The sequence below is a fragment of the Quercus robur genome, chromosome 8 (assembly GCF_932294415.1).
Source record: "Quercus robur chromosome 8, dhQueRobu3.1, whole genome shotgun sequence".
NCBI classification, from domain to species: Eukaryota; Viridiplantae; Streptophyta; class Magnoliopsida; order Fagales; family Fagaceae; genus Quercus; species Quercus robur.
The window spans coordinates 12,706,461-12,850,639 of record NC_065541.1 but is presented as its reverse complement, the minus strand read 5'-3'; the positions used below and the strand labels follow the sequence as shown (position 1 = coordinate 12,850,639).

The following is a 144,179-nucleotide window of genomic DNA, read 5'->3' as shown; positions in this document are numbered from 1 at the left end:
ATATTGGTGAGGTATTTTGGGATAATTCTTCGTCAATTTGTTGAAATCTTGAAAGTTCTTGTGGTAACTTCTAGAGGATGGGTTTCCCTCTTGCAAACATTGATAGAAGGGGCCGAGGTATATTCGGATCCTTAATTAAATCCTTCAGGAGCGTTATAATTTATCCAATTTATAAGGTCAAATTAATTTTGCAGGTACCGACTAAAATCAAATTTATCAATGATTTATTGATTTTTTTTTTTTTTTTTTATAAATGATTTATGGATTAAATTGTCTACCAATGTCTTCAGAAATTATAAAATTTTCATTGCTATTATTATTTTTTTTTCTTTTTGATAAGATTTTTATTGCCATTATAGGTTTAACTACAATTTTATCACAAAGTTAAATTAAAGCTAAATTAGAATGTAATACATATTACATAGTAGATGAATCTAATATTTATGAACCGTAAAAACTAAAAATTGTATCTTTCCTTTTCTTTTTTTTTTTCTTTTTTTTTTTTTGAGAAACGTATCTTGCATCCTTATAAACGTTATTCTATAATGAATATTATATCTATATTTATGTATATATAAAAAGTTACTACATCCGTAAGAGTGATATCAATTTTTCATAGTTAAAAAAATATGCATAACATATTGTATATTATATGTGTACACATTAAAAAACAAAAAAAAAAAAAAAAAAAAAAAAAAAAAACTCTCATTTACTTATGAAACAAAAAAAATTAAAATACACATTTTCTATAACTAAACATGTAAAACATGTATTGAAAGTTTTCCACACTCTACATATACAAAAATAATTCAATTTGACTAAATTTTAATGTGAGGGGGGGGGGGGGGGGGGGACCTAAACCTAAGAAGTAAATTTGAGGAATGGGCACAACTTGGAGTCCAACAAGAGATAAGAGGGACCTCTGAATGGAAAAGGACATTTGAGCCCATGACGGAGGTAACCTGTGGTACCCACCTTCCCCGAGGCTCATTAGGACTCATTATTGAGGTAATCCTAGGAATTCTTCTTTCCCGAGGACTCGAAGACTATCCGAGGAGAAACCTTCCTTTTAGCACGGGGCTACCCACCGTTCACTTCTCTCCCAAGGAACACGTTGAAGAAAATGCAGTGCCCAATGTACAAGTCACCTCCACATTAATGAGCTCCCCTCACCCAATATCAGCCACATTAAATACTGAATGACTGATCAATGTAAACAATAGAAACATCCCCTAAAGGTTTTTTTTTTTTTTTTTTTTTAATTATGATTATGAAGTGGCAAGGGAAAAGGCTGATGGGACAAATATCCCCTAAATACAGTTAGAGTAAGACAACTGGAGGATGAAGGGGTATAACTATAAAAGGATGAAAAGAGGAACAAGAGAGGGGATCTAGAGAAAAAGAGAGGACTTGAGCAAGAACAAGAGAGAGAAAGAGAGCTAGAATTTTCACTTGTATTCTTCCTTTAGAAAGCCATTTTGTACCACGGGAACATCATTTCTTCATATATAAATGCATGATTCAGTCTTTTCTTGTCTTAAGCTATCAACTTAATCTTCCCATTGTGGATTTCTCCTTCCCATTAAACTAACAACTCCTCTGGCCCATGAGTTTGACGTGAGTCACTAGATCTACGTCCACAATACCAAAAATCAAAGACATACATCTTTATTTACTTAATTCACGGATAGTTCACGATAAATGGCATGCTAATGAATCTAGAAAACATTACCAATTTTCCATTGTCCCATAAGTAGTATTACAAGCTCAGAAATCAACTAGTAATGTTGAAGGGCAATATGGTAGTAAACATCTAAAAATTAATATTGGCCTGATGATTTTGACCAAATTGCCAATTATGAGGTACAACATCCACAAACTTCAACGTTTTTCTATCACTAGTAGTCACTAGGAATGACAAGCTTTGCCCTACCAATGGTGTGCCAATCTGCCAATTTTGGCCCCAGTTACGCGACATTTGAATCCACGAAGTACGAGAGCCCTTAATTTTGACATTAGAAACATCACCAGCACCTCCAACATTGTACAACAATACAAGCAAAAAATATGGATTTCCCATTATCTGAAACCTAACCCCCCCATGCTTTTTGCATGGGACTCGGCGATACTTAATAGGGATGATCCCAGCTCTATAATATGCAAGTCTTGTGAACATGGGCATGGACAAGTCAAAGTGTCGAAGTGGGGGGTTGCACCAGTTTGCACTAGGGTGATTGCTAGGAGGGCATAAATTGGTGGCGGTGACGATTATGGCAGTATTTCGTATGCACCAATGTGGATCATTGACACATATGATCTCGAAACAAGCACCACAAGTGCCTCCATTGTTGAAGAGTGCAGTGCTTAGGGCTGTTGTCGCGAGGCCATAACCTTGTTCAAAAAGATTACCATACCCACAAGCTCCCCCTGTCAGTTATAACCCATCAACATTTTTTTTTACCCATTTGATGCTCGTAAAGAACTTTATGAAACAATTTTGAAAATATATACAGAGATTAAAATAAAACATTTTAAAGTACAAGAAAAATTTTAAAATAAAATATCAAAGGTTAATGACAAAATTTGAAATTTATCAAAGAAAAAATTATCTTGATTTTTGGTTCCAACAATGAAAATCTTACATATTATATTAAAATGAAAGCTAAGAGAAAGTTTCATCAAGAATCCATATTAGATTCCAATTGAACTCCAATTTTGTGCTAGATGTTCTTTTACTCGTCTACTAATTAGAAAACAAATGTCTCTATCTTTTAAATGAGCTTCAATTTGTCCGAGAAGTCATTCCATCTCTCATTTTGTATTGTGTATGCTTACATGTAGATTCATATAAAAGGACTTAATCAAAATTTTATTATATGTAAAACTTAGAATGTGTAATACAATAACACTTTCGACCTATTTAAATACATTTAAAACTACTTCTAGCCCATTCTATTTAGATTTCATTTGAAACCACTTCTAATCTATTTAAAACAAATCCATATTTTTGTACAAAAAATCATATTTATTTCAAATCTAAATTTCAATGAAAAATTATACCATGTTCAAAAAATTGGTTGTACATATGGTATTTGAAAATTCACACGTAAAATAAATTTGTTGCATCACCTTAACAAAAATTAAGTTAAGAAGTATTAAAATTTTTGTTTTTTCTGAAATTAAAAAAAAAAAAAAAATTGACTAACTTGCATGTTCTACCAATTAATATTTTTTTAGGAGTGGACAATATCTAAGAATGACCATCAATAGTGTTTAACTAGTGTAAAAAATTTAATGTGTCTAATTATGTTTATTTTTTAAATGTATTTATACATGTGCATGGGGCAAAGTTATTTATAATGTCAAAAACAATTATGGAGAGTTAGTATGTGGCAGTAAAAGAAACTAGAAGTCTAAGACTTTGTAACAACTCACAAGAAACACAAAACAAATATTACGAGTAATTACACTTCCCTCCCTAAGGTTTTGAAATTGAGACTTCATCCTAAACCTGAAGGGAAAAAACACTCCCCTCCCTAGTTTGAAGAAAGTAATACTCTTCCCTTCCACTAATTTTATTAATGAACTATTCCAAATTTTTATAAGATTCTCTTTATCTAAGTTTAACCAATAAAAAGATCATATTATAAACTCAATACAATTTGGTTTATGTAAACAATTCGACTTAAATTAAAGATTGTGCTACATATTCAGCTGATATTATTCAAATTTGAATTGCAAAACATATGTGCTTACTATCTTATTATGCTAAGGTTTGGTCGCTTTTTAACCTTATTTAGTAAAATGTTGTTATTTTCATGTGTGTGTATGTATTGCTCTCTAAATATATCTTAACAATCTCCTCCCCCAAAAACACATTCGCAAAAAAAAAAAAAAAGGGGTGTGAGTCTTGATTTTTTTTAGTCACACCTTAGTGGCGCTTTGCATCAAAATTATGAGGTAAAACATGCTGCTTAAGTGGTTACGGTTTTATTGTTGAAAAATGAGTTTGAAACTTTCAAAGTCAATTTTTTTATTGGAAAATCTGCCCATATTCAAAAGGTAGATTATTACACATTTTTAACATTAATTTAACAAAATTTGGTTAAACAATAGTCAATGGAGGAAAGTATTTTTCTCCTTCAAGTTTGGGGTGGAGCGTTATTCCCCCAAACCTCAAGGCATAGAATGGGAGTATAATTACTCCTATATATTAAGATTGTACACTAGTATTAAAAAAATTTAGGCTTATAGCTAAATTCCTTCCACCTTTAGTTATGACAGAGTGATTATACTTACCCATGGTTGCTCCACCACGCATGTCACCATAGAATGTTGCATGCGCATCAAACCAATTACCATTTATTTTCTCGCCAGTAATGCTGCTTCTCCTGCTCATAAAGAGAGTCATGAATATTATGCATGTAAACAAATTTTGAGACCTAGCCATGACTATTGACTGCTAAAGGGAAATAGAAAGAGAAAGAGGAGAGAGACTACTGCATTGTTAAGCAAGGACAAGAAGCTGGTAATTATAGCTATGAAGGGAAACAAATAAGGTTTAAAAATAATATGATATTAATTCTTATAGCCATATAACTCAACAATCATAATAATTAAAATAAGGAATTTATGACTGAGAAAAAATAATTAATGGGAATTAATAACATTGACTTTCTGGCTTAAAAAATAATTAATGAAAGGAATTTATTTATTTATTTATTGTTGAGAGAAGAGGTATACTCTTTAAAGCCTCTCCAATCAGGCTAGTCGAGAGCCAAAAATGGTAAAAAATTAAAGGAGGAAATAAAAAGAGAATTTACATTACAATGCACAAATTTGCAAATATATAAGAGAAGTAGAGAGCCAAAAATGGTAAAAACATTAAAGGAGGAAAGGAAAAGATAAAGGAGAATTTCCATTACACTACAAAAATTTGGCAAATATATACGCGTGAAGTTTTTTTTGTATTTTTAGTCTGATTTTCACTTATCATATATTTATATGGAAAATTTTTGTTTAAAGAAGAATACATATATGGACAAAGTTTGGCTACAACTCCTACTATAAAAATTGTCCTGATTATATATTTTGAAAATCTAATAGTTGGATTGCATGTTCTTTATGTTTTTAACACACACATCAAATGTCGTGTCAATCATATGTTATTTACTATTCGATTTATAAACTTATTTTTTATGTATAACTTGACATACGAAAACTTTAACTTCGCACATTTGATTTATAACATAGTTATTGATTTTTGGTCTTCTGGAAATTTTGCAAACACAGAAGATATAGAAAGAAAATGTAAATTAATGATAGATTTGAAAAAATTCACATCCAATAAAATATATTAAGTGGAGTTGTAGCCATTGACTATAAACAAGTCTACAGCCAAACTTTATCCTCTATAGATACAAGCAAGAGCCTTGTACCTTAACTTATTGGCACTATTTGGTGTTTCTAACAAAGACATTTAGAGTTCAAATTTCCCAAACCCCAATTATCGAATTATCAAAAAAAAAAATATATAAATATGAAGGAAAGTGTTTTCCAGAAACTATCAATGTTCCCAAGGCAGTCAAAGACGTCTTAGCAACTATCAATGTCGACATGTCTACCTACCTAATTTTGAAGGTAGGTTACAAATATTTTTTGTTTGCAATAGATCCTGTAACAAATACTTTATGTTTGTCATAGACACTGTTTAGGTGCTAAAGTGACATTACTATCTTCTGGTTGTTAATGATTTTTTTTTTTTATGGTTTGCCCTTATTTTGATTGTATGAGAGAGAGAGAGAGAGAGAGAGAGAGGATCAACTAGCCAAAGTACTCTAACCTCCTTGGTTGATAGAAATTGTTGCAACCAATATGCAGAAGACCTTCATAAGATAACTAGCTGGTTTTTGAATTTTGAGAATGGAATGTTCATAAATATGCTTCTACTACCTCTTGATATGCCTGAAATCTTTAGGATCTGGCTCACTCAATGTGTCTGCTATTTTTGATATGCTTAGATAGTTGATGAAGGACCTATTAGTTAATGTAGTGCAACTGAAACGGGGGCTTCTAATTGTGTCAACACGTATGTTCCTACAAAAAACCTTGAAAAGACAGGTTTCCCTTCCATCTAATTCTTATACTCTCTTCTTCAATTTTGTATTGCTTTATCGATGCTTTTGATATTGTTTTCTTAGTCTTTTGTCCTCCTTCTACACTATAGGCAGGACAAACAATTTATTCTGCAAACCCATTCTATACAAAACAGATTTTGTGTGGATATTATGTTGAATTGCCTTGCCTTTCTGCTGTAGGCAACTAGTTGTTTTAAATCAAGATCCACTTGTATGTATTGATGTTTCTTCTCTAGCGATTTCTTTAATTCCGCCTTCTCAATTCACCCTAATTATAGCCTAAGTTACAAAAAGCCTAAGTATATAGTCTAGCTAATTAAGTTACAAAGCCTAATTCATGCATGGTGAGTTTAATGCACTTAGAAGCATGAAGTAATAACCTTCGGATTCTGAGAACAATGATCATGTCTTGTATCAAAGTGTGTCTCTCTATTTATATCTGATACTTTGACAATTATTTTAATTTCTTTTGCTACGTGTCTTGTTGCTATTGCTCTCATTTCCATAAACAGTGATTAAAAATCCATCAATAACTATTGTAATGTAACTGGGGGTGGCAATTTGTGTCCACAAGTCGGGTTCATGTCGTGTCAAGCCATGAGTATTCAGCTATATAGATTGATCTGAACTCAACCCATTTAGTAAACGTGTTAGGAACCCTCAACCCCCTAACACGACCTGTTTATTAAACTAATCGACCGAATACAACATGTTTAATCCATTTAATTAACAAGTTATGTAAAGTTAATACAAATCACCCATTTAATAACTTGGTTGATTAATAGGCTATAACTAACCTGAATAACATGTTATTAATTTTCATATATCTAAAATTAAAATACAATTACAACCATAAATATAGTAATAAACATATAATTACAACTATAAATTAAGTAATAATAACAAAAGTTAGAATCTTTATAAACTAAACAAGTCAAACGAGTTCACCTGTTAAACCCAAATATGACTCGTTTATTAAACAGGTCAATCATGTCGACCCGAATATGATCCAAACACATACCCAGAAACCAAAAAAACATAAACAAATAGAGGGGAAGCATGTAAAGAATTAAAATTCTCCATAAATAACACAAAATACAAACGGATTCTAGGTCCTATAAATGAATTAAAATTCTCAAAGTAAACGGATTCGTTTATATCAAAGAAAAAAAAAATAAAGGGGAAGCTATACTATCGGGGATGTGTTAGGCGGCTGAGGGGAGTTCGAGGATGGCCACCGTGGCTATAAAGGAAGGTGGTGGTGGAGGCGGCGAAGTGTAAGGACGATTAGATCGGCCCAATTGACGGTGGAGAGAAAGATGGACAGAGGCGAGATAGTGGGTAAGGCTGGCGACGAGATGGACGGCGTGGAGGTTTAGATCGGTGGACGGTCAAGCTGGATGGCGATAGGATGGGTAGGTCGATTGGCGAGAGAGTGAAAGAGAGTGAGGAATAGCTTTTTTTTCTTTTTTCTTTTTTGTATTTGACCCAAGTGAGAGACCGGAAGTTTTGTTTAAGGGTGTGTGGGAGACCAAAATTTTTAAGTGGGAACCTGAAAAGTTGATTGGGAATCCTAAAAATTTTATTGTGGCAAAACTTAGACTTATTGTGGCGGTTTTAAAACAGTTGCAATAAGTAAATAGACTTATTATGGCGAAATTCTACCTTGTTGCAGTGATTATCAAAATTGTTGTAATAAGTATTGACAAAGTCAACACCTATTGCAATGGTTTTAAACCGTTGTAATAGATAATAACTACGCAAAGACTTATTACAACGATTTTGACAAATATTGGTACTATCGCAACTTTGCCTAAAACGGTAATATAATTTTCTCTCTCTTATATAATTTGGAAACAATGCAGAAAATTTCTTGAATTGCACATCAAAAACTTTGATGCTAGCAACCACTGAGGTATAATACAATCACAATTATATAATTCTATTTATTTGTTCATTAAACTTATAAAGATATAGTTTAATAGTTCATAAATCTCTTGTTTTGATTATATTTGAAAATATATGAAATTTTCACATTCTTGCTCTAATGGTAGGATGGAATACAAAATTTAGAAAACATCACAAGGCTTTCTTCCGGCCAAGAGTTCATTATTCATCTCAAATCTGCAAGCTATGAAGTTCGAGGAGAAACGCACAATAGATTTAATATTGTTTCCATCTTTGATTTGCCAAAAGGAAATGAATGAATACAGGCTACTGTGACAAGTAAATTAATATGTATATGTTTTTGAGAACTTCACTAAAGGTTAAAAAAATAAAAAAAAAATAAAAAAATAAAAATTGAAGATCATGGAAGGCAAATAGAGACATAATTGTTACTCAATTACAAAAACACCCCTTCTAAATGAAAATTGCACAAACACCTCAAACTTTGTTAAAATCACACTAAAATCCTAAGTTTTTCAAAATTCTACTTAAGCCTCTGTCGTTCAAAGAAATTACACTTAAGCCCCTACACTTCCTAAAATCACACTTAGGTCATTACACTTTAGAATGATTACACAAATTTCTCTACAATTAATAAAATTACCAAAAACCTACTAAATTTAAGGGAATAACCAAATACCTTTAATTACGCCTGAACCATAGAAAATACCAAACCCCTCCCCCACCCCCCCCAAAAATAAGGAAATTACCAAAACTCCCTTTAGGTATTCAAAATCACCAAATTAATCCTAAATAACACTAAAATGACCAGACTACCTTCAAAACCTCAAAATTTACTTAATTAACCTTGAATTCCATAGAAATTACCAAAATATCCTAAAGATAACCCAAATGAGCAAATTAACTCTAAATCACACTAATATACCCCTAATACCACTAGAAATGCTAGATAAACCCTATACTCCATTGAAACTATGAAAAAAACTCTTACACTCACCAAAATTACTAGAGAAATGGAAAAACACTCAAAATTTGCTAGATTGCACCTATTTCACGATAAAAATTACATAAGCCACAAAACTAACCCTTGATTCAAATTAAACAGTATAAGATTCTAACTCAATTACTTTAATGTCTTTTTTATGTGTTTTTGAACCTGAAATTAGGGTTTCACATGGTAGATCACTAATTATTCATGTATAATCCATAGAGCAATTGCATCACATCTCATGAGTTGGTGCATACAATTGGCCTTACCTAACTTTTCAAATCTGTTAAGCAATGATCTAAGGAATTTCCTATTTCAAGATTTTATACTTAAATATGTTTGTTTCATTTGACGTTTAAGACGCCTGGACAACGTACGACATGTACCACATAGGAAGCTATCAATGCAATGCACTATGGCAGAGTTTCTTATCACGATGCACCTAAAGCTTAATTCTACCAAATTTTTGCCGTGAAGATAAGACAAAATGTTATCAATTCATCACCATGAAATGGTAAGGATCACATTGCATGTCTCGTGACACACTATTGGTATGGAACTCTACTAGATTTTTACCAAAAAAATATAACAAAACGTTACTGAATTTTTAACAAGCTAGAAATACAAGTAGAGGCCATGAAATGCCACCATTTGTTTTTTTTTAGAACGATTTCAAATTAAAAACTGCAAAAGCCTATTTCCCTTAAAGTATTGAACACCCAATCCAGGAAAACCATCAATGCCACCTATTTGTATCATTCTTGATGCAGATACATAACAATGGACATTGCTCCCCAAAAAACAAGAGCCAATATTTTAATTTACCTTTCATTTGTTAATCACCAAGAGTTATTCAAAATGAGGTAGTATTGCAAGACAAATGTTATGTAGTGCCTATTACCTTCCTCACGATCAATTGAATTTTTGTACTCATATTTCTAGTTTGAGATATGATTTTGACCCATACATAGTTGAAGAGAATTTGTGAATTTAGGTAGATTTTAGTTCATTTCGGCCCACTTCGGTCCACTTTAGTCAATTCAGCTCATTCGGCCCACTTCGGTCCTATATTTATGCTTGGTGTTATACCGTAACAATTATCAACTGTTCTTATTCCAACACATATGCGGTCATCTCTATCATCAAGTATCTCACATTCATACTTAGTAAACAGCACATTTAGTCCATTGTCACATATTTGACTGATGCTCAGCATGTTCACCTTCAACCCATCCATAAACCACACATCTTTAAAAACAGGCAGCCCTAGAATGTCTATTATTACAATACCTCAGATGACTGACTTGGGTAAGGATTACAGGTGCTTCTATGAGTAATTGCTGAATTAGAGGTCAGCTTCACCTCTAGAATAAGAGTATTGGAACAGGGGAATAGAGAGAAATAGGAAGACAGAGTAGAGAAGTTGAGAGAGATTGAGGTAGAGAAGAATGATACTAAGGATTTGTTTGGATACAGCTATAAATTGAAAACACTATACCAAAATAATTTTTAAATGTGTGAATAGTATCGTGGGACCCATTTTTAATGAAAAAGTTGCTGAAAAGTAAAGTTTGTGGGTCCCGTGAACAATCACGGCTTGAGAAAAAAAAAAGAGGCAAAACGTGGACATGGGAAGCGCAAAACGCGCTTCCCAAACACACACTAATTCATCAATCAATTGCTTAAGTCTGTTACAATCTCACCCGTCCTCTCTTATACAAGATCAGTTATGTCGATTTGACTCTGCCACTCACCCTAACCAACTAACTACCCGTAGCTTTCCTTAATTGCCACTAACCACACCCAATCCTCTTAACCCAACTTAACTAACTATGGTCAACTTACAAACCTCATACAACAGTAAAGCATACCACACCATAGTAATATTGAATTACAATGTTTATCACAACAACATAACACTACATAGTAATGATCCTAACAATTTGCCCCCCCTTAAAGCACCTTGCCCACAAGGTAAAGGAACCTAGTCTGTAAGTCATATAGTATTTGCTAAGTAGCATCTTCTTTGCTCTCTCCTTACCACTACACTAACACTTGAGTCGCAGTCCTACTCCTTAGCTTGATTGATTTTCTGTCCAAAATCAGCACAGGCTCAGGAGTAAGCACCATTTCAGCATTGACAGCAAGTAAAGTGGGTCTTGGCACCACTTGATTGCCCAATTTAGCCTTAAGGTTGGATACATTGAACACAAGATGGATCAAGGAACCAAGAGGCAGATCCAGCTTGTAGGAAACTTCCCCAATCTTCTAAAGAACCTTAAATGGACCATAATACCTTGGAGCAAGCTTACCAAGCTTTTTGTTGTGCACTGAAGTCTGCTTGTAGGGCTGCAATCTGAGGTACACCCAGTCCCCCACAGTAAAGAACCTTTCCACCCTTTTCTGATTAGCAAACCACCTCATATGTTCCTAAGCAGCACACAAGTTCATCTTAAGCAAAGAGAGAATCTGTTGCCTGTCCCTTAACAACAAATCCACTGCATCAACCCTTGTAGTACCAGCCACGTAGTCCAAAACCCTTGGGGGAGGGTATCCATACAAGGCTTCAAAGTGTGTCATCTTAATTGAGGTGTGGAAGTTGGTATTGAACCAGAATTTTGCTAAGGGCATCCATTCCACCCAAGTGCTAGGCCTATCAATTGCAAAGGCCCTTAGGTAGTGCTCCAAGCTCTTATTCACCACCTCTGTTTGGCCATCAGACTAAAGGTGATAAGCTAAGGACATGGCCAAGGAAACACCCTATAACTTCGTCAATTCTTTCCAAAAGAGTGAGGTAAAAACTGGATCTCTATCACTAACAATGGTTGAGGGCATCGTATGCAGCTTAAACACATAATGCAAATAAAGATTAGCATCCTTAGCAACAGTGTAAGGATGGGAAAGAGCCATGAAATGAGTGTATTTGGTGAGTCTATCTACAACCACAAACACCACAGGCTTCAAATGGGACTTAGGCAAACCTTCAACAAAGTCCATGCTCACATCCAGTAGGAAAACAAGTTTCATGCTTAAGTTTCTGACAGGTGTCACACTCTTTCACATACTGCTTCAGATCTTACCTCAAGCTAGGCCAAATAAAATCCTTTTGAAGCCTGTGCAAGGTCTTTAGGTAACCAGAGTGACCCCCCAAAGGGCTGTCATGTACCTGCTGCAGCACCACAACCTTCAAATCCTGATTAAAGTCACCCAAATACAATCTACCTTTGTAAAATAGCAACCCATTATAGAATGTGAACCCTTGAGAACTGTTGGAACCTAACTGTACAACTTGCAAAATAACCTTCAACTTTGGATTAGAATCATAGTTGCTCTTGAGCTCAGACAACCAAGGAGTGGGAAATGAGATAATGCATAAAGTACCTGTAGAAGCATCACAAACATTAGCACCACAGGAACTACTTGTAGCAAGGACCAAGGCTTCAGACTGAGCTAAATTAGAAGAAGAAACAACAGCAACAACACACTGCCTCCTAGAAAGGGCATCAGTATACACATTCTCCCTGCCTTGCTTATACTCCACTATGAAAGCATAGCCCAATAGCTTAGAAATCAACTTTTGTTTGGTTGGGGTACCCACCCTTTGTTACAGCAAATACTTAAGACTGTGGTGGCCAGTTTTAATAACAAAAGGCCTCCCTAATAGGTAAGGTCTCCATTTCTTTACTGTCACCACCAAGGCCAATAACTCCTTCTCATAAGTGGAGAGAGAGAGCTTACTTCCCTTTAGAGCTTGGCTCTAATAAACAATAGGCTTGTGGTCTTGAATCAAGATAGCTCCAAGACCCAAACTAGAAGCATCACACTCCACAGTGAAGGATTTGGTAAAATCAGGCAAGGCCAGGACTGGATGGCAAGAAACAGCTGCCTTAAACCTTTGAAAAGCATTGTCAGCCTCTGTAGTCCAAACAAAGGAGTCTTTCTTCAAAAGGGTAGTTAAAGGGGCTGCAATTTGGCCATAACCCTTCACAAACTTCCTATAGTATCCAGTCAATCTAAGGAACCCTCTCAAGGCCTTCACAACTTTAGGGATTGGCCATTGCTACATAACAAGAATCTTCTTAGGGTCAGTTCTAACTCCCTCACCAGAGATAAGGTGTCCAAGGTACTCCACCTCATTAGTAGCAAACATGCACTTGGACTTTTTAGCATAAAGTTGATGCTTTGCCAATGTTTCCAAAACTAATTTGAGATGACCAATATGATCCAAAAGAGACTTGCTATATACTAGGATGTCATCAAAGAATACAAGGACAAACTTCCTCAAAAATGGTCTAAAAATAGCATTCATTAAGGATTGGAAGGTAGAGGGGGCATTGGTCAATCCAAATGGCATAACCAAGAATTCATAATGCCCCTCATGTGTCCTAAAAGTAGTTTTGTGTATATCCTCTTGCTTCATTCTGATTTGATGGTAACCAGACCTCAAATCCAACTTAGAAAACACACAAGCACCTCCCAATTCATCCAACAACTCATCAATGACAGGAATAGGATATTTGTCTTTAATAGTATCTTGATTTAAAGCTATATAGTCAATACATATTCTCCATGAACCATCAGCCTTCCTAACAAGAAGAATAGGAGATGCAAATGGATTGCAACTATGCCTAATTGAACCTACAGAAAGCAACTCCTTGACTATTTTTTCAATTTCATTCTTTTGGTAAAAGGGGTACATATATGGTCTTTGGACAATGGCTTGGGCACCCTCCTTGAGCTGAATCTGATGCTCATGCCCCCTATTAGGAGGTAAGCCCACAGGTGTGGCAAATACTGCCTCAAATTCCTTCAACAAAGCAACAACCTATGTAGGAATCTGAGCAACAGCCTCTGCAGTCTGAGTGGAATCAGAAATCTGCAAAACCAAACCCCTTTTAACAAGTTTCTTCAAGAAATGAACCCCATCTTGAATGAGATTACCTTCTGCCCCCTTTAAACCATGGAGAAGTAAAGACCCTTGACCATACAAGAAGCACATGGTTAGCAATTTGAAGTCCCATTGGATAACCCCAAGGTTGCTCAACCACTAAGTACCTAAGATCAAGTCACACCCTCCCATAGGCAAAACATGCAGTTGAATCAAAAATTGATGTCCTTGCAACACAATAGGAATATCTTTGCACAAGCCATGAGTTCTAAGCACCTCACCATTAGCAACCTCTATCTCCAAGATTTGTGTATTATCCATAGGTATATGCAACTAAGAAAATAATGCAATATCAACAAAGTTGTAGGTGCTACCTGAATCTATCAAAATTATCACAAACTTATGCTGGACTTTACCCCTCATTTTCATGGTACCAGAAGTAGGAGTACCACTTAGAGCATAGGGTGTAATACCAGCCTCCTCAACACCACTATCTTGACAATCCAAAGAGTTTTCAGATGCATAACTACCAGTACTATCATCTAACTCAGTAATGTGCAATCCTGGATTAGCATTAGGCATAAACTCCACACAATCAAGAAGAAATAGCATGGCATTTTTACACTTATGACCAGGACCCCATTTCTCATCACAATTGTAACATAAACCTTTTTTCTTTCTTTCCTCCATTTGAGCAGGAGATATTCTCTTAATGGGTAACCTATTATTCTTAGCATCTGTCAGAGTTGGTATTTTATTAGGTGGACCAAGAATGGAGGACTTACCTGGTTCTAATTGATTCTTGGAACTCTTTTTACAGCTCCAATTGTACTCCTCTTGAATCTTGGACAACCCAAAAGCCTCATTCAGTGACTGAGGATTAAGCATTCGTACAGTAAGTCTAATCTCATCCTTCAACCCACTAATGAAGCAACTCAGTTTATGTGCAGATGAAAGACCCTTGATCCTGTTTGACAAAACTTCGAATGGGCCTTATACACTGCCACAGAAGAGGTCTGTCTCAATCTTGTTAGTGTTTCCATAGGGTCATCATATGCAGTGGTACCAAACCTCACATGCAAAGCTTGAATTAGAGAATCCCAATCATGAAACACCCCTATTTCCTCACCTTCTTGGAACCAAATCAGGGCCTCACCTTCCAAATGAAATGAAGCTAACATCAACTTTTCTCCAATGGGGGTGTCGTAGTATCTGAAATATTGATTAGCCTTGTAAATCCAACTCGCAAGATCTTCCCTAAAGAATCATGGAAATTCCAATTTCATAGTGCGAGATACAGGTTATAATGCAGAACCAAAATTAGGGTTCATATTCTCACCATTTCTTTGAGACTGGAATCCCTATGAACCTTGATCAAAAGAACTTAATTTTTGTAACACCATATTCAACTGTTGACTCATCTCATTCAGAGTTCTTGTGTGAATTTCTTGTATAGTTCGCATCTCTTGGAATAGAGGTTAGCTTCACCTCCAAAACAAGAGTATTGGAATAGAGGAATAGAGAGAAATAGGAAGATAAAGAGTAGAGATGTTAAGAGAGATTGAGGTAGAGGAGAATGATACTAATTCATCAATCAATTGCTTAAGTCTGTTACAATCTCACTCATCCTCTCTTATACAAGATCAGTTATGTCTATCTGACTCTGCCACTCACCCTAACCAACTAACTACGCATAGCTTCCCTTAACTGCCACTAACCACACCCAATCCTCTTAACCCAACTTAACTAACTATGGTCAACTTACAAGCCTCATACAGTAGTAAAGCATACCACAATATAGTAATATTGAATTACAATGTTTATCACAACAATACTACACTACACAGTAATGATCCTAACACTTGCTTCCATCTCCAAAGGTGACAGTACTATCTTTCCTTCAAAAAAAGTCTTGAACAAAGCTTTTTTACCTGTCATGGGTCTAGAACAACCACTATCCAAATATCACATGCCTTTAAAGCAATTAAAGTAGTATAACAAACATAATTATTGAAAGAAGTAGTTATACGTAAATATTCAAGGATAGGATTAGCACATTTAAAAAGCCATATAGTCCAAGATGAAATAGATTCAATTCTCATCCTAGTTGCTTTCAAGAAGCGAGACACAAGAATCCATGACAACAGGGGTCACGGATCCACTCTAGGTTCAGAAACCTAAAAACAAGAGCTAAGCTGCTCTATACCACTTGTTTGTTCGATTAAACCCCTTAAACCAGATTGTTTAACCTAATATATTAACCAAGAGATTGTTTAAATTTATTATTTTGATCTAGATTAAACGAGCATAAATCATATTATGCACAAATGTGGGAAAAGTAAATAACACCACAATATGATGACCTAGGAAAACCGATGAAAATAACCGTTTCAAGGTAAAAACCTAGGAAAGATTTAACCTAACTATCCTCAAGGTAAAGTAAATCCATTATAAGAGAATTGAAGTTTTTACAATCAGATTTAACCTTAAATCTATTGCTACCTCATGTAGTAACTTATTGACACGACTACATGCAAGTTCCAAATCCGCAGACTCCTTCTTTTCTTGGATTTACACCAACACAAGCCGCCTTGCTTGTGACTTTGAGATCCTACTCAAAGGTTCAGCAACATAAACTCTCTTGTTTGTAACTCCAAGACCACCCTTGAAGGTTTAGATCGTCAGCAATTATTGATCTTGTAGCAGCAACTTCAGATCTACTGAAACTAATGATATGAGAATAATTTCCGACAGTGACTTTGAAAGAGGAAGGGACAATACCTTTTAAATCTCACAAGAGCACCTCCAAAGTCTCTCAAAAGTCTTCAAAATGTGGCTAGGGTTTCCCTTTTATATGTGGAGAAGTTTAGATGAAACCTAAAACGTTTTCGTGAGCTTGGGCTTATTTAAAATTCTATAGAAAAACTAGACCTACGATTTTCAATCAGTCGAGCCTAATTCTTGGTCGGTTGAGCAAGATAGAACCACACTCCCTTTTTTTGCAATCAACTGGACTTACACCTTAAAACAATCACTTTTAAACATTGCCTAAAAACTTAGTTTAGACATGTTTTGTTCTCGGTTTGCCAATACAATGCAAAAGTGATTTTAAATATTTCAATCTAAAGCTATAAAACCTAACAATAAATATTTATATATATAAAAGTGAAGCTTCCTCGCATGCATGGCTGCTGTCTTATGTACACTGATGCGGATGCACTGACCATTCAATAACGTTTGAAATAATGTGTAGGATTGATGAGTTTTAGATATAGCGTTTAATATTATTCGATCAGGTGCAGAGAATCATCATGTTGAATGGGTCAAGAATCATCAAGATGGGCTATAGCAATTTCCCAATTGTCTGTTCTGGAAGAACCAAGCACAAGAAATATTTTTCCTTCTGGAACGAAGGTCCTTTTACACTCGGGATAGAAAGATCAGAAAACTCGCGTGGTGAGACTTCTACGCAGCTCACGTAATGGAACGGGAATACACCCTGGCAGACAATTAATGCACATGTACGGCAAACGAAAAAAAAAAAAAAAAGTTGACCAAAACTAAGGATTTACATTAAGTTATAATGATGTTCGATTTACATTAAGTTATTTCTTTGACATTTTTATTCTGTGCCAAGTGTCCTTTTGATCACTCTCATTTTTTTTTTTTTTGGGAGAAAAAAAAAGGTGGAGTTATTAGTACGAGGTATACAGTAAGTGAATAGTATATAAAAAAGGAGTCAAAAGAAAGGAGTATAGTCTATCCATAGATTCATATTTTGCTGCCGAAGGAGACAAAGTTTGACAATCTTGTTTTGTCCTGAAGAAAAACTAACACCCTTCCCAGTACGTGGCCTTATGCACGAGTTAGTTTAATTTCACAGAAAGCACGAGTTTATTTAATGTCATAGAAAGCACGAGTTTGGCCTCATGCACGAGTTTATTATGGCATGAGTTTCCAAGCTGAACTTTGGGCCTTAAGGGATGGTCCGATCATCTGTCAAAACCTTCAAATCAATGCTCAAAAAATTGAGTTGGATGCTAAAATTATTGCTGAATTGATGACTAATTCTAGTAACTCTAACGCTGTAAACTCTGCTATGGTGGCTGACTGCAGGCTTCTAATTTCCCAAGTTCCGCAAGTTAAAGTGATGCCGGGAAACAAACCGCTGTGCTGATGGTCTTGCTAGAGTAGGAAACAAAGAGCTTGATGCTGATATAATGTATTACAGTACCCCCCTCCCTGTTTGCGTGACTGTTATCTTTCGGATTTGTATGGTCTGTACCATGTTAGGCTATGTCCTAACTCTGATGATGTTGCTGCGTTTCTTTTTTAGTTGAATGAATTTTCCTTTTAACCAAAAAAAGGAAAAAAAAAAAAAAAATAGAAAGCTTCATCCCTCATGCAGGCATATAGAATATGCGCAATGTGAATAGACAAAAAAAATGAATTTCTGGGTCTTATCAATACGGCTACCACCCTCCCCATCTTTTCCACAAAGTGAATTATGGCATATAGAATTTGCGCAATGTCCATTATCTCTATTCAATTGAGACATATGCACGTTCAACATATTTAGCTGTTAGTCAAAAAGTTGTACTCAAATGGTTATATATTCTAATTACATGTTTCATTACACTTAAGGTTAAGTGTGCATCAAAATATTATATTTAAATAATAATTCTAATGACATATGTTTCATCAAACTAAAATATGCATAAAAAATTGTACTTTACTGACTTTTCTAATCTATTTCATAAAGCTCACTCACCTACCTTTCTCTCCATTGCTTATAAATACCGTGGCCTTGAAGGGTTTCTACATCACGCTCAAAAAGTTCACAGACAACAAATCCCATCATACCATTCAAAACTTAGACTCCTCCTTGAACATAGAAAAAATATGTCTATCCAAGTCTCAGGGGCTCCATCCCAAAATGCCAAATCAGAGGTTGTTCGCCGGACAGCAAATTTCCATCCAAGCATTTGGGGTGACCGTTTCATCAGCAATACTTCTGTAGACAAGGTAACAAGATTATTTGCTACCCTAGTTTATGAAAATTACGTAGTAAAATTTATAATATTTTTAGCATTTTTTGTTACAATGTAATTATTTGTTCATGCAACTCATGGTGTAGGATATTCATTTCCGTAAAGTATGTGAAGTTGAAGAGCTGAAAGATGAGGTGAGAAATGAGCTTTTTGCCACAGGTCATCTTTCACAACAGCTGGGTTTAATTGATGCGCTCCAACGCCTTGGCGTCGCTTACCACTTTGAAAGAGAAATCCAAGAAGCTCTAGAACATATATACATGACTTTTAACAACAAAATTGATGTTGATGATCTCTACAAAGTTTCCCTCAGTTTTCGACTGCTACGCCAAGAAGGATTTAAGGTTTCATGTGGTAAGACCCGTGTATGATTAATTTCATCATGTAATAGCAAGTTAAAGACATTTTTTTTTTTTAATAAAACAAGCTTGGTTCTTGCTAAATAGATGTTTTCAAAAAGTTCAAAGACGAAGATGGTCAATTCAAGGAAAGCTTGACCAATAACATTGAAGGCATGCTAGCCTTCTATGAAGCTACACATCTGAGGATGCATGGAGAAGACATTCTTGATGAAGCCCTTGAGTTCACTACCACTCACCTTAAGTCCATAGCATCCCTTATAGGCAATCCGTTGGCAGCACAAATAACTTGTGCCCTAAAGCAGCCCTTGCACAAGGGCATACCACGGCTAGAGGCTCGGAAATATATTTCTTTCTATGAACAAGATGCTTCACATAACAAAGTTTTGCTCAAGCTTTCAATATTAGATTTCAATCTAGTGCAGTCATTGCACAAAGAGGAACTTAGTTATATCACAAGGTAATTAGTTCTAAAACCATGATCCAAAAAGACAAAGTATGAATATTTTTCAAAATAATGAAGAGAATACTACAAATTTTACCATATAAACCTTGCAAAATAACGTGTTACAAATTATTAAAAAAAAAAAAAAAAAGAAGGTCAAATTACAATTTACCTACTTGTAGTTTGGCTGAAATTTAAGTTACCTACTTGTGGTTTAAAATTTGATACTTTACCCACCTAAGGTTTGACCAAAATTTAAGTTGTCTACATGTGTTTTGAAATCCCATGATGTAAGTGTTCCACTAGATTTTTTTTTTTTTAATTATTATGTTTTTTGTGGTTTTGGAGGAAAGAAACATAAAAGTGAAGCAAAATCACATATTTAGCCATGTTTTTAAAAGAAGTGGTTAAGAAAATCTAACTGAACTAACCTTAAGTGGGTAAAGTGACAAATTCAAAGTACAGGTAAGCAACTTAAATTTCGACCAAAACACCGTAATTTACCCAAAATATTAATTCAAAATTCATTTATTAGATTGTTGAAGTGGTATATAGTAGTAATCATATTCTTGATACAACAATTCATTAGTTTTTTGTAGTAAAATTTATAGCAACCCTAGCATTTTGCTATAAATATTTGGTTACTTACAATCAATTAATATTAATTGTTATATTCAAATTGTAGGTGGTGGAAAGATTTAGATTTTGCAACGAAGCTACCTTTTGCAAGAGATAGGATTGTTGAATTATACTTTTGGATAGTCTCGGTCTACTTTGAGCCCCAATATTCACTTGGAAGAAAAATATTATCCAAAGTTATTTCCATGACATCTATTCTAGACGATATATATGATGCTTATGGCACACTTGAAGAACTCGAACCCTTCACAAAAGCAATTGAGAGGTTCATAAATTGAATTAATTAATATATATGTTAAGACTACGATGTATAATGTCAATCTAACTTTTGTAATTGGAACATGATATTTTCAGGTGGGATATTAGCTGCATAGATCAACTTCCAGAATACATGCAAATATGCTGTCGTGCACTCTTTGATGTATTCGAAGAAATTGAAAATGAGTTGGCCAAGAAAGAAAGATCATACCGTGTTAGCTATGCAAAAGATGCTGTAAGCGTCAAGTAACTTAACTTTTCATGTTTTTTTGTCTACTTTTTCATGCTATGTACTTATTTCATTCATGTTGTTTAAACCTTAGATGAAACGTTTGGTTCGGGCCTACTTTGATGAAGCCAAATGGTTCTACCAAAATTACATCCCAACAATGGAGGAGTATATGCATGTTGCACTTAAAAGTTCTGGTTACCCTATGCTCACAGCTATCTCTTTCCTTGGCATGGGTGACATTGTTACAAAAGAGGCATTTGATTGGATCTTCAGCAACCCTAAGATTATTACAGCTTCATCCGTAATTGTTAGACTCATGGATGACATGAAGTCACATAAGGTATGTGATCAAAAAATCTTATCAAGTTTCACAAGCTAGTGTGAGAGGTCTATTTCATATGTGTTTCCAACTTTCTACTTACCCTTTTGAAAAACTCTGTACGTAGTTTGAGCAAGAGAGAGGGCATGCTCCCTCAGCAGTCGAATGCTACATGAAGCAACATGGTGTCTCAGAGCAAGTAGTCCATGAAGAATTCAACAGGCAAGTTGCTAATGCATGGAAGGACATTAATGAGGAGTATATAAGACCTACTGTTGTTCCCATGCCTCTACTTATGTGTGTTCTTAATCTTACACGAGTAGTAGATGTCATTTACAAGGAAGGGGATAACTACACGCATGTTGGAAAAGAGATGAAAGACAATATTGCATCAGTGCTTCTAGACCCAATACCAATATAAATGGGGTGACAAAATAAGTATCTGCATAAAGAATAAAGGACTTGTCCATCAAAAAATAAATAAAATAAAGGACTTGAATAGGATCCAAGTCTGTTGATGTTCTAATATATATAGGGCCCATTTATATTGAAGATAAAAGGAAAATCTTTGTTTTTTTTTTTTTTTTTTTGGATAAGCCGCTGGTTTTTTATTTAATAATGTAGCACTATGTTTATAATGATTATGGAATTTACTGTTGGTATATTTCTATGGGAGATTATAATTATTGTGCCATATTAGTGGGGGTGGGTACGTAAAGTTTATCTTAATAATTATCAAGTTATTATCTTTTGCTTCCCTACACTACCGTTTATTATATATTGTGACGAAGCGAGGATAGCTGAGAGGTTAAGGAAGCTCTTTGTAAACACAATTAGCACCATTTGGTATAATAGAACCTCTAGTGAGATAAGAATAATTATACTTTATGAATAACCAACCCTTGTATAGTTGCATTTTTATTACAAAGAATCATTTTTTTTCTTCTTATTAATAATTATTATTTTAAAAAATTATTCCTTAAAAAAAATCCTTAACAAATAGTTATTCTTTAATCTACGTAACAACTTCAACAAATAAAATTCAAATAAATAGTGTGATGCAACATATCAAAAAAAGAAAATTAAAAAAAAAAAAAAATTGCATACAACCATTATCCTCCTGGGTTTTGTTTATGCCATCAAGGCATCTACAAATGGAACCATCATCTTTTGTTTAGAATCATCAACAAATGGAACCTGATAATGAAAACCATTTTTTTTTTTCCGTGGCTTTGTCATTAACAATCTCTCTTTCTTCAACATTGAATATTTTCCCCTTTTTTTCCTTGTGTTGTGTTTATGCCATACAGGTTACCTCATATACATAGTCAAGGAAATCACAGTAATCTTGACTTTTATTTTCTGCTAAATATCTCTGGATTGATTTTGTTTACATTTAAATATTTTGTTTTAATTACTTTATAGAAATTATAGTAAACTATAAACCCATTTGTGGCTAGGTTTATTTTGACTTTATCGCTTTATTATCTAACAGTGTGAAATACCCTCAGTTAGACCTCTTTAAACCGTTATCCACCCCCCCCAAAAAAAAAAAAAAAAACCACCTCAAAACAAAAAATACATTAAAAAAAAAAATCAAAACTTTAGAGTTTTGTAAAAATCACACAAACTATATCTCTATGCCATCCCCTCTCTTTTCTCTCTTCAAATCTCATATATCTATATCTCATCTTCAAACACATCATGCTAAAAAATTAGCTATTTATCAAGCTTGTATCATTCAACCACAACTCGAGACAACAGGTGGAGAATGAGCTCAGTTAACAAAAAAGAGCAATAGTAAACATAAACAATCAAAGACACATTTGAAAAAACCTCAATCCAAAGTCCAAACACAAGGAAAATCCAATATCAAATTTACCTCTAGAGCAGAAAATGCTAGAGAGAGCAATCAATATCTCCTTCCACACCATACGGGGCCCACAACCAATCTCTGAACAGGGTTTGGTTGTAAGACTCACGGCTTCTTTTTCTGTTATGTTGAGACCATTTCCTTTTCATTCTTTCGAGTTCAAGCTTTACCAAGTAATGATGCTTGAACCAATGAGTGATCATCTTCGACAGAAATAGATCCATCTTTCTTTCTCTCTCTGTGTTACCTACCCAAATGGAAGTTCAATTTGTTACCCAAAGTCCTATTCTAGAAAGCATCGGCAATTACAGATTGGTTCTATCATAGGAGGATGAAAGACTGGATATGTTGTTGGGGAAGTGGCAGTCGTAGGACTCTTCTGCTTGAGAGGAAATGGTGGTGGCAGAGGGGAGGAATAAGCTTGGTTAACAAAAACAATCAAGAGAGAAGAAAAATCAAGAGAGAAGAAGAAGGTGAAAGTGTCCAAATTTGCTGATCAAAAAGCGTGTTGGGGTACAGGGTCAAAGCATACGTGTGTCGATTTCTTTTTCCGTGTTTAGAGCATTCACATCCGGTTTCTTCAAAAAACTTCATTTTACCATCTTAGAAGTTACTTTATCTATTATACCATACCATTTTATAATACACCTAACATCCCAACTTTTATTTTCCTATTTAATCCATTAAAATAATATATACTACCAAATAAAATAATGTAATCTAATCTCTCTCTCTCTCATCTCCCCCATCACTCTAACTATCTTTTCCTCATTAACTCTCTCTTTCAACCATCCATCACCACCACATTTGCCACAAGAAACCCACCACCACCACCATGAAAAAAAACCCACTCTACTGCCATGAACAAAACCCATAAAATCCACCACCACCTCCACCCACAAAACCCACAAAGCCACCACTAAAAAACCCACCAAACACCAGTCACAACCATGGTGAGAATCAACGGACAGAATCAAACCTTAATCAAACCCAAATCAAAACCCACCACCCCATATCTAGATGGACACCCACCAAACACTGTGGCCACAGCAAGAACCACCAAGAAAACTCCACAAGAAACTGACCACCATGCCCCCACCAAACCTAAAAACCACACAACAGTCAAACATAGACACTGGCTGCAACAACCACAAACAAACAAACAAAAAAAAAAAAAAAAAAAGGACACTCTCGACACCGATCTCTATGCTGATCTCCATCGTGCTAACCTCCATGTCGCCACACCAATCTCAGCCGCGCACCCGCCTGTGAGAGACCGCACCCCCGGCCCGTTTTTATAAGATGTTGGGCCAAACTCACGTGAATGGGTAGAGTCGTGTTATTACCTCTCAAAATGGAGGTTCGACTAGTTATATTTTCCTCTTTAGATTAAAGGTTTTACAATAGAGTCGTCACTTATTTAATTATTGGAAAAATAAGAAAACCATAATTGAAAAATTCCTCATTTTATTAATTTGAAATTGAATTTACATTGATCATAGGAAAATTACATGACTTTGGTCCTAGATACAATCTAAGATAAAGTACATGGCTCTGTTTCCTAGTTACAATCTAAAAATCGAAAATTACATGGATAAGCATTTGATCTACTAACCCTTGATCTAAGCTCGGAGGCTATGTTACAAGGTGGGAAGGTGTTAGGCACACACTTGCCCAGTGAAACTAGTCTTCTAGACTATGGTGGCCAACATTCATATCATATCATCCAATATGTCAATCAATTTATATGTTGAATTTAAAGTGTGTACGTGTGATAAAATCCTAATTCAATTTATTAAGTATTGTATTTGGATTGAAAAATAAATTTTAGTGAATGTGTGTATGGTAATATCCTAGATTCAAGGACTTGAAAGAATTATGAAACAAACATATTTTTCATATTTTTGATGTGGATTTAAGATTAAATCTAGTGATATGCATGAACATGTGATAAACAACCAAGAACATGTGATGAACACATAAGAACAATTAAGAACATTCAAATATATTCAAGGGAAATATCATGCTTTAATCTTAAATTCTCATCATGGCAACATAAACAAACAGTTAGGGAAGGGGATTATACCTTCATGCAAGATCCATATGGTGGAGAAGGGGACTCTTGATGGAGGTCCTAAGGGTGGAGAAAAAGAAGAGTTAGGAGAGGGAGAGTGAGTCTCACTCAATACCTTGAGTTTTAGGAAGACCAAGATATGACAAGACTATTCAACTTCATTAGAACTCAAGAGAAGAAAAGAGAGGGGGGTTATTTGTGTCTTTGGAATGAAGGAGATAGGGGGTTTATATAGTAGTGGTGGAGGAAATATGAATGAAATGTCATTTAATGAGGGTTAACAAAGAATCATGAACCTAGACCTCATTTTAGCCTTGGGGGAAATCTGGTGCATTAAATGGAAAGATTGGTGGGAATGAGGAGTAAGCCAAAATTCGGTTTTCCCGTAGCTGCTGTAACAGCCTGTAAAGCCAACTTCGAATAATCATATCTGACACAATTCTGATTGAAATTGTCTCATTCTTGTGCTCAAATTGAAGCCCTAGATGTCTAGTTTCTGGGAAAATTAACCGCATTCACAGATTCAAAATATTTTGAGAGATATCAATGAAATGGTGAGCAGAGGTCATTTGTTAGAAAATGATTTCAGCACAATTAACATTAATTGGTCCCAAATTAGCTCCCAATTAATATTAAATGGCTCCAATCACTCCCATTTCAGACTTAATTGGTTCCAAATTTACCCTAATTAAAAGATAATTGCACAAATTACTCATTGAATAATTAATGTTTAACTATCTAGTTAATTAGGTATGTGCAACCCTACCATAAAATGTAGTCCTAACCAATCAAATTATGACACATCATAGTTCTCAAATTGATTATACTTATAACCAATTGAAATCAATTGTTCATAATCACATATAGTCGGACTCAATTTGTGATTGTGCATCTCGGCCATTAGAACTTGATTTGATAATAACTTTCTTTCTGATGGTCCGATTAGGGCTTATAATCAGTCGATTTGATCATTACAACATCAAGATCATTTTGGTGAAATGAGATTAAGGATCTAGTGATCAGAATCAAGATACATATTTCCAAGGTAAAATTACCCTTTTACCCTCCATGTGAGGTTAAATGCAGGTTGCAAAATGGGCTGTCAACACCGCCTTGCCACCATGCCGATCTTAGACACACGAGTAAGGACTAAGGCTACACTACTACAGAGAGAGAACTAGAGAAATGAGAGAGAGATAGACATTAAGGAGACGGAGAGACAAAATGGGAGAACCAGAGAAATGTGGGAGACAGAGAGACAAAGTGGGAGACAGCTAATGAAGGAGAGAGAATAAATTAGTAAAATATTTATACAAGCCTGCTATAGTACCATCTTACATATAAGATGGTATTGTAGCAGTATTGTAAAAAAATTTACAATTAGAAGCCCAGATAAAGCATGTTTCTTGTGCTTTGATGGTAAAATATGCCAACATATGGCATATGGCAGTGCGGGTACTAGTGCTCTTATATGAGATTTGAAAGAAAGACCGACAAAATGGATGGAAATTGGATATATTGTTTGTGTTCTAGATTTCTACAAAATCTTATCTGATCTTCATTTATTTACTTTTTTTTTTTTTTTTTTAATGGTGAGAATTTGAGAGGTTACGCAGGAGTAAGAGTAACTAAAAGATCTATTTTAATATTTCACTTTACAGTATATTCAATATCAAATATTTTATTTTTTTACCACTTTATTTAAATATTATTTTTTTAATCTTTCTTTATTTTTCCTCTATATCTCTTTCTTTCTCTTCTTTTTTGTCTCTCTCTTATCTAAAGGTATGTCTAGTTGGGATAATTTTGAAAATGATGAAAAAATGAGAGTAGAAAACATGAGAGAAAATGGGTGAGATGGGAGGGGGGAGGGAAATGATAGGGCTCGACTATTTTCTCTCCAAGCCCACCAAAACTTGATCTCCCCAAATTAGGGAGAATATGGAAGTGAAAATGAGAAACTATGATTTTGACAAAATTTTGCTTCACCACCAACAAGCAAAGGTTTTTTCTGTACTTTTATTTTTTGGTTCTTCTTATTCCATTAGTTGGTTTTTGGTTTTTTTTTTTTTTGGTGGTGGTGCTCATTTCACTTTTTGCCTTTTTTTTGTTAATTTCTTTTGTTTTTATCTGTTTCTGCTGTTCTCATTTTTTTTTTCCCTTTTTTTCTCATTTTTTATTATTTTTTTTGGATCCTTTTGGCTTGCGAAAAAAAAAAAAAAAAAAAGCAAAGTTTTTGTACACATTATTTTTAATAACAAATGAGTATAAATTTTTTTTTACTTTTTGTTTTATTTAATATGAACATAATTATAAATTTATACCAACTTTATTTTTCATAATTTTTTATCTCTCTACTTTTCTTTCCTCTCAACCAAACACATATGTGAGAAAATTAATCCTCCTACTTTTCTATCTTGTCGAATTTGGTGAGATCTCGCCAAATTCGATAGAAATCTAGTCTGATTTGATGAATTTTCACCAAATACTTTCCAGAAAATGCTTGGATTTTCCAGATTTTGTTGTTTTATGGTTGATTCCAGTAAGTCGGGTTTAAGGGAAGAGAACCTGCCAATCAACCCATCGGAGTCAGTTTTTGAAGTCTGAAACCCGCCGTCCACTATCAATGCTCTCAAATTGGTTACGGGTGGGTGGACACCCCTATACGCAACAACCCATGGCCACAACTGAAACCCACCAACGGCAACAAAAAACACAAACGAAACCTACAGATTTGATCAAAGAGAGAGGTAGAGTCAAGAAGAGAGAGAGAGAGAGACAGATGGACAAGAGGGAGTCTAAGAGAGGAGAGGGAGGGAGATTGAGTTTGAAGATGAGAGATGAGAGAGACAATAAAAACAAATAAGAGTTGCTACAGTGAACTCTTATTTATAAGAGTTTATTGTAGATTAATGTCAAATTTTTTTAAATATAACACCACCAGTGTAGTATAATTTTTATGTTTGGAGATGCTAACATAGCTAAGTGGTTTTAGCATCTCCAATATGAATGTTCTAAGAGGGAGGGGTAAATAATGAGGTGGCCCATAATACCTTAAATGGCCCATAATACCTTAGAGCAAGCTTACCAAGCTTTTTGTTATGCACTGAAGTCTGATTGTAGGGCTGCAATTTGAGGTACACTCATTCCCCCACAGCAAAGAACCTTTCCACCCTTTTCTGATTAGCAAACCACCTCATACGCTCTTGGGCAGCACACAAGTTCATCTTGAGGAAAGAGAGAATATGCTACTTGTCCCTTAACATCAAATCCACTGCATCAACCCTTGTAGTACCAGCCACATAGTCCAAAACCCTTAGGGGAAGGTATCCATACAAGGCTTCAAAGGGTGTCATCTTAATTGAGGTGTGGAAGTTGGTATTGAACCAGAATTTTACTAAAGGCAGCCATTCCACCCAAGTGCTAGGCCTATCAATTGCAAAGACCCTTAGGTAGTGCTCCAAGCTTTTATTCACCACCTCAGTTTGGCCATCAGATTGAAGGTGATAAGCTGAGGACATGGCTAGGGAAACACCCTGTAACTTCACCAATTCTTTCTAAAAGAGTGAGGTAAAAACTGGATCTCTATCACTAACAATGGTTGAAGGCATCCTATGCAGCTTAAACACATAATGCAAACAAAGATTAGCATCCTTGGTAGCAATGTAAGGATGGGAAAGAGCCATGAAATGAGTGTATTTGGTGAGTATATCTACAACCACAAACACCACAGACTTCAAATGGGACTTAGGTAAACCTTCAACAAAGTCCATGCTCACATCCAACCATTGTTTCTCAGGAATGGGCAAGGGTTGCAACAATCTAGTAAGAAAACAAGTTTAATGCTTAAGTTTCTAATAGGTGTCACACTCTTTCACATATTGCTTTAGATCTTACCTCAAGCCAGGCCAAATAAAATCCTTTTGAAGCCTGTGCAAGGTCTTTAGGTAACCAGAGTGACCCCCCCAAGGGCTGTAATGTACTTGTTGCAACACCACAGCCTTCAAATCCTAATTAGAGTCACCCAAATACAATCTACCTTTGTAAAATAGCAGCCCATTACAGAACGTGAACCCTAGAGAATTGTTGGAACTTGACTGTACAGCTTGCAACATAGCCTTTAGCTTTGGATCAAAATCAGAACTGCTCTTGAGCTCAAACAGCCAAGAAGGAGTGGGAAATGAGATAATGCATAAAGTACCTGTAGAAGCATCACAAACATTAGCACCACAGGAACTATTTGCAGCAAGGACCAAGGCTTCAGACTGAGCTAAATTAGAAGAAGAAACAACAACAACATCACACTGCCTTCTAAAAAGGGCATCAGTAACCACATTCTCTTGGCCTTACTTATACTCCACTATGAAAGCATAGCCCAATAGCTTAGAAATCCATTTTTGTTGGGCTAGGGTACCCACCTTTTGTTCCAACAAATACTTAAGACTGTGGTGGTCAGTCTTGATAACAAAAGGGCTCCCCAATAGGTAAGGTCTCCATTTCTTTACTGCTACCACCAAGGCCAATAACTCCTTATAAATGGAGAGAAAGAGAGCTTACTTCCCTTCAAAGCTTGGTTGTGATAAGCAATAGGCTTGTGGTATTGCATCAAGACAACTCCAAGGCCCAAACTAGAAGTATCACACTCCACAGTGAAGGATTTGGTAAAATCAGGCAAGGGCAAGACAGGAGGGCAAGAAACAGTTGCCTTAAGCCTTTGAAAAGCATTATCAGCCTCTGAAGTCCAAACAAAGGAGTCTTTCTTCAAAAGGGCAGTCAAAGGGGCTGCAATTTGGCCATAACCCTTCACAAACTTCCTATAGTATCCAATCAATCTAAGGAACCCTCTCAAGGCCTTCACATCTTTAGGGACTGGCCATTGCTGCATAGCAACAATCCTCTTAGGGTCAGTTCTAACTCCCTCACTAGAGACAAGGTGTCCAAGGTACTCCACCTCATTAGTAGCAAACATGCACTTGGACTGTTTAGCATAAAGTTGATGCTTTGCCAACATTTCAAAAACTAATCTAAGATGACCAATGTGATCCAAAAAAGACTTGTTGAATACTAGGATGTCATCAAAGAACACAAGGACAAACTTCCTCAAAAATGGTTTAAAAATAGCATTCATTAAGGATTGGAAGGTAGAGGGGGCATTGGTCAATCCAAATGGCATAACCAAGAATTCATAATGCCCCTCATGTGTCCTAAAAGCAGTTTTGTGTATATCCTCTTCCTCTATTCTGATTTGATGGTAACCAGACATTAAATCCAACTTAGAAAACACACAAGCACCTTCCACTTCATCCAACAACTCATCAATGACAGGAATAGGATATTTGTCTTTAATAGTATCTTGATTTAAAGCTTTATAGTATATACACATTCTCCATGAACCATCAGCCTTCCTAACCAGAAGAATAGAAGATGCAAATGGATTGCAACTATGCCTAATTGAACCTACAAAAAGCAATTCCTTGACTACTTTTTCAATTTCATTCTTTTGGTAAAAGGGGTACCTATATGGTCTTTGGACAACGGCTTGGGCACCCTCCTTGAGCTGAATCTGATGCTCATGCCTCCTATTGGGAGGTAAGCCCACAGGTGTGGCAAATACTGCCTCAAATTCCTTCAGCAAAGTAACAACCTTTGTAGGAATCTAAGCAGCACCCTCTGCAGTCTGAGTGGAATCAGAAATCTGCAAAACCAAACCCCTTTTAACAGGTTCCTTCAAGAAATGAACCCCATCTTGAATGAGATTACCTTCTGCCCCCTTTAAATCATGGAGAAGTACAGACCCTTAACCATACAAGAAGCACATGGTTAGCAATTTGATGTCCCATTGAATAACCCCAAGGTTGCTCAACCACTGAGTACCTAAGATCAAGTCACACCCTCCCATAGGCAAAACATGCAGTTGAATAAAAAATTGATGTCCTTGCAACATAATAGGAACATCTTTGCACAAGCCATGAGTTCTAAGCACCTCACCATTAGCAACCTTTACCTCCAAGATTTGTGTACTGTCCACAGGTTTATGCAACTAAGAAAATAATGCAATATCAACAAAGTTGTGGGTGTTGCCCGAATCTATCAAAATTATCACAAACTTATGCTGAACTTTACCCCTCACTCTCATGGTACCAGAAGTAGGAGCACCACTTAGAGCATAGAGTATAATACCAGCCTCCTCAACACCACTATCTTGACAATCTAAAGAGTTTTTAGATGCATAACTACCAGTACTATCATCTAACTTAGTAATGTGCACTCCTGGATTAGCATTAGGCATAAACTCCACACAATCAAGAAGAAATAGCATGGCATTTTTACACTTATGACCAGGACCCCATTTCTCATCACAATTGTAACATAAACCCTTTTTCTTTCTTTCCTCCATTTGAGCAGGAGATATTCTCTTAATGGGTAACCTATTATTCTTAGCATCTGTCAAAGTTGGTATTTTAGGAGGTGGACCACGAAGGGAGGACTTACCTGGTTCTAATAAATTCTTGGAACTCTTTTTAGAGCTCTAATTGTACTCCTTTTGAATCTTGGACAACCCAAAAGCCTCATTCAGTGACTGAGGATTAAGCATTCGTACAGGGAGTCTAATCTCATCCTTCAACCCACTAAGAAAGCAACTCAATTTATGTGTAGATGAAAGACCCTTGATCCTATTTGACAAAACTTCGAATTGGGCCTTATACACTACCACAGAAGAGGTCTATCTCAATCTTGTTAGTGTTTCCATAGGGTCATCATATGCAATGGTACCAAACCTTACATGCAAAGTTTGAATTAGAGAATCCCAATCATGAAACACCCCTGTTTCCTCACCTTCTTGGAACCAAATCAGGGCCTCACCTTCCATATGAAATGAAGCTAACATCAACTTTTCTCCAATGGGGGTGTTGTAGTATCTGAAATATTGATTAGCCTTGTAGACCCAACTCGCAGGATCTTCCCCAAAGAATCTTGGAAATTCCAATTTCATGGTGCAAGATACAGGTAATAACGCAGAATTAGGGTTCATATTCTCACCATTTCTCTGAGACTGGAATCCCTGTGAACCTTCATCAAAAGAACTTAATTTTTGTAACACCATATTCAACTGTTGACTCATCTCATTCAGAGTTCTTGTGTGAATTTCTTGTACAGTTCGCATCTCCTGGAATTCTTTAGTATGATGATCAATGGTGGTTCTAAGCGATGCAATAGCTTCATTGGTTGCTACTATAGCACTTATCTCTGTCATGGTTGATTAGGAAAGCTTGCTTTGATACCAAATTGTAAGGATTACAAGTGCTTCTATGAGTAAGTGTTGAATTAGAGGTCAGCTTCACCTCCAGAACAAGAGTACTAGAACAGAGTAATAGAGAGAAATAGGAAGATAGAGAGTAGAGATGTTAAAAGAGATTGAGGTAGAGAAGAATGATACTAATTCATCAATCAATTGCTTGAGTCTGTTACAATCTCACCTGTCCTCTCTTATACAAGATCAGTTATGTCTATCTGACTCTGCCACTCACCCTAACCAACTAACTACCCGTAGCTTCCCTTAACTGCCACTAACCACACCCAATCCTCTCAACCCAGCTTAACTTACAAGCCTCATACAGTAGTAAAGCATACCACAGTATAGTAATATTGAATTACAATGTTTATCACAACAACATTACACTACACAATAATGATCCTAACACTTGCTTCCATCTCCAAAGGTGACAATACTATCTTTCCTTCAAAAAGAGTCTTGAACAAAGCTTTTTTACTTGTCATGTGTCTAGAACAACTACTATCCAAATATCACATGCCTTTAAAGCAATTAAAGTAGTATAACAAACATAATTATTGAAAGAAGTAGTTATGCGTAAATATTCAAGGATAGGATTAGCACATTTAAAAAGCCATATAGTCCAAGATGAAATAGATTCAATTCTCATCCTAGTTGCTTTGAAGAAGCGAGACATAAGAATCCATGACAGCAGAGGTCACGAATCCACTCTAGGTTCAGAAACTTAAAAACAAGAGCTAAGCTGCTCTGACACCACTTGTTTGTTCGATTAGACCCCTTAAACCAGATTTTTTAACCTAATATATTAACAAAGAGATTGTTTAGGTTTATTATTCAGATCTAGGTTAAACAAGCACAAATCATATCATGCATAAATGCGGAAAAGTAAATAACATCACAATATGATGACCCAAGAAAACTGATGAAAATAACCGTTTCAAGGTAAAAACTTGGGAAATATTTAACTTAACTATCCTCAAGATAAAGTAAATCCACTATAAGATAATTGAAGTTTTTACAATCAAATTTAACCTAAATCTATTGCTACCTCATGTAGTAACTTACTGACACGACTACATGCAAGTTCCAAATCCACAAACTCCTTCTTTTCTTGGATTTACACCAACACAAACCGCCTTGCTTGTGACTTTGAGATCCTACTCAAAGGTTTAGCAACACAAACTCTCCTGTTTGTGACTCCAAGACCACCCTTGAAGGTTTAGATCATCAACAATTGTTGATCTTGTAGCAGCAACTTCAGATCTACTGAATCTAATGATATGAGAATGATTTCCGGCAATGACTTTGAAAGAGGAAGGGGCAATACCTTTTAAATTTCACAAGAGCACCTCCAAAGTCTCTCAAAAGTCTTCAAAATGTGGCTCGGGTTTCCTTTATATATGTGGAAAAGTTTAGATGAAACCCAAAACGTTTTCGTGAGCTTGGACTTGTTTAAAATTCTGTAGAAAAAACTAGACCTACGATTTTCAATTGGTCGAGCCTAAATCTTGGTCGGTCAAGCAAGGCAGAACCACACCCCCTTTTTCTACAATCAGCTGGACTTAAACCTTGAAACAATCACTTTTAAGCATTGCCTAAAAACTTAGTCTAGACATGTTTTGTTCTCGGTTTGCCAATACAATAGAAAAGTGATTTTAAATATTTCAATCTAAATCTATAGTACCTAACAATATATATATATATATATATATATATATATATATATAAAAGTGAAGCTTCCTCGCATGCATGGCTGCTGTCTTATGTACACTGATGCGGATGCACTGACCATTCGATAACGTTTGAAATAATGTGTAGGATTGATGAGCTTTAGATATAGCGTTTTATATTCTTCGATCGGGTGCAGAGAATCATTATGTTGAACGGATCAAGAATCATCAAGATGGGCTATAGCAATTTCCCAAGCACAAGAAATATTTGTCCTTCTGGAACGAAGGTCCGTTTACACTCGGGATAGAAAGATCAGAAAACTCGCGTGGTGAGACTTCCACGCAGCTCACGTAATGGAACGGGAATACACCCAGGCAGATAATTAATGCACATGTACGTTAGCAGTTTTGACTACAAACCAAAAAATAAAAAAGTTGACCAATAATAAGGATTTACATTAAGTTATAATGATGTTTGATTTACATTAAGTTATTTCTTTGTCTTTTTTATTCTGCTTCAAGTGTCATTTTGATCCACTTCAAAAAAAAAAAAAAGTGTCATTTTGATCAGTCTATTTTTTTTTTTTTTTTTTTTTTTGGAGAAAAAAAAAAAGTAGACTTATTAGTACGAGGTATACAGTAAGTGAATAGTATAGAAAAAGGAGCCAAAAGAAAGGAGTATAGTCTATCCATAGATTCATATTTTGCTGCCGAAGGAGACAAAGTTTGACAATATTGTTTTGTCCTGAAGAAAAACTAACACCCTTCCCCGCACGTGGCCTCATGCATGAGTTAGTTTAATTTCACAGAAAGCACGAGTTTATTTAATGTCATAGAAAGCACGAGTTTGGCCTCATGCACGAGTTTATTATGGCATGAGTTTCCTAGCTGAACTTTGGGCCTTAAGGGATGGTCCGATCATGTGTCAAAACCTTCAAATCAATGCTAAAAAAATTTGCTGATCAAAAAGCGTGTTGGGGTACAGGGTCAAAGCATAGGTGTGTCGATTTCTTTTTCTGTGTTTAGAGCATTTACATCCGGTTTCTTCAAAAAACTTCATTTTACCATCTTAGAAGTTACTTTATCTATTATACCATACCATTTTGCAACACACCTAACATCCCAACTTTTATTTTCCTATTTAATCCATTAAAATAATATATACTACCAAATAAAATAATCTAATCTAATCTAATCTCTCTCTCTCATGTCCCCCATCACTCTAATTATCTTTTCCTCACTAACTCTCTCTTTCAACCATCCATCACCACCACATTGCGTACAACCATTATCCTTCAGGGTTTTGTTTATGCCATCAAGGCATCTACGAATGGAACCATCATCTTTTCTTTAGAATCATCAACGAATGGAACCTGATAATGAAAACCTTGATTTTTTTTTTCCTAGGGCTTTGTCATTAACAATCTCTCTTTCTTCAACATTGAATGTTTTCCCCTTTTTTTCCTTGTGTTGTGTTTATGCCATACAGGTTACCTCATATACATAGTCAAGGAAATCACGGTAATCTTGACTTTTATTTTCTGCTAAATATCACTAGATAGATTTTGTTTACATTTAAATATTTTGTTTTAATTACTTTATAGAAATTAAACTATAAACCCATTTCTGGCTAGGTTTATTTTGACTTTATCACTTTATTATCTAACAATGTGAAATACCCTTGGTTAGACCTCTTTAAACCGTTAAAAAAAAAAAAAAAAAACAAAAAAAAAAAAACTCTTTAAACCACCTCAAAACAAAAAATACATTAAAAAAAAAAAATCAAAACTTTAGAGTTTTGTAAAAATCACACAAACTATATCTCTATGCCATCCCCTCTTGTCTCTCTTCAAATCTCATATATCTATAACTCATCTTCAAACGCATCATGCTAAAAAATTAGCTATTTATCAAGCTTGTATCATTCAACCACAACTCGAGACATCAAGTGGAGAATGAGCTCGGTTAACAAAAAAGAGCAATAGTAAACATAAACAATCAAAGACACACCTAAAAACACCTCAACCCAAAGTCCAAAGACAAGGAAAATCCAATATCAAATTTACCTCTAGAGCAAAAAATGCTAGAGAGAGCAATCAATATCTCCTTCCACACCATACGGGGCCTACAACCAATCTCTAAATAGGGTTTAGTTGTAAGAGTCACATCTTCTTTTTCTGTTATGCTGAGACCGTTTCATTTTCATTCTTTCGAGTTCAAGCTTTACCAAGTAATGATGCTTGAACCAGTGAGTGATCATCTTCGATAGAAATAGATGCATCTTTCTTTCTCTCTCTATGTTACCTACCCAAATGAATGTTCAATTTGTTACCCAAAGTCCTATTCTAGAAAGCATCGGCAATTACAGATTGGTTCTATCATAGGAGGATGCAAGACTAGAAATGTTGTTGGGGAAATGGCAGTCGAAGGACTCTTCTACTAGAGAGGAAATGGTGATGGCAGAGGTGAGGAATAAGCTTGGTTAATGAATACAATCATGAGAGAAGAAAACTTAAGAGAGAAGAAGAAGACGAAAGTGTCCAAATTTGCTAATCAAAAAGCGTGTTGGGATACAGGGTCAAAGCATACATGTGTCAATTTCTTTTTCCGTGTTTAGAGCATTCACATCCGGTTTCTTCAAAAAACTTCATTTTACCATCTTAAAAGTTACTTTATCTATTATATCATACCATTTTACAACACACCTAACTCCAAACTTTTATTTTCCTATTCAATCCATTAAAATAATATATACTACCTAATAAAATAATATAATCTAATCTCTCTCTCTCATCTCCCCCATCACTTTGATTATCTCTTCCTCACTAACTCTCTCATTCAACCACCTATCACCACCACATCTGCCACAAGAAACCCACCACCACCACCGTGAAAAAAACCCACCCTACCACCGGGAACAAAACCCATAAAATCCACCACCACCTCCACCCACAAAACCCACAAAGCCACCACTAAAAAACCCACCAAACACCAATCACAACCATGGTGAGAATCAAGGGACAGAATCAAACCCAAATCAAAACCCACCACCCCATATCCAGATGGACACCCACCAAACACTACTGCCACAACAAGAACCACCAAGAAACCTCCACAAAAACCACAAGAAACTAGCTACCATGCCACAACCAAACCTAGAAACCACATAACAACCAAACCCAAACACTGGCCATAACAACCACACACAAAAAATAAAAAAATACTCTCAACACCAGTCTCTATGTCAATCTCCACGCCGGTCTCCACATTGATCTCCACCGTGCTAACCTCCATGCCGCCACACCGATCTCAACCACGCCACCCGCCTCGCCACCACGCCGATCTCAGACACACGAGGGAGAACTAAGGCTACACTGCTACAAAGAGAGAACTAGAGAAATCAGAGAGAGATAGACATGAGGGAGACAAAGAACTAAGGCTACACTACTACAAAGAGAGAACCAAAGAAATGAGAGGGAGAAATGTGGGAGATGGAGAGACAAAGTGAGAGACAGCTAATGAAGGAGAGAGAATAAATTAGTATAAAATTTATACAAGCCTGCTACAGTACCATCTTACTTATAAGATGGTATTGTAGCAGTATTGTAAAAAAATTTATAATTAAAAGCCCGGATAAAACATGTTTCTTGTGCTTTGATGGTAAAATATGCCAACATATGGCATATGGTAGTGTAGGTTCTAATGCTCTTATATGAGATTTGAAAGAGAGATCGACAAAAAGGATGGAAATTGGATATATAGTTTCTGTTCTAGATTTGTACAAAATCTTATCTGATCTTCATTTATTTACTTTTTTTTTTTTTTTTTTTAATGGTGAGAATTTGAGAGGTTACATGGGAGTAAGAGCAACTGAAAGATCTATTTTAATGTTTCACTTTACAATATATCCAATATCAAAATTTTTTTTTTTACCACTTTATTTAAATATCTTTTTTTTTAATCTTTCTTTATTTTTCCTCTATATCTCTTGCTTTTTCTTTTTCTTTCTCTCTCTCTTATCTAAAAATGTCTGGTTGGGATAATTTTGAAAATGATGAAAAAATGAGAGAAAATGGGTGAGATGGGAGGGGGTAGAGAAATGATAGGGTCCGACTATTTTCTCTCCATGCCCACCAAAACTTGATCTCCCCAAATTAGGGAGAAAATGGAAGTGAAAATGAGAAACTATGATTTTGACAAAATTTTGCTTCGCCAACAACAAGCAAAGGTTTTTTTTTTTTTTTTGTTTTTTTTGTTTTTTTGTTTTTTTGTTTTTTTGTTTTTTTGTCTGGTTCTTCTTATTCCATTAGTTTGTTTTAGGTTTCTTTTATTATTATTATTATTTTTTTTTTTGTGGTGCTCATTTCACTTTTTATCTTTTTTGTTAATTTCTTTTGCTTTTATCCGTTTCTTCCGTCCTCATTTTTTTTTCCTTTTTTTTTCTCTTTTTTTATTTTTTCTTTTTTGGATCCTTTTGGCTTGTGATAAAAAATAAATAAATAAACCTAATCCTCCTACTTTTCTATCTTGTCGAATCTATTGAGATCTCGCCAAATCCAACAGAAATCTAGGCAGATCTAATGAATTTTCACCAAATACTTGCCAGAAAATGCTTGGAGTTTCGTTGGGTTTTATGGTTGGGTCCAGTGAGTTAGGTTTAAGAGAAGAGAACCCACCAATCGACCCATCGGAGTTAGTTTTTAAAGTCTAAAACCCGCCACCAACTGTCGAAGCTCTTGAATTGGTTACGGGTGGATGGACACCCCTATACACAACAACCCATGGCCACAACTGAAACCCACCAATGGCAACAAACAACACAAACGAAACCCACAGATTTGATCAAAGAGAGAGATAGAGTCAAGAAGAGAGAGAGAGAGAGAGACGAACAAGAGGGAGTCTAAGAGAGGAGAGGGAGTGAGCTGGAACTTAGAAACTAATTTTTGAAGGTATGTTACAAATATTTTATGTTTATGAAAAGACTCTCTTTAGGTGGTAATGTGACATACCTATTTTATGGTTAATCTTTTTTTTTTTTTTGAAGATTTGTTTTGCAATTTTTTTGATTGCATGATATGGAGAGAGTGAGTGCGAGGTGGATCAATGAGCCAAAGTACATGAACCACCTTGTTTGATAGAAATTGTTTCAACCATTATGCAGAAACTTTCATTTGACTTTCATAAAATAACTATAGCTGGTTTTTTAATTAAGCTAAAATTTTGGACTGTTCATAAATATGCTTCATCTATGGCTTGATTTACCTGAAATTTTAGGATATGTCTCATTCATGTCAATATACTATCCAACTTTGGTAAATAATTGATTGTTTCTAATTCTATCAAAAGTGTGACCTCAAAAGTTTTATCTTGAAAGAAACACCCGTAAATTTTGAAACACTTCCAATTAGCTCTAGCTCAAATGGCGAATAATTATTCCTCAAGAATGGAATGGTGTGTAAGCTCGCAAGTTTAAGACTCACAAGGTGCATGAGAGTGTACCTTACCAATAAAAAAAGAACAAAGAAAAAGAGATTTTGAAATAGTTTTTTACTATCAAATTTAGTTTTTCTAAATCCATCTTCACTAACATGCCCTTCTCCTGCAGATAACCCTTTGCTGTAATTGGTGACAACTTTGGTTGACCCGGTATCTTCATACTTGTCTTGACCATGTGCCTGATTTTGCATGCTTTTTGTATTGTTTATAAGGTACATATGCTGCTTTTAAGTTCAGTTGGGTCCCGAGAAACTGCAATTTTACCTTGCAATTGTACTTCTGTCTTAGTTTAGTGTTATTGAAGATTAGCAACAAAATAATAATAATAATAATAATAATGCAGAAACTAGAGTGCCTTATGTGCTCCAGAGTTAGATATGGTTTTTTTTTTTTTAAAAGGAAAAGGTTAGATATAGTTAGATGCATGTCTTGGTGTAGATGAAATGGTAAAGGTAAACTTCAAAGTTAAATCTTAAGGACCCACTTTTGGACCGTTATAATAATGCAGAAACTAGAGTGCCTTATGTGCTCCAGAGTTAGATATAGGTTTTTTTTTTTTTTTTTTTTTTTTTTTTTTTTTTAAGGAAAAGGTTAGATATAGTTAGATGCATGTCTTGGTGTAGATGAAATGGTAAAGGCAAACCTCAAAGTTAAATCTTAAGGACTCACTTTTGGACCGTTTAAATACAAGTACGTAAGATGGTATTGGATTTTCATTAGGAAGCCACTATACCAAAAAATTTAACTGGCTCTAATGTGAAACTGTCATGCCATTATGATCGTATGCCTAAACGGTTGAATAAGAACTTGTTATTTTATCTATTGCGACCAAGAGAGGGAAGCAAATGCTATAGACAAGTTGTTTTCTACAAGGATGAGTCTGCCCCCAAACTCGCATTATATAATGGACAGCATCAGATTAATTCCATTAGATATTGGCTAATCTATTTGTTGATCAAGACCTACAAATCCTATCAGTCTTTATCAACTGGTCCACTCATATGCATCGGCCGCTTCTTATTCATCCCCTCCTCGATTTCATCCTTATTCATGAAATTAAACAAGCTCCGAACATAGAAGGTTGCCCAATTTGAAGATGAGTTCATGTTCTTTTGTCAAATACAAACAAATGATATCTTTTGAAAAGTAACTTTTTAGTGAATTTATGGTACTTGTCTAGCTCCTTCCTAGTTTCTACTTCCAGTTACACCATTTTATCGATACATTTCCTCCATTTCGATCAATATATGTTCTTAATGTTGAATCAAATTTATGTTATTGGGTCAAGCTAAAATGCCAGAGTGAGCAACTTTATCGAACTGTTGGCCTTAAAACAAGAAGCGATGTTGGCAGGATAGCATGGTTTTTCTAGGCCCACTCTATCAAACTGTTGGCCTAATTAACAATGCGACGGTTAGGAGTTATGTGACCAGGGTTGGTGTCGTATTGAGCCGTCGTTCAATGACTAAGTGGACATGGTGCTTGGAACTTAAAAAGGTATTTATGTTGAGCTAAGATTTACATTGGAAAAGTTTTCAAAATAGAAGCAGTTCTATGGCCTAATGGAGGAGAGACAATATATATATATATATATATATATATATATCACACAAAATCTTGGCTGTGGACATGGCTGGTTGTCTTGAGGAGAAGAGAGGGAGACGAGTTATGATGTGTTAAGTGTAGACGATGAATGAATTCTCTAGTGGCTGCTGGTTAATTTGTGTTGTAACTTTCATCTATGCAATCAAGGCACCAAAAAATGCTTGGTTGGTTCCTTTTGCCAATGCCAATAGCAACCTTGTGGTCCACCAGCATTTACAAAAAATTGTATAATTGGCACTATTTGATTTGAACCATAGAATTGATTTTCGTTTCATAGGATGGTTGCCATTGCCAATAATCCAAAAGCAAATTTTGATTGGATGGTTGCTCAGGGCAAGAATATTGGTGAGGTATTTTGGGATCATTCTTTGTCAATTTGTTGAAATCTTGAAAGTTCTTGTGGTAACTTCTAGAGGATGGGTTTCCCTCTTGCAAACATTGATAGAAGGGGCCGAGGTATATTCGGATCCTTAATTAAATCCTTCAGGAGCGTTATAATTTATCCAATTTATAAGGTCAAATTAATTTTGCAGGTACCGACTAAAATCAAATTTATCAATGATTTATTGATTTTTTTTTTTTTTTTTTATAAATGATTTATGGATTAAATTGTCTACCAATGTCTTCAGAAATTATAAAATTTTCATTGCTATTATTATTTTTTTTCTTTTTGATAAGATTTTTATTGCCATTATAGGTTTAACTACAATTTTATCACAAAGTTAAATTAAAGCTAAATTAGAATGTAATACATATTACATATTAGATGAATCTAATATTTATGAACCGTAAAAACTAAAAATTGTATCTTTCCTTTTCTTTTTCTTTTTTTTTTTTTTTTCTTTTTTTTTTGAGAAACGTATCTTGCATCCTTATAAACGTTATTCTGTAATGAATATTATATCTATATTTATGTATATATAAAAAGTTACTACATCCGTAAGAGTGATATCAATTTTTCATAGTTAAAAAAATATGCATAACATATTGTATATTATATGTGTACACATTAAAAAACAAAAAACAAAAAAAAAAAAAAAAAACCTCTCATTTACTTATGAAACAAAAAAAATTAAAATACACATTTTCTATAACTAAACATGTAAAACATGTATTGAAAGTTTTCCACACTCTACATATACAAAAATAATTCAATTTGACTAAATTTTAATGTAGGGGGGGGGGGGGGGGGGGACCTAAACCTAAGAAGTAGATTTGAGGAATGGGCACAACTTGGAGTCCAACAAGAGATAAGAGGGACCTCTGAATGGAAAAGGACATTTGAGCCCATGACGGAGGTAACCCGTGGTACCCACCTTCCCCGAGGCTCATTAGGACTCATTATTGAGGTAATCCTAGGAATTCTTCTTTCCCGAGGACTCGAAGACTATCCGAGGAGAAACCTTCCTTTTAGCACGGGGCTACCCACCGTTCACTTCTCTCCCAAGGAACACGTTGAAGAAAATGCAGTGCCCAATGTACAAGTCACCTCCACATTAATGAGCTCCCCTCACCCAATATCAGCCACATTAAATACTGAATGACTGATCAATGTAAACAATAGAAACATCCCCCAAAGGTTTTTTTTTTTAATTATGATTATGAAGTGGCAGGGGAAAAGGCTGATGGGACAAATATCCCCTAAATACAGTTAGAGTAAGACAACTGGAGGATGAAGGGGTATAACTATAAAAGGAGGAAAAGAGGAACAAGAGAGGGGATCTAGAGAAAAAGAGAGGACTTGAGCAAGAACAAGAGAGAGAAAGAGAGCTAGAATTTTCACTTGTATTCTTCCTTTAGAAAGCCATTTTGTACCACGGGAACATCATTTCTTCATATATAAATGCATGATTCAGTCTTTTCTTGTCTTAAGCTATCAACTTAATCTTCCCATTGTGGATTTCTCCTTCCCATTAAACTAACAACTCCTCTGGCCCATGAGTTTGACGTGAGTCACTAGATCTACGTCCACAATACCAAAAATCAAAGACATACATCTTTATTTACTTGATTCACGGATAGTTCACGATAAATGGCATGCTAATGAATCAAGAAAACATTACCAATTTTCCATTGTCCCATAAGTAGTATTACAAGCTCAGAAATCAACTAGTAATGTTGAAGGGCAATATGGTAGTAAACATCTAAAAATTAATATTGGCCTAATGATTTTGACCAAATTGCCAATTATGAGGTACAACATCCACAAACTTCAACGTTTTTCTATCACTAGTAGTCACTAGGAATGACAAGCTTTGCCCTACCAATGGTGTGCCAATCTGCCAATTTTGGCCCCAGTTACGCGACATTTGAATCCACGAAGTACGAGAGCCCTTAATTTTGACATTAGAAACATCACCAGCACCTCCAACATTGTACAACAATACAAGCAAAAAATATGGATTTCCCATTATCTGAAACCTAACCCCCCCATGCTTTTTGCATGGGACTCGGCGATACTTAATAGGGATGATCCCAGCTCTATAATATGCAAGTCTTGTGAACATGGGCATGGACAAGTCAAAGTGTCAAAGTGGGGGGTTGCACCAGTTTGCCCTAGGGTGATTGCTAGGAGGGCATAAATTGGTGGCAGTGACGATTATGGCAGTATTTCGTATGCACCAATGTGGATCATTGACACATATGATCTCGAAACAAGCACCACAAGTGCCTCCATTGTTGAAGAGTGCAGTGCTTAGGGCTGTTGTCGCGAGGCCATAACCTTGTTCAAAAAGATTACCATACCCACAAGCTCCCCCTGTCAGTTATAACCCATCAACATTTTTTTTTACCCATTTGATGCTCGTAAAGAACTTTATGAAACAATTTTGAAAATATATACGGAGATTAAAATAAAACATTTTAAAGTACAAGAAAAATTTTAAAATAAAATATCAAAGGTTAATGACAAAATTTGAAATTTATCAAAGAAAAAATTATCATGATTTTTGGTTCCAACAATGAAAATCTTACATATTATATTAAAATGAAAGCTGAGAGAAAGTTTCATCAAGAATCCATATTAGATTCCAATTGAACTCCAATTTTGTGCTAGATGTTCTTTTACTCGTCTACTAATTAGAAAACAAATGTCTCTATCTTTTAAATGAGTTTCAATTTGTCCGAGAAGTCATTCCATCTCTCATTTTGTATTGTGTATGCTTACACGTAGATTCATATAAAAGGACTTAATCAAAATTTTATTATATGTAAAACTTAGAATGTGTAATACAATAACACTTTCGACCTATTTAAACACATTTAAAACTACTTCTAGCCCATTCTATTTAGATTTCATTTGAAACCACTTCTAATCTATTTAAAACAAATCTAGATTTTTGTACAAAAAATCATATTTATTTCAAATCTAAATTTCAATGAAAAATTATACCATGTTCAAAAAAATTGGTTGTACATATGGTATTTGAAAATTCACACATAAAATAAATTTGTTGCATCACCTTAACAAAAATTAAGTTAAGAAGTATTAAAATTTTTGTTTTTTCTGAAATTAAAAAAAAAAAAAATTGACTAACTTGCATGTTCTACCAATTAATATTTTTTTAGGAGTGGACAATATCTAAGAATGACCATCAATAGTGTTTAACTAGTGTAAAAAATTTAATGTGTCTAATTATGTTTATTTTTTAAATGTATTTATACATGTGCATGGGGCAAAGTTATTTATAATGTCAAAAGCAATTATGGAGAGTTAATATGTGACAGTAAAAGAAACTAGAAGTCTAAGACTTTGTAACAACTCACAAGAAACACAAAACAAATATTACGAGTAATTACACTTCCTTCCCTAAGGTTTTGAAATTGAGACTTCATCCTAAACCTGAAGGGAAAAAACACTCCCCTCCCTAGTTTGAAGAAAGTAATACTCTTCCCTTCCACTAATTTTATTAATGAACTATTCCAAATTTTTATAAGATTCTCTTTATCTAAGTTTGACCAATAAAAAGATCATATTATAAACTCAATACAATTTGGTTTATGTAAACAATTCGACTTAAATTAAAGATTGTGCTACATATTCAGCTGATATTATTCAAATTTAAATTGCAAAACATATGTGCTTACTATCTTATTATGCTAAGGTTTGGTCGCTTTTTAACCTTATTTAGTAAAATGTTGTTATTTTCATGTGTGTGTATGTATTGCTCTCTAAATATATCTTAACAATCTCCTCCCCCAAAAACACATTCGCAAAAAAAAAAAAAAAGGGGTGTGAGTCTTGATTTTTTTTAGTCACACCTTAGTGGCGCTTTGCATCAAAGTTATGAGGTAAAACATGCTGCTTAAGTGGTTACGGTTTTATTGTTGAAAAATGAGTTTGAAACTTTCAAAGTCAATTATTTTATTGGAAAATCTGCCCATATTCAAAAGGTAGATTATTACACATTTTTAACATTAATTTAACAAAATTTGGTTAAACGATAGTCAATGGAGGAAAGTATTTTTCTCCTTCAAGTTTGGGGTGGAGCATTATTCCCCCAAACCTCAAGGCATAGAATGGGAGTATAATTACTCCTATATATTAAGATTGTACACTAGTATTAAAAAAATTTAGGCTTATAGCTAAATTCCTTCCACCTTTAGTTATGACAGAGTGATTATACTTACCCATGGTTGCCCCACCACGCATGTCACCATAGAATGTTGCATGCGCATCAAACCAATTACCATTTATTTTCTCGCCAGTAATGCTACTTCTCCTGCTCATAAAGAGAGTCATGAATATTATGCATGTAAACAAATTTTGAGACCTAGCCATGACTATTGACTGCTAAAGGGAAATAGAAAGAGAAAGAGGAGAGAGACTACTGCATTGTTAAGCAAGGACAAGAAGCTGGTAATTATAGCTATGAAGGGAAACAAATAAGGTTTAAAAATAATATGATATTAATTCTTATAGCCATATAACTCAACAATCATAATAATTAAAATAAGGAATTTATGACTGAGAAAAAATAATTAATGGGAATTAATAACATTGACTTTCTGGCTTAAAAAATAATTAATGAAAGGAATTTATTTATTTATTTATTGTTGAGAGAAGAGGTATACTCTTTAAAGCCTCTCCAATCAGGCTAGTTGAGAGCCAAAAATGGTAAAAAATTAAAGGAGGAAATAAAAAGAGAATTTACATTACAATGCACAAATTTGCAAATATATAAGAGAAGTAGAGAGCCAAAAATGGTAAAAACATTAAAGGAGGAAAGGAAAAGATAAAGGAGAATTTCCATTACACTACAAAAATTTGGCAAATATATACGCGTGAAGTTTTTTTTTGTATTTTTAGTCTGATTTTCACTTATCATATATTTATATGGAAAATTTTTGTTTAAAGAAGAATACATATATGGACAAAGTTTGGCTACAACTCCTACTATAAAAATTGTCCTGATTATATATTTTGAAAATCTAATAGTTGGATTGCATGTTCTTTATATTTTTAACACACACATCAAATGTCGTGTCAATCATATGTTATTTACTATTCGATCTATAAACTTATTTTTTATGTATAACTTGACATACGAAAACTTTAACTTCGCACATTTGATTTATAACATAGTTATTGATTTTTGGTCTTCTGGAAATTTTGCAAACACAGAAGATATAGAAAGAAATTGTAAATTAATGATAGATTTGAAAAAATTCACATCCAATAAAATATATTAAGTGGAGTTGTAGCCATTGACTATAAACAAGTCTACAGCCAAACTTTATCCTCTATAGATACAAGCAAAAGCCTTGTACCTTAACTTATTGGCACTATTTGGTGTTTCTAACAAAGACATTTAGAGTTCAAATTTCCCAAACCCCAATTATCGAATTATCAAAAAAATATATATATATAAATATGAAGGAAAGTGTTTTCCAGAAACTATCAATGTTCCCAAGGCAGTCAAAGACGTCTTAGCAACTATCAACGTCAACATGTCTACCTACCTAATTTTGAAGGTAGGTTACAAATATTTTTTGTTTGCAGTAGATCCTGTAACAAATACTTTATGTTTGTCATAGACGCTGTTTAGGTACTAAAGTGACATTACTATCTTCTAGTTGTTAATGATTTTTTTTTTTATGGTTTGCCCTTATTTTGATTGTATGAGAGAGAGAGAGAGAGAGAGAGAGAGAGAGGATCAACTAGCCAAAGTACTCTAACCTCCTTGGTTGATAGAAATTGTTGCAACCAATATGCAGAAGACCTTCATAAGATAACTAGCTGGTTTTTGAATTTTGAGAATGGAATGTTCATAAATATGCTTCTACTACCTCTTGATATGCCTGAAATCTTTAGGATCTGGCTCACTCAATGTGTCTGCTATTTTTGATATGCTTAGATAGTTGATGAAGGACCTATTAGTTAATGTAGTGCAACTGAAACGGGGGCTTCTAATTGTGTCAACACGTATGTTCCTGCAAAAAACCTTGAAAAGACAGGTTTCCCTTCCATCTAATTCTTATACTCTCTTCTTCAATTTTGTATTGCTTTTATCGATGCTTTTGATATTGTTTTCTTAGTCTTTTGTCCTCCTTCTACACTATAGGCAGGACAAACAATTTATTCTGCAAACCCATTCTATACAAAACAGATTTTGTGTGGATATTATGTTGAATTGCCTTGCCTTTCTGCTGTAGGCAACCAGTTGTTTTAAATCAAGATCCACTTGTATGTATTGATGTTTCTTCTCTAGCGATTTCTTTAATTCCGCCTTCTCAATTCACCCTAATTATAGCCTAAGTTACAAAAAGCCTAAGTATATAGTCTAGCTAATTAAGTTACAAAGCCTAATTCATGCATGGTGAGTTTAATGCACTTAGAAGCATGAAGTAATAACCTTCGGATTCTGAGAACAATGAGCATGTCTTGTATCAAAGTGTGTCTCTCTATTTATATCTGATACTTTGACAATTATTTTAATTTCTTTTGCTACGTGTCTTGTTGCTATTGCTCTCATTTCCATAAACAGTGATTAAAAATCCATCAATAACTATTGTAATGTAACTGGGGGTGGCAATTTGTGTCCACAAGTCGGGTTCATGTCGTGTCAAGCCATGAGTATTCAGCTATATAGATTGATCTGAACTCAACCCATTTAGTAAACGTGTTAGGAACCCTCAACCCCCTAACACGACCTGTTTATTAAACTAATCGACCGAATACAACATGTTTAATCCATTTAATTAACAAGTTATGTAAAGTTAATACAAATCACCCATTTAATAACTTGGTTGATTAATAGGCTATAACTAACCTGAATAACATGTTATTAATTTTCATATATCTAAAATTAAAATACAATTACAACCATAAATATAGTAATAAACATATAATTACAACTATAAATTAAGTAATAATAACAAAAGTTAGAATCTTTATAAACTAAACAAGTCAAACGAGTTCACCTGTTAAACCCAAATATGACTCGTTTATTAAACAGGTCAATCATGTTGACCCGAATATGATCCAAACACATACCCAGAAACCAAAAAAACATAAACAAATAGAGGGGAAGCATGTAAAGAATTAAAATTCTCCATAAATAACACAAAATACAAACGGATTCTAGGTCCTATAAACGGATTAAAATTCTCCAAGTAAACGGATTCGTTTATATAAAAGAAAAAAAAATAAAGGGGAAGCTATACTATCGGGGATGTGTTAGGCGGCTGAGGGAGGGGAGGAGTTCGAGGATGGCCACCGTGGCTATAAAGGAAGGTGGTGGTGGAGGCGGCGAAGTGTAAGGACGATTAGATCGGCCCAATTGACGGTGGAGAGAAAGATGGACAGAGGCGAGATAGTGGGTAAGGCTGGCGACGAGATGGACGGCGTGGAGGTTTAGATCGGTGGACGGTCAAGCTGGATGGCAATAGGATGGGTAGGTCAATTGGCGAGAGAGTGAAAGAGAGTGAGGAATAGCCTTTTTTTCTTCTTTTTTTTTTTTGTATTTGACCCAAGTGAGAGACCGGAAGTTTTGTTTAAGGGTGTGTGGGAGACCAAAATTTTTTAGTGGGAACCTGAAAAGTTGATTGGGAATCCTAAAAATTTTATTGTGGCAAAACTTAGACTTATTGTGGCGGTTTTAAAACAGTTGCAGTAAGTAAATAGACTTATTATGGCGAAATTCTACCTTGTTGCAGTGGTTATCAAAATTGTTGTAATAAGTATTGACAAAGTCAACACCTATTGCAATGGTTTTAAACCGTTGTAATAGATAATAACTACGCAAAGACTTATTACAACGATTTTGACAAATATTGGTACTATCGCAACTTTGCCTAAAACGGTAATATAATTTTCTCTCTCTTATATAATTTGGAAACAATGCAGAAAATTTCTTGAATTGCACATCAAAAACTTTGATGCTAGCAACCACTGAGGTATAATACAATCACAATTATATAATTCTATTTATTTGTTCATTAAACTTATAAAGATATAGTTTAATAGTTCATAAATCTCTTGTTTTGATTATATTTGAAAATATATGAAATTTTCACATTCTTGCTCTAATGGTAGGATGGAATACAAAATTTAGAAAACATCACAAGGCTTTCTTCCGACCAAGAGTTCATTATTCATCTCAAATCTGCAAGCTATGAAGTTCGAGGAGAAACGCACAATAGATTTAATATTGTTTCCATCTTTGATTTGCCAAAAGGAAATGAATGAATACAGGCTACTGTGACAAGTAAATTAATATGTATATGTTTTTGAGAACTTCACTAAAGGTTAAAAAAATAAAAAAATAAAAATTGAAGATCATGGAAGGCAAATAGAGACATAATTGTTACTCAATTACAAAAACACCCCTTCTAAATGAAAATTGCACAAACACCTCAAACTTTGTTAAAATCACACTAAAATCCTAAGTTTTTCAAAATTCTACTTAAGCCTCTGTCGTTCAAAGAAATTACACTTAAGCCCCTACACTTCCTAAAATCACACTTAGGTCATTACACTTTAGAATGATTACACAAATTTCTCTACAATTAATAAAATTACCAAAAATTTCAAATTAAACAGTATAAGATTCTAACTCAATTACTTTAATGTCTTTTTTATGTGTTTTTGAACCTGAAATTAGGGTTTCACATGGTAGATCACTAATTATTCATGTATAATCCATAGAGCAATTGCATCACATCTCATGAGTTGGTGCATACAATTGGCCTTACCTAACTTTTCAAATCTGTGAAGCAATGATCTAAGGAATTTCCTATTTCAAGATTTTATACTTAAATATGTTTGTTTCATTTGACGTTTAAGACGCCTGGACAACGTACGACATGTACCACATAGGAAGCTATCAATGCAATGCACTATGGCAGAGTTTCTTATCACGATGCACCTAAAGCTTAATTCTACCAAATTTTTGCCGTGAAGATAAGACAAAATGTTATCAATTCATCACCATGAAATGGTAAGGATCACATTGCATGTCTCGTGACACACTATTGGTATGGAACTCTACTAGATTTTTACCAAAAAAATATAACAAAACGTTACTAAATTTTTAACAAGCTAGAAATACAAGTAGAGGCCATGAAATGCCACCATTTGTTTTTTTTTAGAACGATTTCAAATTAAAAACTGCAAAAGCCTATTTCCCTTAAAGTATTGAACACCCAATCCAGGAAAACCATCAATGCCACCTATTTGTATCATTCTTGATGCAGATACATAACAATGGACATTGCTCCCCAAAAAACAAGAGCCAATATTTTAATTTACCTTTCATTTTAATTTACCTTTCATTTGAGAAGAGAGGTAGTATTGCAAGACAAATGTTATGTAGTGCCTATTACCTTCCTCACGATCAATTGAATTTTTGTACTCATATTTCTAGTTTGAGATATGATTTTGACCCATACATAGTTGAAGAGAATTTGTGAATTTAGGTAGATTTTAGTTCATTTCGGCCCACTTCGGTCCACTTTAGTCAATTCAGCTCATTCGGCCCACTTCGGTCCTATATTTATGCTTGGTGTTATACCGTAACAATTATCAATTGTTCTTATTCCAACACATATGCAGTCATCTCTCAAGGCCTTCACAACTTTAGGGACTGGCCATTGCTACATAACAAGAATCTTCTTAGGGTCAGTTCTAACTCCCTCACCAGAGATAAGGTGTCCAAGGTACTCCACCTCATTAGTAGCAAACATGCACTTGGACTTTTTAGCATAAAGTTGATGCTTTGCCAATGTTTCCAAAACTAATCTGAGATGACCAATGTGATCCAAAAGAGACTTGCTATATACTAGGATGTCATCAAAGAATACAAGGACAAACTGCCTCAAAAATGGTCTAAAAATAGCATTCATTAAGGATTGGAAGGTAGAGGGGGCATTGGTCAATCCAAATGGCATAACCAAGAATTCATAATGCCCCTCATGTGTCCTAAAAGTAGTTTTGTGTAAATCCTCTTGCTTCATTCTGATTTGATGGTAACCAGACCTCAAATCCAACTTAGAAAACACACAAGCACCTCCCAATTCATCCAACAACTCATCAATGACAGGAATAGGATATTTGTCTTTAATAGTATCTTGATTTAAAGCTATATAGTCAATACATATTCTCCATGAACCATCAGCCTTCCTAACTAGAAGAACAGGAGATGCAAATGGATTGCAACTATGCCTAATTGAACCTACAGAAAGCAACTCCTTGACTATTTTTTCAATTTCATTCTTTTGGTAAAAGGGGTACATATATGGTCTTTGGACAATGGCTTGGGCACCCTCCTTGAGCTGAATCTAATGCTCATGCCCCCTATTAGGAGGTAAGCCCACAGGTGTGGCAAATACTGCCTCAAATTCCTTCAACAAAGCAACAACCTATGTAGGAATCTGAGCAACAGCCTCTACAGTCTGAGTGGAATCAGAAATCTGCAAAACCAAACCCCTTTTAACAAGTTTCTTCAAGAAATGAACCCCATCTTGAATGAGATTACCTTCTGCTCCCTTTAAACCATGGAGAAGTAAAGACCCTTGACCATACAAGAAGCACATGGTTAGCAATTTGAAGTCCCATTGGATAACCCCAAGGTTGCTCAACCACTAAGTACCTAAGATCAAGTCACACCCTCCCATAGGCAAAACATGCAGTTGAATCAAAAATTGATGTCCCTGCAACACAATAGGAATATCTTTGCACAAGCCATGAGTTCTAAGCACCTCACCATTAGCAACCTCTATCTCCAAGATTTGTGTATTTTCCATAGGTATATGCAACTAAGAAAATAATGCAATATCAACAAAGTTGTAGGTGCTACCTGAATCTATCAAAATTATCACAAACTTATGCTGGACTTTACCCCTCATTCTCATGGTACCAGAAGTAGGAGTACCACTTAGAGCATAGGGTGTAATACCAGCCTCCTCAACACCACTATCTTGACAATCCAAAGAGTTTTCAGATGCATAACTACCAATACTATCATCTAACTCAGTAATGTGCAATCCTGGATTAGCATTAGGCATAAACTCCACACAATCAAGAAGAAATAGCATGGCATTTTTACACTTATGACCAGGACCCCATTTCTCATCACAATTGTAACATAAACCCTTTTTCTTTCTTTCCTCCATTTGAGCAGGAGATATTCTCTTAATGGGTAACCTATTATTCTTAGCATCTGTCAGAGTTGGTATTTTATTAGGTGGACCAAGAATGGAGGACTTACCTGGTTCTAATTGATTCTTGGAACTCTTTTTATAGCTCCAATTGTACTCCTCTTGAATCTTGGACAACCCAAAAGCCTCATTCAGTGACTGAGGATTAAGCATTCGTACAGTAAGTCTAATCTCATCCTTCAACCCACTAATGAAGCAACTCAGTTTATGTGCAGATGAAAGACCCTTGATCCTGTTTGACAAAACTTCGAATGGGCCTTATACACTGCCACAGAAGAGGTCTGTCTCAATCTTGTTAGTGTTTCCATAGGGTCATAATATGCAGTGGTACCAAACCTCACATGCAAAGCTTGAATTAGAGAATCCCAATCATGAAACACCCCTATTTCCTCACCTTCTTGGAACCAAATCAGGGCCTCACCTTCCAAATGAAATGAAGCTAACATCAACTTTTCTCCAATGGGGGTGTCATAGTATCTGAAATATTGATTAGCCTTGTAAATCCAACTCGCAAGATCTTCCCTAAAGAATCATGGAAATTCCAATTTCATAGTGCGAGATACAGGTTATAATGCAGAACCAAAATTAGGGTTCATATTCTCACCATTTCTTTAAGACTGGAATCCCTATGAACCTTGATCAAAAGAACTTAATTTTTGTAACACCATATTCAACTGTTGACTCATCATATGCAGTGGTACCAAACCTCACATGCAAAGCTTGAATTAGAGAATCCCAATCATGAAACACCCCTATTTCCTCACCTTCTTGGAACCAAATCAGGGCCTCACCTTCCAAATGAAATGAAGCTAACATCAACTTTTCTCCAATGGGGGTGTCGTAGTATCTGAAATATTGATTAGCCTTGTAAATCCAACTCGCAAGATCTTCCCTAAAGAATCATGGAAATTCCAATTTCATAGTGCGAGATACAGGTTATAATGCAGAACCAAAATTAGGGTTCATATTCTCACCATTTCTTTGAGACTGGAATCCCTATGAACCTTGATCAAAAGAACTTAATTTTTGTAACACCATATTCAACTGTTGACTTATCTCATTCAGAGTTCTTGTGTGAATTTCTTGTATAGTTCGCATCTCTTGGAATAGAGGTTAGCTTCACCTCCAAAACAAGAGTATTGGAATAGAGGAATAGAGAGAAATAGGAAGATAAAGAGTAGAGATGTTAAGAGAGATTGAGGTAGAGGAGAATGATACTAATTCATCAATCAATTGCTTAAGTCTGTTACAATCTCACTCATCCTCTCTTATACAAGATCAATTATGTCTATCTGACTCTGCCACTCACCCTAACCAACTAACTACGCATAGCTTCCCTTAAGTGCCACTAACCACACCCAATCCTCTTAACCCAACTTAACTAACTATGGTCAACTTACAAGCCTCATACAGTAGTAAAGCATACCACAATATAGTAATATTGAATTACAATGTTTATCACAACAATACTACACTACACAGTAATGATCCTAACACTTGCTTCCATCTCCAAAGGTGACAGTACTATCTTTCCTTCAAAAAAAGTCTTGAACAAAGCTTTTTTACTTGTCATGGGTCTAGAACAACCACTATCCAAATATCACATGCCTTTAAAGCAATTAAAGTAGTATAACAAACATAATTATTGAAAGAAGTAGTTATACGTAAATATTCAAGGATAGGATTAGCACATTTAAAAAGCCATATAGTCCAAGATGAAATAGATTCAATTTTCATCCTAGTTGCTTTCAAGAAGCGAGACACAAGAATCCATGACAACAGGGGTCACGGATCCACTCTAGGTTCAGAAACCTAAAAACAAGAGCTAAGCTGCTCTATACCACTTGTTTGTTCGATTAGACCCCTTAAACCAGATTGTTTAACCTAATATATTAACCAAGAGATTGTTTAAATTTATTATTTAGATCTAGATTAAACAAGCATAAATCATATTATGCACAAATGTGGAAAAGTAAATAACACCACAATATGATGACCTAGGAAAACCGATGAAAATAACCGTTTCAAGGTAAAAACCTAGGAAAGATTTAACCTAACTATCCTCAAGGTAAAGTAAATCCATTATAAGAGAATTGAAGTTTTTACAATCAGATTTAACCTTAAATCTATTGCTACCTCATGTAGTAACTTATTGACACGACTACATGCAAGTTCCAAATCCACAGACTCCTTCTTTTCTTGGATTTACACCAACACAAGCCGCCTTGCTTGTGACTTTGAGATCCTACTCAAAGGTTCAGCAACATAAACTCTCCTGTTTGTAACTCCAAGACCACCCTTGAAGGTTTAGATCGTCAGCAATTGTTGATCTTGTAGCAGCAACTTCAGATCTACTGAAACTAATGATATGAGAATAATTTCCGACAGTGACTTTGAAAGAGGAAGGGACAATACCTTTTAAATCTCACAAGAGCACCTCCAAAGTCTCTCAAAAGTCTTCAAAATGTGGCTAGGGTTTCCCTTTTATATGTGGAGAAGTTTAGATGAAACCTAAAACGTTTTCGCGAGCTTGGGCTTATTTAAAATTCTATAGAAAAACTAGACCTACGATTTTCAATTGGTCGAGCCTAATTCCTGGTCGGTCGAGCAAGGTAGAACCACACTCCCTTTTTTTGCAATCAACTGGACTTACACCTTAAAACAATCACTTTTAAACATTGCCTAAAAACTTAGTTTAGACATGTTTTGTTCTCGGTTTGCCAATACAATGCAAAAGTGATTTTAAATATTTCAATCTAAAGCTATAAAACCTAACAATAAATATTTATATATATATAAAAGTGAAGCTTCCTCGCATGCATGGCTGCTGTCTTATGTACACTGATGCGGATGCACTGACCATTCAATAACGTTTGAAATAATGTGTAGGATTGATGAGTTTTAGATATAGCGTTTAATATTATTCGATCAGGTGCAGAGAATCATCATGTTGAATGGGTCAAGAATCATCAAGATGGGCTATAGCAATTTCCCAATTGTCTGTTCTGGAAGAACCAAGCACAAGAAATATTTTTCCTTCTGGAACGAAGGTCCTTTTACACTCGGGATAGAAAGATCAGAAAACTCGCGTGGTGAGACTTCTACGCAGCTCACGTAATGGAACGGGAATACACCCTGGCAGACAATTAATGCACATGTACGGCAAACGAAAAAAAAAAAAAAAGTTGACCAAAACTAAGGATTTACATTAAGTTATAATGATGTTTGATTTACATTAAGTTATTTCTTTGACATTTTTATTCTGTGTCAAGTGTCCTTTTGATCAGTCTCATTTTTTTTTTGGGAGAAAAAAAAAGGTGGAGTTATTAGTACGAGGTATACGTAAGTAAATTACTATAAAAAGGGAGCCAAAAGAAAGGAGTATAGTCTATCCATAGATTCATATTTTGCTGCCGAAGGAGACAAAGTTTGACAATCTTGTTTTGTCCTGAAGAAAAACTAACACCCTTCCCAGTACGTGGCCTTATGCACGAGTTAGTTTAATTTCACAGAAAGCACGAGTTTATTTAATGTCATAGAAAGCACGAGTTTGGCCTCATGCACGAGTTTATTATGGCATGAGTTTCCAAGCTGAACTTTGGGCCTTAAGGGATGGTCCGATCATCTGTCAAAACCTTCAAATCAATGCTCAAAAAATTGAGTTGGATGCTAAAATTATTGCTGAATTGATGACTAATTCTAGTAACTCTAACGCTGTAAACTCTGCTATGGCGGCTGACTGCAGGCTTCTAATTTCCCAAGTTCCGCAAGTTAAAGTGATGCCGGGAAACAAACCGCTGTGCTGATGGTCTTGCTAGAGTAGGAAACAAAGAGCTTGATGCTGATATAATGTATTACAGTACCCCCCTCCCTGTTTGCGTGACTGTTATCTTTCGGATTTGTATGGTCTGTACCATGTTAGGCTATGTCCTAACTCTGATGATGTTGCTGCGTTTCTTTTTTAGTTGAATGAATTTTCCTTTTAACCAAAAAAAGGAAAAAAAAAAAAAAAAAAAATAGAAAGCTTCATCCCTCATGCAGGCATATAGAATATGCGCAATGTGAATAGACAAAAAAATGAATTTCTGGGTCTTATCAATACGGCTACCACCCTCCCCATCTTTTCCACAAAGTGAATTATGGCATATAGAATTTGCGCAATGTCCATTATCTCTATTCAATTGAGACATATGCACGTTCAACATATTTAGCTGTTAGTCAAAAAGTTGTACTCAAATGGTTATATATTCCAATTACATGTTTCATTACACTTAAGGTTAAGTGTGCATCAAAATATTATATTTAAATAATAATTCTAATGACATATGTTTCATCAAACTAAAATATGCATAAAAAATTGTACTTTACTGACTTTTCTAATCTATTTCATAAAGCTCACTCACCTACCTTTCTCTCCATTGCTTATAAATACCGTGGCCTTGAAGGGTTTCTACATCACGCTCAAAAAGTTCACAGACAACAAATCCCATCATACCATTCAAAACTTAGACTCCTCCTTGAACATAGAAAAAATATGTCTATCCAAGTCTCAGGGGCTCCATCCCAAAATGCCAAATCAGAGGTTGTTCGCCGGACAGCAAATTTCCATCCAAGCATTTGGGGTGACCGTTTCATCAGCAATACTTCTGTAGACAAGGTAACAAGATTATTTGCTACCCTAGTTTATGAAAATTACGTAGTAAAATTTATAATATTTTTAGCATTTTTTGTTACAATGTAATTATTTGTTCATGCAACTCATGGTGTAGGATATTCATTTCCGTAAAGTATGTGAAGTTGAAGAGCTGAAAGATGAGGTGAGAAATGAGCTTTTTGCCACAGGTCATCTTTCACAACAGCTGGGTTTAATTGATGCACTCCAACGCCTTGGCGTCGCTTACCACTTTGAAAGAGAAATCCAAGAAGCTCTAGAACATATATACATGACTTTTAACAACAAAATTGATGTTGATGATCTCTACAAAGTTTCCCTCAGTTTTCGACTGCTACGCCAAGAAGGATTTAAGGTTTCATGTGGTAAGACCCGTGTATGATTAATTTCATCATGTAATAGCAAGTTAAAGACATTTTTTTTTTTTAATAAAACAAGCTTGGTTCTTGCTAAATAGATGTTTTCAAAAAGTTCAAAGACGAAGATGGTCAATTCAAGGAAAGCTTGACCAATAACATTGAAGGCATGCTAGCCTTCTATGAAGCTACACATCTGAGGATGCATGGAGAAGACATTCTTGATGAAGCCCTTGAGTTCACTACCACTCACCTTAAGTCCATAGCATCCCTTATAGGCAATCCGTTGGCAGCACAAATAACTTGTGCCCTAAAGCAGCCCTTGCACAAGGGCATACCACGGCTAGAGGCTCGGAAATATATTTCTTTCTATGAACAAGATGCTTCACATAACAAAGTTTTGCTCAAGCTTTCAATATTAGATTTCAATCTAGTGCAGTCATTGCACAAAGAGGAACTTAGTTATATCACAAGGTAATTAGTTCTAAAACCATGATCCAAAAAGACAAAGTATGAATATTTTTCAAAATAATGAAGAGAATACTACAAATTTTACCATATAAACCTTGCAAAATAGCGTGTTACAAATTATTAAAAAAAAAAAAAAAAGAAGGTCAAATTACAATTTACCTACTTGTAGTTTGGCTGAAATTTAAGTTACCTACTTGTGGTTTAAAATTTGATACTTTACCCACCTAAGGTTTGACCAAAATTTAAGTTGTCTACATGTGTTTTGAAATCCCATGATGTAAGTGTTACACTAGATGTTTTTTTTTTTTTAATTATTATGTTTTTTGTGGTTTTGGAGGAAAAAAACATAAAAGTGAAGCAAAATCACATATTTAGCCATGTTTTTAAAAGAAGTGGTTAAGAAAATCTAACTGAACTAACCTTAAGTGGGTAAAGTGACAAATTCAAAGTACAGGTAAGCAACTTAAATTTCGACCAAAACACCGTAATTTACCCAAAATATTAATTCAAAATTCATTTATTAGATTGTTGAAGTGGTATATAGTAGTAATCATATTCTTGATACAACAATTCATTAGTTTTTTGTAGTAAAATTTATAGCAACCCTAGCATTTTGCTATAAATATTTGGTTACTTACAATCAATTAATATTAATTGTTATATTCAAATTGTAGGTGGTGGAAAGATTTAGATTTTGCAACGAAGCTACCTTTTGCAAGAGATAGGATTGTTGAATTATACTTTTGGATAGTCTCGGTCTACTTTGAGCCCCAATATTCACTTGGAAGAAAAATATTATCCAAAGTTATTTCCATGACATCTATTCTAGACGATATATATGATGCTTATGGCACACTTGAAGAACTCGAACCCTTTACAAAAGCAATTGAGAGGTTCATAAATTGAATTAATTAATATATATGTTAAGACTACGATGTATAATGTCAATCTAACTTTTGTAATTGGAACATGATATTTTCAGGTGGGATATTAGCTGCATAGATCAACTTCCAGAATACATGCAAATATGCTGTCGTGCACTCTTTGATGTATTCGAAGAAATTGAAAATGAGTTGGCCAAGAAAGAAAGATCATACCGTGTTAGCTATGCAAAAGATGCTGTAAGCGTCAAGTAACTTAACTTTTCATGTTTTTTTGTCTACTTTTTCATGCTATGTACTTATTTCATTCATGTTGTTTAAACCTTAGATGAAACGTTTGGTTCGGGCCTACTTTGATGAAGCCAAATGGTTCTACCAAAATTACATCCCAACAATGGAGGAGTATATGCATGTTGCACTTAAAAGTTCTGGTTACCCTATGCTCACAGCTATCTCTTTCCTTGGCATGGGTGACATTGTTACAAAAGAGGCATTTGATTGGATCTTCAGCAACCCTAAGATTATTACAGCTTCATCCGTAATTGTTAGACTCATGGATGACATGAAGTCACATAAGGTATGTGATCAAAAAATCTTATCAAGTTTCACAAGCTAGTGTGAGAGGTCTATTTCATATGTGTTTCCAACTTTCTACTTACCCTTTTGAAAAACTCTGTACGTAGTTTGAGCAAGAGAGAGGGCATGCTCCCTCAGCAGTCGAATGCTACATGAAGCAACATGGTGTCTCAGAGCAAGTAGTCCATGAAGAATTCAACAGGCAAGTTGCTAATGCATGGAAGGACATTAATGAGGAGTATATAAGACCTACTGTTGTTCCCATGCCTCTACTTATGTGTGTTCTTAATCTTACACGAGTAGTAGATGTCATTTACAAGGAAGGGGATAACTACACGCATGTTGGAAAAGAGATGAAAGACAATATTGCATCAGTGCTTCTAGACCCAATACCAATATAAATGGGGTGACAAAATAAGTATCTGCATAAAGAATAAAGGACTTGTCCATCAAAAAATAAATAAAATAAAGGACTTGAATAGGATCCAAGTCTGTTGATGTTCTAATATATATAGGGCCCATTTATATTGAAGATAAAAGGAAAATCTTTGTTTTTTTTTTTTTTTTTTTTTTTTGGATAAGCCGCTGGTTTCTTATTTAATAATGTAGCACTATGTTTATAATGATTATGGAATTTACTGTTGGTATATTTCTATGGGAGATTATAATTATTGTGCCATATTAGTGGGGGTGGGTACGTAAAGTTTATCTTAATAATTATCAAGTTATTATCTTTTGCTTCCCTACACTACCGTTTATTATATATTGTGACGAAGCGAGGATAGCTGAGAGGTTAAGGAAGCTCTTTGTAAACACAATTAGCACCATTTGGTATAATAGAACCTCTAGTGAGATAAGAATAATTATACTTTATGAATAACCAACCCTTGTATAGTTGCATTTTTATTACAAAGAATCATTTTTTTTCTTCTTATTAATAATTATTATTTTAAAAAATTATTCCTTAAAAAAAATCCTTAACAAATAGTTATTCTTTAATCTACGTAACAACTTCAACAAATAAAATTCAAATAAATAGTGTGATGCAACATATCAAAAAAAGAAAATTAAAAAAAAAAAAAAAAATTTGCATACAACCATTATCCTCCTGGGTTTTGTTTATGCCATCAAGGCATCTACAAATGGAACCATCATCTTTTGTTTAGAATCATCAACAAATGGAACCTGATAATGAAAACCATTTTTTTTTTCCGTGGCTTTGTCATTAACAATCTCTCTTTCTTCAACATTGAATTTTTTCCCCTTTTTTTCCTTGTGTTGTGTTTATGCCATACAGGTTACCTCATATACATAGTCAAGGAAATCACAGTAATCTTGACTTTTATTTTCTGCTAAATATCTCTGGATTGATTTTGTTTACATTTAAATATTTTGTTTTAATTACTTTATAGAAATTATAGTAAACTATAAACCCATTTGTGGCTAGGTTTATTTTGACTTTATCGCTTTATTATCTAACAGTGTGAAATACCCTCAGTTAGACCTCTTTAAACCGTTATCCCCCCCCCCCCCAACAAAAAAAAAAAAAAAAAAAAAAAAAAAAAAAAAACCACCTCAAAACAAAAAATACATTAAAAAAAAAAAAAAATCAAAACTTTAGAGTTTTGTAAAAATCACACAAACTATATCTCTATGCCATCCCCTCTCTTTTCTCTCTTCAAATCTCATATATCTATATCTCATCTTCAAACACATCATGCTAAAAAATTAGCTATTTATCAAGCTTGTATCATTCAACCACAACTCGAGACAACAGGTGGAGAATGAGCTCAGTTAACAAAAAAGAGCAATAGTAAACATAAACAATCAAAGACACATTTGAAAAAACCTCAATCCAAAGTCCAAACACAAGGAAAATCCAATATCAAATTTACCTCTAGAGTAGAAAATGCTAGAGAGAGCAATCAATATCTCCTTCCACACCATACGGGGCCCACAACCAATCTCTGAACAGGGTTTGGTTGTAAGACTCACGGCTTCTTTTTCTGTTATGTTGAGACCATTTCCTTTTCATTCTTTCGAGTTCAAGCTTTACCAAGTAATGATGCTTGAACCAATGAGTGATCATCTTCGACAGAAATAGATCCATCTTTCTTTCTCTCTCTGTGTTACCTACCCAAATGGAAGTTCAATTTGTTACCCAAAGTCCTATTCTAGAAAGCATCGGCAATTACAGATTGGTTCTATCATAGGAGGATGAAAGACTGGATATGTTGTTGGGGAAGTGGCAGTCGTAGGACTCTTCTACTTGAGAGGAAATGGTGGTGGCAGAGGGGAGGAATAAGCTTGGTTAACAAAAACAATCATGAGAGAAGAAAAATCAAGAGAGAAGAAGAAGGTGAAAGTGTCCAAATTTGCTGATCAAAAAGCGTGTTGGGGTACAGGGTCAAAGCATACGTGTGTCGATTTCTTTTTCCGTGTTTAGAGCATTCACATCCGGTTTCTTCAAAAAACTTCATTTTACCATCTTAGAAGTTACTTTATCTATTATACCATACCATTTTATAATACACCTAACATCCCAACTTTTATTTTCCTATTTAATCCATTAAAATAATATATACTACCAAATAAAATAATGTAATCTAATCTCTCTCTCTCTCATCTCCCCCATCACTCTAACTATCTTTTCCTCATTAACTCTCTCTTTCAACCATCCATCACCACCACATTTGCCACAAGAAACCCACCACCACCACCATGAAAAAAAACCCACTCTACCGCCATGAACAAAACCCATAAAATCCACCACCACCTCCACCCACAAAACCCACAAAGCCACCACTAAAAAACCCACCAAACACCAGTCACAACCATGGTGAGAATCAACGGACAGAATCAAACCTTAATCAAACCCAAATCAAAACCCACCACCCCATATCTAGATGGACACCCACCAAACACTGCGGCCACAGCAAGAACCACCAAGAAAACTCCACAAGAAACTGACCACCATGCCCCCACCAAACCTAAAAACCACACAACAGTCAAACATAGACACTGGTTGCAACAACCACAAACAAACAAACAAACAAAAAAAAAAAAGACACTCTCGACACCGATCTCTATGCTGATCTCCATCGTGCTAACCTCCATGTCGCCACACCAATCTCAGCCGCGCACCCGCCTGTGAGAGACCGCACCCCCGGCCCGTTTTTATAAGATGTTGGGCCAAACCCACGTGAATGGGTAGAGTCGTGTTATTACCTCTCAAAATGGAGGTTCGACTAGTTATATTTTCCTCTTTAGATTAAAGGTTTTACAATAAAGTCGTCACTTATTTAATTATTGGAAAAATAAGAAAACCATAATTGAAAAATTTCTCATTTTATTAATTTCAAATTGAATTTACATTGACCATAGGAAAATTACATGACTTTGGTCCTAGATACAATCTAAGATAAAGTACATGGCTCTGTTTCCTAGTTACAATCTAAAAATCGAAAATTACATGGATAAGCATTTGATCTACTAACCCTTGATCTAAGCTCGGAGGCTATGTTACAAGGTGGGAAGGTGTTAGGCACCCACCTTGCCCAGTGAAACTAGTCTTCTAGACTATGGTGGCCAACATTCATATCATATCATCCAATATGTCAATCAATTTATATGTTGAATTTAAAGTGTGTACGTGTGATAAAATCCTAATTCAATTTATTAAGTATTGTATTTGGATTGAAAAATAAATTTTAGTGAATGTGTGTGTATGGTAATATCCTAGATTCAAGGACTTGAAAGAATTATGAAACAAACATATTTTTCATATTTTTGATGTGGATTTAAGATTAAACCTAGTGATATGCATGAACATGTGATAAACAACCAAGAACATGTGATGAACACATAAGAACAATTAAGAACATTCAAATATATTCAAGGGAAATATCATGCTTTAATCTTAAATTCTCATCATGGCAACATAAACAAACAGTTAGGGAAGGGGATTATACCTTCATGCAAGATCCATATGGTGGAGAAGGGGACTCTTGATGGAGGTCCTAAGGGTGGAGAAAAAGAAGAGTTAGGAGAGGGAGAGTGAGTCTCACTCAATACCTTGAGTTTTAGGAAGACCAAGATATGACAAAACTATTCAACTTCATTAGAACTCAAGAGAAGAAAAGAGAGGGGGGTTATTTGTGTCTTTGGAATGAAGGAGATAGGGGGTTTATATAGTAGTGGTGGAGGAAATATGAATGAAATGTCATTTAATGAGGGTTAACAAAGAATCATGAACCTAGACCTCATTTTAGCCTTGGGGGAAATCTGGTGCATTAAATGGAAAGATTGGTGGGAATGAGGAGTAAGCTAAAATTCGGTTTTCCCGTAGCTGCTGTAACAGCCTGTAAAGCCAACTTCGAATAATCATATCTGACACAATTCGGATTGAAATTGTCTCATTCTTGTGCTCAAATTGAAGCCCTGGATGTCTAGTTTCTGGGAAAATTAACCGCATTCACAGATTCAAAATATTTTGAGAGATATCAATGAAATGGTGAGCAGAGGTCATTTGTTAGAAAATGATTTCAGCACAATTAACATTAATAGGTCCCAAATTAGCTCCCAATTAATATTAAATGGCTCCAATCACTCCCATTTCAGACTTAATTGGTTCCAAATTTACCCTAATTAAAAGATAATTGCACAAATTACTCATTGAATAATTAATGTTTAACTATCTAGTTAATTAGGTATGTGCAACCTTACCATAAAATGTAGTCCTAACCAATCAAATTATGACACATCATAGTTCTCAAATTGATTATACTTATAACCAATTGAAATCAATTGTTCATAATCACATATAGTCGGACTCAATTTGTGATTGTGCATCTCGGCCATTAGAACTTGATTTGATAATAACTTTCTTTCTGATGGTCCGATTAGGGCTTATAATCAGTCGATTTGATCATTACAACATCAAGATCATTTTGGTGAAATGAGATTAAGGATCTAGTGATCAGAATCAAGATGCATATTTCCAAGGTAAAATTACCCTTTTACCCTCCATGTGAGGTTAAATGCAGGTTGCAAAATGGGGTGTCAACACCGCCTTGCCACCATGCCGATCTTAGACACACGAGTAAGGACTAAGGCTACACTACTACAGAGAGAGAACTAGAGAAATGAGAGAGAGATAGACATTAAGGAGACGGAGAGACAAAATGGGAGAACCAGAGAAATGTGGGAGACAGAGAGACAAAGTGGGAGACAGCTAATGAAGGAGAGAGAATAAATTAGTAAAATATTTATACAAGCCTGCTATAGTACCATCTTACATATAAGATGGTATTGTAGCAGTATTGTAAAAAAATTTACAATTAGAAGCCCAGATAAAGCATGTTTCTTGTGCTTTGATGGTAAAATATGCCAACATATGGCATATGGCAGTGCGGGTACTAGTGCTCTTATATGAGATTTGAAAGAAAGACTGACAAAATGGATGGAAATTGGATATATTGTTTGTGTTCTAGATTTCTACAAAATCTTATCTGATCTTCATTTATTTACTTTTTTTTTTTTTTAATGGTGAGAATTTGAGAGGTTACGCAGGAGTAAGAGTAACTAAAAGATCTATTTTAATATTTCACTTTACAATATATTCAATATCAAATATTTTATTTTTTTACCACTTTATTTAAATATTATTTTTTTAATCTTTCTTTATTTTTCCTCTATATCTCTTTCTTTCTCTTCTTTTTTGTCTCTCTCTTATCTAAAGGTATGTCTAGTTGGGATAATTTTGAAAATGATGAAAAAATGAGAGTAGAAAACATGAGAGAAAATGGGTGAGATGGGAGGGGGGAGGGAAATGATAGGGCTCGACTATTTTCTCTCCAAGCCCACCAAAACTTGATCTCCCCAAATTAGGGAGAATATGGAAGTGAAAATGAGAAACTATGATTTTGACAAAATTTTGCTTCGCCACCAACAAGCAAAGGTTTTTTCTGTACTTTTATTTTTTGGTTCTTCTTATTCCATTAGTTGGTTTTCGGTTTTTTTTTTTTTTGGTGGTGGTGCTCATTTCACTTTTTGCCTTTTTTTTGTTAATTTCTTTTGTTTTTATCTGTTTCTGCTGTTCTCATTTTTTTTTCCCCTTTTTTTCTCATTTTTTATTATTTTTTTTGGATCCTTTTGGCTTGCGAAAAAAAAAAAAAACAAAGCAAAGTTTTTGTACACATTATTTTTAATAACAAATGAGTATAAATTTTTTTTTTTACTTTTTGTTTTATTTAATATGAACATAATTATAAATTTATACCAACTTTATTTTTCATAATTTTTTATCTCTCTACTTTTCTTTCCTCTCAACCAAACACATATGTGAGAAAATTAATCCTCCTACTTTTCTATCTTGTCGAATTTGGTGAGATCTCGCCAAATTCGATAGAAATCTAGTCTGATTTGATGAATTTTCACCAAATACTTTCCAGAAAATGCTTGGATTTTCCAGATTTTGTTGTTTTATGGTTGATTCCAGTAAGTCGGGTTTAAGGGAAGAGAACCTGCCAATCAACCCATCGGAGTCAGTTTTTGAAGTCTGAAACCCGCCGTCCACTATCAATGCTCTCAAATTGGTTACGGGTGGGTGGACACCCCTATACGCAACAACCCATGGCCACAACTGAAACCCACCAACGGCAACAAAAAACACAAACGAAACCTACAGATTTGATCAAAGAGAGAGGTAGAGTCAAGAAGAGAGAGAGAGAGAGACAGATGGACAAGAGGGAGTCTAAGAGAGGAGAGGGAGGGAGATTGAGTTTGAGAGATGAGAGATGAGAGAGACAATAAAAACAAATAAGAGTTGCTACAGTGAACTCTTATTTATAAGAGTTTATTGTAGATTAATGTCAAATTTTTTTAAATATAACACCACCAGTGTAGTATAATTTTTATGTTTGGAGATGCTAACATAGCTAAGTGGTTTTAGCATCTCCAATATGAATGTTCTAAGAGGGAGGGGTAAATAATGAGGTGGCCCATAATACCTTAAATGGCCCATAATACCTTAGAGCAAGCTTACCAAGCTTTTTGTTGTGCACTGAAGTCTGATTGTAGGGCTGCAATTTGAGGTACACTCATTCCCCCATAGCAAAGAACCTTTCCACCCTTTTCTGATTAGCAAACCACCTCATACGCTCTTGGGCAGCACACAAGTTCATCTTGAGCAAAGAGAGAATATGCTACTTGTCCCTTAACATCAAATCCACTGCATCAACCCTTGTAGTACCAGCCACATAGTCCAAAACCCTTAGGGGAAGGTATCCATACAAGGCTTCAAAGGGTGTCATCTTAATTGAGGTGTGGAAGTTGGTATTGAACCAGAATTTTACTAAAGGCAGCCATTCCACCCAAGTGCTAGGCCTATCAATTGCAAAGACCCTTAGGTAGTGCTCCAAGCTTTTATTCACCACCTCAATTTGGCCATCAGATTGAAGGTGATAAGCTGAGGACATGGCTAGGGAAACACCCTGTAACTTCATCAATTCTTTCTAAAAGAGTGAGGTAAAAACTGGATCTCTATCACTAACAATGGTTGAAGGCATCCTATGCAGCTTAAACACATAATGCAAACAAAGATTAGCATCCTTGGTAGCAATGTAAGGATGGGAAAGAGCCATGAAATGAGTGTATTTGGTGAGTCTATCTACAACCACAAACACCACAGACTTCAAATGGGACTTAGGTAAACCTTCAACAAAGTCCATGCTCACATCCAACCATGGTTTCTCAGGAATGGGCAAGGGTTGCAACAATCCAGTAAGAAAACAAGTTTAATGCTTAAGTTTCTAATAGGTGTCACACTCTTTCACATATTGCTTTAGATCTTACCTCAAGTCAGGCCAAATAAAATCCTTTTGAAGCCTGTGCAAGGTCTTTAGGTAACCAGAGTGACCCCCCCAAGGGCTGTAATGTACTTGTTGCAACACCACAGCCTTCAAATCCTAATTAGAGTCACCCAAATACAATCTACCTTTGTAAAATAGCAGCCCATTACAGAACGTGAACCCTAGAGAACTGTTGGAACTTGACTGTACAGCTTGCAACATAGCCTTTAGCTTTGGATCAAAATCAGAACTGCTCTTGAGCTCAAACAGCCAAGAAGGAGTGGGAAATGAGATAATGCATAAAGTACCTGTAGAAGCATCACAAACATTAGCACCACAGGAACTATTTGCAGCAAGGACCAAGGCTTCAGACTGAGCTAAATTAGAAGAAGAAACAACAACAACATCACACTGCCTTCTAAAAAGGGCATCAGTAACCACATTCTCTTGGCCTTACTTATACTCCACTATGAAAGCATAGCCCAATAGCTTAGAAATCCATTTTTGTTGGGCTAGGGTACCCACCTTTTGTTCCAACAAATACTTAAGACTGTGGTGGTCAGTCTTGATAACAATAGGGCTCCCCAATAGGTAAGGTCTCCATTTCTTTACTGCTACCACCAAGGCCAATAACTCCTTATAAATGGAGAGAAAGAGAGCTTACTTCCCTTCAGAGCTTGGTTGTGATAAGCAATAGGCTTGTGGTATTGCATCAAGACAACTCCAAGGCCCAAACTAGAAGTATCACACTCCACAGTGAAGGATTTGGTAAAATCAGGCAAGGGCAAGACAGGAGGGCAAGAAACAGTTGCCTTAAGCCTTTGAAAAGCATTATCAGCCTCTGAAGTCCAAACAAAGGAGTCTTTCTTCAAAAGGGCAGTCAAAGGGGCAGCAATTTGGCCATAACCCTTCACAAACTTCCTATAGTATCCAATCAATCTAAGGAACCCTCTCAAGGCCTTCACATCTTTAGGGACTGGCCATTGCTGCATAGCAACAATCCTCTTAGGGTCAGTTCTAACTCCCTCACTAGAGATAAGGTGTCCAAGGTACTCCACCTCATTAGTAGCAAACATGCACTTGGACTGTTTAGCATAAAGTTGATGCTTTGCCAACATTTCAAAAACTAATCTAAGATGACCAATGTGATCCAAAAAAGACTTGTTGAATACTAGGATGTCATCAAAGAACACAAGGACAAACTTCCTCAAAAATGGTTTAAAAATAGCATTCATTAAGGATTGGAAGGTAGAGGGGGCATTGGTCAAGCCAAATGGCATAACCAAGAATTCATAATGCCCCTCATGTGTCCTAAAAGCAGTTTTGTGTATATCCTCTTCCTCTATTCTGATTTGATGGTAACCAGACATTAAATCCAACTTAGAAAACACACAAGCACCTTCCACTTCATCCAACAACTCATCAATGACAGGAATAGGATATTTGTCTTTAATAGTATCTTGATTTAAAGCTTTATAGTATATACACATTCTCCATGAACCATCAGCCTTCCTAACCAGAAGAATAGAAGATGCAAATGGATTGCAACTATGCCTAATTGAACCTACAAAAAGCAATTCCTTGACTACTTTTTCAATTTCATTCTTTTGGTAAAAGGGGTACCTATATGGTCTTTGGACAACGGCTTGGGCACCCTCCTTGAGCTGAATCTGATGCTCATGCCCCCCTATTGGGAGGTAAGCCCACAGGTGTGGCAAATACTGCCTCAAATTCCTTCAGCAAAGTAACAACCTGTGTAGGAATCTAAGCAGCACCCTCTGCAGTCTGAGTGGAATCAGAAATCTGCAAAACCAAACCCCTTTTAACAGGTTCCTTCAAGAAATGAACCCCATCTTGAATGAGATTACCTTCTGCCCCCTTTAAATCATGGAGAAGTACAGACCCTTAACCATACAAGAAGCACATGGTTAGCAATTTGATGTCCCATTGAATAACCCCAAGGTTGCTCAACCACTGAGTACCTAAGATCAAGTCACACCCTCCCATAGGCAAAACATGCAGTTGAATCAAAAATTGATGTCCTTGCAACATAATAGGAACATCTTTGCACAAGCCATGAGTTCTAAGCACCTCACCATTAGCAACCTTTACCTCCAAGATTTGTGTACTGTCCACAGGTTTATGCAACTAAGAAAATAATGCAATATCAACAAAGTTGTGGGTGTTGCCCGAATCTATCAAAATTATCACAAACTTATGCTGAACTTTACCCCTCACTCTCATGGTACCAGAAGTAGGAGCACCACTTAGAGCATAGAGTATAATACCAGCCTCCTCAACACCACTATCTTGACAATCTAAAGAGTTTTTAGATGCATAACTACCAGTACTATCATCTAACTTAGTAATGTGCACTCCTGGATTAGCATTAGACATAAACTCCACACAATCAAGAAGAAATAGCATGGCATTTTTACACTTATGACCAGGACCCCATTTCTCATCACAATTGTAACATAAACCCTTTTTCTTTCTTTCCTCCATTTGAGCAAGAGATATTCTCTTAATGGGTAACCTATTATTCTTAGCATCTGTCAGAGTTGGTATTTTAGGAGGTGGACCACGAAGGGAGGACTTACCTGGTTCTAATAAATTCTTGGAACTCTTTTTAGAGCTCTAATTGTACTCCTCTTGAATCTTGGACAACCCAAAAGCCTCATTTAGTGACTGAGGATTAAGCATTCGTACAGGGAGTCTAATCTCATCCTTCAACCCACTAAGAAAGCAACTCAATTTATGTGCAGATGAAAGACCCTTGATCCTATTTGACAAAACTTCGAATTGGGCCTTATACACTACCACAGAAGAGGTCTATCTCAATCTTGTTAGTGTTTCCATAGGGTCATCATATGCAGTGGTACCAAACCTTACATGCAAAGTTTGAATTAGAGAATCCCAATCATGAAACACCCCTGTTTCCTCACCTTCTTGGAACCAAATCAGGGCCTCACCTTCCATATGAAATGAAGCTAACATCAACTTTTCTCCAATGGGGGTGTTGTAGTATCTGAAATATTGATTAGCCTTGTAGACCCAACTCGCAGGATCTTCCCCAAAGAATCTTGGAAATTCCAATTTCATGGTGCAAGATACAGGTAATAACGCAGAATTAGGGTTCATATTCTCACCATTTCTCTGAGACTGGAATCCCTGTGAACCTTCATCAAAAGAACTTAATTTTTGTAACACCATATTCAACTGTTGACTCATCTCATTCAGAGTTCTTGTGTGAATTTCTTGTACAGTTCGCATCTCCTGGAATTCTTTAGTATGATGATCAATGGTGGTTCTAAGCGATGCAATAGCTTCATTGGTTGCTACTATAGCACTTATCTCTGTCATGGTTGATTAGGAAAGCTTGCTTTGATACCAAATTGTAAGGATTACAAGTGCTTCTATGAGTAATTGTTGAATTAGAGGTCAGCTTCACCTCCAGAACAAGAGTACTGGAACAAAGTAATAGAGAGAAATAGGAAGATAGAGAGTAGAGATGTTAAAAGAGATTGAGGTAGAGATGAATGATACTAATTCATCAATCAATTGCTTGAGTCTGTTACAATCTCACCTGTCCTCTCTTATACAAGATCAGTTATGTCTATCTGACTCTGCCACTCACCCTAACCAACTAACTACCCGTAGCTTCCCTTAACTGCCACTAACCACACCCAATCCTCTCAACCCAGCTTAACTTACAAGCCTCATACAGTAGTAAAGCATACCACAGTATAGTAATATTGAATTACAATGTTTATCACAACAACACTACACTACACAGTAATGATCCTAACACTTGCTTCCATCTCCAAAGGTGACAATACTATCTTTCCTTCAAAAAGAGTCTTGAACAAAGCTTTTTTACTTGTCATGTGTCTAGAACAACTACTATCCAAATATCACATGCCTTTAAAGCAATTAAAGTAGTATAACAAACATAATTATTGAAAGAAGTAGTTATGCGTAAATATTCAAGGATAGGATTAGCACATTTAAAAAGCCATATAGTCCAAGATGAAATAGATTCAATTCTCATCCTAGTTGCTTTGAAGAAGCGAGACATAAGAATCCATGACAGCAGAGGTCACGAATCCACTCTAGGTTCAGAAACTTAAAAACAAGAGCTAAGCTGCTCTGACACCACTTGTTTGTTCGATTAGACCCCTTAAACCAGATTTTTTAACCTAATATATTAACAAAGAGATTGTTTAGGTTTATTATTCAGATCTAGGTTAAACAAGCACAAATCATATCATGCATAAATGCGGAAAAGTAAATAACATCACAATATGATGACCCAAGAAAACTGATGAAAATAACCGTTTCAAGGTAAAAACTTGGGAAATATTTAACTTAACTATCCTCAAGGTAAAGTAAATCCACTATAAGATAATTGAAGTTTTTACAATCAGATTTAACCTAAATCTATTGCTACCTCATGTAGTAACTTACTGACACGACTACATGCAAGTTCCAAATCCACAAACTCCTTCTTTTCTTGGATTTACACCAACACAAACCGCCTTGCTTGTGACTTTGAGATCCTACTCAAAGGTTTAGCAACACAAACTCTCCTGTTTGTGACTCCAAGACCACCCTTGAAGGTTTAGATCATCAACAATTGTTGATCTTGTAGCAGCAACTTCAGATCTACTGAATCTAATGATATGAGAATGATTTCTGGCAATGACTTTGAAAGAGGAAGGGGCAATACCTTTTAAATTTCACAAGAGCACCTCCAAAGTCTCTCAAAAGTCTTCAAAATGTGGCTCGGGTTTCCTTTATATATGTGGAAAAGTTTAGATGAAACCCAAAACGTTTTCGTGAGCTTGGACTTGTTTAAAATTCTGTAGAAAAAACTAGACCTACGATTTTCAATTGGTCGAGCCTAAATCTTGGTCGGTCAAGCAAGGCAGAACCACACCCCCTTTTTCTACAATCAGCTGGACTTAAACCTTGAAACAATCACTTTTAAGCATTGCCTAAAAACTTAGTCTAGACATGTTTTGTTCTCGGTTTGCCAATACAATAGAAAAGTGATTTTAAATATTTCAATCTAAATCTATAGTACCTAACAATATATATATATATATATATATATATATATATATATATATATATAAAAGTGAAGCTTCCTCGCATGCATGGCTGCTGTCTTATGTACACTGATGCGGATGCACTGACCATTCGATAACGTTTGAAATAATGTGTAGGATTGATGAGCTTTAGATATAGCGTTTTATATTCTTCGATCGGGTGCAGAGAATCATTATGTTGAACGGATCAAGAATTATCAAGATGGGCTATAGCAATTTCCCAAGCACAAGAAATATTTGTCCTTCTGGAACGAAGGTCCGTTTACACTCGGGATAGAAAGATCAGAAAACTCGCGTGGTGAGACTTCCACGCAGCTCACGTAATGGAACGGGAATAAACCCAGGCAGATAATTAATGCACATGTACGTTAGCAGTTTTGACTACAAACCAAAAAATAAAAAAGTTGACCAATAATAAGGATTTACATTAAGTTATAATGATGTTTGATTTACATTAAGTTATTTCTTTGTCTTTTTTTATTCTGCTTCAAGTGTCATTTTGATCCACTTCAAAAAAAAAAAAAAAAAAAAAGTGTCATTTTGATCAGTCTATTTTTTTTTTTTTTTTTTGGAGAAAAAAAAAAAGTAGACTTATTAGTACGAGGTATACAGTAAGTGAATAGTATAGAAAAAGGAGCCAAAAGAAAGGAGTATAGTCTATCCATAGATTCATATTTTGCTGCCGAAGGAGACAAAGTTTGACAATATTGTTTTGTCCTGAAGAAAAACTAACACCCTTCCCCGCACGTGGCCTCATGCACGAGTTAGTTTAATTTCACAGAAAGCACGAGTTTATTTAATGTCATAGAAAGCACGAGTTTGGCCTCATGCACGAGTTTATTATGGCATGAGTTTCCTAGCTGAACTTTGGGCCTTAAGGGATGGTCCGATCATGTGTCAAAACCTTCAAATCAATGCTAAAAAAATTTGCTGATCAAAAAGCGTGTTGGGGTACAGGGTCAAAGCATAGGTGTGTCGATTTCTTTTTCTGTGTTTAGAGCATTTACATCCGGTTTCTTCAAAAAACTTCATTTTACCATCTTAGAAGTTACTTTATCTATTATACCATACCATTTTGCAACACACCTAACATCCCAACTTTTATTTTCCTATTTAATCCATTTGATGGAACACAAATCCGTCAGTGAATGTGCAGATGGAATCACCCGTGAGACGTGAAGGTTTGCTCGTCGAGAGACACCGGTGTGGCGCCTGCCACAAAGTCTCCGATGCCAAAGTTAGGATCACAGTTAAACACAATAAAGAAATAATAGATAGTTTCAGAGTATTTTTTGCATATATCCTCCTCTGTTGGTTGTGTGAGAGTTTTATACCTGAGCCCATAAGGGCTAGCCGTTGAGGCTGTTAATGCTTTCTTTTGTAACGCACCTGGCCAGTAATGAGACTTTTAATAGGCCTTCCAACGGTCTTCTTGGTTGATTTGGTAACTGCTCGGATCATTGATTGATCGCATTGAATAACTCTTTGCCTCGTCAGTGATGATGGCTTCCTTCGTTGTTTCTGATCACTTCGTCCTGGATGATTCTACCGTCAGTAATGTTATCTTCGTCAGTGGGATGTAGAGTCGTCATTCCCGTCAGTTGCCCCCCAGGTTCTGGGGTCGTCGGTGACCTGTCATGACGATCACAGAAGCTGAAAAGTTTTTCTTGTGACTCTTGGGGTTCTGTTCCGCCTTTAATGCTTAGTGGCGGCGTTACACGCAATCGTGGCCACGTGGCGCTTGATGGTCTGTGGAATTAATGGCATGACCCTTGGGTTTCCCGCTGGTTTTTCAATCGTTTTTGGCCCACATTTAAAACTTCTCCTTTTCAACTTTTCGTTTATTTCTCAGAGAGCAAAAGCAAACCAGTTTTTTTAGAGATACTCTGAATATTTTGTGGCTTCCTTCTTCTCCGATTTGCCTTGTGCTGCTTCTGCCGTTCCGCCATTGGAGGTATGTTCTTCTTCCCTTTTTCTTTCTTCTTTTTCTTCTTTTACTGTATAATTTCTGATTTGCTATTCCCTTTTCGCTTCTATTCTGGTGTTGGCTTTTGTTTTTCTTTTGGGGTTTCAGTTTCGTACCTTGTTTTCCTTTTGATTTCTGTATCTTCCATGGTTGATAGCTTAGAGGTTAGGATAGCTTGCCCGTCGATCTCCTTCCTTTTTGCGCGTCTAGGGGGGTCTTTGGGTACTTACCCTTTTTTAGAAAATTTTGTGTACGAAGGCAATAGTCTGAGCGTCGTTTTGAGTGAGTTGTTACCGTTGCTCCGTCAATCGCTAAATTGGTTTGAGGGTTTAGGAGGGAGAAGATTAATGTCTGAGGTTAGGTCTAGTGACCTCGAGACTGGGCTGTCGTCCAGTGGTGGCCCGGCTGAAGGAGATACCGCCGTCTCTGGTTCTCGAGAGGTTAGGGCTTTTTATGCCCTTAGGGAGATTTGTGGTCTGGATGACGAGACCGTGAATAGATTTAAGGATAGGTTTCAATTTCCGTCTAGGGTTCGTGTTCGTCGTCCCAGGGAAGAAGATAGGGCTTGTCACTTCTTTCCAGGCGAAATATGTTTTTATGAGTCAGCCTTCACCTGTGGGCTTAGGTTCCCCGTCCACCCGTTCCTGATGGAACTTTTAGATCATTTTGGTATAGCCCCTGGACAGCTCATGCCAAACTCGTGGAGGATCGTCATTAACTGTATGCAAATATGGTTGGCCTCCAACGGGGATATGATCAGGATAGGTGAGCTCACCTACCTGTATCGTTTGAAAGAGTCTAAAGAGTGGGGATATTACGAATTAGTCCCTTGGGAGAGAAAGATTAGGATCGTCAAGGGATTGCCTTCGTCATTCAGGTATTGGAAGTCGCGCTTTTTCTTTGTGTCTGGGGACGATTTCGAGACCCAATCTAGCAGTGATTGGGGTGATATCCCGAGGTTGCTCCGTCGGTGGGGAACCCCGACCTTAGGTGCGTCAGTATTTCTCCCCGTTGTTTCAATCTTGCCAATTTTCAAGTTCTGATCTTGCTGACTTCTTTGTTTCTTTGTTTGGTATAGTTAAGAGACGGCCTGGGCTGAAGAGACGATATAAGGAACGCATAGAGACCGCCATCGGGTACGCTGAGACGATTGAGAGCTGGGACGAGCTGGTTGACCCTCGATCTCTTGCGTTTTACAACCTTGGTCCTGACCCATCTCCTTTCGTTCTTCGTCAGCTTGGCATTGAAGGAAAAAAGAGTAAGTTTTAACTTCGTCAATGCTGATTCATCTTATGTATAACTTCGTCAATGCTGATTCCTCTTATGCACACTTAAGCACTTCTTTGACACACTTTCTTCTTGCAGAGATGACGACCAAGTTTAACAAGGACATGTATGCAAAGATGAGGTCAAAGAAGGACGAACCCCTGTCCAATTTGGGGAAGAAGACCGTGCGAGTTACCGGGAAGGGTTCTGCCTCCATCCCGCTCAGCATTGTTCCTTCCATAGCCTCTGAAACGACGAGGACTGCCTCCCCGACCGTTTCAATAGAAGAGATTCCTACTCCTGGCTCTAAAAGGCCGCGCGTGGTTGGCAAAGGAAAGGAGAAGACTGATACTCGTCCGTCCACCATATGGGATGACGAGTCATTGGCTGTGGAAAGAGCTCACGAGGTCGTTACTTCAGCGGACTTGAAGGCTCTATCTGACTTGTCCTTAAACGATGTGGCTTCTCGTCACGTCCACAAACTGGTCCAGGTGCGGGTTCTTCCCTCTTCAACATTTCATTTTTTTTTTTTTTTTTTTTTTTTTATAGACGACTTCACAATTTCCTCCAGGTGTTGGGAGAGAGTATCCATATCACTGCTGAGTACCTCACTCAAGGGGCCAAGGTAGCGTCTCTGGCAACCCGGATGGAGGCTCAGGAGAAGGAGAATTCAGACCTGAGGACGAACCTGATCACTTCTATGGACGAGGCCACGACATTGAAGGAGAAGGTCAAGGTGCTGGAGGACGACCTCAGAGTTGAGCGCGCGTTGACTCAGGAGAAGGACGAGCAACTTCTGGCAGCCAAGGAGAAACTAGTGACCATCGCCGCTCGCTCCGTGGAGGCTTTCCAGACCACTGACGAGTACAATACCGTGCTCTTCAGCTGGTATTTTAAAGGATTTGAGCTTCTCCGGAGGTACATGGTCAAGCATCCTTCTGGAGTCAATCTGGAGAGCCTGGATTTGGAGGAGGTGGACAAGGAAATGGCCCTGGAGGAGGCGGCTTCGTCCTCTGCCCCCGGTGATGATGCTCCCGAACCTGTTGCTGACGTGCCGGCCAGTGAAGGCACAGCTGATGCTTGACTCTACATACTTAGAAATTTTTCTTTTTTTTTTTTTTTTTTTTTTTTTTTTGGGTGCCCGTCTTGTTTTGGGCTTTTCTTTTTTGTAAATCTAATTTCAAAACAATTTACTTTATTTTGAAAACAATGACATCGACCCAGTGTTTATGGGCTGGAATGAAGCGTACTTACTTTTCTTCTGGCTGGTTTACATCCGTCCGTACTTTTTGTGCTTTGTTAATTAGTTGTTGATTTAATGCACTGTGCTCTTCTGTGAACTGACTCCTGCCATTCGACTTACGTCCGTCTAGGCGGACTCTTGTCCCTTGTTCTTTTAACGTCAGTAATTTACATCCGTCAAGGCGGAATCTTATTACTTAGTATTTTAACCATAGTATTATGGTCGTCAGTAATTTACATCCGTCAAGGCGGAATCTTATTACTTAGTCTTTTACCCATAGTATTATGGTCTTCAGTAATTTACATCCGTCAAGGCGGAATCTTATTACTTAGTCTTTTAACCATAGTATTATGGTCGTCGGTAACTTACATCCGTCAAGGCGGAATCTTGTTACTTGTCTTTTAACCATAGTATTATGGTCGTCGGTAACTTACATCCGTCAAGGCGGAATCTTGTTACTTAAGTCTTTTAGCCATAGTATTATGGTCGTCGGTAACTTACATCCGTCAAAGCGGAATCTTGTTACTTAAGTCTTTTAACCATAGTATTATGGTCGTCGGTAACTTACATCCGTCAAGGCGGAATCTTGTTACTTAATGATTTATAGGCCTCATGGTTGACCTGTACTGCCTGCGCAAAAACATTAAATGAATAATACTTTTATTAACTTCAATAACGAGTGCATTCGTGTGTTACATTTACTCATGGTATTTCTTTAAGTGCTCAATGTTCCAAGGACGAGGGAGTTTTCGTCCGTCCATAGTTTCCAGATGGTAACTCCCTTGCCTAGAGTAATGAACGACGCGATATGGCCCTTCCCATGTAGGGCCCAGCTTCCCTTGAGTTTGGTCTTTAGTAGCTATATTGACTTTGCGAAGGACGAGGTCCCCTATGGCCAGACGCCTGAGTTTGACCCTCTTATTGTAATACTCGGCCATTTTCTTTTGATACTTTGTCATTCGACTGGACGCATTGTCTCTTATTTCATCCAAGCAATCCAGGTTGAACCGCAGTCCCTCGTCATTGAGTCCTTCTCTGAAAGCTCCTCGCCTGATGCTTGTTACTCCAACTTCTACTGGGATCACTGCTTCTGAGCCGTAGGTAAGCCTGAAGGGTGTCTCTCCTGTCGGGGTTCTGGCTGTAGTCCTGTATGCCCACAAGACATTAGGTAGTTCTTCGGGCCAGGCACCTTTTGCTTCGTCCAGCTTGGTTTTGATTATTTTGAGCAACGTCCTGTTTGTTACTTCCGTCTGTCCATTTGCCTGGGGGTGTCCCGGGGATGAGAAGTGATTCTTGATCCCGAGGTTCGAGCAGAACTCTCTGAAGCCTTGGCTATCGAACTGCTTCCCATTATCGGATATGATCGTCAAAGGGATCCCGAACCTGCAGATAATGTTTTTCCACACGAAGCTCCGGATCCGAGCCTCAGTGATGGTTGCTAGAGCCTCTGCTTCAACCCATTTTGTGAAATAGTCAATAGCAACTAGAAGGAATTTTACCTGACCTTTACCTTGGGGCAGAGGACCGACGATGTCGATTCCCCATTGCGCGAATGGCCATGGGGAGGATATGGTCGTCATCTTCTCTGCCGGAAGCCGTTGGACATTTCCGTACCGCTGGCATCTGCTGCATCTTCTGACGAGGTTAACAGCATCCCCCTGCATGGTTGGCCAAAAGTACCCTGCTCTTATCACCTTGTTTACTAGGGATCTGGGGCCGGCATGGTCGCCACAGACTCCTCCGTGTACTTCTTCTAGGATGTATTTAGCCTCGTCCTCGTCGACGCACTTCAGGTAGGGCATAGAGAAGCCTCTTTTGTACAAGACGTCATTTAGGATCGTGAACCTGGCTGCTCTCTTTTTGACCTTTCTGGCTTCGTCAGTATTCTGGGGTAAGTGTCCGTCTCGGAGGAAGGATATCAAGGGCGTCATCCAGGTGTTTGTGCTCTGGGTGGTGAGTACTGCCACCTCCTCAATACTTGGGCATTTCTGAATTTCTATTGCCACGTCTGCGCTTGTCATTCCTGATTCTGACGACGCTAGTTTCGACACTTCGTCAGCTTCAATATTCTGGTTTCTTGGTATCTGGACGAAATCCACTGTGTCGAACTCCTGAATTAAAATCCTCGTCAATTTAAGGTATTTCTGCATCCTTTCCTCCTTTGCCTCATACTCTCCATTGATCTGCCCGATCACCAGCTTTGAATCACTCTGGACCAGCAAATTTTTGGCACCAAGAGCTTTTCCAAGCCTCAAGGCCGTCAATATTCCTTCATATTCGGCTTCATTATTGGTGGCTGGGAATTCCAGTTGAACTCCATACTTCATCACTTCTCCGTCGGGGCTAGTTATGACGACCCCTACTCCCCCCCTCTTTTGGGCCGACGAACCATCTGTCTGTATTGTCCATTTATCAACTTCGTCAGTAGTTCCTTTTTCGTCTGGAAGAGTGAATTCGGCGATGAAGTCAGCCAGAGCTTGTGCCTTGATGGCTACTCTTGGATGGTACTCGATGTCAAATTGGCTGAGTTCGATTGCCCATTGGACCATTCTCCCTGCTGCTTCCGGTTTGTTCATTGATTTCTTGATTGGCTGGTCCGTCATTACAAGGATAGGATTTGACTGGAAATACGGTCTGAGCTTGCGCGAGGCTACTATAAGCGCGAACGCAATCTTTTCAATTCTTGGGTACCTGAACTCAGCTCCTTGAAAGGCCTGGCTGACGTAGTACACCGGGAGTTGCTTCTTGCCTTCCTCTCTAATCAAGGCTGCGCTGACTGCCGAGGCTGATACTGCCAGGTACAAATATAGGTTCTCCCCTCCTTTGGACGGGCTCAGGAGAGGTGGACTGCTCAGATATCGCTTCAACTCTTGGAACGCTGCTTCGCACTCGTCAGTCCAAGCAAAGGCCTGCTTGAGAGTTTTGAAAAAGGGCAAGCATTTGTCTGTGGCCCTAGAGACGAACCTGTTTAGAGCTGCTATCCTTCCCGTAAGTTTTTGTACATCCTTGACGGTCTTGGGTGGAGCCATGTCAATGATAGCTTGTACTTTTTCTGGATTGGCTTCTATTCCTCTCTGGGACACCATGAATCCCAGGAATTTTCCCGAGGCTACCCCAAAAACACATTTGCTAGGATTCAGCTTCATCCAGTGTTTTCTCAGGGTTGTAAAAGTCTCCTCCAGGTCGTCCAGATGAGCGAGCTCTTCCTTACTTTTGACGAGCATATCGTCTACATATACCTCCATGTTTCTGCCAATTTGTTGGTTGAACATTTTGTTTACCAACCTCTGATATGTAGCTCCAGCATTTTTCAACCCAAAAGGCATCACCTTATAACAATAGAGTCCCTGGCTGGTGATGAAGGCGGTCTTCTCCTGGTCTTCTTCAGCCATCTTTATCTGGTTGTACCCTGAAAAGGCGTCCATGAACGTCAACAACTTGTGTCCAGCGGTAGAGTCCACGAGCTGGTCTATCCTTGGTAGAGGGAAGCTGTCCTTTGGGCATGCTTTATTCAAGTCAGTGAAGTCTACACACATTCTCCACTTTCCGTTTGGTTTCTTCACCAGGACGACGTTGGCGAGCCATTCTGGGTAGTATACCTCCCGGATGAATCCAGCCGTCAAGAGTTTGGTTACCTCTTCTGCTACTGCTTGATCTCGCTCTGGAGCGAAAGTTCTTCGTCGTTGCTGAACGGGCTTCCTGTTGGCGTCCACATTCAGTCTATGCTGGATGATCTCTGGAGAAATGCCTGGCATGTCCTCGTGACTCCATGCAAAGACATCAAGATTCCCTTTAAGGAACTTTATAAGTCTCGTTCTCATCTCAGGGCTTAGCGTCGTCCCTATCCTGGTTGTCCTGTCCGCATTTCCTTCTACCAACTCCACTGCTTCCAGGGTCTCCACTCCGTCTTCCTCTTTTTCTTCTATCGTCCACGTGTGGTTCTCCTTTCTTGCCAGTACGGCCTGGTAGCACTCCCTTGCCAGGACCTGATCACCCTTCACCTCACCTACACCATCGTCTGTTGGGAATTTCACCTTCAAACAATATGTGGACGTTGCTGCCTTCCACTTGTTTAGGGTAGGCCTCCCAATGATGACATTGTAAGATGAGGGGCAATCTACAACCAGGAAATCTACTTGTTTGGTCAGCTGCAACGGGTAGGTTCCTACTGTCACCGTCAGAGTCACTATACCCCTGGGGTAGACCCTGTCTCCACTGAAACTGACCAGCGGAGAGTCAAAAGGACGGAGCCTTTTTGGATCTAACTTCAACTGCTGGAAGGCTGGGAGGTAGATGATATCCGCTGAGCTTCCGTTATCAACAAGGATCCTTCTGGTATTGAACCCTTCTATATTCAGTACTATGACCAGGGGATCGTTGTGAGGCTGTTTCACTCCCCTGGCGTCTCCTTCATTAAAGGACATATCTTGGTACGTTCGTTGGTACTTGGACGGAGGAATGGCGTGGACGCTGTTTACCTGTCTGTAGCATGCTTTTCTAAGCGATCTGAATGACCCTCCTGAGAATGGTCCTCCCGTGATCGTGTTTATCTCCCCGATCACCTTGCGTGGAGGTTGGGATGTATGGTCGTCATCCCGATTGAAGGATTCTTTTTGGGTCCTGTTGTCGTCTCTGAACTTGCTATATTCTCCTTTCTTTACAAATTTCTGCAACTTTCCTTTCCGTATTAACTCCTCTATTTGTTCCCTCAGGTCTCTGCAATCTTCTGTGTTGTGGCCGTGGTCTCTGTGGAACCGGCAATACTTGTTCTTGTCACGTACGTTGGGGGACGAGTGTAATGGCCTGGGCCATTTGAGATAATGCTCGTCCTTGATCTGCGTGAAAATCTTGTCAACAGGCATAACCAATGGAGTAAATTTTACCTGACGAGGATTTTTTTCATCCCTCCTTCTATTCCCGTCATTGTTCCGACGTTCTGGTCTGTCTCTCTTTTGCCCTCTGCGGTCGTCTTCCCGCTTGGACTTGTCTCCCAGCCTCTCGGTATCTTTTATGGCAGCTAGAGCGTCTTCCGCATTCATGTATTCGGGGGGTTTTTGGCAAGGGAGGCTACAAGATCTCTGGATTTCAACCCTGCCTTGAAGGTCGTCAGTTGCACCTTGTCATCAGCTTCGTCCACCTCCAGAGTTTCCCGGGTGAATCGCTTGACATATGACCTCAGAGTCTCCTTCTCTCCCTGTCTTATGGTGAGTAAGTAATCTACTGGTCTCCTTGGGCGTTGTCCCCCTATGAAGTGACGCAGGAAAGCACTGCTTAGCTGATCGAAGTTGTCTATGGATGAGTTTGGCAATTTAGTAAACCATTCTCTTGCTGCTCCTTTAAGAGTCGTAGGGAAGGAACGGCATAATATCTCGTCAGGTGGTTGTTGAAGGCCCAGAGTCGTCTTAAAGGTATTAAGATGATCCTGAGGGTCCTTGAGTCCGTCAAATGGTTCTAACTGAGGCAGGCGAAACTTTGACGGCACGGGGCAATCAAGTACTGCTGCAGTGAAGGGCGAATCTGTAGCCCTTACCATCTTGTCTACACTCCGGTCTGTCTTTTCCTTGATGGCGCTCCTTAGTTCGTCCATCTCTTTCCTCATTTCCCGAAGAAGATCTGAGTTTTGTTCGTCCGGAGTAGTTGGTCTCCGGGGGGTTTCCCTCTGTTGGCTATCCCCCTCTCCCTCCGTGTTACCCTTGGACCGGTTTTCTTCCTGTTGAGCTTGTTGGACCTGCTGGAGCCGCAGCTTCATTTCCTGGTTCTGCCTGGTGAGTTCCTCGATGGTGGCTGCCAGGGCTTGAACTTGCTGGGCCAAGGCCGTTGAATCTGGGTTGGATTCCATCTGGATGTGGTGAATTGATGGAAACTACGTTTTCGAATATAAATCTGAAAACTCGTTCCCCACAGACGGCGCCAAACTGATGGAACACAAATCCGTCAGTGAATGTGCAGATGGAATCACCCGTGAGACGTGAAGGTTTGCTCGTCGAGAGACACCGGTGTGGCGCCTGCCACAAAGTCTCCGATGCCAAAGTTAGGATCACAGTTAAACACAATAAAGAAATAATAGATAGTTTCAGAGTATTTTTTGCATATATCCTCCTCTGTTGGTTGTGTGAGAGTTTTATACCTGAGCCCATAAGGGCTAGCCGTTGAGGCTGTTAATGCTTTCTTTTGTAACGCACCTGGCCAGTAATGAGACTTTTAATAGGCCTTCCAACGGTCTTCTTGGTTGATTTGGTAACTGCTCGGATCATTGATTGATCGCATTGAATAACTCTTTGCCTCGTCAGTGATGATGGCTTCCTTCGTTGTTTCTGATCACTTCGTCCTGGATGATTCTACCGTCAGTAATGTTATCTTCGTCAGTGGGATGTAGAGTCGTCATTCCCGTCACCATTAAAATAATATATACTACCAAATAAAATAATCTAATCTAATCTAATCTCTCTCTCTCATCTCCCCCATCACTCTAATTATCTTTTCCTCACTAACTCTCTCTTTCAACCATCCATCACCACCACATTGCGTACAACCATTATCCTTCAGGGTTTTGTTTATGCCATCAAGGCATCTACGAATGGAACCATCATCTTTTCTTTAGAATCATCAACGAATGGAACCTGATAATGAAAACCTTGATTTTTTTTTTCCTAGGGCTTTGTCATTAACAATCTCTCTTTCTTCAACATTGAATGTTTTCCCCTTTTTTTCCTTGTGTTGTGTTTATGCCATACAGGTTACCTCATATACATAGTCAAGGAAATCACGGTAATCTTGACTTTTATTTTCTGCTAAATATCACTAGATAGATTTTGTTTACATTTAAATATTTTGTTTTAATTACTTTATAGAAATTAAACTATAAACCCATTTCTGGCTAGGTTTATTTTGACTTTATCACTTTATTATCTAACAATGTGAAATACCCTTGGTTAGACCTCTTTAAACCGTTAAAAAAAATAAAAAAAACAAAAAAAAAAAACTCTTTAAACCGCCTCAAAACAAAAAATACATTAAAAAAAAAAAAAATCAAAACTTTAGAGTTTTGTAAAAATCACACAAACTATATCTCTATGCCATCCCCTCTTGTCTCTCTTCAAATCTCATATATCTATAACTCATCTTCAAACGCATCATGCTAAAAAATTAGCTATTTATCAAGCTTGTATCATTCAACCACAACTCGAGACATCAAGTGGAGAATGAGCTCGGTTAACAAAAAAGAGCAATAGTAAACATAAACAATCAAAGACACACCTAAAAACACCTCAACCCAAAGTCCAAACACAAGGAAAATCCAATATCAAATTTACCTCTAGAGCAAAAAATGCTAGAGAGAGCAATCAATATCTCCTTCCACACCATACGGGGCCTACAACCAATCTCTAAATAGGGTTTAGTTGTAAGAGTCACATCTTCTTTTTCTGTTATGCTGAGACCGTTTCATTTTCATTCTTTCGAGTTCAAGCTTTACCAAGTAATGATGCTTGAACCAGTGAGTGATCATCTTCGATAGAAATAGATGCATCTTTCTTTCTCTCTCTATGTTACCTACCCAAATGAATGTTCAATTTGTTACCCAAAGTCCTATTCTAGAAAGCATCGGCAATTACAGATTGGTTCTATCATAGGAGGATGAAGGACTAGAAATGTTGTTGGGGAACTGGCAATCGAAGGACTCTTCTACTGGAGAGGAAATGGTGATGGCAGAGGTGAGGAATAAGCTTGGTTAATGAATACAATCATGAGAGAAGAAAACTTAAGAGAGAAGAAGAAGACGAAAGTGTCCAAATTTGCTAATCAAAAAGCGTGTTGGGATACAGGGTCAAAGCATACATGGGTCAATTTCTTTTTCCGTGTTTAGAGCATTCACATCCGGTTTCTTCAAAAAACTTCATTTTACCATCTTAAAAGTTACTTTATCTATTATATCATACCATTTTACAACACACCTAACTCCAAACTTTTATTTTCCTATTCAATCCATTAAAATAATATATACTACCTAATAAAATAATATAATCTAATCTCTCTCTCTCATCTCCCCCATCACTTTGATTATCTCTTCCTCACTAACTCTCTCATTCAACCACCTATCACCACCACATCTGCCACAAGAAACCCACCACCACCACCGTGAAAAAAACCCACCCTACCACCGGGAACAAAACCCATAAAATCCACCACCCACAAAACCCACAAAGCCACCACTAAAAAACCCACCAAACACCAATCACAACCATGGTGAGAATCAAGGGACAGAATCAAACCCAAATCAAAACCCACCACCCCATATCCAGATGGACACCCACCAAACACTACTGCCACAACAAGAACCACCAAGAAACCTCCACAAAAACCACAAGAAACTAGCTACCATGCCACAACCAAACCTAGAAACCACATAACAACCAAACCCAAACACTGGCCATAACAACCACACACAAAAAATAAAAAAATACTCTCAACACCAGTCTCTATGTCAATCTCCACGCCGGTCTCCACATTGATCTCCACCGTGCTAACCTCCATGCCACCACACCGATCTCAACCACGCCACCCGCCTCGCCACCACGCCGATCTCAGACACACGAGGGAGAACTAAGGCTACACTGCTACAGAGAGAGAACTAGAGAAATCAGAGAGAGATAGACATGAGGGAGACAAAGAACTAAGGCTACACTACTACAAAGAGAGAACCAAAGAAATGAGAGGGAGAAATGTGGGAGATGGAGAGACAAAGTGAGAGACAGCTAATGAAGGAGAGAGAATAAATTAGTATAAAATTTATACAAGCCTGCTACAGTACCATCTTACTTATAAGATGGTATTGTAGCAGTATTGTAAAAAAATTTATAATTAAAAGCCTGGATAAAACATGTTTCTTGTGCTTTGATGGTAAAATATGCCAACATATGGCATATGGTAGTGCAGGTTCTAATGCTCTTATATGAGATTTGAAAGAGAGATCGACAAAAAGGATGGAAATTGGATATATAGTTTCTGTTCTAGATTTGTACAAAATCTTATCTGATCTTCATTTATTTACTTTTTTTTTTTTTTTTTTTAATGGTGAGAATTTGAGAGGTTACATGGGAGTAAGAGCAACTAAAAGATCTATTTTAATGTTTCACTTTACAATATATCCAATATCAAATTTTTTTTTTTACCACTTTATTTAAATATCTTTTTTTTTAATCTTTCTTTATTTTTCCTCTATATCTCTTGCTTTTTCTTTTTCTTTCTCTCTCTCTTATCTAAAAATGTCTGGTTGGGATAATTTTGAAAATGATGAAAAAATGAGAGAAAATGGGTGAGATGGGAGGGGGTAGAGAAATGATAGGGTCCGACTATTTTGTCTCCATGCCCACCAAAACTTGATCTCCCCAAATTAGGGAGAAAATGGAAGTGAAAATGAGAAACTATGATTTTGACAAAATTTTGCTTCGCCAACAACAAGCAAAGGTTTTTTTTTTTTTTTTGTTTTTTTGTTTTTTTTTGTCTGGTTCTTCTTATTCCATTAGTTTGTTTTAGGTTTCTTTTATTATTATTATTATTTTTTTTTTTGGTGGTGCTCATTTCACTTTTTATCTTTTTTGTTAATTTCTTTTGCTTTTATCTGTTTCTTCCGTCCTCATTTTTTTTTCCTTTTTTTTTTTCTCTTTTTTTATTTTTTCTTTTTTGGATCCTTTTGGCTTGTGATAAAAAATAAATAAATAAAATTAATCCTCCTACTTTTCTATCTTGTCGAATCTATTGAGATCTCGCCAAATCCAACAGAAATCTAGGCAGATCTAATGAATTTTCACCAAATACTTGCCAGAAAATGCTTGGAGTTTCGTTGGGTTTTATGGTTGGGTCCAGTGAGTTAGGTTTAAGAGAAGAGAACCTACCAATCGACCCATCGGAGTTAGTTTTTAAAGTCTAAAACCCGCCACCAACTGTCGAAGCTCTTGAATTGGTTACGGGTGGATGGACACCCCTATACACAACAACCCATGGCCACAACTGAAACCCACCAATGGCAACAAACAACACAAACGAAACCCACAGATTTGATCAAAGAGAGAGATAGAGTCAAGAAGAGAGAGAGAGAGAGAGACGAACAAGAGGGAGTCTAAGAGAGGAGAGGGAGTGAGCTGGAACTTAGAAACTAATTTTTGAAGGTATGTTACAAATATTTTATGTTTATGAAAAGACTCTCTTTAGGTGGTAACGTGACATACCTATTTTATGGTTAATCTTTTTTTTTTTTTGAAGATTTGTTTTGCAATTTTTTTGATTGCATGATATGGAGAGAGTGAGTGCGAGGTGGATCAATGAGCCAAAGTACATGAACCACCTTCTTTGATAGAAATTGTTTCAACCATTATGCAGAAACTTTCATTTGACTTTCATCAAATAACTATAGCTGGTTTTTTAATTAAGCTAAAATTTTGGACTGTTCATAAATATGCTTCATCTATGGCTTGATTTGCCTGAAATTTTAGGATATGTCTCATTCATGTCAATATACTATCCAACTTTGGTAAATAATTGATTGTTTCTAATTCTATCAAAAGTGTGACCTCAAAAGTTTTATCTTGAAAGAAACACCCGTAAATTTTGAAACACTTCCAATTAGCTCTAGCTCAAATGGCGAATAATTATTCCTCAAGAATGGAATGGTGTGTAAGCTCGCAAGTTTAAGACTCACAAGGTGCATGAGAGTGTACCTTACCAATAAAAAAAGAACAAAGAAAAAGAGATTTTGAAATAGTTTTTTACTATCAAATTTAGTTTTTCTAAATCCATCTTCACTAACATGCCCTTCTTCTGCAGATAACCCTTTGCTGTAATTGGTGACAACTTTGGTTGACCCGGTATCTTCATACTTGTCTTGACCATGTGCCTGATTTTGCATGCTTTTTGTATTGTTTATAAGGTACATATGCTGCTTTTAAGTTCAGTTGGGTCCCGAGAAACTGCAATTTTACCTTGCAATTGTACTTCTGTCTTAGTTTAATGTTATTGAAGATTAGCAACAAAATAATAATAATAATAATAATAATGCAGAAACTAGAGTGCCTTATGTGCTCCAGAGTTAGATATGGTTTTTTTTTTTTTTTAAGGAAAAGGTTAGATATAGTTAGATGCATGTCTTGGTGTAGATGAAATGGTAAAGGCAAACTTCAAAGTTAAATCTTAAGGACCCACTTTTGGACCGTTATAATAATGCAGAAACTAGAGTGCCTTATGTGCTCCAGAGTTAGATATAGGTTTTTTTTTTTTTTTTTTTTTTTTAAAGGAAAAGGTTAGATATAGTTAGATGCATGTCTTGGTGTAGATGAAATGGTAAAGGCAAACCTCAAAGTTAAATCTTAAGGACTCACTTTTGGACCGTTTAAATACAAGTACGTAAGATGGTATTGGATTTTCATTAGGAAGCCACTATACCAAAAAATTTAACTGGCTCTAATGTGAAACTGTCATGCCATTATGATCGTATGCCTAAACGGTTGAATAAGAACTTGTTATTTTATCTATTGCGACCAAGAGAGGGAAGCAAATGCTATGGACAAGTTGTTTTCTACAAGGATGAGTCTGCCCCCAAACTCGCATTATATAATGGACAGCATCAGATTAATTCCATTAGATATTGGCTAATCTATTTGTTGATCAAGACCTACAAATCCTATCAGTCTTTATCAACTGGTCCACTCATATGCATCGGCCGCTTCTTATTCATCCCCTCCTCGATTTCATCCTTATTCATGAAATTAAACAAGCTCCGAACATAGAAGGTTGCCCAATTTGAAGATGAGTTCATGTTCTTTTGTCAAATACAAACAAATGATATCTTTTGAAAAGTAACTTTTTAGTGAATTTATGGTACTTGTCTAGCTCCTTCCTAGTTTCTACTTCCAGTTACACCATTTTATCGATACATTTCCTCCATTTGGATCAATATATGTTCTTAATGTTGAATCAAATTTATGTTATTGGGTCAAGCTAAAATGCCAGAGTGAGCAACTTTATCGATCTGTTGGCCTTAAAACAAGAAGCGATGTTGGCAGGATAGCATGGTTTTTCTAGGCCCACTCTATCAAACTGTTGGCCTAATTAACAATGGGACGGTTAGGAGTTATGTGACCAGGGTTGGTGTCGTATTGAGCCGTCGTTCAATGACTAAGTGGACATGGTGCTTGGAACTTAAAAAGGTATTTATGTTGAGCTAAGATTTACATTGGAAAAGTTTTCAAAATAGAAGCAGTTCTATGGCCTAATGGAGGAGAGACAATATATATATATATATATCACACAAAATCTTGGCTGTGGACATGGCTGGTTGTCTTGAGGAGAAGAGAGGGAGACGAGTTATGATGTGTTAAGTGTAGACGATGAATGAATTCTCTAGTGGCTGCTGGTTAATTTGTGTTGTAACTTTCATCTATGCAATCAAGGCACCAAAAAATGCTTGGTTGGTTCCTTTTGCCAATGCCAATAGCAACCTTGTGGTCCACCAGCATTTACAAAAAATTGTATAATTGGCACTATTTGATTTGAACCATAGAATTGATTTTCGTTTCATAGGATGGTTGCCATTGCCAATAATCCAAAAGCAATTTTTGATTGGATGGTTGCTCAGGGCAAGAATATTGGTGAGGTATTTTGGGATCATTCTTCGTCAATTTGTTGAAATCTTGAAAGTTCTTGTGGTAACTTCTAGAGGATGGGTTTCCCTCTTGCAAACATTGATAGAAGGGGCCGAGGTATATTCGGATCCTTAATTAAATCCTTCAGGAGCGTTATAATTTATCCAATTTATAAGGTCAAATTAATTTTGCAGGTACCGACTAAAATCAAATTTATCAATGATTTATTGATTTTTTTTTTTTTTTATAAATGATTTATGGATTAAATTGTCTACCAATGTCTTCAGAAATTATAAAATTTTCATTGCTATTATTATTTTTTTTCTTTTTGATAAGATTTTTATTGCCATTATAGGTTTAACTACAATTTTATCACAAAGTTAAATTAAAGCTAAATTAGAATGTAATACATATTACATATTAGATGAATCTAATATTTATGAACCGTAAAAACTAAAAATTGTATCTTTCCTTTTCTTTTTTCTTTTTTTTTCTTTTTTTTTTTGAGAAACGTATCTTGCATCCTTATAAACGTTATTCTGTAATGAATATTATATCTATATTTATGTATATATAAAAAGTTACTACATCCGTAAGAGTGATATCAATTTTTCATAGTTAAAAAAATATGCATAACATATTGTATATTATATGTGTACACATTAAAAAACAAAAAAAAAAAAAAAAAAAAAAAAAACCTCTCATTTACTTATGAAACAAAAAAAATTAAAATACACATTTTCTATAACTAAACATGTAAAACATGTATTGAAAGTTTTCCACACTCTACATATACAAAAATAATTCAATTTGACTAAATTTTAATGTGAGGGGGGGGGGGGGGACCTAAACCTAAGAAGTAGATTTGAGGAATGGGCACAACTTGGAGTCCAACAAGAGATAAGAGGGACCTCTGAATGGAAAAGGACATTTGAGCCCATGACGGAGGTAACCCGTGGTACCCACCTTCCCCGAGGCTCATTAGGACTCATTATTGAGGTAATCCTAGGAATTCTTCTTTCCCGAGGACTCGAAGACTATCCGAGGAGAAACCTTCCTTTTAGCACGGGGCTACCCACCGTTCACTTCTCTCCCAAGGAACACGTTGAAGAAAATGCAGTGCCCAATGTACAAGTCACCTCCACATTAATGAGCTCCCCTCACCCAATATCAGCCACATTAAATACTGAATGACTGATCAATGTAAACAATAGAAACATCCCCCAAAGGTTTTTTTTTTTTTAATTATGATTATGAAGTGGCAGGGGAAAAGGCTGATGGGACAAATATCCCCTAAATACATTTAGAGTAAGACAACTGGAGGATGAAGGGGTATAACTATAAAAGGAGGAAAAGAGGAACAAGAGAGGGGATCTAGAGAAAAAGAGAGGACTTGAGCAAGAACAAGAGAGAGAAAGAGAGCTAGAATTTTCACTTGTATTCTTCCTTTAGAAAGCCATTTTGTACCACGGGAACATCATTTCTTCATATATAAATGCATGATTCAGTCTTTTCTTGTCTTAAGCTATCAACTTAATCTTCCCATTGTGGATTTCTCCTTCCCATTAAACTAACAACTCCTCTGGCCCATGAGTTTGACGTGAGTCACTAGATCTACGTCCACAATACCAAAAATCAAAGACATACATCTTTATTTACTTAATTCACGGATAGTTCACGATAAATGGCATGCTAATGAATCTAGAAAACATTACCAATTTTCCATTGTCCCATAAGTAGTATTACAAGCTCAGAAATCAACTAGTAATGTTGAAGGGCAATATGGTAGTAAACATCTAAAAATTAATATTGGCCTGATGATTTTGACCAAATTGCCAATTATGAGGTACAACATCCACAAACTTCAACGTTTTTCTATCACTAGTAGTCACTAGGAATGACAAGCTTTGCCCTACCAATGGTGTGCCAATCTGCCAATTTTGGCCCCAGTTACGCGACATTTGAATCCACGAAGTACGAGAGCCCTTAATTTTGACATTAGAAACATCACCAGCACCTCCAACATTGTACAACAATACAAGCAAAAAATATGGATTTCCCATTATCTGAAACCTAACCCCCCCATGCTTTTTGCATGGGACTCGGCGATACTTAATAGGGATGATCCTAGCTCTATAATATGCAAGTCTTGTGAACATGGGCATGGACAAGTCAAAGTGTCGAAGTGGGGGGTTGCACCAGTTTGCCCTAGGGTGATTGCTAGGAGGGCATAAATTGGTGGCGGTGACGATTATGGCAGTATTTCGTATGCACCAATGTGGATCATTGACACATATGATCTCGAAACAAGCACCACAAGTGCCTCCATTGTTGAAGAGTGCAGTGCTTAGGGCTGTTGTCGCGAGGCCATAACCTTGTTCAAAAAGATTACCATACCCACAAGCTCCCCCTGTCAGTTATAACCCATCAACATTTTTTTTTACCCATTTGATGCTCGTAAAGAACTTTATGAAACAATTTTGAAAATATATATGGAGATTAAAATAAAACATTTTAAAGTACAAGAAAAATTTTAAAATAAAATATCAAAGGTTAATGACAAAATTTGAAATTTATCAAAGAAAAAATTATCATGATTTTTGGTTCCAACAATGAAAATCTTACATATTATATTAAAATGAAAGCTGAGAGAAAGTTTCATCAAGAATCCATATTAGATTCCAATTGAACTCCAATTTTGTGCTAGATGTTCTTTTACTCGTCTACTAATTAGAAAACAAATGTCTCTATCTTTTAAATGAGCTTCAATTTGTCCGAGAAGTCATTCCATCTCTCATTTTGTATTGTGTATGCTTACATGTAGATTCATATAAAAGGACTTAATCAAAATTTTATTATATGTAAAACTTAGAATGTGTAATACAATAACACTTTCGACCTATTTAAACACATTTAAAACTACTTCTAGCCCATTCTATTTAGATTTCATTTGAAACCACTTCTAATCTATTTAAAACAAATCCAGATTTTTGTACAAAAAATCATATTTATTTCAAATCTAAATTTCAATGAAAAATTATACCACGTTCAAAAAAATTGGTTGTACATATGGTATTTGAAAATTCACACATAAAATAAATTTGTTGCATCACCTTAACAAAAATTAAGTTAAGAAGTATTAAAATTTTTGTTTTTTCTGAAATAAAAAAAAAAAAAAAAAATTGACTAACTTGCATGTTCTACCAATTAATATTTTTTTAGGAGTGGACAATATCTAAGAATGACCATCAATAGTGTTTAACTAGTGTAAAAAATTTAATGTGTCTAATTATGTTTATTTTTTAAATGTATTTATACATGTGCATGGGGCAAAGTTATTTATAATGTCAAAAACAATTATGGAGAGTTAATATGTGGCAGTAAAAGAAACTAGAAGTCTAAGACTTTGTAACAACTCACAAGAAACACAAAACAAATATTACGAGTAATTACACTTCCCTCCCTAAGGTTTTGAAATTGAGACTTCATCCTAAACCTGAAGGGAAAAAACTCTCCCCTCCCTAGTTTGAAGAAAGTAATACTCTTCCCTTCCACTAATTTTATTAATGAACTATTCCAAATTTTTATAAGATTCTCTTTATCTAAGTTTAACCAATAAAAAGATCATATTATAAACTCAATACAATTTGGTTTATGTAAACAATTCGACTTAAATTAAAGATTGTGCTACATATTCAGCTGATATTATTCAAATTTGAATTGCAAAACATATGTGCTTACTATCTTATTATGCTAAGGTTTGGTTGCTTTTTAACCTTATTTAGTAAAATGTTATTATTTTCATGTGTGTGTATTTATTGCTCTCTAAATATATCTTAACAATCTCCTCCCCCCAAAAACACATTCGCAAAAAAAAAAAAAAAGGGGTGTGAGTCTTGATTTTTTTTAGTCACACCTTAGTGGCGCTTTGCATCAAAATTATGAGGTAAAACATGCTGCTTAAGTGGTTACGGTTTTATTGTTGAAAAATGAGTTTGAAACTTTCAAAGTCAATTTTTTTATTGGAAAATCTGCCCATATTCAAAAGGTAGATTATTACACATTTTTAACATTAATTTAACAAAATTTGGTTAAACGATAGTCAATGGAGGAAAGTATTTTTCTCCTTCAAGTTTGGGGTGGAGCATTATTCCCCCAAACCTCAAGGCATAGAATGGGAGTATAATTACTCCTATATATTAAGATTGTACACTAGTATTAAAAAAATTTAGGCTTATAGCTAAATTCCTTCCACCTTTAGTTATGACAGAGTGATTATACTTACCCATGGTTGCTCAACCACGCATGTCACCATAGAATGTTGCATGCGTATCAAACCAATTACCATTTATTTTCTCGCCAGTAATGCTGCTTCTCCTGCTCATAAAGAGAGTCATGAATATTATGCATGTAAACAAATTTTGAGACCTAGCCATGACTATTGACTGCTAAAGGGAAATAGAAAGAGAAAGAGGAGAGAGACTACTGCATTGTTAAGCAAGGACAAGAAGCTGGTAATTATAGCTATGAAGGGAAACAAATAAGGTTTAAAAATAATATGATATTAATTCTTATAGCCATATAACTCAACAATCATAATAATTAAAATAAGGAATTTATGACTGAGAAAAAATAATTAATGGGAATTAATAACATTGACTTTCTGGCTTAAAAAATAATTAATGAAAGGAATTTATTTATTTATTTATTGTTGAGAGAAGAGGTATACTCTTTAAAGCCTCTCCAATCAGGCTAGTCGAGAGCCAAAAATGGTAAAAAATTAAAGGAGGAAATAAAAAGAGAATTTACATTACAATGCACAAATTTGCAAATATATAAGAGAAGTAGAGAGCCAAAAATGGTAAAAACATTAAAGGAGGAAAGGAAAAGATAAAGGAGAATTTCCATTACACTACAAAAATTTGGCAAATATATATGCGTGACGTTTTTTTTGTATTTTTAGTCTGATTTTCACTTATCATATATTTATATGGAAAATTTTTGTTTAAAGAAGAATACATATATGGACAAAGTTTGGCTACAACTCCTACTATAAAAATTGTCCTGATTATATATTTTGAAAATCTAATAGTTGGATTGCATGTTCTTTATATTTTTAACACACACATCAAATGTCGTGTCAATCATATGTTATTTACTATTCGATCTATAAACTTATTTTTTATGTATAACTTGACATACGAAAACTTTAACTTCGCACATTTGATTTATAACATAGTTATTGATTTTTGGTCTTCTGGAAATTTTGCAAACACATAAGATATAGAAAGAAAATGTAAATTAATGATAGATTTGAAAAAATTCACATCCAATAAAATATATTAAGTGGAGTTGTAGCCATTGACTATAAACAAGTCTACAGCCAAACTTTATCCTCTATAGATACAAGCAAGAGCCTTGTACCTTAACTTATTGGCACTATTTGGTGTTTCTAACAAAGACATTTAGAGTTCAAATTTCCCAAACCCCAATTATCGAATTATCAAAAAAATATATATATATAAATATGAAGGAAAGTGTTTTCCAGAAACTATCAATGTTCCCAAGGCAGTCAAAGACGTCTTAGCAACTATCAATGTCGACATGTCTACCTACCTAATTTTGAAGGTAGGTTACAAATATTTTTTGTTTGCAGTAGATCCTGTAACAAATACTTTATGTTTGTCATAGACACTGTTTAGGTACTAAAGTGACATTACTATCTTCTAGTTGTTAATGATTTTTTTTTTATGGTTTGCCCTTATTTTGATTGTATGAGAGAGAGAGAGAGAGAGAGAGAGAGAGAGAGGATCAACTAGCCAAAGTACTCTAACCTCCTTGGTTGATAGAAATTGTTGCAACCAATATGCAGAAGACCTTCATAAGATAACTAGCTGGTTTTTGAATTTTGAGAATGGAATGTTCATAAATATGCTTCTACTACCTCTTGATATGCCTGAAATCTTTAGGATCTGGCTCACTCAATGTGTCTGCTATTTTTGATATGCTTAGATAGTTGATGAAGGACCTATTAGTTAATGTAGTGCAACTGAAACGGGGGCTTCTAATTGTGTCAACACGTATGTTCCTGCAAAAAACCTTGAAAAGACAGGTTTCCCTTCCATCTAATTCTTATACTCTCTTCTTCAATTTTGTATTGCTTTTATCGATGCTTTTGATATTGTTTTCTTAGTCTTTTGTCCTCCTTCTACACTATAGGCAGGACAAACAATTTATTCTGCAAACCCATTCTATACAAAACAGATTTTGTGTGGATATTATGTTGAATTGCCTTGCCTTTCTGCTGTAGGCAACCAGTTGTTTTAAATCAAGATCCACTTGTATGTATTGATGTTTCTTCTCTAGCGATTTCTTTAATTCCGCCTTCTCAATTCACCCTAATTATAGCCTAAGTTACAAAAAGCCTAAGTATATAGTCTAGCTAATTAAGTTACAAAGCCTAATTCATGCATGGTGAGTTTAATGCACTTAGAAGCATGAAGTAATAACCTTCGGATTCTGAGAACAATGAGCATGTCTTGTATCAAAGTGTGTCTCTCTATTTATATCTGATACTTTGACAATTATTTTAATTTCTTTTCCTACGTGTCTTGTTGCTATTGCTCTCATTTCCATAAACAGTGATTAAAAATCCATCAATAACTATTGTAATGTAACTGGGGGTGGCAATTTGTGTCCACAAGTCGGGTTCATGTCGTGTCAAGCCATGAGTATTCAGCTATATAGATTGATCTGAACTCAACCCATTTAGTAAACGTGTTAGGAACCCTCAACCCCCTAACACGACCTGTTTATTAAACTAATCGACCGAATACAACATGTTTAATCCATTTAATTAACAAGTTATGTAAAGTTAATACAAATCACCCATTTAATAACTTGGTTGATTAATAGGCTATAACTAACCTGAATAACATGTTATTAATTTTCATATATCTAAAATTAAAATACAATTACAACCATAAATATAGTAATAAACATATAATTACAACTATAAATTAAGTAATAATAACAAAAGTTAGAATCTTTATAAACTAAACAAGTCAAACGAGTTCACCTGTTAAACCCAAATATGACTCGTTTATTAAACAGGTCAATCATGTTGACCCGAATATGATCCAAACACATACCCAGAAACCAAAAAAACATAAACAAATAGAGGGGAAGCATGTAAAGAATTAAAATTCTCCATAAATAACACAAAATACAAACGGATTCTAGGTCCTATAAACGGATTAAAATTCTCCAAGTAAACGGATTCGTTTACATAAAAGAAAAAAAAATAAAGGGGAAGCTATACTATCGGGGATGTGTTAGGCGGCTGAGGGAGGGGAGGAGTTCGAGGATGGCCACCGTGGCTATAAAGGAAGGTGGTGGTGGAGGCGGCGAAGTGTAAGGACGATTAGATCGGCCCAATTGACGGTGGAGAGAAAGATGGACAGAGGCGAGATAGTGGGTAAGGCTGGCGACGAGATGGACGGCGTGGAGGTTTAGATCGGTGGACGGTCAAGTTGGATGGCGATAGGATGGGTAGGTCGATTGGCGAGAGAGTGAAAGAGAGTGAGGAATAGCTTTTTTTTCTTTTTTTTTTTTGTATTTGACCCAAGTGAGAGACCGGAAGTTTTGTTTAAGGGTGTGTGGGAGACCAAAATTTTTTAGTGGGAACCTGAAAAGTTGATTGGGAATCCTAAAAATTTTATTGTGGCAAAACTTAGACTTATTGTGGCGGTTTTAAAACAGTTGCAGTAAGTAAATAGACTTATTATGGCGAAATTCTACCTTGTTGCAGTGGTTATCAAAATTGTTGTAATAAGTATTGACAAAGTCAACACCTATATATTGCAATGGTTTTAAACCGTTGTAATAGATAATAACTACGCAAAGACTTATTACAACGATTTTGACAAATATTGGTACTATCGCAACTTTGCCTAAAACGGTAATATAATTTTCTCTCTCTTATATAATTTGGAAACAATGCAGAAAATTTCTTGAATTGCACATCAAAAACTTTGATGCTAGCAACCACTGAGGTATAATACAATCACAATTATATAATTCTATTTATTTGTTCATTAAACTTATAAAGATATAGTTTAATAGTTCATAAATCTCTTGTTTTGATTATATTTGAAAATATATGAAATTTTCACATTCTTGCTCTAATGGTAGGATGGAATACAAAATTTAGAAAACATCACAAGGCTTTCTTCCGACCAAGAGTTCATTATTCATCTCAAATCTGCAAGCTATGAAGTTCGAGGAGAAACGCACAATAGATTTAATATTGTTTCCATCTTTGATTTGCCAAATACAGGCTACTGTGACAAGTAAATTAATATGTATATGTTTTTGAGAACTTCACTAAAGGTTAAAAAAATAAAAAATAAAAATAAAAAAATAAAAATTGAAGATCATGGAAGGCAAATAGAGACATAATTGTTACTCAATTACAAAAACACCCCTTCTAAATGAAAATTGCACAAACACCTCAAACTTTGTTAAAATCACACTAAAATCCTAAGTTTTTCAAAATTCTACTTAAGCCTCTGTCGTTCAAAGAAATTACACTTAAGCCCCTACACTTCCTAAAATCACACTTAGGTCATTACACTTTAGAATGATTACACAAATTTCTCTACAATTAATAAAATTACCAAAAAGCTACTAAATTTAAGGGAATAACCAAATACCTTTAATTATGCCTGAACCATAGAAAATACCAAACCCCTCCCCCACCCCCCCCCCCCCAAAAATAAGGAAATTACCAAAACTCCCTTTAGGTATTCAAAATCACCAAATTAATCCTAAATAACACTAAAATGACCAGACTACCTTCAAAACCTCAAAATTTACTTAATTAACCTTGAATTCCATAGAAATTACCAAAATATCCTAAAGATAACCCAAATGAGCAAATTAACTCTAAATCACACTAATATACCCCTAATACCACTAGAAATGCTAGATAAACCCTATACTCCATTGAAACTATGAAAAAAACTCTTACACTCACCAAAATTACTAGAGAAATGGAAAAACACTCAAAATTTGCTAGATTGCACCTATTTCACGATAAAAATTACATAAGCCACAAAACTAACCCTTGATTCAAATTAAACAGTATAAGATTCTAACTCAATTACTTTAATGTCTTTTTTATGTGTTTTTGAACCTGAAATTAGGGTTTCACATGGTAGATCACTAATTATTCATGTACAATCCATAGAGCAATTGCATCACATCTCATGAGTTGGTGCATACAATTGGCCTTACCTAACTTTTCAAATCTGTTAAGCAATGATCTAAGGAATTTCCTATTTCAAGATTCTATACTTAAATATGTTTGTTTCATTTGACGTTTAAGACGCCTGGACAACGCACGACATGTACCACATAGGAAGCTATCAATGCAATGCACTATGGCAGAGTTTCTTATCACGATGCACCTAAAGCTTAATTCTACCAAATTTTTGCCGTGAAGATAAGACAAAATGTTATCAATTCATCACCATGAAATGGTAAGGATCACATTGCATGTCTCGTGACACACTATTGGTATGGAACTCTACTAGATTTTTACCAAAAAAATATAACAAAACGTTACTGAATTTTTAACAAGCTAGAAATACAAGTAGAGGCCATGAAATGCCACCATTTGTTTTTTAGAACGATTTCAAATTAAAAACTGCAAAAGCCTATTTCCCTTAAAGTATTGAACACCCAATCCAGGAAAACCATCAATGCCACCTATTTGTATCATTCTTGATGCAGATACATAACAATGGACATTGCTCCCCAAAAAACAAGAGCCAATATTTTAATTTACCTTTCATTTTAATTTACCTTTCATTTGAGAAGAGAGGTAGTATTGCAAGACAAATGTTATGTAGTGCCTATTACCTTCCTCACGATCAATTGAATTTTTGTACTCATATTTCTAGTTTGAGATATGATTTTGACCCATACATAGTTGAAGAGAATTTGTGAATTTAGATAGATTTTAGTTCATTTCGGCCCACTTCGGTCCACTTTAGTCAATTCAGCTCATTCGGCCCACTTCGGTCCTATATTTATGCTTGGTGTTATACCGTAACAATTATCAATTGTTCTTATTCCAACACATATGCAGTCATCTCTCAAGGCCTTCACAACTTTAGGGACTGGCCATTGCTACATAACAAGAATCTTCTTAGGGTCAGTTCTAACTCCCTCACCAGAGATAAGGTGTCCAAGGTACTCCACCTCATTAGTAGCAAACATGCACTTGGACTTTTTAGCATAAAGTTGATGCTTTGCCAAGGTTTCCAAAACTAATCTGAGATGACCAATGTGATCCAAAAGAGACTTGCTATATACTAGGATGTCATCAAAGAATACAAGGACAAACTGCCTCAAAAATGGTCTAAAAATAGCATTCATTAAGGATTGGAAGGTAGAGGGGGCATTGGTCAATCCAAATGGCATAACCAAGAATTCATAATGCCCCTCATGTGTCCTAAAAGTAGTTTTGTGTAAATCCTCTTGCTTCATTCTGATTTGATGGTAACCAGACCTCAAATCCAACTTAGAAAACACACAAGCACCTCCCAATTCATCCAACAACTCATCAATGACAGGAATAGGATATTTGTCTTTAATAGTATCTTGATTTAAAGCTATATAGTCAATACATATTCTCCATGAACCATCAGCCTTCCTAACTAGAAGAACAGGAGATGCAAATGGATTGCAACTATGCCTAATTGAACCTACAGAAAGCAACTCCTTGACTATTTTTTCAATTTCATTCTTTTGGTAAAAGGGGTACATATATGGTCTTTGGACAATGGCTTGGGCACCCTCCTTGAGCTGAATCTGATGCTCATGCCCCCTATTAGGAGGTAAGCCCACAGGTGTGGCAAATACTGCCTCAAATTCCTTCAACAAAGCAACAACCTATGTAGGAATCTGAGCAACAGCCTCTGCAGTCTGAGTGGAATCAGAAATCTGCAAAACCAAACCCCTTTTAACAAGTTTCTTCAAGAAATGAACCCCATCTTGAATGAGATTACCTTCTGCCCCCTTTAAACCATGGAGAAGTAAAGACCCTTGACCATACAAGAAGCACATGGTTAGCAATTTGAAGTCCCATTGGATAACCCCAAGGTTGCTCAACCACTAAGTACCTAAGATCAAGTCACACCCTCCCATAGGCAAAACATGCAGTTGAATCAAAAATTGATGTCCCTGCAACACAATAGGAATATCTTTGCACAAGCCATGAGTTCTAAGCACCTCACCATTAGCAACCTCTATCTCCAAGATTTGTGTATTTTCCATAGGTATATGCAACTAAGAAAATAATGCAATATCAACAAAGTTGTAGGTGCTACCTGAATCTATCAAAATTATCACAAACTTATGCTGGACTTTACCCCTCATTCTCATGGTACCAGAAGTAGGAGTACCACTTAGAGCATAGGGTGTAATACCAGCCTCCTCAACACCACTATCTTGACAATCCAAAGAGTTTTCAGATGCATAACTACCAATACTATCATCTAACTCAGTAATGTGCAATCCTGGATTAGCATTAGGCATAAACTCCACACAATCAAGAAGAAATAGCATGGCATTTTTACACTTATGACCAGGACCCCATTTCTCATCACAATTGTAACATAAACCCTTTTTCTTTCTTTCCTCCATTTGAGCAGGAGATATTCTCTTAATGGGTAACCTATTATTCTTAGCATTTGTCAGAGTTGGTATTTTATTAGGTGGACCAAGAATGGAGGACTTACTTGGTTCTAATTGATTCTTGGAACTCTTTTTATAGCTCCAATTGTACTCCTCTTGAATCTTGGACAACCCAAAAGCCTCATTCAGTGACTGAGGATTAAGCATTCGTACAGTAAGTCTAATCTCATCCTTCAACCCACTAATGAAGCAACTCAGTTTATGTGCAGATGAAAGACCCTTGATCCTGTTTGACAAAACTTCGAATGGGCCTTATACACTGCCACAGAAGAGGTCTATCTCAATCTTGTTAGTGTTTCCATAGGGTCATAATATGCAGTGGTACCAAACCTCACATGCAAAGCTTGAATTAGAGAATCCCAATCATGAAACACCCCTATTTCCTCACCTTCTTGGAACCAAATCAGGGCCTCACCTTCCAAATGAAATGAAGCTAACATCAACTTTTCTCCAATGGGGGTGTCGTAGTATCTGAAATATTGATTAGCCTTGTAAATCCAACTCGCAAGATCTTCCCTAAAGAATCATGGAAATTCCAATTTCATAGTGCGAGATACAGGTTATAATGCAGAACCAAAATTAGGGTTCATATTCTCACCATTTCTTTGAGACTGGAATCCCTATGAACCTTGATCAAAAGAACTTAATTTTTGTAACACCATATTCAACTGTTGACTCATCTCATTCAGAGTTCTTGTGTGAATTTCTTGTATAGTTCGCATCTCTTGGAATAGAGGTTAGCTTCACCTCCAAAACAAGAGTATTGGAATAGAGGAATAGAGAGAAATAGGAAGATAAAGAGTAGAGATGTTAAGAGAGATTGAGGTAGAGGAGAATGATACTAATTCATCAATCAATTGCTTAAGTCTGTTACAATCTCACTCATCCTCTCTTATACAAGATCAGTTATGTCTATCTGACTCTGCCACTCACCCTAACCAACTAACTACGCATAGCTTCCCTTAACTGCCACTAACCACACCCAATCCTCTTAACCCAACTTAACTAACTATGGTCAACTTACAAGCCTCATACAGTAGTAAAGCATACCACAATATAGTAATATTGAATTACAATGTTTATCACAACAATACTACACTACACAGTAATGATCCTAACACTTGCTTCCATCTCCAAAGGTGACAGTACTATCTTTCCTTCAAAAAAAGTCTTGAACAAAGCTTTTTTACTTGTCATGGGTCTAGAACAACCACTATCCAAATATCACATGCCTTTAAAGCAATTAAAGTAGTATAACAAACATAATTATTGAAAGAAGTAGTTATACGTAAATATTCAAGGATAGGATTAGCACATTTAAAAAGCCATATAGTCCAAGATGAAATAGATTCAATTTTCATCCTAGTTGCTTTCAAGAAGCGAGACACAAGAATCCATGACAACAGGGGTCACGGATCCACTCTAGGTTCAGAAACCTAAAAACAAGAGCTAAGCTGCTCTATACCACTTGTTTGTTCGATTAGACCCCTTAAACCAGATTGTTTAACCTAATATATTAACCAAGAGATTGTTTAAATTTATTATTTAGATCTAGATTAAACAAGCATAAATCATATTATGCACAAATGCGGAAAAGTAAATAACACCACAATATGATGACCTAGGAAAACCGATGAAAATAACCGTTTCAAGGTAAAAACCTTGGAAAGATTTAACCTAACTATCCTCAAGGTAAAGTAAATCCATTATAAGAGAATTGAAGTTTTTACAATCAGATTTAACTATAAATCTATTGCTACCTCATGTAGTAACTTATTGACACGACTACATGCAAGTTCCAAATCCACAGACTCCTTCTTTTCTTGGATTTACACCAACACAAGCCGCCTTGCTTGTGACTTTGAGATCCTACTCAAAGGTTCAGCAACATAAACTCTCCTGTTTGTAACTCCAAGACCACCCTTGAAGGTTTAGATCGTCAGCAATTGTTGATCTTGTAGCAGCAACTTCAGATCTACTGAAACTAATGATATGAGAATAATTTCCGACAGTGACTTTGAAAGAGGAAGGGACAATACCTTTTAAATCTCACAAGAGCACCTCCAAAGTCTCTCAAAAGTCTTCAAAATGTGGCTAGGGTTTCCCTTTTATATGTGGAGAAGTTTAGATGAAACCTAAAACGTTTTCGCGAGCTTGGGCTTATTTAAAATTCTATAGAAAAACTAAACCTACGATTTTCAATCGGTCGAGCCTAATTCTTGGTCGGTCGAGCAAGGTAGAACCACACTCCCTTTTTTTGCAATCAACTGGACTTACACCTTAAAACAATCACTTTTAAACATTGCCTAAAAACTTAGTTTAGACATGTTTTGTTCTCGGTTTGCCAATACAATGCAAAAGTGATTTTAAATATTTCAATCTAAAGCTATAAAACCTAACAATAAATATTTATATATATAAAAGTGAAGCTTCCTCGCATGCATGGCTGCTGTCTTATGTCCACTGATGCGGATGCACTGACCATTCAATAACGTTTGAAATAATGTGTAGGATTGATGAGTTTTAGATATTGCGTTTAATATTATTCGATCAGGTGCAGAGAATCATCATGTTGAATGGGTCAAGAATCATCAAGATGGGCTATAGCAATTTCCCAATTGTCTGTTCTGGAAGAACCAAGCACAAGAAATATTTTTCCTTCTGGAACGAAGGTCCTTTTACACTCGGGATAGAAAGATCAGAAAACTCGCGTGGTGAGACTTCTACGCAGCTCACGTAATGGAACGGGAATACACCCTGGCAGACAATTAATGCACATGTACGGCAAACCAAAAAAAAAAAAAAAGTTGACCAAAACTAAGGATTTACATTAAGTTATAATGATGTTTGATTTACATTAAGTTATTTCTTTGACATTTTTATTCTGTGTCAAGTGTCCTTTTGATCAGTCTCAAATTTTTTTTTTGGGAGAAAAAAAAAGGTGGAGTTATTAGTACGAGGTATACGTAAGTGAATAGTATATAAAAAAGGAGCCAAAAGAAAGGAGTATAGTCTATCCATAGATTCATATTTTGCTGCCGAAGGAGACAAAGTTTGACAATCTTGTTTTGTCCTGAAGAAAAACTAACACCCTTCCCAGTACGTGGCCTTATGCACGAGTTAGTTTAATTTCACAGAAAGCACGAGTTTATTTAATGTCATAGAAAGCACGAGTTTGGCCTCATGCACGAGTTTATTATGGCATGAGTTTCCAAGCTGAACTTTGGGCCTTAAGGGATGGTCCGATCATCTGTCAAAACCTTCAAATCAATGCTCAAAAAATTGAGTTGGATGCTAAAATTATTGCTGAATTGATGACTAATTCTAGTAACTCTAACGCTGTAAACTCTGCTATGGTGGCTGACTGCAGGCTTCTAATTTCCCAAGTTCCGCAAGTTAAAGTGATGCCGGGAAACAAACCGCTGTGCTGATGGTCTTGCTAGAGTAGGAAACAAAGAGCTTGATGCTGATATAATGTATTACAGTACCCCCCTCCCTGTTTGCGTGACTGTTATCTTTCGGATTTGTATGGTCTGTACCATGTTAGGCTATGTCCTAACTCTGATGATGTTGCTGCGTTTCTTTTTTAGTTGAATGAATTTTCCTTTTAACCAAAAAAAGGAAAAAAAAAAAAAAAAAAAATAGAAAGCTTCATCCCTCATGCAGGCATATAGAATATGCGCAATGTGAATAGACAAAAAAATGAATTTCTGGGTCTTATCAATACGGCTACCACCCTCCCCATCTTTTCCACAAAGTGAATTATGGCATATAGAATTTGCGCAATGTCCATTATCTCTATTCAATTGAGACATATGCACGTTCAACATATTTAGCTGTTAGTCAAAAAGTTGTACTCAAATGGTTATATATTCCAATTACATGTTTCATTACACTTAAGGTTAAGTGTGCATCAAAATATTATATTTAAATAATAATTCTAATGACATATGTTTCATCAAACTAAAATATGCATAAAAAATTGTACTTTACTGACTTTTCTAATCTATTTCATAAAGCTCACTCACCTACCTTTCTCTCCATTGCTTATAAATACCGTGGCCTTGAAGGGTTTCTACATCACGCTCAAAAAGTTCACAGACAACAAATCCCATCATACCATTCAAAACTTAGACTCCTCCTTGAACATAGAAAAAATATGTCTATCCAAGTCTCAGGGGCTCCATCCCAAAATGCCAAATCAGAGGTTGTTCGCCGGACAGCAAATTTCCATCCAAGCATTTGGGGTGACCGTTTCATCAGCAATACTTCTGTAGACAAGGTAACAAGATTATTTGCTACCCTAGTTTATGAAAATTACGTAGTAAAATTTATAATATTTTTAGCATTTTTTGTTACAATGTAATTATTTGTTCATGCAACTCATGGTGTAGGATATTCATTTCCGTAAAGTATGTGAAGTTGAAGAGCTGAAAGATGAGGTGAGAAATGAGCTTTTTGCCACAGGTCATCTTTCACAACAGCTGGGTTTAATTGATGCACTCCAACGCCTTGGCGTCGCTTACCACTTTGAAAGAGAAATCCAAGAAGCTCTAGAACATATATACATGACTTTTAACAACAAAATTGATGTTGATGATCTCTACAAAGTTTCCCTCAGTTTTCGACTGCTACGCCAAGAAGGATTTAAGGTTTCATGTGGTAAGACCCGTGTATGATTAATTTCATCATGTAATAGCAAGTTAAAGACATTTTTTTTTTTTTAATAAAACAAGCTTGGTTCTTGCTAAATAGATGTTTTCAAAAAGTTCAAAGACGAAGATGGTCAATTCAAGGAAAGCTTGACCAATAACATTGAAGGCATGCTAGCCTTCTATGAAGCTACACATCTGAGGATGCATGGAGAAGACATTCTTGATGAAGCCCTTGAGTTCACTACCACTCACCTTAAGTCCATAGCATCCCTTATAGGCAATCCGTTGGCAGCACAAATAACTTGTGCCCTAAAGCAGCCCTTGCACAAGGGCATACCACGGCTAGAGGCTCGGAAATATATTTCTTTCTATGAACAAGATGCTTCACATAACAAAGTTTTGCTCAAGCTTTCAATATTAGATTTCAATCTAGTGCAGTCATTGCACAAAGAGGAACTTAGTTATATCACAAGGTAATTAGTTCTAAAACCATGATCCAAAAAGACAAAGTATGAATATTTTTCAAAATAATGAAGAGAATACTACAAATTTTACCATATAAACCTTGCAAAATAACGTGTTACAAATTATTAAAAAAAAAAAAAAAAAAAAAGGTCAAATTACAATTTACCTACTTGTAGTTTGGCTGAAATTTAAGTTACCTACTTGTGGTTTAAAATTTGATACTTTACCCACCTAAGGTTTGACCAAAATTTAAGTTGTCTACATGTGTTTTGAAATCCCATGATGTAAGTGTTCCACTAGATTTTTTTTTTTTTTAATTATTATGTTTTTTGTGGTTTTGGAGGAAAGAAACATAAAAGTGAAGCAAAATCACATATTTAGCCATGTTTTTAAAAGAAGTGGTTAAGAAAATCTAACTGAACTAACCTTAAGTGGGTAAAGTGACAAATTCAAAGTACAGGTAAGCAACTTAAATTTCGACCAAAACACCGTAATTTACCCAAAATATTAATTCAAAATTCATTTATTAGATTGTTGAAGTGGTATATAGTAGTAATCATATTCTTGATACAACAATTCATTAGTTTTTTGTAGTAAAATTTATAGCAACCCTAGCATTTTGCTATAAATATTTGGTTACTTACAATCAATTAATATTAATTGTTATATTCAAATTGTAGGTGGTGGAAAGATTTAGATTTTGCAACGAAGCTACCTTTTGCAAGAGATAGGATTGTTGAATTATACTTTTGGATAGTCTCGGTCTACTTTGAGCCCCAATATTCACTTGGAAGAAAAATATTATCCAAAGTTATTTCCATGACATCTATTCTAGACGATATATATGATGCTTATGGCACACTTGAAGAACTCGAACCCTTCACAAAAGCAATTGAGAGGTTCATAAATTGAATTAATTAATATATATGTTAAGACTACGATGTATAATGTCAATCTAACTTTTGTAATTGGAACATGATATTTTCAGGTGGGATATTAGCTGCATAGATCAACTTCCAGAATACATGCAAATATGCTGTCGTGCACTCTTTGATGTATTCGAAGAAATTGAAAATGAGTTGGCCAAGAAAGAAAGATCATACCGTGTTAGCTATGCAAAAGATGCTGTAAGCGTCAAGTAACTTAACTTTTCATGTTTTTTTGTCTACTTTTTCATGCTATGTACTTATTTCATTCATGTTGTTTAAACCTTAGATGAAACGTTTGGTTCGGGCCTACTTTGATGAAGCAAAATGGTTCTACCAAAATTACATCCCAACAATGGAGGAGTATATGCATGTTGCACTTAAAAGTTCTGGTTACCCTATGCTCACAACTATCTCTTTCCTTGGCATGGGTGACATTGTTACAAAAGAGGCATTTGATTGGATCTTCAGCAACCCTAAGATTATTACAGCTTCATCCGTAATTGTTAGACTCATGGATGACATGAAGTCACATAAGGTATGTGATCAAAAAATCTTATCAAGTTTCACAAGCTAGTGTGAGAGGTCTATTTCATATGTGTTTCCAACTTTCTACTTACCCTTTTGAAAAACTCTGTACGTAGTTTGAGCAAGAGAGAGGGCATGCTCCCTCAGCAGTCGAATGCTACATGAAGCAACATGGTGTCTCAGAGCAAGTAGTCCATGAAGAATTCAACAGGCAAGTTGCTAATGCATGGAAGGACATTAATGAGGAGTATATAAGACCTACTGTTGTTCCCATGCCTCTACTTATGTGTGTTCTTAATCTTACACGAGTAGTAGATGTCATTTACAAGGAAGGGGATAACTACACGCATGTTGGAAAAGAGATGAAAGACAATATTGCATCAGTGCTTCTAGACCCAATACCAATATAAATGGGGTGACAAAATAAGTATCTGCATAAAGAATAAAGGACTTGTCCATCAAAAAATAAATAAAATAAAGGACTTGAATAGGATCCAAGTCTGTTGATGTTCTAATATATATAGGGCCCATTTATATTGAAGATAAAAGGAAAATCTTTGTTTTTTTTTTTTTTTTTTTTGGATAAGCTGCTGGTTTCTTATTTAATAATGTAGCACTATGTTTATAATGATTATGGAATTTACTGTTGGTATATTTCTATGGGAGATTATAATTATTGTGCCATATTAGTGGGGGTGGGTACGTAAAGTTTATCTTAATAATTATCAAGTTATTATCTTTTGCTTCCCTACACTACCGTTTATTATATATTGTGACGAAGCGAGGATAGCTGAGAGGTTAAGGAAGCTCTTTGTAAACACAATTAGCACCATTTGGTATAATAGAACCTCTAGTGAGATAAGAATAATTATACTTTATGAATAACCAACCCTTGTATAGTTGCATTTTTATTACAAAGAATCATTTTTTTTCTTCTTATTAATAATTATTATTTTAAAAAATTATTCCTTAAAAAAAATCCTTAACAAATAGTTATTCTTTAATCTACGTAACAACTTCAACAAATAAAATTCAAATAAATAGTGTGATGCAACATATCAAAAAAAGAAAATTAAAAAAAAAAAAAAAATTTGCATACAACCATTATCCTCCTGGGTTTTGTTTATGCCATCAAGGCATCTACAAATGGAACCATCATCTTTTGTTTAGAATCATCAACAAATGGAACCTGATAATGAAAACCATTTTTTTTTTCCGTGGCTTTGTCATTAACAATCTCTCTTTCTTCAACATTGAATTTTTTCCCCTTTTTTTCCTTGTGTTGTGTTTATGCCATACAGGTTACCTCATATACATAGTCAAGGAAATCACAGTAATCTTGAGTTTTATTTTCTGCTAAATATCTCTGGATTGATTTTGTTTACATTTAAATATTTTGTTTTAATTACTTTATAGAAATTATAGTAAACTATAAACCCATTTGTGGCTAGGTTTATTTTGACTTTATCGCTTTATTATCTAACAGTGTGAAATACCCTCAGTTAGACCTCTTTAAACCGTTATCCCACCCCCCCCCACAAAAAAAAAAAAAAAAAAAAAAAAAAAAAAAAAAAAAAAACCACCTCAAAACAAAAAATACATTAAAAAAAAAAATCAAAACTTTAGAGTTTTGTAAAAATCACACAAACTATATCTCTATGCCATCCCCTCTCTTTTCTCTCTTCAAATCTCATATATCTATATCTCATCTTCAAACACATCATGCTAAAAAATTAGCTATTTATCAAGCTTGTATCATTCAACCACAACTCGAGACAACAGGTGGAGAATGAGTTCAGTTAACAAAAAAGAGCAATAGTAAACATAAACAATCAAAGACACATTTGAAAAAACCTCAATCCAAAGTCCAAACACAAGGAAAATCCAATATCAAATTTACATCTAGAGCAGAAAATGCTAGAGAGAGCAATCAATATCTCCTTCCACACCATACGGGGCCCACAACCAATCTCTGAACAGGGTTTGGTTGTAAGACTCACGGCTTCTTTTTCTGTTATGTTGAGACCATTTCCTTTTCATTCTTTCGAGTTCAAGCTTTACCAAGTAATGATGCTTGAACCAATGAGTGATCATCTTCGACAGAAATAGATCCATCTTTCTTTCTCTCTCTGTGTTACCTACCCAAATGGAAGTTCAATTTGTTACCCAAAGTCCTATTCTAGAAAGCATCGGCAATTACAGATTGGTTCTATCATAGGAGGATGAAAGACTGGATATGTTGTTGGGGAAGTGGCAGTCGTAGGACTCTTCTGCTTGAGAGGAAATGGTGGTGGCAGAGGGGAGGAATAAGCTTGGTTAACAAAAACAATCAAGAGAGAAGAAAAATCAAGAGAGAAGAAGAAGGTGAAAGTGTCCAAATTTGCTGATCAAAAAGCGTGTTGGGGTACAGGGTCAAAGCATACGTGTGTCGATTTCTTTTTCCGTGTTTAGAGCATTCACATCCGGTTTCTTCAAAAAACTTCATTTTACCATCTTAGAAGTTACTTTATCTATTATACCATACCATTTTATAATACACCTAACATCCCAACTTTTATTTTCCTATTTAATCCATTAAAATAATATATACTACCAAATAAAATAATGTAATCTAATCTCTCTCTCTCTCATCTCCCCCATCACTCAACTATCTTTTCCTCATTAACTCTCTCTTTCAACCATCCATCACCACCACATTTGCCACAAGAAACCCACCACCACCACCATGAAAAAAAACCCACTCTACCGCCATGAACAAAACCCATAAAATCCACCACCACCTCCACCCACAAAACCCACAAAGCCACCACTAAAAAACCCACCAAACACCAGTCACAACCATGGTGAGAATCAACGGACAGAATCAAACCTTAATCAAACCCAAATCAAAACCCACCACCCCATATCTAGATGGACACCCACCAAACACTGCGGCCACAGCAAGAACCACCAAGAAAACTCCACAAGAAATTGACCACCATGCCCCCACCAAACCTAAAAACCACACAATAGTCAAACATAGACACTGGTTGCAACAACCACAAACAAACAAAAAAAAAAAAAAAAAAAGACACTCTCGACACCGATCTCTATGCTGATCTCCATCGTGCTAACCTCCATGTCGCCACACCAATCTCAGCCGCGCACCCGCCTGTGAGAGACCGCACCCCCGGCCCGTTTTTATAAGATGTTGGGCCAAACCCACGTGAATGGGTAGAGTCGTGTTATTACCTCTCAAAATGGAGGTTCGACTAGTTATATTTTCCTCTTTAGATTAAAGGTTTTACAATAGAGTCGTCACTTATTTAATTATTGGAAAAATAAGAAAACCATAATTGAAAAATTCCTCATTTTATTAATTTGAAATTGAATTTACATTGATCATAGGAAAATTACATGACTTTGGTCCTAGATACAATCTAAGATAAAGTACATGGCTCTGTTTCCTAGTTACAATCTAAAAATCGAAAATTACATGGATAAGCATTTGATCTACTAACCCTTGATCTAAGCTCGGAGGCTATGTTACAAGGTGGGAAGGTGTTAGGCACCCACCTTGCCCAGTGAAACTAGTCTTCTAGACTATGGTGGCCAACATTCATATCATATCATCCAATATGTCAATCAATTTATATGTTGAATTTAAAGTGTGTACGTGTGATAAAATCCTAATTCAATTTATTAAGTATTGTATTTGGATTGAAAAATAAATTTTAGTGAATGTGTGTGTATGGTAATATCCTAGATTCAAGGACTTGAAAGAATTATGAAACAAACATATTTTTCATATTTTTGATGTGGATTTAAGATTAAATCTAGTGATATGCATGAACATGTGATAAACAACCAAGAACATGTGATGAACACATAAGAACAATTAAGAACATTCAAATATATTCAAGGGAAATATCATGCTTTAATCTTAAATTCTCATCATGGCAACATAAACAAACAGTTAGGGAAGGGGATTATACCTTCATGCAAGATCCATATGGTGGAGAAGGGGACTCTTGATGGAGGTCCTAAGGGTGGAGAAAAAGAAGAGTTAAGAGAGGGAGAGTGAGTCTCACTCAATACCTTGAGTTTTAGGAAGACCAAGATATGACAAGACTATTCAACTTCATTAGAACTCAAGAGAAGAAAAGAGAGGGGGGTTATTTGTGTCTTTCGAATGAAGGAGATAGGGGGTTTATATAGTAGTGGTGGAGGAAATATGAATGAAATGTCATTTAATGAGGGTTAACAAAGAATCATGAACCTAGACCTCATTTTAGCCTTGGGGGAAATCTGGTGCATTAAATGGAAAGATTGGTGGGAATGAGGAGTAAGCTAAAATTCGGTTTTCCCGTAGCTGCTGTAACAGCCTGTAAAGCCAACTTCGAATAATCATATCTGACACAATTCTGATTGAAATTGTCTCATTCTTGTGCTCAAATTGAAGCCCTGGATGTCTAGTTTCTGGGAAAATTAACCGCATTCACAGATTCAAAATATTTTGAGAGATATCAATGAAATGGTGAGTAGAGGTCATTTGTTAGAAAATGATTTCAGCACAATTAACATTAATAGGTCCCAAATTAGCTCCCAATTAATATTAAATGGCTCCAATCACTCCCATTTCAGACTTAATTGGTTCCAAATTTACCCTAATTAAAAGATAATTGCACAAATTACTCATTGAATAATTAATGTTTAACTATCTAGTTAATTAGGTATGTGCAACCCTACCATAAAATGTAGTCCTAACCAATCAAATTATGACACATCATAGTTTTCAAATTGATTATACTTATAACCAATTGAAATCAATTATTCATAATCACATATAGTCGGACTCAATTTGTGATTGTGCATCTCGGCCATTAGAACTTGATTTGATAATAACTTTCTTTCTGATGGTCCGATTAGGGCTTATAATCAGTCGATTTGATCATTACAACATCAAGATCATTTTGGTGAAATGAGATTAAGGATCTAGTGATCAGAATCAAGATGCATATTTCGAAGGTAAAATTACCCTTTTACCCTCCATGTGAGGTTAAATGCAGGTTGCAAAATGGGGTGTCAACACCGCCTTGCCACCATGCCGATCTTAGACACACGAGTAAGGACTAAGGCTACACTACTACAGAGAGAGAACTAGAGAAATGAGAGAGAGATAGACATTAAGGAGACGGAGAGACAAAATGGGAGAACCAGAGAAATGTGGGAGACAGAGAGACAAAGTGGGAGACAGCTAATGAAGGAGAGAGAATAAATTAGTAAAATATTTATACAAGCCTGCTATAGTACCATCTTACATATAAGATGGTATTGTAGCAGTATTGTAAAAAAATTTACAATTAGAAGCCCAGATAAAGCATGTTTCTTGTGCTTTGATGGTAAAATATGCCAACATATGGCATATGGCAGTGCGGGTACTAGTGCTCTTATATGAGATTTGAAAGAAAGACTGACAAAATGGATGGAAATTGGATATATTGTTTGTGTTCTAGATTTCTACAAAATCTTATCTGATCTTCATTTATTTACTTTTTTTTTTTTTTAATGGTGAGAATTTGAGAGGTTACGCAGGAGTAAGAGTAACTAAAAGATCTATTTTAATATTTCACTTTACAATATATTCAATATCAAATATTTTATTTTTTTACCACTTTATTTAAATATTATTTTTTTAATCTTTCTTTATTTTTCCTCTATATCTCTTTCTTTCTCTTCTTTTTTGTCTCTCTCTTATCTAAAGGTATGTCTAGTTGGGATAATTTTGAAAATGATGAAAAAATGAGAGTAGAAAACATGAGAGAAAATGGGTGAGATGGGAGGGGGGAGGGAAATGATAGGGCTCGACTATTTTCTCTCCAAGCCCACCAAAACTTGATCTCCCCAAATTAGGGAGAATATGGAAGTGAAAATGAGAAAATATGATTTTGACAAAATTTTGCTTCGCCACCAACAAGCAAAGGTTTTTTCTGTACTTTTATTTTTTGGTTCTTCTTATTCCATTAGTTGGTTTTTGGTTTTTTTTTTTTTTTTTTGGTGGTGGTGCTCATTTCACTTTTTGCCTTTTTTTTGTTAATTTCTTTTGTTTTTATCTGTTTCTGCTGTTCTCATTTTTTTTTTCCCTTTTTTTCTCATTTTTTATTATTTTTTTTGGATCCTTTTGGCTTGCGAAAAAAAAAAAAAAAAAAGCAAAGTTTTTGTACACATTATTTTTAATAACAAATGAGTATAATTTTTTTTTTACTTTTTGTTTTATTTAATATGAACATAATTATAAATTTATACCAACTTTATTTTTCATAATTTTTTATCTCTCTACTTTTCTTTCCTCTCAACCAAACACATATGTGAGAAAATTAATCCTCCTACTTTTCTATCTTGTCGAATTTGGTGAGATCTCGCCAAATTCGATAGAAATCTAGTCTGATTTGATGAATTTTCACCAAATACTTTCCAGAAAATGCTTGGATTTTCCAGATTTTGTTGTTTTATGGTTGATTCCAGTAAGTCGGGTTTAAGGGAAGAGAACCTGCCAATCAACCCATCGGAGTCAGTTTTTGAAGTCTGAAACCCGCCGTCCACTATCAATGCTCTCAAATTGGTTACGGGTGGGTGGACACCCCTATACGCAACAACCCATGGCCACAACTGAAACCCACCAACGGCAACAAAAAACACAAACGAAACCTACAGATTTGATCAAAGAGAGAGGTAGAGTCAAGAAGAGAGAGAGAGAGAGACAGATGGACAAGAGGGAGTCTAAGAGAGGAGAGGGAGGGAGATTGAGTTTGAGAGATGAGAGATGAGAGAGACAATAAAAACAAATAAGAGTTGCTACAGTGAACTCTTATTTATAAGAGTTTATTGTAGATTAATGTCAAATTTTTTTAAATATAACACCACCAGTGTAGTATAATTTTTATGTTTGGAGATGCTAACATAGCTAAGTGGTTTTAGCATCTCCAATATGAATGTTCTAAGAGGGAGGGGTAAATAATGAGGTGGCCCATAATACCTTAAATGGCCCATAATACCTTAGAGCAAGCTTACCAAGCTTTTTGTTGTGCACTGAAGTCTGATTGTAAGGCTGCAATTTGAGGTACACTCATTCCCCCACAGCAAAGAACCTTTCCACCCTTTTCTGATTAGCAAACCACCTCATACGCTCTTGGGCAGCACACAAGTTCATCTTGAGGAAAGAGAGAATATGCTACTTGTCCCTTAACATCAAATCCACTGCATCAACCCTTGTAGTACCAGCCACATAGTCCAAAACCCTTAGGGGAAGGTATCCATACAAGGCTTCAAAGGGTGTCATCTTAATTGAGGTGTGGAAGTTGGTATTGAACCAGAATTTTACTAAAGGCAGCCATTCCACCCAAGTGCTAGGCCTATCAATTGCAAAGACCCTTAGGTAGTGCTCCAAGCTTTTATTCACCACCTCAGTTTGGCCATCAAATTGAAGGTGATAAGCTGAGGACATGGCTAGGGAAACACCCTGTAACTTCATCAATTCTTTCTAAAAGAGTGAGGTAAAAACTGGATCTCTATCACTAACAATGGTTGAAGGCATCCTATGCAGCTTAAACACATAATGCAAACAAAGATTAGCATCCTTGGTAGCAATGTAAGGATGGGAAAGAGCCATGAAATGAGTGTATTTGGTGAGTCTATCTACAACCACAAACACCACAGACTTCAAATGGGACTTAGGTAAACCTTCAACAAAGTCCATGCTCACATCCAACCATGGTTTCTCAGGAATGGGCAAGGGTTGCAACAATCCAGTAAGAAAACAAGTTTAATGCTTAAGTTTCTAATAGGTGTCACACTCTTTCACATATTGCTTTAGATCTTACCTCAAGCCAGGCCAAATAAAATCCTTTTGAAGCCTGTGCAAGGTCTTTAGGTAACCAGAGTGACCCCCCCAAGGGCTGTAATGTACTTGTTGCAACACCACAGCCTTCAAATCCTAATTAGAGTCACCCAAATACAATCTACCTTTGTAAAATAGCAGCCCATTACAGAACGTGAACGTACCCTAGAGAACTGTTGGAACTTGACTGTACAGCTTGCAACATAGCCTTTAGCTTTGGATCAAAATCAGAACTGCTCTTGAGCTCAAACAGCCAAGAAGGAGTGGGAAATGAGATAATGCATAAAGTACCTGTAGAAGCATCACAAACATTAGCACCACAGGAACTATTTGCAGCAAGGACCAAGGCTTCAGACTGAGCTAAATTAGAAGAAGAAACAACAACAACATCACACTGCCTTCTAAAAAGGGCATCAGTAACCACATTCTCTTGGCCTTACTTATACTCCACTATGAAAGCATAGCCCAATAGCTTAGAAATCCATTTTTGTTGGGCTAGGGTACCCACCTTTTGTTCCAACAAATACTTAAGACTGTGGTGGTCAGTCTTGATAACAAAAGGGCTCCCCAATAGGTAAGGTCTCCATTTCTTTACTGCTACCACCAAGGCCAATAACTCCTTATAAATGGAGAGAAAGAGAGCTTACTTCCCTTCAGAGCTTGGTTGTGATAAGCAATAGGCTTGTGGTATTGCATCAAGACAACTCCAAGGCCCAAACTAGAAGTATCACACTCCACAGTGAAGGATTTGGTAAAATCAGGCAAGGGCAAGACAGGAGGGCAAGAAACAGTTGCCTTAAGCCTTTGAAAAGCATTATCAGCCTCTGAAGTCCAAACAAAGGAGTCTTTCTTCAAAAGGGCAGTCAAAGGGGCTGCAATTTGGCCATAACTCTTCACAAACTTCCTATAGTATCCAATCAATCTAAGGAACCCTCTCAAGGCCTTCACATCTTTAGGGACTGGCCATTGCTGCATAGCAACAATCCTCTTAGGGTCAGTTCTAACTCCCTCACTAGAGATAAGGTGTCCAAGGTACTCCACCTCATTAGTAGCAAACATGCACTTGGACTGTTTAGCATAAAGTTGATGCTTTGCCAGCATTTCAAAAACTAATCTAAGATGACCAATGTGATCCAAAAAAGACTTGTTGAATACTAGGATGTCATCAAAGAACACAAGGACAAACTTCCTCAAAAATGGTTTAAAAATAGCATTCATTAAGGATTGGAAGGTAGAGGGGGCATTGGTCAAGCCAAATGGCATAACCAAGAATTCATAATGCCCCTCATGTGTCCTAAAAGCAGTTTTGTTTATATCCTCTTCCTCTATTCTGATTTGATGGTAACCAGACATTAAATCCAACTTAGAAAACACACAAGCACCTTCCACTTCATCCAACAACTCATCAATGACAGGAATAGGATATTTGTCTTTAATAGTATCTTGATTTAAAGCTTTATAGTATATACACATTCTCCATGAACCATCAGCCTTCCTAACCAGAAGAATAGAAGATGCAAATGGATTGCAACTATGCCTAATTGAACCTACAAAAAGCAATTCCTTGACTACTTTTTCAATTTCATTCTTTTGGTAAAAGGGGTACCTATATGGTCTTTGGACAACGGCTTGGGCACCCTCCTTGAGCTGAATCTGATGCTCATGCCCCCTATTGGGAGGTAAGCCCACAGGTGTGGCAAATACTGCCTCAAATTCCTTCAGCAAAGTAACAACCTGTGTAGGAATCTAAGCAGCACCCTCTGCAGTCTGAGTGGAATCAGAAATCTGCAAAACCAAACCCCTTTTAACAGGTTCCTTCAAGAAATGAACCCCATCTTGAATGAGATTACCTTCTGCCCCCTTTAAATCATGGAGAAGTACAGACCCTTAACCATACAAGAAGCACATGGTTAGCAATTTGATGTCCCATTGAATAACCCCAAGGTTGCTCAACCACTGAGTACCTAAGATCAAGTCACACCCTCCCATAGGCAAAACATGCAGTTGAATCAAAAATTGATGTCCTTGCAACATAATAGGAACATCTTTGCACAAGCCATGAGTTCTAAGCACCTCACCATTAGCAACCTTTACCTCCAAGATTTGTGTACTGTCCACAGGTTTATGCAACTAAGAAAATAATGCAATATCAACAAAGTTGTGGGTGTTGCCCGAATCTATCAAAATTATCACAAACTTATGCTGAACTTTACCCCTCACTCTCATGGTACCAGAAGTAGGAGCACCACTTAGAGCATAGAGTATAATACCAGCCTCCTCAACACCACTATCTTGACAATCTAAAGAGTTTTTAGATGCATAACTACCAGTACTATCATCTAACTTAGTAATGTGCACTCCTGGATTAGCATTAGGCATAAACTCCACACAATCAAGAAGAAATAGCATGGCATTTTTACACTTATGACCAGGACCCCATTTCTCATCACAATTGTAACATAAACCCTTTTTCTTTCTTTCCTCCATTTGAGCAGGAGATATTCTCTTAATGGGTAACCTATTATTCTTAGCATCTGTCAGAGTTGGTATTTTAGGAGGTGGACCACGAAGGGAGGACTTACCTGGTTCTAATAAATTCTTGGAACTCTTTTTAGAGCTCTAATTGTACTCCTCTTGAATCTTGGACAACCCAAAAGCCTCATTCAGTGACTGAGGATTAAGCATTCGTACAGGGAGTCTAATCTCATCCTTCAACCCACTAAGAAAGCAACTCAATTTATGTGCAGATGAAAGACCCTTGATCCTATTTGACAAAACTTCGAATTGGGCCTTATACACTACCACAGAAGAGGTCTATCTCAATCTTGTTAGTGTTTCCATAGGGTCATCATATGCAGTGGTACCAAACCTTACATGCAAAGTTTGAATTAGAGAATCCCAATCATGAAACACCCCTGTTTCCTCACCTTCTTGGAACCAAATCAGGGCCTCACCTTCCATATGAAATGAAGCTAACATCAACTTTTCTCCAATGGGGTTGTTGTAGTATCTGAAATATTGATTAGCCTTGTAGACCCAACTCGCAGAATCTTCCCCAAAGAATCTTGGAAATTCCAATTTCATGGTGCAAGATACAGGTAATAACGCAGAATTAGGGTTCCTATTCTCACCATTTCTCTGAGACTGGAATCCCTGTGAACCTTCATCAAAAGAACTTAATTTTTGTAACACCATATTCAACTGTTGACTCATCTCATTCAGAGTTCTTGTGTGAATTTCTTGTACAGTTCGCATCTCCTGGAATTCTTTAGTATGATGATCAATGGTGGTTCTAAGCGATGCAATAGCTTCATTGGTTGCTACTATAGCACTTATCTCTGTCATGGTTGATTAGGAAAGCTTGCTTTGATACCAAATTGTAAGGATTACAAGTGCTTCTATGAGTAATTGTTGAATTAGAGGTCAGCTTCACCTCCAGAACAAGAGTACTGGAACAGAGTAATAGAGAGAAATAGGAAGATAGAGAGTAGAGATGTTAAAAGAGATTGAGGTAGAGAAGAATGATACTAATTCATCAATCAATTGCTTGAGTCTGTTACAATCTCACCTGTCCTCTCTTATACAAGATCAGTTATGTCTATCTGACTCTGCCACTCACCCTAACCAACTAACTACCCGTAGCTTCCCTTAACTGCCACTAACCACACCCAATCCTCTCAACCCAGCTTAACTTACAAGCCTCATACAGTAGTAAAGCATACCACAGTATAGTAATATTGAATTACAATGTTTATCACAACAACACTACACTACACAGTAATGATCCTAACACTTGCTTCCATCTCCAAAGGTGACAATACTATCTTTCCTTCAAAAAGAGTCTTGAACAAAGCTTTTTTACTTGTCATGTGTCTAGAACAACTACTATCCAAATATCACATGCCTTTAAAGCAATTAAAGTAGTATAACAAACATAATTATTGAAAGAAGTAGTTATGCGTAAATATTCAAGGATAGGATTAGCACATTTAAAAAGCCATATAGTCCAAGATGAAATAGATTCAATTCTCATCCTAGTTGCTTTGAAGAAGCGAGACATAAGAATCCATGACAGCAGAGGTCACGAATCCACTCTAGGTTCAGAAACTTAAAAACAATAGCTAAGCTGCTCTGACACCACTTGTTTGTTCGATTAGACCCCTTAAACCAGATTTTTTAACCTAATATATTAACAAAGAGATTGTTTAGGTTTATTATTCAGATCTAGGTTAAACAAGCACAAATCATATCATGCATAAATGCGGAAAAGTAAATAACATCACAATATGATGACCCAAGAAAACTGATGAAAATAACCGTTTCAAGGTAAAAACTTGGGAAATATTTAACTTAACTATCCTCAAGGTAAAGTAAATCCACTATAAGATAATTGAAGTTTTTACAATCAGATTTAACCTAAATCTATTGCTACCTCATGTAGTAACTTACTGACACGACTACATGCAAGTTCCAAATCCACAAACTCATTCTTTTCTTGGATTTACACCAACACAAACCGCCTTGCTTGTGACTTTGAGATCCTACTCAAAGGTTTAGCAACACAAACTCTCCTGTTTGTGACTCCAAGACCACCCTTGAAGGTTTAGATCATCAACAATTGTTGATCTTGTAGCAGCAACTTCAGATCTACTGAATCTAATGATATGAGAATGATTTCCGGCAATGACTTTGAAAGAGGAAGGGGCAATACCTTTTAAATTTCACAAGAGCACCTCCAAAGTCTCTCAAAAGTCTTCAAAATGTGGCTCGGGTTTCCTTTATATATGTGGAAAAGTTTAGATGAAACCCAAAACGTTTTCGTGAGCTTGGACTTACGATTTTCAATTGGTCGAGCCTAAATCTTGGTCGGTCAAGCAAGGCAGAACCACACCCCCTTTTTCTACAATCAGCTGGACTTAAACCTTGAAACAATCACTTTTAAGCATTGCCTAAAAACTTAGTCTAGACATGTTTTGTTCTCGGTTTGCCAATACAATAGAAAAGTGATTTTAAATATTTCAATCTAAATCTATAGTACCTAACAATATATATATATATATATATATATATATATATATATAAAAGTGAAGCTTCCTCGCATGCATGGCTGCTGTCTTATGTACACTGATGCGGATGCACTGACCATTCGATAACGTTTGAAATAATGTGTAGGATTGATGAGCTTTAGATATAGCGTTTTATATTCTTCGATCGGGTGCAGAGAATCATTATGTTGAACGGATCAAGAATTATCAAGATGGGCTATAGCAATTTCCCAAGCACAAGAAATATTTGTCCTTCTGGAACGAAGGTCCGTTTACACTCGGGATAGAAAGATCAGAAAACTCGCGTGGTGAGACTTCCACGCAGCTCACGTAATGGAACGGGAATACACCCAGGCAGATAATTAATGCACATGTACGTTAGCAGTTTTGACTACAAACCAAAAAATAAAAAAGTTGACCAATAATAAGGATTTACATTAAGTTATAATGATGTTTGATTTACATTAAGTTATTTCTTTGTCTTTTTTTATTCTGCTTCAAGTGTCATTTTGATCCACTTCAAAAAAAAAAAAAAAAAAAAAAGTGTCATTTTGATCAGTCTATTTTTTTTTTTTTTTTTTTTTTTGGAGAAAAAAAAAAAGTAGACTTATTAGTACGAGGTATACAGTAAGTGAATAGTATAGAAAAAGGAGCCAAAAGAAAGGAGTATAGTCTATCCATAGATTCATATTTTGCTGCCGAAGGAGACAAAGTTTGACAATATTGTTTTGTCCTGAAGAAAAACTAACACCCTTCCCCGCACGTGGCCTCATGCACGAGTTAGTTTAATTTCACAGAAAGCACGAGTTTATTTAATGTCATAGAAAGCACGAGTTTGGCCTCATGCACGAGTTTATTATGGCATGAGTTTCCTAGCTGAACTTTGGGCCTTAAGGGATGGTCCGATCATGTGTCAAAACCTTCAAATCAATGCTAAAAAAATTTGCTGATCAAAAAGCGTGTTGGGGTACAGGGTCAAAGCATAGGTGTGTCGATTTCTTTTTCTGTGTTTAGAGCATTTACATCCGGTTTCTTCAAAAAACTTCATTTTACCATCTTAGAAGTTACTTTATCTATTATACCATACCATTTTGCAACACACCTAACATCCCAACTTTTATTTTCCTATTTAATCCATTAAAATAATATATACTACCAAATAAAATAATCTAATCTAATCTAATCTCTCTCTCTCATCTCCCCCATCACTCTAATTATCTTTTCCTCACTAACTCTCTCTTTCAACCATCCATCACCACCACATTGCGTACAACCATTATCCTTCAGGGTTTTGTTTATGCCATCAAGGCATCTACGAATGGAACCATCATCTTTTCTTTAGAATCATCAACGAATGGAACCTGATAATGAAAACCTTGATTTTTTTTTTCCTAGGGCTTTGTCATTAACAATCTCTCTTTCTTCAACATTGAATGTTTTCCCCTTTTTTTCCTTGTGTTGTGTTTATGCCATACAGGTTACCTCATATACATAGTCAAGGAAATCACGGTAATCTTGACTTTTATTTTCTGCTAAATATCACTAGATAGATTTTGTTTACATTTAAATATTTTGTTTTAATTACTTTATAGAAATTAAACTATAAACCCATTTCTGGCTAGGTTTATTTTGACTTTATCACTTTATTATCTAACAATGTGAAATACCCTTGGTTAGACCTCTTTAAACCGTTAAAAAAAAAAAAAAAAAAACAAAAAAAAAAAACTCTTTAAACCGCCTCAAAACAAAAAATACATTAAAAAAAAAAATCAAAACTTTAGAGTTTTGTAAAAATCACACAAACTATATCTCTATGCCATCCCCTCTTGTCTCTCTTCAAATCTCATATATCTATAACTCATCTTCAAACGCATCATGCTAAAAAATTAGCTATTTATCAAGCTTGTATCATTCAACCACAACTCGAGACATCAAGTGGAGAATGAGCTCGGTTAACAAAAAAGAGCAATAGTAAACATAAACAATCAAAGACACACCTAAAAACACCTCAACCCAAAGTCCAAACACAAGGAAAATCCAATATCAAATTTACCTCTAGAGCAAAAAATGCTAGAGAGAGCAATCAATATCTCCTTCCACACCATACGGGGCCTACAACCAATCTCTAAATAGGGTTTAGTTGTAAGAGTCACATCTTCTTTTTCTGTTATGCTGAGACCGTTTCATTTTCATTCTTTCGAGTTCAAGCTTTACCAAGTAATGATGCTTGAACCAGTGAGTGATCATCTTCGATAGAAATAGATGCATCTTTCTTTCTCTCTCTATGTTACCTACCCAAATGAATGTTCAATTTGTTACCCAAAGTCCTATTCTAGAAAGCATCGGCAATTACAGATTGGTTCTATCATAGGAGGATGAAGGACTAGAAATGTTGTTGGGGAACTGGCAGTCGAAGGACTCTTCTACTGGAGAGGAAATGATGATGGCAGAGGTGAGGAATAAGCTTGGTTAATGAATACAATCATGAGAGAAGAAAACTTAAGAGAGAAGAAGAAGACGAAAGTGTCCAAATTTGCTAATCAAAAAGCGTGTTGGGATACAGGGTCAAAGCATACATGTGTCAATTTCTTTTTCCGTGTTTAGAGCATTCACATCCGGTTTCTTCAAAAAACTTCATTTTACCATCTTAAAAGTTACTTTATCTATTATATCATACCATTTTACAACACACCTAACTCCAAACTTTTATTTTCCTATTCAATCCATTAAAATAATATATACTACCTAATAAAATAATATAATCTAATCTCTCTCTCTCATCTCCCCCATCACTTTGATTATCTCTTCCTCACTAACTCTCTCATTCAACCACCTATCACCACCACATCTGCCACAAGAAACCCACCACCACCACCATGAAAAAAACCCACCCTACCACCGGGAACAAAACCCATAAAATCCACCACCCACAAAACCCACAAAGCCACCACTAAAAAACCCACCAAACACCAATCACAACCATGGTGAGAATCAAGGGACAGAATCAAACCCAAATCAAAACCCACCACCCCATATCCAGATGGACACCCACCAAACACTACTGCCACAACAAGAACCACCAAGAAACCTCCACAAAAACCACAAGAAACTAGCTACCATGCCACAACCAAACCTAGAAACCACATAACAACCAAACCCAAACACTGGCCATAACAACCACACACAAAAAATAAAAAAATACTCTCAACACCAGTCTCTATGTCAATCTCCACGCCGGTCTCCACATTGATCTCCACCGTGCTAGCCTCCATGCCGCCACACCGATCTCAACCACGCCACCCGCCTCGCCACCACGCCGATCTCAGACACACGAGGGAGAACTAAGGCTACACTGCTACAGAGAGAGAACTAGAGAAATCAGAGAGAGATAGACATGAGGGAGACAAAGAACTAAGGCTACACTACTACAAAGAGAGAACCAAAGAAATGAGAGGGAGAAATGTGGGAGATGGAGAGACAAAGTAAGAGACAGCTAATGAAGGAGAGAGAATAAATTAGTATAAAATTTATACAAGCCTGCTACAGTACCATCTTAAAGTGAGAGACAGCTATTTCAAGATTTTATACTTAAATATGTTTGTTTCATTTGACGTTTAAGACGCCTGGACAACGTACGACATATACCACATAGGAAGCTATCAATGCAATGCACTATGGCAGAGTTTCTTATCACGATGCACCTAAAGCTTAATTCTACCAAATTTTTGCCGTGAAGATAAGACAAAATGTTATCAATTCATCACCATGAAATGGTAAGGATCACATTGCATGTCTCGTGACACACTATTGGTATGGAACTCTACTAGATTTTTACCAAAAAATTATAACAAAACGTTACTGAATTTTTAACAAGCTAGAAATACAAGTAGAGGCCATGAAATGCCACCATTTGGTTTTTTTTAGAACGATTTCAAATTAAAAACTGCAAAAGCCTATTTCCCTTAAAGTATTGAACACCCAATCCAGGAAAACCATCAATGCCACCTATTTGTATCATTCTTGATGCAGATACATAACAATGGACATTGCTCCCCAAAAAACAAGAGCCAATATTTTAATTTACCTTTCATTTGTTAATCACCAAGAGTTATTCAAAATGAGGTAGTATTGCAAGACAAATGTTATGTAGTGCCTATTACCTTCCTCACGATCAATTGAATTTTTGTACTCATATTTCTAGTTTGAGATATGATTTTGACCCATACATAGTTGAAGAGAATTTGTGAATTTAGGTAGATTTTAGTTCATTTCGGCCCACTTCGGTCCACTTTAGTCAATTCAGCTCATTCGGCCCACTTCGGTCCTATATTTATGCTTGGTGTTATACCGTAACAATTATCAATTGTTCTTATTCCAACACATATGCAGTCATCTCTCAAGGCCTTCACAACTTTAGGGACTGGCCATTGCTACATAACAAGAATCTTCTTAGGGTCAGTTCTAACTCCCTCACCAGAGATAAGGTGTCCAAGGTACTCCACCTCATTAGTAGCAAACATGCACTTGGACTTTTTAGCATAAAGTTGATGCTTTGCCAATGTTTCCAAAACTAATCTGAGATGACCAATGTGATCCAAAAGAGACTTGCTATATACTAGGATGTCATCAAAGAATACAAGGACAAACTTCCTCAAAAATGGTCTAAAAATAGCATTCATTAAGGATTGGAAGGTAGAGGGGGCATTGGTCAATCCAAATGGCATAACCAAGAATTCATAATGCCCCTCATGTGTCCTAAAAGTAGTTTTGTGTATATCCTCTTGCTTCATTCTGATTTGATGGTAACCAGACCTCAAATCCAACTTAGAAAACACACAAGCACCTCCCAATTCATCCAACAACTCATCAATGACAGGAATAGGATATTTGTCTTTAATAGTATCTTGATTTAAAGCTATATAGTCAATACATATTCTCCATGAACCATCAGCCTTCCTAACTAGAAGAACAGGAGATGCAAATGGATTGCAACTATGCCTAATTGAACCTACAGAAAGCAACTCCTTGACTATTTTTTCAATTTCATTCTTTTGGTAAAAGGGGTACATATATGGTCTTTGGACAATGGCTTGGGCACCCTCCTTGAGCTGAATCTGATGCTCATGCCCCCTATTAGGAGGTAAGCCCACAGGTGTGGCAAATACTGCCTCAAATTCCTTCAACAAAGCAACAACCTATGTAGGAATCTGAGCAACAGCCTCTGCAGTCTGAGTGGAATCAGAAATCTGCAAAACCAAACCCCTTTTAACAAGTTTCTTCAAGAAATGAACCCCATCTTGAATGAGATTACCTTCTGCCCCCTTTAAACCATGGAGAAGTAAAGACCCTTGACCATACAAGAAGCACATGGTTAGCAATTTGAAGTCCCATTGGATAACCCCAAGGTTGCTCAACCACTAAGTACCTAAGATCAAGTCACACCCTCCCATAGGCAAAACATGCAGTTGAATCAAAAATTGATGTCCCTGCAACACAATAGGAATATCTTTGCACAAGCCATGAGTTCTAAGCACCTCACCATTAGCAACCTCTATCTCCAAGATTTGTGTATTGTCCATAGGTATATGCAACTAAGAAAATAATGCAATATCAACAAAGTTGTAGGTGCTACCTGAATCTATCAAAATTATCACAAACTTAGGCTGGACTTTACCCCTCATTCTCATGGTACCAGAAGTAGGAGTACCACTTAGAGCATAGGGTGTAATACCAGCCTCCTCAACACCACTATCTTGACAATCCAAAGAGTTTTCAGATGCATAACTACCAATACTATCATCTAACTCAGTAATGTGCAATCCTGGATTAGCATTAGGCATAAACTCCACACAATCAAGAAGAAATAGCATGGCATTTTTACACTTATGACCAGGACCCCATTTCTCATCACAATTGTAACATAAACCCTTTTTCTTTCTTTCCTCCATTTGAGCAGGAGATATTCTCTTAATGGGTAACCTATTATTCTTAGCATCTGTCAGAGTTGGTATTTTATTAGGTGGACCAAGAATGGAGGACTTACCTAGTTCTAATTGATTCTTGGAACTCTTTTTATAGCTCCAATTGTACTCCTCTTGAATCTTGGACAACCCAAAAGCCTCATTCAGTGACTGAGGATTAAGCATTCGTACAGTAAGTCTAATCTCATCCTTCAACCCACTAATGAAGCAACTCAGTTTATGTGCAGATGAAAGACCCTTGATCCTGTTTGACAAAACTTCGAATGGGCCTTATACACTGCCACAGAAGAGGTCTGTCTCAATCTTGTTAGTGTTTCCATAGGGTCATAATATGCAGTGGTACCAAACCTCACATGCAAAGCTTGAATTAGAGAATCCCAATCATGAAACACCCCTATTTCCTCACCTTCTTGGAACCAAATCAGGGCCTCACCTTCCAAATGAAATGAAGCTAACATCAACTTTTCTCCAATGGGGGTGTCGTAGTATCTGAAATATTGATTAGCCTTGTAAATCCAACTCGCAAGATCTTCCCTAAAGAATCATGGAAATTCCAATTTCATAGTGCGAGATACAGGTTATAATGCAGAACCAAAATTAGGGTTCATATTCTCACCATTTCTTTGAGACTGGAATCCCTATGAACCTTGATCAAAAGAACTTAATTTTTGTAACACCATATTCAACTGTTGACTCATCTCATTCAGAGTTCTTGTGTGAATTTCTTGTATAGTTCGCATCTCTTGGAATAGAGGTTAGCTTCACCTCCAAAACAAGAGTATTGGAATAGAGGAATAGAGAGAAATAGGAAGATAAAGAGTAGAGATGTTAAGAGAGATTGAGGTAGAGGAGAATGATACTAATTCATCAATCAATTGCTTAAGTCTGTTGCAATCTCACTCATCCTCTCTTATACAAGATCAGTTATGTCTATCTGACTCTGCCACTCACCCTAACCAACTAACTACGCAGAGCTTCCCTTAACTGCCACTAACCACACCCAATCCTCTTAACCCAACTTAACTAACTATGGTCAACTTACAAGCCTCATACAGTAGTAAAGCATACCACAATATAGTAATATTGAATTACAATGTTTATCACAACAATACTACACTACACAGTAATGATCCTAACACTTGCTTCCATCTCCAAAGGTGACAGTACTATCTTTCCTTCAAAAAAAGTCTTGAACAAAGCTTTTTTACTTGTCATGGGTCTAGAACAACCACTATCCAAATATCACATGCCTTTAAAGCAATTAAAGTAGTATAACAAACATAATTATTGAAAGAAGTAGTTATACGTAAATATTCAAGGATAGGATTAGCACATTTAAAAAGCCATATAGTCCAAGATGAAATAGATTCAATTGTCATCCTAGTTGCTTTCAAGAAGCGAGACACAAGAATCCATGACAACAGGGGTCACGGATCCACTCTAGGTTCAGAAACCTAAAAACAAGAGCTAAGCTGCTCTATACCACTTGTTTGTTCGATTAGACCCCTTAAACCAGATTGTTTAACCTAATATATTAACCAAGAGATTGTTTAAATTTATTATTTAGATCTAGATTAAACAAGCATAAATCATATTATGCACAAATGCGGAAAAGTAAATAACACCACAATATGATGACCTAGGAAAACCGATGAAAATAACCGTTTCAAGGTAAAAACCTAGGAAAGATTTAACCTAACTATCCTCAAGGTAAAGTAAATCCATTATAAGAGAATTGAAGTTTTTACAATCAGATTTAACCTTAAATCTATTGCTACCTCATGTAGTAACTTATTGACACGACTACATGCAAGTTCCAAATCCACAGACTCCTTCTTTTCTTGGATTTACACCAACACAAGCCGCCTTGCTTGTGACTTTGAGATCCTACTCAAAGGTTCAGCAACATAAACTCTCCTGTTTGTAACTCCAAGACCACCCTTGAAGGTTTAGATCGTCAGCAATTGTTGATCTTGTAGCAGCAACTTCAGATCTACTGAAACTAATGATATGAGAATAATTTCCGACAGTGACTTTGAAAGAGGAAGGGACAATACCTTTTAAATCTCACAAGAGCACCTCCAAAGTCTCTCAAAAGTCTTCAAAATGTGGCTAGGGTTTCCCTTTTATATGTGGAGAAGTTTAGATGAAACCTAAAACGTTTTCGCGAGCTTGGGCTTATTTAAAATTCTATAGAAAAACTAGACCTACGATTTTCAATTGGTCGAGCCTAATTCCTGGTCGGTCGAGCAAGGTAGAACCACACTCCCTTTTTTTGCAATCAACTGGACTTACACCTTAAAACAATCACTTTTAAACATTGCCTAAAAACTTAGTTTAGACATGTTTTGTTCTCGGTTTGCCAATACAATGCAAAAGTGATTTTAAATATTTCAATCTAAAGCTATAAAACCTAACAATAAATATTTATATATATATAAAAGTGAAGCTTCCTCGCATGCATGGCTGCTGTCTTATGTACACTGATGCGGATGCACTGACCATTCAATAACGTTTGAAATAATGTGTAGGATTGATGAGTTTTAGATATAGCGTTTAATATTATTCGATCAGGTGCAGAGAATCATCATGTTGAATGGGTCAAGAATCATCAAGATGGGCTATAGCAATTTCCCAATTGTCTGTTCTGGAAGAACCAAGCACAAGAAATATTTTTCCTTCTGGAACGAAGGTCCTTTTACACTCGGGATAGAAAGATCAGAAAACTCGCGTGGTGAGACTTCTACGCAGCTCACGTAATGGAACGGGAATACACCCTGGCAGACAATTAATGCACATGTACGGCAAACGAAAAAAAAAAAAAAAGTTGACCAAAACTAAGGATTTACATTAAGTTATAATGATGTTTGATTTACATTAAGTTATTTCTTTGACATTTTTATTCTGTGTCAAGTGTCCTTTTGATCAGTCTCATTTTTTTTTTGGGAGAAAAAAAAAGGTGGAGTTATTAGTACGAGGTATACGTAAGTAAATTACTATAAAAAGGGAGCCAAAAGAAAGGAGTATAGTCTATCCATAGATTCATATTTTGCTGCCGAAGGAGACAAAGTTTGACAATCTTGTTTTGTCCTGAAGAAAAACTAACACCCTTCCCAGTACGTGGCCTTATGCACGAGTTAGTTTAATTTCACAGAAAGCACGAGTTTATTTAATGTCATAGAAAGCACGAGTTTGGCCTCATGCACGAGTTTATTATGGCATGAGTTTCCAAGCTGAACTTTGGGCCTTAAGGGATGGTCCGATCATCTGTCAAAACCTTCAAATCAATGCTCAAAAAATTGAGTTGGATGCTAAAATTATTGCTGAATTGATGACTAATTCTAGTAACTCTAACGCTGTAAACTCTGCTATGGCGGCTGACTGCAGGCTTCTAATTTCCCAAGTTCCGCAAGTTAAAGTGATGCCGGGAAACAAACCGCTGTGCTGATGGTCTTGCTAGAGTAGGAAACAAAGAGCTTGATGCTGATATAATGTATTACAGTACCCCCCTCCCTGTTTGCGTGACTGTTATCTTTCGGATTTGTATGGTCTGTACCATGTTAGGCTATGTCCTAACTCTGATGATGTTGCTGCGTTTCTTTTTTAGTTGAATGAATTTTCCTTTTAACCAAAAAAAGGAAAAAAAAAAAAAAAAAAATAGAAAGCTTCATCCCTCATGCAGGCATATAGAATATGCGCAATGTGAATAGACAAAAAAATGAATTTCTGGGTCTTATCAATACGGCTACCACCCTCCCCATCTTTTCCACAAAGTGAATTATGGCATATAGAATTTGCGCAATGTCCATTATCTCTATTCAATTGAGACATATGCACGTTCAACATATTTAGCTGTTAGTCAAAAAGTTGTACTCAAATGGTTATATATTCCAATTACATGTTTCATTACACTTAAGGTTAAGTGTGCATCAAAATATTATATTTAAATAATAATTCTAATGACATATGTTTCATCAAACTAAAATATGCATAAAAAATTGTACTTTACTGACTTTTCTAATCTATTTCATAAAGCTCACTCACCTACCTTTCTCTCCATTGCTTATAAATACCGTGGCCTTGAAGGGTTTCTACATCACGCTCAAAAAGTTCACAGACAACAAATCCCATCATACCATTCAAAACTTAGACTCCTCCTTGAACATAGAAAAAATATGTCTATCCAAGTCTCAGGGGCTCCATCCCAAAATGCCAAATCAGAGGTTGTTCGCCGGACAGCAAATTTCCATCCAAGCATTTGGGGTGACCGTTTCATCAGCAATACTTCTGTAGACAAGGTAACAAGATTATTTGCTACCCTAGTTTATGAAAATTACGTAGTAAAATTTATAATATTTTTAGCATTTTTTGTTACAATGTAATTATTTGTTCATGCAACTCATGGTGTAGGATATTCATTTCCGTAAAGTATGTGAAGTTGAAGAGCTGAAAGATGAGGTGAGAAATGAGCTTTTTGCCACAGGTCATCTTTCACAACAGCTGGGTTTAATTGATGCACTCCAACGCCTTGGCGTCGCTTACCACTTTGAAAGAGAAATCCAAGAAGCTCTAGAACATATATACATGACTTTTAACAACAAAATTGATGTTGATGATCTCTACAAAGTTTCCCTCAGTTTTCGACTGCTACGCCAAGAAGGATTTAAGGTTTCATGTGGTAAGACCCGTGTATGATTAATTTCATCATGTAATAGCAAGTTAAAGACATTTTTTTTTTTTAATAAAACAAGCTTGGTTCTTGCTAAATAGATGTTTTCAAAAAGTTCAAAGACGAAGATGGTCAATTCAAGGAAAGCTTGACCAATAACATTGAAGGCATGCTAGCCTTCTATGAAGCTACACATCTGAGGATGCATGGAGAAGACATTCTTGATGAAGCCCTTGAGTTCACTACCACTCACCTTAAGTCCATAGCATCCCTTATAGGCAATCCGTTGGCAGCACAAATAACTTGTGCCCTAAAGCAGCCCTTGCACAAGGGCATACCACGGCTAGAGGCTCGGAAATATATTTCTTTCTATGAACAAGATGCTTCACATAACAAAGTTTTGCTCAAGCTTTCAATATTAGATTTCAATCTAGTGCAGTCATTGCACAAAGAGGAACTTAGTTATATCACAAGGTAATTAGTTCTAAAACCATGATCCAAAAAGACAAAGTATGAATATTTTTCAAAATAATGAAGAGAATACTACAAATTTTACCATATAAACCTTGCAAAATAACGTGTTACAAATTATTAAAAAAAAAAAAAAAAAGGTCAAATTACAATTTACCTACTTGTAGTTTGGCTGAAATTTAAGTTACCTACTTGTGGTTTAAAATTTGATACTTTACCCACCTAAGGTTTGACCAAAATTTAAGTTGTCTACATGTGTTTTGAAATCCCATGATGTAAGTGTTCCACTAGATTTTTTTTTTTTTTAATTATTATGTTTTTTGTGGTTTTGGAGGAAAGAAACATAAAAGTGAAGCAAAATCACATATTTAGCCATGTTTTTAAAAGAAGTGGTTAAGAAAATCTAACTGAACTAACCTTAAGTGGGTAAAGTGACAAATTCAAAGTACAGGTAAGCAACTTAAATTTCGACCAAAACACTGTAATTTACCCAAAATATTAATTCAAAATTCATTTATTAGATTGTTGAAGTGGTATATAGTAGTAATCATATTCTTGATACAACAATTCATTAGTTTTTTGTAGTAAAATTTATAGCAACCCTAGCATTTTGCTATAAATATTTGGTTACTTACAATCAATTAATATTAATTGTTATATTCAAATTGTAGGTGGTGGAAAGATTTAGATTTTGCAACGAAGCTACCTTTTGCAAGAGATAGGATTGTTGAATTATACTTTTGGATAGTCTCGGTCTACTTTGAGCCCCAATATTCACTTGGAAGAAAAATATTATCCAAAGTTATTTCCATGACATCTATTCTAGACGATACATATGATGCTTATGGCACACTTGAAGAACTCGAACCCTTCACAAAAGCAATTGAGAGGTTCATAAATTGAATTAATTAATATATATGTTAAGACTACGATGTATAATGTCAATCTAACTTTTGTAATTGGAACATGATATTTTCAGGTGGGATATTAGCTGCATAGATCAACTTCCAGAATACATGCAAATATGCTGTCGTGCACTCTTTGATGTATTCGAAGAAATTGAAAATGAGTTGGCCAAGAAAGAAAGATCATACCGTGTTAGCTATGCAAAAGATGCTGTAAGCGTCAAGTAACTTAACTTTTCATGTTTTTTTGTCTACTTTTTCATGCTATGTACTTATTTCATTCATGTTGTTTAAACCTTAGATGAAACGTTTGGTTCGGGCCTACTTTGATGAAGCCAAATGGTTCTACCAAAATTACATCCCAACAATGGAGGAGTATATGCATGTTGCACTTAAAAGTTCTGGTTACCCTATGCTCACAGCTATCTCTTTCCTTGGCATGGGTGACATTGTTACAAAAGAGGCATTTGATTGGATCTTCAGCAACCCTAAGATTATTACAGCTTCATCCGTAATTGTTAGACTCATGGATGACATGAAGTCACATAAGGTATGTGATCAAAAAATCTTATCAAGTTTCACAAGCTAGTGTGAGAGGTCTATTTCATATGTGTTTCCAACTTTCTACTTACCCTTTTGAAAAACTCTGTACGTAGTTTGAGCAAGAGAGAGGGCATGCTCCCTCAGCAGTCGAATGCTACATAAAGCAACATGGTGTCTCAGAGCAAGTAGTCCATGAAGAATTCAACAGGCAAGTTGCTAATGCATGGAAGGACATTAATGAGGAGTATATAAGACCTACTGTTGTTCCCATGCCTCTACTTATGTGTGTTCTTAATCTTACACGAGTAGTAGATGTCATTTACAAGGAAGGGGATAACTACACGCATGTTGGAAAAGAGATGAAAGACAATATTGCATCAGTGCTTCTAGACCCAATACCAATATAAATGGGGTGACAAAATAAGTATCTGCATAAAGAATAAAGGACTTGTCCATCAAAAAATAAATAAAATAAAGGACTTGAATAGGATCCAAGTCTGTTGATGTTCTAATATATATAGGGCCCATTTATATTGAAGATAAAAGGAAAATCTTTGTTTTTTTTTTTTTTTTTTTGGATAAGCCGCTGGTTTCTTATTTAATAATGTAGCACTATGTTTATAATGATTATGGAATTTACTGTTGGTATATTTCTATGGGAGATTATAATTATTGTGCCATATTAGTGGGGGTGGGTACGTAAAGTTTATCTTAATAATTATCAAGTTATTATCTTTTGCTTCCCTACACTACCGTTTATTATATATTGTGACGAAGCGAGGATAGCTAAGAGGTTAAGGAAGCTCTTTGTAAACACAATTAGCACCATTTGGTATAATAGAACCTCTAGTGAGATAAGAATAATTATACTTTATGAATAACCAACCCTTGTATAGTTGCATTTTTATTACAAAGAATCATTTTTTTTCTTCTTATTAATAATTATTATTTAAAAAAATTATTCCTTAAAAAAAATCCTTAACAAATAGTTATTCTTTAATCTACGTAACAACTTCAACAAATAAAATTCAAATAAATAGTGTGATGCAACATATCAAAAAAAGAAAATTAAAAAAAAAAAAAAAAAAAAAAAATTGCGTACAACCATTATCCTCCTGGGTTTTGTTTATGCCATCAAGGCATCTACAAATGGAACCATCATCTTTTGTTTAGAATCATCAACAAATGGAACCTGATAATGAAAACCATTTTTTTTTTCCGTGGCTTTGTCATTAACAATCTCTCTTTCTTCAACATTGAATTTTTTCCCCTTTTTTTCCTTGTGTTGTGTTTATGCCATACAGGTTACCTCATATACATAGTCAAGGAAATCACAGTAATCTTGACTTTTATTTTCTGCTAAATATCTCTGGATTGATTTTGTTTACATTTAAATATTTTGTTTTAATTACTTTATAGAAATTATAGTAAACTATAAACCCATTTGTGGCTAGGTTTATTTTGACTTTATCGCTTTATTATCTAACAGTGTGAAATACCCTCAGTTAGACCTCTTTAAACCGTTATCCCCCCCACCCCCACAAAAAAAAAAAAAAAAAAAAAAAACCACCTCAAAACAAAAAATACATTAAAAAAAAAAAAATCAAAACTTTAGAGTTTTGTAAAAATCACACAAACTATATCTCTATGCCATCCCCTCTCTTTTCTCTCTTCAAATCTCATATATCTATATCTCATCTTCAAACACATCATGCTAAAAAATTAGCTATTTATCAAGCTTGTATCATTCAACCACAACTCGAGACAACAAGTGGAGAATGAGCTCAGTTAACAAAAAAGAGCAATAGTAAACATAAACAATCAAAGACACATTTGAAAAAACCTCAATCCAAAGTCCAAACACAAGGAAAATCCAATATCAAATTTACCTCTAGAGCAGAAAATGCTAGAGAGAGCAATCAATATCTCCTTCCACACCATACGGGGCCCACAACCAATCTCTGAACAGGGTTTGGTTGTAAGACTCACGGCTTCTTTTTCTGTTATGTTGAGACCATTTCCTTTTCATTCTTTCGAGTTCAAGCTTTACCAAGTAATGATGCTTGAACCAATGAGTGATCATCTTCGACAGAAATAGATCCATCTTTCTTTCTCTCTCTGTGTTACCTACCCAAATGGAAGTTCAATTTGTTACCCAAAGTCCTATTCTAGAAAGCATCGGCAATTACAGATTGGTTCTATCATAGGAGGATGAAAGACTGGATATGTTGTTGGGGAAGTGGCAGTCATAGGACTCTTCTGCTTGAGAGGAAATGGTGGTGGCAGAGGGGAGGAATAAGCTTGGTTAACAAAAACAATCAAGAGAGAAGAAAAATCAAGAGAGAAGAAGAAGGTGAAAGTGTCCAAATTTGCAGATCAAAAAGCGTGTTGGGGTACAGGGTCAAAGCATACGTGTGTCGATTTCTTTTTCCGTGTTTAGAGCATTCACATCCGGTTTCTTCAAAAAACTTCATTTTACCATCTTAGAAGTTACTTTATCCATTATACCATACCATTTTATAATACACCTAACATCCCAACTTTTATTTTCCTATTTAATCCATTAAAATAATATATACTACCAAATAAAATAATGTAATCTAATCTCTCTCTCTCTCATCTCCCCCATCACTCTAACTATCTTTTCCTCATTAACTCTCTCTTTCAACCATCCATCACCACCACATTTGCCACAAGAAACCCACCACCACCACCATGAAAAAAAACCCACTCTACCGCCATGAACAAAACCCATAAAATCCACCACCACCTCCACCCACAAAACCCACAAAGCCACCACTAAAAAACCCACCAAACACCAGTCACAACCATGGTGAGAATCAACGGACAGAATCAAACCTTAATCAAACCCAAATCAAAACCCACCACCCCATATCTAGATGGACACCCACCAAACACTGCGGCCACAGCAAGAACCACCAAGAAAACTCCACAAGAAACTGACCACCATGCCCCCACCAAACCTAAAAACCACACAACAGTCAAACATAGACACTGGTTGCAACAACCACAAACAAACAAACAAAAAAAAAAAAAAAAAAAAAAAGACACTCTCGACACCGATCTCTATGCTGATCTCCATCGTGCTAACCTCCATGTCGCCACACCAATCTCAGCCACGCACCCGCCTGTGAGAGACCGCACCCCCGGCCCGTTTTTATAAGATGTTGGGCCAAACCCATGTGAATGGGTAGAGTCGTGTTATTACCTCTCAAAATGGAGGTTCGACTAGTTATATTTTCCTCTTTAGATTAAGGGTTTTACAATAGAGTCGTCACTTATTTAATTATTGGAAAAATAAGAAAACCATAATTGAAAAATTCCTCATTTTATTAATTTGAAATTGAATTTACATTGATCATAGGAAAATTACATGACTTTGGTCCTAGATACAATCTAAGATAAAGTACATGGCTCTGTTTCCTAGTTACAATCTAAAAATCGAAAATTACATGGATAAGCATTTGATCTACTAACCCTTGATCTAAGCTCGGAGGCTATGTTACAAGGTGGGAAGGTGTTAGACATCCACCTTGCCCAGTGAAACTAGTCTTCTAGACTATGGTGGCCAATATTCATATCATATCATCCAATATGTCAATCAATTTATATGTTGAATTTAAAGTGTGTACGTGTGATAAAATCCTAATTCAATTTATTAAGTATTGTATTTGGATTGAAAAATAAATTTTAGTGAATGTGTGTGTATGGTAATATCCTAGATTCAAGGACTTGAAAGAATTATGAAACAAACATATTTTTCATATTTTTGATGTGGATTTAAGATTAAATCTAGTGATATGCATGAACATGTGATAAACAACCAAGAACATGTGATGAACACATAAGAACAATTAAGAACATTCAAATATATTCAAGGGAAATATCATGCTTTAATCTTAAATTCTCATCATGGCAACATAAACAAACAGTTAGGGAAGGGGATTATACCTTCATGCAAGATCCATATGGTGGAGAAGGGGACTCTTGATGGAGGTCCTAAGGGTGGAGAAAAAGAAGAGTTAGGAGAGGGAGAGTGAGTCTCACTAAATACCTTGAGTTTTAGGAAGACCAAGATATGACAAGACTATTCAACTTCACTAGAACTCAAGAGAATAAAAGAGAGGGAGGTTATTTGTGTCTTTGAAATGAAGGAGATAGGGGGTTTATATAGTAGTGGTGGAGGAAATATGAATGAAATGTCATTTAATGAGGGTTAACAAAAAATCATGAACCTAGACCTCATTTTAGCCTTGGGAGAAATCTAGTGCATTAAATGGAAAGATTGGTGGGAATGAGGAGTAAGCTAAAATTCGGTTTTCCCGTAGCTGCTGTAACAGCCTGTAAAGCCAACTTCGAATAATCATATCTGACACAATTCTGATTGAAATTGTCTCATTCTTATGCTCAAATTGAAGCCCTGGATGTCTAGTTTCTGGGAAAATTAACCGCATTCACAGATTCAAAATATTCTGAGAGATATCAATGAAATGGTGAGCAGAGGTCATTTGTTAGAAAATGATTTCAGCACAATTAACATTAATAGGTCCCAAATTAGCTCCCAATTAATATTAAATGGCTCCAATCACTCTCATTTCAGACTTAATTGGTTCCAAATTTACCCTAATTAAAAGATAATTGCACAAATTACTCATTGAATAATTAATGTTTAACTATCTAGTTAATTAGGTATGTGCAACCCTACCATAAAATGTAGTCCTAACCAATCAAATTATGACACATCATAGTTCTCAAATTGATTATACTTATAACCAATTGAAATCAATTGTTCATAATCACATATAGTCGGACTCAATTTGTGATTGTGCATCTCGGCCATTAGAACTTGATTTGATAATAACTTTCTTTCTGATGGTCCGATTAGGGCTTATAATCAGTCGATTTGATCATTACAACATCAAGATCATTTTGGTGAAATGAGATTAAGGATCTAGTGATCAGAATCAAGATGCATATTTCCAAGGTAAAATTACCCTTTTACCCTCCATGTGAGGTTAAATGCGGGTTGCAAAATGGGGTGTCAACACCGCCTTACCACCATGCCGATCTTAGACACACGAGTAAGGACTAAGGCTACACTACTACAGAGAGAGAACTAGAGAAATGAGAGAGAGATAGACATTAAGGAGACGGAGAGACAAAATGGGAGAACCAGAGAAATGAGAGAGAGAAATGTGGGAGACAAAGAGACAAAGTGGGAGACAGCTAATGAAGGAGAGAGAATAAATTAGTAAAATATTTATACAAGCCTGCTATAGTACCATCTTACATATAAGATGGTATTGTAGCTGTGTTGTAAAAAAATTTACAATTAGAAGCCCAGATAAAGCATGTTTCTTGTGCTTTGATGGTAAAATATGCCAACATATGGCATATGGCAGTGCGGGTACTAGTGCTCTTATATGAGATTTGAAAGAAAGACCAACAAAATGGATGGAAATTGGATATATTGTTTGTGTTCTAGATCTCTACAAAATCTTATCTGATCTTCATTTATTTACTTTTTTTTTTTTTTTAATGGTGAGAATTTGCGAGGTTACGCAGGAGTAAGAGTAACTAAAAGATCTATTTTAATATTTCACTTTACAATATATTCAATATCAAATATTTTATTTTTTTACCACTTTATTTAAATATTATTTTTTTAATCTTTCTTTATTTTTCCTCTATATCTCTTTCTTTCTCTTCTTTTTTGTCTCTCTCTTATCTAAAGGTATGTCTAGTTGGGATAATTTTGAAAATGATGAAAAAATGAGAGTAGAAAACATGAGAGAAAATGGGTGAGATGGGAGGGGGGAGGGAAATGATAGGGCTCGACTATTTTCTCTCCAAGCCCACCAAAACTTGATCTCCCCAAATTAGGGAGAAAATGGAAGTGAAAATGAGAAACTATGATTTTGACAAAATTTTGCTTCGCCACCAACAAGCAAAGGTTTTTTCTGTACTTTTATTTTTTGGTTCTTCTTATTCCATTAGTTGGTTTTTGGTTTTTTTTTTTTTGGTGGTGGTGCTCATTTCACTTTTTGCCTTTTGTTTGTTAATTTCTTTTGTTTTTATCTGTTTCTGCTGTTCTCATTTTTTTTTTCCCTTTTTTTCTCATTTTTAATTATTGTTTTTTGGATCCTTTTGCCTTGTGGAAAAAAAAAAAAAAAAAAAAAAAAAAAGCAAAGTTTTTGTACACATTATTTTTAATAACAAATGAGTATAAAATTTTTTTTACTTTTTGTTTTATTTAATATGAACATAATTATAAATTTATACCAACTTTATTTTTCATAATTTTTTATCTCTCTACTTTTCTTTCCTCTCAACCAAACACATATGTGAGAAAATTAATCCTCCTACTTTTCTATCTTGTCGAATTTGGTGAGATCTCGCCAAATTCGATAGAAATCTAGTCTGATTTGATGAATTTTCACCAAATACTTTCCAGAAAATGCTTGGATTTTCCAGATTTTGTTGTTTTATGGTTGATTCCAGTAAGTCGGGTTTAAGGGAAGAGAACCTGCCAATCAACCCATCAGAGTCAGTTTTTGAAGTCTGAAACCCGCCGTCCACTATCAATGCTCTCAAATTGGTTACGGGTGGGTGGACACCCCTATACACAACAACCCATGGCCACAACTGAAACCCACCAACGACAACAAAAAACACAAACGAAACCTACAGATTTGATCAAAGAGAGAGGTAGAGTCAAGAAGAGAGAGAGAGAGAGACAGATGGACAAGAGGGAGTCTAAGAGAGGAGAGGGAGGGAGATTGAGTTTGAGAGATGAGAGATGAGAGAGACAATAAAAACAAATAAGAGTTGCTACAGTGAACTCTTATTTATAAGAGTTTATTGTAGATTAATGTCAAATTTTTTTAAATATAACACCACTAGTGTAGTATAATTTTTATGTTTGGAGATGCTAACATAGCTAAGTGGTTTTAGCATCTCCAATATGAATGTTCTAAGAGGGAGGGGTAAATAATGAGGTGGGTAAAGTGATAAAGTCCAAACCACATGTATGCACTATTAAAATAAGCATAGGTGGGTTTAATATCATTTCCCTTATTTTTAATATATATACTTCTTCTCTTTTAAGTAAAATACAGTTCTTAATATTTAATAATTCAAAGGTTTTGTTCAAGTTAACTCTACTAGTAAAGTCTCTAATGGTTGAATAAGAGATTTAGGATTCAATCCTTGCCTACACCAAAAACATCTTGGTGTCTTGATCTGATGATAAAGAGCGGAATCGTCAAAAATGGATGCCATAGGTTGAAACTTTATAATAATAATAAACAGTTTTTCAGGCCTAATATGGACCCATTGGTATGATATCATTATAGTATTAAATTAATGAGATTTAAAAAAATGTAAATATATAATTACCTACATAAGGGTATTTTTCAAATTTTGACAAAAATATAATGTCATTCTACTATCTTCTCATGTCATATCACCAAATAGATGTAAAAGAATAATTATTTCTGTAAGGTTGAATTTATTCAACCATCTAATTGGCTTTATTCCGTGCCAAATTTGCTTGTAATTCAGCATTTAGTAACCCTGTATTTAGGTGGGTTTGTTGTAAGGGTAGTGAGTGAGATAGAGTGAAGTTTGCTCAAGAGTGTGCAAGAAAACAGAGTGTCGCGGCTGGGACTCGCGGGTGGACTCGCGGCTGCAAGCCGCCAGAAGCTGCACACGTGCCAAGCATGCTGGAAGATGAACAGTCATGCTAGCTGGAGCACTACAGGACAAAACAGGACAACTGGCCATACGGTTAACTCGCGACTGGATCTCGCGACTTGGTCAAGCCGCGAGGTCAAGCCGCGAGCCACCCCTGTTTTGGAAAAACCTGACGTTTCACATTCCTCTCCACTCCAGTATAAATACCCCTTTAACCCACGATTGAAAGAGAGCTTCCAGAGAGAATTTTGAGAGAGAAACCCTAAAGAAAAACAAGATTGTTTCACACACAATCTATACCTTAGAGTCTCATCAAAATCCCTCACTCTCTTCCTCTCCATTGTCAAAACCTTGAGAGGCATTATACCAAACCTGGTTCTCACCATTATCATCTCTGTGAGACAGTCGTTTGGAGTTCTGGGAAGCAGTTAGGAAGGAGCCAATATTCATTGGTTGATGCTACGGTCTAGTAGCGAAATCCGGGAAGCTAGAAAAGAAAAAGGTTCGGCGCAACCTCGTTGGAGCAAGAAGCTTGGAGGGCTTAGGTGTACTGGGTAGATTAGGCTTGGAGGGTCTATTGCTGTCCTTGTATCCCAACTGTATTTTCTAGTGGATTGATTACCGCTTGGAGGGCGGCGGAGAGGTTTTTCGCCGAGGTCTTCGGTTTCCTCTTCGATAACACATCGGGTGTTATCTTTGTGTTTGCATCTTCCTTCCTCTCTATCTCTGCCTTTACATTATCTGCTGTGGTTTAATTTTGTTATGGCTTAGATAGTTGTTTAACCAATTTCATATTATAGCATATGTTAAGTTTCCGCACACTAGTTGTTTGACATATTGCTTGTGTTGGTTAAGTTGATTTTGGGGGTCTAAACGTTCAAAAGTGTTTTTGTACACGTTTTTGAACTTTCAATTTCTTCACTAACATGCCCTTCTCCTGCAGATATAGTTAGATGCATGTCTTGGTGTAGATGAAATGGTAAAGGCAAACCTCAAAGTTAAATCTTAAGGACCCACTTTTGGACCGTTTAAATACAAGTACGTAAGACGGTATTAGATTTTAATTAGGAAGCCCCTATACCAAAAATTTTAACTGGCTCTAATGTGAAACTGTCATGCCATTATGATCGTATGCCTAAATGGTTGAATAAGAACTTGTTATTTTATCTATTGCGACCAAGAGGGGGAAGCAAATGCTATGGACAAGTTGTTTGCTACAAGGATGAGTCTGCCCCCAAACTCGCATTATACAATGGACAGCATCAGATTAATTCCATTAGATATTGGCTAATCTATTTGTTGATCAAGACCTACAAATCCTATCAGTCTTTATCAACTGGTACATTCATATGCATTGGCCGCTTCTTATTCATCCCCTTCTCGATTTCATCCTTATTCATGAAATTAAACAAGCTCCGAACATAGAAGGTTGCCCAATTCGAAGATGAGTTCATGTTCTTTTGTAAAATACAAACAAATGATATCTTTTGAAAAATAACTTTTTAATGAATTTATGGTGCTTGTCTAGTTCCTTCCTAGTTTCTACTTCCAGTTACACCATTTTGGCGATACATTTCCTCCATTTGGATCAATATATGTTCATAATGTTGAATCAAATTTATGTTATTGGGTCAAGCTAAAATTCCAGAGTGAGCAACTTTATCAAACTGTTGGCCTAATTAACAATGGGACGGTTAGGAGTTATGTGACCAGGGTTGGTGTCGTATTGAGCCGTCGTTCAATGACTAAGTGGACATGGTGCTTGGAACTTAAAAAGGTATTTATGTTGAGCTAAGATTTACATTGGAAAAGTTTTCAAAATAGAAGCAATTCTATGGCCTAATGGAGGAGAGACAATATATATAAATATATATATATATATATATATATATCACACAAAATCTTGGCTGTGGACATTGCTGGTTGTCTTGAGGAGAAGAGAGGGAGACGAGTTATGATGTGGTAAGTGTAGAGGATGAATGAATTCTCTAGTGGCTGCTGGTTAATTTGTGTTATAACTTTCATCTATGCAATCAAGGCACCAAAAAATGCTTGGTTGGTTCCTTTTGCCAATGCCAATAGCAACCTTGTGGTCCACCAACATTTACAAAAAATTGTATAATTGGCACTATTTGATTTGAACCATAGAATTGATTTTCGTTTCATAGGATGGTTGCCATTGCCAATAATCCAAAAGCAAATTTTGATTGGATGGTTGCTCAGGGCAAGAATATTGGAGAGGTATTTTGGGATCATTCTTCGTCAATTTGTTGAAATCTTGGAAAGTTCTTGTGGTAACTTCTAGAGGATGGGTTTCCCTCTTGCAAACATTGATAGAAGGGGCCGAGGTATATTTGGATCCTTAATTAAATCCTTCAGGAGCGTTATAATTTATCCAATTTATAAGGTCAAATTAATTTTGCAGGTATCGACTAAAATCAAATTTATCAATGATTTATTGATTTTTTTTTTTTTTATAAATGATTTATGGATTAAATTGTCTACCAATGTCTTCAGAAATTATAAAATTTTCATTGCTATTATTATTTTTTCTTTTTGAGAAGATTTTTATTGCCATTATAGGTTTAACTACAATTTTATCACAAAGTTAAATTAAAGCTAAATTAGAATGCAATAGGAGCATGCACTGACCTTGTACTCCCAGCCAATAGGAGCATGTCAGCACATTAAAACTTGCTTACCTCAGTAGGACTA

General features: G+C 36.0%; 7 protein-coding genes and 2 pseudogenes across 7 annotated transcripts; 5 read left to right on the top strand and 4 right to left on the bottom strand.

Moving 5' to 3' along the window:
- Nucleotides 1-1,813: 1,813 nt before the first annotated feature.
- On the bottom strand, nucleotides 1,814-11,457 carry LOC126695871 (expansin-A10-like). Its single transcript, XM_050392668.1, has 3 exons — nucleotides 11,330-11,457; nucleotides 4,300-4,391; nucleotides 1,814-2,427 (listed from the first exon to the last, which is right to left on the bottom strand). The coding sequence occupies exons 1-3, from the start codon at nucleotides 11,455-11,457 to the stop codon at nucleotides 1,814-1,816; spliced, it is 834 nt and encodes a 277-aa protein (XP_050248625.1).
- A 7,296-nt stretch (nucleotides 11,458-18,753) lies between these two features.
- On the top strand, nucleotides 18,754-21,907 carry LOC126694654 (sesquiterpene synthase 2-like). The gene is made up of 7 exons (XM_050391030.1): nucleotides 18,754-18,946; nucleotides 19,059-19,326; nucleotides 19,419-19,791; nucleotides 20,462-20,680; nucleotides 20,770-20,908; nucleotides 20,997-21,245; nucleotides 21,352-21,907. The coding sequence occupies exons 1-7, from the start codon at nucleotides 18,824-18,826 to the stop codon at nucleotides 21,643-21,645; spliced, it is 1,665 nt and encodes a 554-aa protein (XP_050246987.1). The 5' UTR covers nucleotides 18,754-18,823; the 3' UTR covers nucleotides 21,646-21,907.
- A 21,473-nt stretch (nucleotides 21,908-43,380) lies between these two features.
- LOC126694660 (expansin-A22-like) lies at nucleotides 43,381-50,019 on the bottom strand (annotated as a pseudogene).
- Nucleotides 50,020-57,358: 7,339 nt separating this feature from the next.
- Nucleotides 57,359-60,499, top strand: LOC126694656 (sesquiterpene synthase 2-like). Its single transcript, XM_050391032.1, has 7 exons — nucleotides 57,359-57,551; nucleotides 57,664-57,931; nucleotides 58,024-58,396; nucleotides 59,068-59,286; nucleotides 59,376-59,514; nucleotides 59,603-59,851; nucleotides 59,958-60,499. The coding sequence occupies exons 1-7, from the start codon at nucleotides 57,429-57,431 to the stop codon at nucleotides 60,249-60,251; spliced, it is 1,665 nt and encodes a 554-aa protein (XP_050246989.1). The 5' UTR covers nucleotides 57,359-57,428; the 3' UTR covers nucleotides 60,252-60,499.
- A 6,556-nt stretch (nucleotides 60,500-67,055) lies between these two features.
- Nucleotides 67,056-70,205, bottom strand: LOC126695870 (uncharacterized). The gene is made up of 7 exons (XM_050392666.1): nucleotides 69,916-70,205; nucleotides 69,683-69,828; nucleotides 69,476-69,604; nucleotides 68,365-69,387; nucleotides 67,847-68,008; nucleotides 67,404-67,519; nucleotides 67,056-67,343 (listed from the first exon to the last, which is right to left on the bottom strand). The coding sequence occupies exons 1-7, from the start codon at nucleotides 70,203-70,205 to the stop codon at nucleotides 67,056-67,058; spliced, it is 2,154 nt and encodes a 717-aa protein (XP_050248623.1).
- A 3,755-nt stretch (nucleotides 70,206-73,960) lies between these two features.
- Nucleotides 73,961-77,171, top strand: LOC126694652 (uncharacterized). The gene is made up of 4 exons (XM_050391029.1): nucleotides 73,961-75,767; nucleotides 75,856-76,035; nucleotides 76,143-76,534; nucleotides 76,615-77,171. The coding sequence occupies exons 1-4, from the start codon at nucleotides 74,768-74,770 to the stop codon at nucleotides 77,125-77,127; spliced, it is 2,085 nt and encodes a 694-aa protein (XP_050246986.1). The 5' UTR covers nucleotides 73,961-74,767; the 3' UTR covers nucleotides 77,128-77,171.
- A 14,546-nt stretch (nucleotides 77,172-91,717) lies between these two features.
- LOC126695869 (expansin-A22-like) lies at nucleotides 91,718-94,357 on the bottom strand (annotated as a pseudogene).
- An 11,416-nt stretch (nucleotides 94,358-105,773) lies between these two features.
- LOC126694657 (sesquiterpene synthase 2-like) lies at nucleotides 105,774-108,916 on the top strand. The gene is made up of 7 exons (XM_050391034.1): nucleotides 105,774-105,966; nucleotides 106,079-106,346; nucleotides 106,440-106,812; nucleotides 107,485-107,703; nucleotides 107,793-107,931; nucleotides 108,020-108,268; nucleotides 108,375-108,916. Exons 1-7 carry the CDS (start codon nucleotides 105,844-105,846, stop codon nucleotides 108,666-108,668), a joined length of 1,665 nt encoding a protein of 554 aa, XP_050246991.1. The 5' UTR covers nucleotides 105,774-105,843; the 3' UTR covers nucleotides 108,669-108,916.
- Nucleotides 108,917-131,265: 22,349 nt separating this feature from the next.
- On the top strand, nucleotides 131,266-134,398 carry LOC126694658 (sesquiterpene synthase 2-like). The gene is made up of 7 exons (XM_050391035.1): nucleotides 131,266-131,458; nucleotides 131,571-131,838; nucleotides 131,931-132,303; nucleotides 132,972-133,190; nucleotides 133,280-133,418; nucleotides 133,507-133,755; nucleotides 133,862-134,398. The coding sequence occupies exons 1-7, from the start codon at nucleotides 131,336-131,338 to the stop codon at nucleotides 134,153-134,155; spliced, it is 1,665 nt and encodes a 554-aa protein (XP_050246992.1). The 5' UTR covers nucleotides 131,266-131,335; the 3' UTR covers nucleotides 134,156-134,398.
- The last annotated feature ends 9,781 nt before the right edge of the window (nucleotides 134,399-144,179 follow it).

Excerpts from the sequence above, each read along its gene's own strand:
- LOC126694656 (XM_050391032.1), top strand. The coding sequence starts at position 57,429 with ATGTCTATCCAAGTCTCAGGGGCTCCATCCCAAAATGCCAAATCAGAG. Across the intron at positions 59,515-59,602 it reads TTAGCTATGCAAAAGATGCT|ATGAAACGTTTGGTTCGGGC; the intron begins GTAAGCGTCAAG and ends TTTAAACCTTAG. Across the intron at positions 59,852-59,957 it reads ATGACATGAAGTCACATAAG|TTTGAGCAAGAGAGAGGGCA; the intron begins GTATGTGATCAA and ends CTCTGTACGTAG.
- LOC126694652 (XM_050391029.1), top strand. The coding sequence starts at position 74,768 with ATGTTCTTCTTCCCTTTTTCTTTCTTCTTTTTCTTCTTTTACTGTATA. Across the intron at positions 75,768-75,855 it reads GTGGGGAACCCCGACCTTAG|TTAAGAGACGGCCTGGGCTG; the intron begins GTGCGTCAGTAT and ends TGTTTGGTATAG. Across the intron at positions 76,036-76,142 it reads TGGCATTGAAGGAAAAAAGA|AGATGACGACCAAGTTTAAC; the intron begins GTAAGTTTTAAC and ends TTCTTCTTGCAG.
- LOC126695871 (XM_050392668.1), bottom strand. The coding sequence starts at position 11,457 with ATGAGGTGGTTTGCTAATCAGAAAAGGGTGGAAAGGTTCTTTACTGTG. Across the intron at positions 4,392-11,329 it reads CTTGGTAAGCTTGCTCCAAG|GAGAAGCAGCATTACTGGCG; the intron begins GTATTATGGTCC and ends CTTTATGAGCAG. Across the intron at positions 2,428-4,299 it reads GCGTGGTGGAGCAACCATGG|GGGGAGCTTGTGGGTATGGT; the intron begins GTAAGTATAATC and ends TATAACTGACAG.
- LOC126694654 (XM_050391030.1), top strand. The coding sequence starts at position 18,824 with ATGTCTATCCAAGTCTCAGGGGCTCCATCCCAAAATGCCAAATCAGAG. Across the intron at positions 19,327-19,418 it reads AGGATTTAAGGTTTCATGTG|ATGTTTTCAAAAAGTTCAAA; the intron begins GTAAGACCCGTG and ends CTTGCTAAATAG. Across the intron at positions 21,246-21,351 it reads ATGACATGAAGTCACATAAG|TTTGAGCAAGAGAGAGGGCA; the intron begins GTATGTGATCAA and ends CTCTGTACGTAG.
- LOC126695870 (XM_050392666.1), bottom strand. The coding sequence starts at position 70,205 with ATGGAGGAAAGAAAGAAAAAGGGTTTATGTTACAATTGTGATGAGAAA. Across the intron at positions 68,009-68,364 it reads CAACCAAGCTCTGAAGGGAA|GTACTTTATGCATTATCTCA; the intron begins GTAAGCTCTCTT and ends ATGCTTCTACAG. Across the intron at positions 67,520-67,846 it reads TGGGCTGCTATTTTACAAAG|ATAGACTCACCAAATACACT; the intron begins GTAGATTGTATT and ends TTGTGGTTGTAG.
- LOC126694658 (XM_050391035.1), top strand. The coding sequence starts at position 131,336 with ATGTCTATCCAAGTCTCAGGGGCTCCATCCCAAAATGCCAAATCAGAG. Across the intron at positions 132,304-132,971 it reads GAACTTAGTTATATCACAAG|GTGGTGGAAAGATTTAGATT; the intron begins GTAATTAGTTCT and ends TTCAAATTGTAG. Across the intron at positions 133,419-133,506 it reads TTAGCTATGCAAAAGATGCT|ATGAAACGTTTGGTTCGGGC; the intron begins GTAAGCGTCAAG and ends TTTAAACCTTAG.
- LOC126694657 (XM_050391034.1), top strand. The coding sequence starts at position 105,844 with ATGTCTATCCAAGTCTCAGGGGCTCCATCCCAAAATGCCAAATCAGAG. Across the intron at positions 107,932-108,019 it reads TTAGCTATGCAAAAGATGCT|ATGAAACGTTTGGTTCGGGC; the intron begins GTAAGCGTCAAG and ends TTTAAACCTTAG. Across the intron at positions 108,269-108,374 it reads ATGACATGAAGTCACATAAG|TTTGAGCAAGAGAGAGGGCA; the intron begins GTATGTGATCAA and ends CTCTGTACGTAG.